This window comes from Lonchura striata, chromosome 20, assembly GCF_046129695.1.
Source record: "Lonchura striata isolate bLonStr1 chromosome 20, bLonStr1.mat, whole genome shotgun sequence".
Taxonomy (NCBI): domain Eukaryota; kingdom Metazoa; phylum Chordata; class Aves; order Passeriformes; family Estrildidae; genus Lonchura; species Lonchura striata.
In genome coordinates, this window is record NC_134622.1 from 11,650,794 (window position 1) to 11,754,496 (window position 103,703).

The 103,703-nt window shown below is 40.8% G+C and overlaps 5 protein-coding genes and 1 long non-coding RNA gene across 13 annotated transcripts; 4 read left to right on the top strand and 2 right to left on the bottom strand.

Annotated features, from left to right (window-relative positions):
• The first annotated feature begins 3,969 nt into the window (after positions 1-3,969).
• LOC110471971 (Na(+)/citrate cotransporter) lies at positions 3,970-26,759 on the top strand. 5 transcript variants are annotated; one of them, XM_077787613.1, is made up of 16 exons: positions 3,970-4,297; positions 5,686-5,813; positions 6,235-6,339; positions 7,640-7,747; positions 10,054-10,182; positions 10,939-11,075; positions 11,502-11,716; positions 13,018-13,189; positions 14,314-14,436; positions 14,965-15,177; positions 15,949-16,070; positions 16,371-16,489; positions 17,629-17,790; positions 18,769-18,906; positions 19,550-19,704; positions 24,937-26,759. In XM_077787613.1, the coding sequence occupies exons 2-15, from the start codon at positions 5,808-5,810 to the stop codon at positions 19,676-19,678; spliced, it is 1,878 nt and encodes a 625-aa protein (XP_077643739.1). In that variant the 5' UTR covers positions 3,970-4,297; positions 5,686-5,807; the 3' UTR covers positions 19,679-19,704; positions 24,937-26,759. The 5 variants fall into 5 exon arrangements, with proteins under 5 accessions (XP_077643739.1, XP_077643740.1, XP_077643743.1 ...); XM_077787614.1 differs by having other exon boundaries at positions 3,971-4,194; positions 19,550-26,759; XM_077787617.1 differs by lacking the exon at positions 5,686-5,813 and having other exon boundaries at positions 3,971-4,297; positions 19,550-26,759.
• On the bottom strand, positions 6,548-7,744 carry LOC116184316 (uncharacterized). The gene is made up of 2 exons (XR_013340984.1): positions 7,658-7,744; positions 6,548-6,795 (listed from the first exon to the last, which is right to left on the bottom strand). It is a non-coding gene; the product is annotated as an uncharacterized LOC116184316 (long non-coding RNA).
• Positions 26,760-27,390: 631 nt separating the features above from the next.
• MED31 (mediator complex subunit 31) lies at positions 27,391-29,896 on the top strand. The gene is made up of 4 exons (XM_021533089.3): positions 27,391-27,490; positions 27,997-28,074; positions 28,683-28,779; positions 29,514-29,896. Exons 1-4 carry the CDS (start codon positions 27,481-27,483, stop codon positions 29,704-29,706), a joined length of 378 nt encoding a protein of 125 aa, XP_021388764.1. The 5' UTR covers positions 27,391-27,480; the 3' UTR covers positions 29,707-29,896.
• Positions 29,897-30,827: 931 nt separating this feature from the next.
• Positions 30,828-33,461, bottom strand: TXNDC17 (thioredoxin domain containing 17). The gene is made up of 4 exons (XM_021533090.3): positions 33,309-33,461; positions 32,041-32,122; positions 31,693-31,768; positions 30,828-31,113 (listed from the first exon to the last, which is right to left on the bottom strand). Exons 1-4 carry the CDS (start codon positions 33,448-33,450, stop codon positions 31,045-31,047), a joined length of 369 nt encoding a protein of 122 aa, XP_021388765.1. The 5' UTR covers positions 33,451-33,461; the 3' UTR covers positions 30,828-31,044.
• A 73-nt stretch (positions 33,462-33,534) lies between these two features.
• KIAA0753 (KIAA0753 ortholog) lies at positions 33,535-45,238 on the top strand. Of its 2 annotated transcripts, none has more exons than XM_021533093.3 (15): positions 33,535-33,939; positions 34,723-35,335; positions 35,828-35,934; positions 36,221-36,283; positions 37,112-37,327; positions 38,403-38,613; positions 39,723-39,919; positions 41,033-41,202; positions 41,940-42,029; positions 42,200-42,287; positions 42,491-42,664; positions 43,699-43,780; positions 44,431-44,551; positions 44,692-44,916; positions 45,019-45,238. In XM_021533093.3, exons 1-15 carry the CDS (start codon positions 33,850-33,852, stop codon positions 45,134-45,136), a joined length of 2,565 nt encoding a protein of 854 aa, XP_021388768.2. In that variant the 5' UTR covers positions 33,535-33,849; the 3' UTR covers positions 45,137-45,238. The 2 variants fall into 2 exon arrangements, with proteins under 2 accessions (XP_021388768.2, XP_021388766.2); XM_021533091.3 differs by having other exon boundaries at positions 33,536-33,939; positions 39,720-39,919.
• Positions 45,239-46,934: 1,696 nt separating this feature from the next.
• On the top strand, positions 46,935-101,377 carry PITPNM3 (PITPNM family member 3). 3 transcript variants are annotated; one of them, XM_021533097.2, is made up of 21 exons: positions 46,935-47,134; positions 55,550-55,645; positions 60,914-61,021; positions 71,541-71,588; positions 73,239-73,315; positions 73,629-73,700; positions 75,311-75,546; positions 79,334-79,523; positions 80,406-80,525; positions 83,036-83,217; positions 84,517-84,686; positions 86,174-86,344; positions 87,411-87,605; positions 88,377-88,525; positions 90,144-90,260; positions 90,911-91,027; positions 92,194-92,342; positions 93,341-93,490; positions 94,309-94,492; positions 94,891-95,019; positions 95,406-101,377. In XM_021533097.2, the coding sequence occupies exons 1-21, from the start codon at positions 47,113-47,115 to the stop codon at positions 95,712-95,714; spliced, it is 2,991 nt and encodes a 996-aa protein (XP_021388772.1). In that variant the 5' UTR covers positions 46,935-47,112; the 3' UTR covers positions 95,715-101,377. The 3 variants fall into 3 exon arrangements, with proteins under 3 accessions (XP_021388772.1, XP_021388771.1, XP_031362313.1); XM_021533096.3 differs by having other exon boundaries at positions 94,947-95,019; positions 95,406-95,521; XM_031506453.2 differs by lacking the exon at positions 73,629-73,700.
• The last annotated feature ends 2,326 nt before the right edge of the window (positions 101,378-103,703 follow it).

Consider the following 103,703-nt stretch of genomic DNA (forward strand, 5'->3'; position numbering starts at 1 on the left):
ATTTTTTTAATCTCTAGTATCTTGCAGTTCTATCCCCTGGGGAAATCCAGGCCGAGCCCTACGCTCCTCCCCTGCTGCCCATGGAAGTGCACGTTGGGTCTTTATTGCCATCTAGTGACAGAAGGAGAAGTACAGAGACATTGCTTACAGGTGTTTTGCAAATCCATCAGTAATGTGCTTTGTTTTGGAGATTCTCTTAGTACTGAGACAGACTCCTGGCAGCTGGTACACCTGCACACAGGGTGCCAGAGCATGCTGCGGGGCTGCAGAATACTCCAGGCCATGGACACCTGGCTCGCTGCTCTCTTTTTCCAGGTGCTGTTATCTTTGACTCAGCTGGGACCTGACGTTATGAATTACTAAATGGTTCCGCGCCTGGGCTGGCCAGGCTGCTTCCAGCTCTCCTCCCGCCCGAGCCCGAGCCCGAGCCCGAGCAGCGGCCCCGCGTGGGGGATCCGCTGCCGGTGCCGCCCAGAGCCGCACGGAGTCACCCAGAGCCGCACGGTGCCATCCACAGCCACACGGTGACACCCAGAGACACACGATGTCACCCGCAGCCATACACGGTGCCATCCACAGCCACACGGTGCCATCCAGAGACACACGGTGACACCCGCAGCCATACACGGTGCCGCCCAGAGCCACACGGTGCTATCCACGCCACAGCACCGAGCGCCCAATACCCCGAGGGCCTTGGCAGAGGAAACGCCTCTCTAACAGGCCAGGTTTTCCCACCCCTTCAAACTGCAGGGCTGGAAGGCTAAGGCCCCGCCCTGTGATCTGAGGCAGTTTTGTGGCTCTTTTCAGGGACAGTAACCTTGGTCCTGGTGCTGCAGCACGAGGTGTGACCCCATGTGCTCTCATAATAACCTGTGACAGAGCACAAAGACAGTGTGCAGTGCTCTTGGGATAACAGGGTTGGCGTGTGCACCGTCCCCTTACCTGCCTGTTCCTGCCCATTTGCTGTTCCGTGAGCATCCCCCTCTCACTGCACGTTTAACTTTCCCACCACTGGACTCTATCAGATAGTTTTCACTTGCATTTCATGAGACAAACACCCTCAGTTATCCCTGGATGTTTCTGCTATCTCCTGAGATGAAGGTGTTTGTGCTGATCCTGGGTTCAGTGGTTCACTGAAGTCATGGAAAGCCCCCAGACAGCCCTTCCCATGGCAAAGCTAAAACCATGCTGAGCACCTGCGTGGGGAATTCACGGCACCTTCTTTAGGGCACAGGTGCAGCCGGAGCCTGGGCGGGGGGACACGGCTGAGGGCTGTGAGGCACTTCTGAGTGAGGGGACAGGCAGCTGAGGCACACCTGGACCAGGGGTTGTGATTGGCTGCGGGAATGCGGAGACAGCGTCTGAGCAGGACGCTGATTGGGCGATAGGAGCACGGACACAGCTGAGCCAGCCAATGGGTGCCCTTCTTCCGTTAAGTTCTGTTAGGCCTTGGTCTGGCTTCGGTTGTGTCTGGTAGAGATTGGAGCAGTATTGCGCTTTTTGCAGGAAACGGGCCTTCTTCGGACTCATAAGGACGTCTGTGTCACTTTGCTCCCCATTGCTACAGGGTCCCGGGCACTCAGGAGACAAGTAAGTATGGCCCTTTGCATGTAGGAAGCCAAGGCCAGTGTGTCACTTCCCATGTTTCTGAAGGGTTGGAAGTGGCAGCAGAATGTCGCAATAGTCACAGGTCAACAACATGTCAAAAGACTGAGCCTTTAAGAGCTTGAGGTGATGTGGAACGTGTGGCATTAGAGTCCCTGGGTCGATAGGAACATAGTCTCTTGTAGGAGAGCAAAAGATAATCATCTTTTCTTTTGTAGAGTTTGTCCAATGGCCTTGCTACTATCCAAGACACACCAGGTTCTGTGATCCTCATGGGCTCTTGCACCGCAACAGGCTCTTTCAGTCTTCTATTCTGTGAGAGATGGCCAATTATCCTCAACAAAGAAATGAATGTTTTATCACTTAATTGCAAACATATTAAGGGAAAGACTCATCAGTCATGGAGGGAAATTGAGGTGGCTGCTGGGTTTGGCATTGTCCATGCACGGACTCCTCTCTCTGCCAGATACTGCAAAATCACCCACGGTGGTCTGAAAAGAGAACATGCAGAGGAGAGAAGGCTGTGAAAGAAACCTCTGCACAGCGAAGTAGCAAAAGAGCAGGAACTTGGGAATGTGAAATGCATACAAAATACTTTTGTTTCCTACTCAATGGCAAGCATACTCTTGCCATGTGATTCTTCCTCTGCTGCCTGACTTACAGGAGACCTAGAAAACACTAAGGAAAATCCTAGAAACTCTTGAAATCCCCCTTTTGTAGGAGTGAAGATCTCTTGCCAATTTTGGCACAACTTTCTCTTTCTTGACATTTTTCTCTTTATTCTGCTGGATATCCTTTCTTCAAAGAGCAGAGAGGGAAAAAACCCTGAAACTGAAAGGCTCTGTCACAGTAACTCCACCCTAAACAGGGGTTTAGCCAAAAAAATTTTTAAAGGAGAAACCGCAGCATTGCCGGACAAGTATTAGGGTTTGATTTTCAGTGACAGTTCCACACACAGAGTAATTTGCTAATCCTTAGAGAAACTCTGGGATCTCAGGTTCCTTCTTTCCCATATAAGTTTGGCTTACATAAACTGGATTCAGCACGTAGCAGGATTCCTGCACCCCACCCCTGTCTGGCCTCTGTCCCCAGCATCCAGGCATGCTCCAGCCCAGGGGCAGAGAGACCCTGTGGCACCCTGAGGAGGGAGGCATGGCATGAGAGGTCCCTCCAGGCTGCAGGACCTCAGGGCTGGCTTGTGGTGAGCAGGAGGGTAGGGGCATGCTGCTATCCCCTTCACCTCTTGAGGGATGGTCATGGTATACTACCATCAGCTCCCCAAAGCCACCTTGGCCTCCCTGGGGTAGAGCTGCTTCCCTTGGACAAAATCTGCCAGCTCATGGGAGGTGTCTTCCCTCCATCTCCACGCAGGAGAAACCCAGCATCAGGCCCCAGCCTCGCGTCCCCAGGCACACGTGGGCTTCTCAGCTGTGCCCAGCAGATGCCCAGGCGTCATTGGTTTTCCAGTGCCCTTGGAGTATTTCAGGGTATCCAAGTACATTCCAGGCAAAATCTCCAACCTTCATTAGCCTTTCCTCCCTGGGGATACTTTGCTGTGATTGGATGGACTGACAGCACAAAGGCCCCAGGAACAGCATGTCCTGTCTCCTGGACCTCAGCAATACATTTGTAAATAGGAAACTTCAGAAGATATATAAATTAGAGAGAAAAATGAACAGAACTTCATGTTTTCAAAGCCAAGAAGTTTCAAGACTTTCTGAAGGAAGGTCAAGCATTTGTGTACCTGCTGTTACAACTGATCCCTTATACCTGTATGATGCAAGTGTTGTCTCTGAGGATGCAGAAAATATTAACTAACCTTCTTAGTCTGTCAAGTAGGGGCACTAATATTAATTCTTTCACTTTGCCAGAGTATCAGAAAAAATCATTCACTAGTCTTTGCACAATCTATCATAATGTCATAGACAACAGCTGCCACAGATGTTTCTCAGAAATTGGTGTGGTTCATTTCCCATCCAAACAAGCCCCTTCTGTCCCCCATTCTTCTTCTCTGAGAAAAATGAAAGAAGAAGACAAAGGAAGTGCAGTAAGCCATTATTTAGATCTGGGAATAATGAATGTTTATCTGGATTTTGTAACACAAATTATGTAATGAAGCAGAGAAAAGGCTTTTGAACAAATATGTTAATGAGATGGTAGCTAAGGGAGAGGTTACAGAGCTGCCAATTCTGAATCAAATTTTGAACATGATTTTCTTTTGGATCTTCTTTCTTTTGTAGTCATTAGCCTGCAGAGCATTTGAATGGGCTTTAGGGCACAAACTATATGGGAATCATCAATTCTAGGTCAAGAAGGACTGATCAGCAACATACACTGACTGAGAAGACCCCACTGACTCAAAATTCATAATGAGGGCTTTTATGTAGAAAGTTGTTGGGCATGGGGATTGTGCCGAAAGGACTGTTCATTCAGAGTCTTTAGAGCTTTTCCTGGAAAAATATCAGATGCTGCCCTGGGAACTTAGTTGAAAGCTACTCCTGAAGCAGGACAGTGGACTGGCAGTAACTGGGAAGCACAGACTGGAGGGAAAATGGAGAGCAATGAAGGAGTGGTTTTCTCTGAATGCTGGTAATAACTCTTTCTATTTAAATTCTGTGTAAACCTTCCAGTGCATAGCATTACCATACAAGACCTCTTCTAGGCATCTTTTGAATGCAAGAATCATGTAGAGGTAAGTTCTGAGCTGGTTGTTTTTTAAATGTAATTTTCAAAAGCCCAATAAGAAAACATTCTTTTTCTACTACATACTACAATATCTCAGGGTCAGTTGTTTTAATTTGTGTTTCTCATTGCCAAGTATGATTCGACTTAACGGTCCTTGTTTAATTTTATTTTGTTAAAACTTTTGTATCGCTGGCTGTTGCATGGAGCTTGCAACATGAAAGAACTTTAAAAAAATGTGAAGAGCTTTTGTCTTGAAAGAGAGTAGCAGTTATCTAGGTCAAATGGAGTGTTTAGAACAAGCAAACTGTACTTGTGTGCTTGGGCAGCATTTGAGTTAGAGGCAGAAAATATGTCTATCTGTAATTAAATGAACCAGCTTCTGCCTGTAAATCCACCTTTTCATGGGCCATTCCTACCCTCCAATAACTGGAGTAACTGGGATGATTGCCTTGTAGAGAGTGCAATATATCAGAAAAGCAGCTTCTCATGAACAAAACTAAACTATAAAAAAGTATATATTTTACAGTTTTTCTACTTGGACTGACCCTGGAAATCCTACTTTCTAAGTGGGATTGTTTTTCAGTCCCTTTCTTTATGAAATAATAAAAGTCAGCCTTTCTTTAATAGTCTTCAGCAGTTCAGGTGCGGCTGTTCCTACCACAACTGTTTCTTGCCCAGCCATAACTAGCCCAGTCCCTTGAGCTGGCTCTGGTGTTCACTGAACACTTCATTGAACCTATTCAGCTCATGAACAGCAGAAAAACATTCTGCTTTCTTTGTCAAGTTAAATTAAATGAACCCCAGTGCCACCAGCTGAGAAACATTGCAAAGGCCAGGGAAGGTTGGTGGCACTCAGCCACAGGATGGGCTTGGCTCTGTTACTCAAACCCTTGATTCTTCACATGCTTCAAAATACCTGGGTTTATTAGGACAGCAGAACAGCAAATGGGAGAAATGGCATCTTGCAACCAGGAAAAGTGGTTTCAAGTACAAGAGATCTGATTCAGCTCCTGGTTCCACCTCACATCACCACCCATGCCTAAGCCTATTTGTAACTCAAAAATTTGAGTTCCTTTGAAAACTGATTTGAAACTTACTACCAAGAAGAACAAGAACGGCACATTATTCAACACTAGGGTATCTAAGGATGCTACAGTCTTCTGCTTCTAAATTATGTCTGCAACTAAAACCGTGTTTTACCCACTGCTTCTAAAGCACTATTTAAAGCTATTGCTCTCTACTATGTTCAGAGCCATACTGACTAGAGGAAAGGATTCCTTTTTCTTGAAGGTGTGCAGTTTGTGCTCAATTACCATGAGCTGAATTTCAGGCTGTGGGATGTTTTTGTTTGACTGCTCTTTGGATCACCTAAAACTCCTCCTGGATGTTTTGCAGGTGCTTAGGCTCTCTGCAGCTCCCTTCTACCCAGCTATCAAACTGGCTCTGTAAAGCAAGTGGCCAAAACTTTGTCTGTCTTCTCCTTGGCACAGTGAAAATGAAGCTCATTATCAAATTATATGAAGGCAAGTTTGCAATAATTCCACACAATAAGGGAATATTGATTCCCTTTTCTTTATTGATAAAAAAAAAGGACTGAGGTGTGAATGAGTTAATTTCATTGCCCATGGAGTCCCTTGGGCATTAATAACCCATTAATAACTCTCCATTAATAACCCATATCTCATCTCCAGGTACAGCAAGCAAATCTTCTTTCACAAGATTAGTCCATCTAAATGGACTAATTGTGATATTTTTTGTCTTTCTCCTATTTTCATTTTTCTTCACTGCATCTTACTGAACAAGAAGACAACAAAGTATATTTGCACTGGTCTATCAGAGTTAGCTTTAGAACAACTCCTTTAGAGTGATCTATTTGCATTTTCTTATTTAAGTGCTTCTAGCCTTTTTTCCTTTTTTTTTTTTTTTTTTTTTTTTTCTGACTAGGAACCATTTTTTCATTGGAGACAGGCCACAGGAATTCAAGTTTTGGCCAATTCCCCACTTTCTACTAGACTTTGCACTGGTGTGAAGTGTGTTTCCTCTATGTTGGTAAGTTACCCAGAGGGACTGCTCCGAAAGGTTTGAAGATTTGGAATCTGTCCAGATCCGGTTGGCTACTGTTTTTCTTAGTGGACATTCACTGCTTTTATAAATGAAAAGTAACATTGGAGTGTCTTGTTTTGAACTTCTGTCACTCAAGTTCCTCTGGTCAGCAGAGGACAAAGAGTGCAAGCTGTAGTCAGAGCTCCCTTATTACTTGCTGTGGAATCTGAAATTCTTTATTTCTGTGAGTAATTGCTTGGTAAGACTGTGCTAAGAGACTGCAGGATCAAATTGTTGAGATATTATTTATGCTGATTTCAATTTCAGGTGGCTGTTGTCATCCCAGAAGCAAAACCTAAAATATGAACAATTTGCTTGTCCTCTGTCTAGCTGTCCCTTTCTGCCCACTCAGTCACGCTGGCCACCATCAGTAGGGCCGTCCCTTTGGATTCCAAGGCTGCGCTGTAGACAAAGACACCGAAGTCAACAACATCAAAAATAACCTTTCAAGTTAACCTTCCTGGGTTATTTTTAACCCAGATCCAGAGGCACAATGCCTCTCAAAATAATAGCGAAACACAGCCATGCATGCCTACACAGACCTTTGTTTTGGGGAGATCCCCACTGTGGTTTTAACTTTCCATTTCCCTGGAGGAGCTCAGTCCATCCCCACCACGGCGTGAATGAGCGAGGGACGATCCTCCCTTGGCGTGACCAGCACCTCCCGAAGGGCCAGCTCCCGAAAGGGGCCGAGGCGGCGCCCCGGTGCCTGCACGCCATCAGTCTGTGCTTGCCGCACCGTCCCGTGGGCTCTGTCAGCAGGGAGAATGTTCCTACAACACTCTCCCGAGTGGAGTGGTAGCCGATAGACAGCCACTGAGCCGCTGTCCTCGGCACGGAGGTGGCCTTAAGGAGGGGCACGGCACCGGCCCCGCGCCGTGTCCGGCGGGTCGGAGCGGGTCGGAGCGGGGCCAGGGCGCTCCGGGCGGCTCGGGGCGGCTCGGGGCGGCTCGGGGCGGCTCGGGGAGGCTCCGGGCGGCTCGGGGAGGCTCGGGGCGGCTCGGGGAGGCTCCGGGCGGCTCGGGGCGGCTCGGGGCGGCTCGGGGCGGCTCGGGGAGGCTCCGGGCGGCTCGGGGAGGCTCCGGGCGGCTCGGGGAGGCTCGGCGAGGCTCGCTCGCTGCCGTACTCAACCGCGCCGCTGCCCGGGGCGGCCCCCGGCCGGTCCCTCCCGTCCCGCCCGCCCCGTACTTAAAGCGGCGGCGGCGGGCGCTGCTCCCGCTCGCGCCCTGCCCGTGTCACCCCACAGAACATGGCCCCGACGTGCCTGCAGCCCCTGCTGAGGTGCCGCTCCCTCGCCATCCTCTTCCTCACGCCGCTGCTGCTGCTGCCGCTGCCGCTCGCTGTGCCCACGCGGGTAAGTGCCTGCGGGTCCCTGCGGGAGCAGCCCGGCTCCCGAGCCGCACATCCAACCCACCGTGCCAATTTGATGCAATTCATTCTGGGCCAAGACAAACCCGTTTGGAATTGTCCTGCATTATGTCCTGGCGATTGGAGTGGGCTGAGGGGCAGGAGTCCGTCCACCAGCTTTCTGCTGAGGGTCTGGTAGTCCCTGCATGTTGCTTGGTGGCATTCTCCATCCCGATGCAGTCAGCGTTGTGTTGTATGAATTGGTCAGGATTTCAAATGCCATGTCCTCCAATTCATCTGTCTTACTCCAGGGATGGCAAATGCTGAACTCCTTTGTGTTCAGTGTAGTTACACCACCATAAAATTGGAATAACCCAGGGAACTTTGGGCTTTAACACCTTGTAGCCTTCTTGACCAAATGTGAAACCTCAGTTTGCAGTATTTTAGCCTACTGGAGCTTTGGTGGCTATTCTAATGCCAAAACCAGCCTTTCTTCTGAGCAACTTGTATCGCTCGGTCAGTTTTAAAGTACAGGAAAATTTTATCTGTTTATAAACCAAATTGTCAACCCATCTTGTTTACCTGTCTAAGTTATACCATTCCATTGAATGGTGGTGCTTTATATAATGAGGAATTCCTGATTGTTAAGCTCTACTTTGAGTAAAAGTAGGAAAGATAATTTCCAAAAAAATTTAAGTAGGTCTTCAGTTTGCCATTATTTGTAGGCATATTGTGCCATTAATCTAATCTAAGAAGTTACAATATTTCACTATGGGAAAGCAATATTTCTGTCAGTGACTTTTTTCATCGCTCAACCAGGAGGCAGGTTACTGTGTTTTGTGTCAACTGTACAGAAACACCAAAGAGACATTCTGTGACCATTTCCATAAATCACAGATATATATAGGTATAAATACAAATATATATTTAATTCCAAGTCTTTGGTTGTTTGAATTGGCCACAGTTGTTAGAGTTAAATTATAAGCATGGTTGTATTTTTGAACTTTGCATAAATTATTTACTCTCTACTCTCTAAAACCAGTGTTTTGAATTTTATTCACTGACAGTTGTTTATCTGTCTTCTGTACTAGCAACAGATTAACCATAGTCAGTTCTATGCCTGCATTACTGTATTACTGCAGTACAGCATGAATTGTATCATGAGCTGACCTTATATTTATAAAAGGAAGAGACTTCAACAGGATCTGCCTGATATCTTCTAGTCTGAAGAATTCTTCTTTTCAAAACTTGTGCTGTAATTAATCTGGAAACTTGAGGGGAAAAAATTCACATTACTTACAAAAGGTGTTTTCTGCTTCTTAAACTTCTCAACAAAATTAATGAAAACACAGCCCTACTTACTAATATCACCTGATGTCAGTTTTTAGGTGCTACTCTCACACCATTTATTTTAGCAATAAAGTCACATTTGTTGTATTAGAGTAAAATCCTATAAACACATGCCCAAAATAGGGGCAAATAGTGAACTACAGAACAGCGACTTCAGCTTTCAAACAGTTCACTGTTAGCTAATGAATGCCTGCTTTTCCTGACAATTTTTAGAGTACAAACCACAGAAGGCTGGAATACAGAAATGCCTGGTCAACAGCCCAGAAATTCAGGTTACAACAATTCTAAACTAGGGAATCCCCTTAGCAGGTAGGGACAGTATGATTTGGGAAAGTAGTTTAATACCTCTAATGTGCTTAGTCACACACAAAAAACCCCCCAATAAAAACCACCCAACAAACAAACAAAAGACCACACACAAAAAAAAAACAACAACAAAAAAAAGGAGGTTTACTTTAGGAGTTACTTTAAAAAGTGAAGAACTTTTAAATTATTCAGTGAAATATTTTCTGAGCTCAACTGTGTTACTGGACATACATTGAAGACTTGTGAATTTCAGGCAAGCTAATCATCCACACTGGGAAATTTGGCCATCTATTTTAAAAAATTAACTCCATATTGCTGTTCTTGGCTCCTAGATGTAAAATCTGCTGACCTCAACCACCAAGAGGTACTTGCACATAGCAAACTGCACTTACCTAGTGCAGAAGATTTGTTTTTCTTACAGCATTTATTTTATGTGGATGTATTAAAGCAAGCACTATGGTCTTCTTGGTCAAAAATATCTTTTTATACAAGTGACTTCAGAACATGATTTAAAAGCACAATTTTAAGTCCTCATTCAGCATAACTTGTTAAGCTACAGACAGTGGAGTGTGTGAACCACTTTTAAGAGTCACCAATGTGTTTCTTATCTTTAAAAGCAGTTTCTAATGCTTAAATGTGTCTTCTATTATGTTGCAGGAGGCCAGATGTGCATATATCATCATCATCATGGCTGTGTACTGGTGCACTGAAGTGATGCCCCTGGCTATCACCTCCCTCATGCCAGTGGTATTTTTCCCTCTGCTTGGAGTTCAGACCTCTAAAAAAGTAAGGAACTTGTGCAATCCAGGTCTGATACAGAGAAATCCAGTGCTCTGATCCCTCATCAATATTTAGCCAACAAGTCTGTATTAGTGTTCAGGGTTCTTATATGGGAAGATGCTGAACTACATACACATTTGCCCAAACTGTTAACAGTGGGGGGCTTGAGGTGGTAGAGGGGAGGGTCTGTTTTGGGCATGGATCCTGCTGGAGAGCATCCCACTAGTGCCAGCAGTTTGTGTGTTTCCAACCACAAAGACAAAGTAGAGCTGACAGTTTTCTGGGAGATCTTAAAATGCATGAGACAAACTTGTGAGAGGATAACTGGCATGGTGCTGGCAGGTCTGCTGTGTCCTCCCCAGATCTCTGCCTGGGCTGTTTGTGCTGGAAGCACAAGGCAAAGGCTGTGTTCAGATTCTGTAGCCCAGGTTCACTACTGCCCAACAAGCTGGTAAAGGCAGGTGTGGTCGCTGATGGTGCTGAGAAAGCCCTTTTGGAGCTCAATATTTCCAGCGCCTTCCATACTTTGAACCCCCAGCTGCATTTTGGGAAACTGGTGTCATTCTGCACAACGATGCACAAAGAGCTCCTGCACAGGCAAGTCAGCGCAGGAGATCAAGGGTTCAGGAAACTGCAGGGAGCTCTCAGGCAGCAGCTGCCTCTTGTTCCAGTGTTGGTTGGGGCCTGAATTTGAGAGGGTGGTAGGCAAATTGTACTAGTGAAGCAAGTATTTTGGCCTGACTTACCTTCTTTATCTTTCAGGTGTGCTTGCAGTACCTAAATAACACAAACATGCTCTTCTTTGGAGGGCTGATTGTTGCAATTTCTGTTGAGCAGTGGAATCTTCACAAAAGGATTGCACTGAGGGTCCTTCTGATTCTTGGGGTGAAACCTGCACTGTAAGATATTACACTGTTTTTTTTCTTGTCACTTGTTAGTTTAGCGCAGGCCTAGGGATGATACTTAACAGTCCACAGAGAAAGGATCCTTCAAGAGCCAATTTAGCTGTACTTGCACAGAGTTTCCAGAAATGAAGTCTAGCAACAGGAGCAGTTAATTTGTACTTTATCCAAAACTAGCATCTGACTAAATTTTAGAAGCTCGCCATTGGGGACAAAATTATGACAGACTTAATTATGCCCTGGGATTCCTTCAGTGAATGTGGCAGAGCTACATGTGTCCTAGAAGGGAGTCTGGCCCTGCTCTGTACTAGTGACTGCACACATCCCTGCCTGGGCTTTATTCTCTAAATTACAGTGACTACAAAGCCTAGCAGCATCTGTTCACTTTCTTCCTCTCTCCTCTGTGTCTTTCTCTCTTTTCAGCCTGATGCTGGGATTTATGGCAGTCACTGCCTTCCTGTCAATGTGGATAAGCAACACGGCCACCACTGCCATGATGGTTCCCATTGTCCAGGCTGTCCTGGATCAATTGGACAGCACAGAGAATGATGTGACCATGGTGGAACAAGCATCTGGACAAACAAATACAGTGATTGAATTGGAGGAAAAGATCACATCAGAGTCCACTGCAGTGCATAGTAAGGGCCTGCTCACCAATAAGCTGATGCTACTGAACTTGCTAAACTCAGCTCCCCAGCCTAGGAGTGCTGTGTACCCTTTCCAAGGATAGAGGATGGTAACCTGACTGAAATCCTGTAAATACATGACAATTAGATGGCAATTAGGTTTTACAAAATAGCTTTCAATTTTGATGGCTGGCATTTTGTATGCTAGTGCTAGATCTCAGATGAGTTGTTTTGTTCTTTCCTCAGAGCTGGAGTAATCCAGTTTCCCTAGACTTAACCACCTGTTTAGGGAAGTGAAGAGCATATCCTGTGGGAAATAACCATCCAAACTCCCAGAATCCCACTTTCTAAATCTTGTGATTATCAGTGGGGATTCAGCTTCTAGGCCATGTAGGACTATTTGAAAAAATTATGTAAGCACAATCTATTTTTGTTCTAGGGTAATAAATATCTCTTTATTGACCAGATTGTATGTGGAGGTGGGGAGAAGAAAGAGGACTACCTTAAAAGCCACATGGAAAAGAGGAACTGGTGTAATTCGACTCACAGTAGAAAAACTGTTCTTGTGTATGATCTTACCCTGATGTTTGACTCCTAAAGGTCTTCTGCCACTCATGTGGTTCTACAATAGGTTTCACTTAATTTTACATATGTGCACAAAGTCAGACCTTCTCATTTCACTGCACTGCTGTGCTGTTACACAAGAATGTATTATTAAATATGATTAAAGATCAGATTCCAAGTACAGTGAAGAGAATAAGTGTGCAAAAAATACCCTTTGATATTGTTGAGTTGGTTGTAATTGCCATAAATTCTTTGTACTGCTCCATTACTCCAGTCAGACTTCAAGATTAGAGTGTTAACCTCAGAGAACAATGGACACAGCAGTAAAGTTTCGTGGTTATTGTAAATTGACATCATGCCAAGCAAGGATTTGGGTTTCAGTGGGTTTTTTTTTTTCCTGCCTGTTAAATCTGTTAAAGCTAGTTGGGTTCTCACTGTGGAATTGGAATGGTTCCAGATACTAAAATATTTGGCTGGTGGTAAGCCTCTCTGTGAAACAAGACATTACTGAAGAGGAGTTGTGGCACTGATGTGGGCAACAGCATCCTTGGATCATGTAAACCCAGTCCTTCAGTCTCTTTCTTCTGCTCCTCATGAACATTAGTCTGAAGTATTTAGGGAGATATCTGTGGGTTTTTAAATTAAAATAAATGGCACATGCAAACTGGAAGCACTAAGCCTACAGACTCTATCCTGAACTCTCTGCCTTTCCAACTTTACCTGAGGCAAATAATTTTCTTTCTGTCTAGTTGTTAGCAATGAACAAGTCACTGATGACCCCAAATCTTCTGAGGAAAAGAAAATGAGGAAGCGCATATGCAAGGGAATGACACTTTGTGTATGCTATGCTGCCAGCATTGGAGGAACTGCAACACTTACCGGAACAGGACCAAATGTGGTACTGAAAGGCCAGATGAATCAGTAAGTAATTTTTGCTGCTTCTTTTAGTTACCCTGTCATACTGTTTGTGTGACCAATTGACTGGTCTTAGATGACAATTTCACTTGTGAACTTCAAGCAATTAGTTGAGGAACTGAGACTGAGAAATGCATGAAGTGTTGGGGCTCTTTTTTTTTGCTTCAGCATCTTTTAAAAGGAAGCTATGTGATGGAATTAAGGTCTTCTGAGAAAATTGGAAATACTTGTTGGCAATCAACATGCAAGTGGCTGATTATGAGATACTGGTTCTTCTGTGTCCTCTTTTTCAACTGAAATGCAGCACATCAGAAGAGGAACTGCAGTAAAGAGCACCAGAATGTAGATTACTCATAAGCACACTGGAGAGAGCTAGAAGGAACTTGGCCCCTCCTGTAACACTGTTCCTCCATGCTGCGGCTGTGGAAACTGCAGTTGTGTTGTTCTGTCATTGCTAAACTGAGTTTGGGAACTGATCTACATGGAATCCAATCTTCAATGGAAATTTTTCCAACATTGCTTCCTTGTGTTGCAAGTACTTCAGCCTTAGCTGCTACATTATCTGTTGGTTTTAACACCCAGCTGGAAGTTTGCTATTGATATTTTTCCTCCTATCATTATTGGCAAGCACAGAGAATAACAAAAATTGCCTTTCTTAAAACCCTGTCTTCATTCATTCAAGCCAACTAGCAACCTTTTCATCTGTTGAAGGCAGCAGAAGTACAGGTATTAATTTCAGGAAAGACATTTCTTTCTGTCTTACTAGAATGAGTTGGGAGGAAGCAAAAAGTATCCTGTCTTGGGATAAATGAACAGGCATGTTAGAAGTGAAAGGTGTCTAGAATGTATGGGAGATCTTTCAGCCACACTTGTCTGACTGAGACCTAAGGTATCAACATAAGCTCCTATCCTGCATCAAAGTAAAACACAGAGAATACTGACAATCATTTAGGTTCTGCTCTGAAATCAGGCTGCCTTCCCCCATGATTTAAATCAGGCTGTGGATATGACCTGTGATTTCTTGTAATGCTTGTCCTAGATTTACATGCATAACTGTCACTAGCACATATTATAGGGAGACTGGATTACTAAATGTTTTGACATTCATACAGAAAATAATTTTTTTACAGGTTATACCCCAACAATAATGATGTTGTGAACTTTGCTTCCTGGTTTGGATTTGCATTCCCAAACATGGTCCTGATGTTGGTGCTAGCTTGGCTTTGGTTACAGTGCTCCTTCATGGGACTCAAGTGAGTATTTATCTACATGATATTGCGTAAAACCCTCAGTAAGTTAGTGCAGATCAGCTTACTGAGACATCTGGCTAAAACAAATGCACTGACAAGTTGCTAATTTTATAGCAGAGAGCAGATCTGTTTCACAGAAATTTTGAGGCCTGGAAACCTTTTGTGTTCATAGGAGGTATATTAAGGCAAAATCCCTATACATTCTTAACCTTTAGAGAGAATTGCTGGTTTATTTTTCAGTCTCTTGCCTGTGAATTTCAGCTCTGGCATAGCTGCTTTGCAGCCATTGATTCAAACCTGACTTTTTCATCCTGGGTTACTCCAAACTGACATCCTTTGCTAGACCACATTCTTCTTTGAGAACTAGTGTGTCCCCACAAAATACTTTGGCACTGTTGTAGTTTCTTTATTTATGGCCTCTGCTTTGGTCTGTGCCTGTCCCCAAGAGGGGCAACTTCAGAGTGATAAGGATGTTAGATCCCTCTAATATGTTTGTACTTACAGTATCTTTTTTCTCCATTTTTTTCAAAGTTTTAAAAAAAGCTGGGGCCTTGGGACAGAGAAAACTGACAAAGAAAAAGCTGCATACAGTGTGCTGAAGGCAGAAATGAAGAAGTTAGGCCCTATGTCTTATGCTGAATTAAATATCCTCCTCTTGTTTATATTGCTGGTGCTCTTGTGGTTTTCCAGAAACCCAGGCTTTGTAAAAGGCTGGGCTGCCAGGCTCTTCCCAGGAGGAGAAAAGTAAGTTTTTAGGGTTTTTTTTCCCATCTTTTACCCTCTTGGTTATTAATCAGATTCCCTTGCTCATACATTCCATTTTGAATGTGGGGTCATTAATTCCAACTTTACCTGACTTCACATGTTTGCTGGGCTTAATGCAATGGCTTGTACATGACACTACCAATCATCTATGATTTGACAGTTTGTACTGCAGTGAAAAAGCTGGAGACTGAGACATGGAGCAAGCTGAACTTCCTAAAAGAAGAGAAAATTCTGTAATGTTGGTCTCGGTCACACTGACATACACCTTGGCATTTTGTTTGTATGAGCTCCAATCAGTTGCAGTGACATTTGAATATTTGCTAATATTGCCTTTAACCAATACCTTAACTCACTGGAAAATTGATTTTTAGCTTTGAATGACTTCTTTGCATAGTATTTGTGCATGGCATGTTAGGAACATAAAATACATGTTGGGACTATGATTCAGGCCATTTCTTTAGATGTCTGTCTTTGAGATACAACTGCTGAATCTTGGCTTCAGCACAGAGAAGGAACCTTGCTCCAGGAGGGATGAGTTGTCATCCAGGACTCTATTTATTAATGTGTAGCTTGTTTCTTTTATTATTATAAATTATGGCAGGTCTGAGAGACTTCAGACATGATCTAATGACCCATTTTACTCAAGCCCCAAATGGGATGGCAAAGATCAGTGACTAGAATGCTGGAAGGCAGCCCTTTTCTAGGAAAAAGGTGACCATTTTCTAACCTGTATTCTCTTTTCTTCATTAGGTATATCTCTGATTCTGTTCCTGCTGTGTTTATTGCCCTGTTACTGTTTATCCTTCCTGCTCATAAGCCCAAGTGCAAAGCCTGGAATCCAAGCATGTCTGACCCTGAACAGACTGAAGAAGGTATTTAAAAGAGGGACTGTAGCACTGTGAAACATCTAACCCACTCAGCTAACAAGGCAGAAACATGCACAGGATTTGCATGCAGTTCTTTAGAGCATCTCACCTACCTCTCTTGTTGGACAGGCCTGGGGCACAGTCCATGTTCGTGCGTGTTACCCTCACCCTGTGCAGATTTCACAGTACTGTGCATCTGCCCACTGGTATCTTGCAGAACAGAAGACAAAATGTCTTTGCTCTCCTAAAACATGTTCTACTCTTTGCTCTCCTAAAACATGTTCTACTTTTCATTTCTCACTTCAGATAAAAAAAAGCCATTTTTATCAGCCCCGCTGCTAGACTGGAATGTGGTTCAAAGGAAGATGCCCTGGAGCATTGTGCTGCTGCTGGGAGGAGGTTTTGCTTTGGCAGATGCAAGCGCAGTATGTCCTAACATCTGTTTTTCTCTGACTCAAAGGCGAACTTTCCTGGTTTGTTACCTAGTCCTGTATTACTGGGCATGCACCCAAAGCCAAACCCAGTAGCAAAGTTCAGATCTGAAGGGACATCTAAATTAGCAAAAACCAAGGAGAGGTGAATGTTTGTGAGTCTTCTCCAGGAATTTTTGTTCTCTGACCAAGTTTCTTTAATTTATCTTACCTTTTGGAGACTCCCAAGTAAGTTGACATCTTCGCTGTCTGGACAGTCCAGAAAAGCATCCTTTCTTATTTCTGTAATCATCTCAATCCCAGCCCTGGCTAAAAAATTAGAAGTATAGATAGCACTTGTGAGATTTTCAAAACCATTTGAGGTTTTTTTGAAGCTTATATATCTTCAGACTTAAAGCAAAACCACTGCTGAAGTGGTTAGAAAGAAAATCCTGGGTTGATGCTGTGCTCATAAATTCACAGAAAAGGCAGCTAAATTCCCAGAACAGGAAGGAATCTTGAGGTGAACCATATTGTTTCTTTCATCACTGCTGAGATGCATCTAAATCAAAGTAAGCATTAGATATCAGTAGTGCCATACTTTGGCAGAAGTCATATTCACATCTAAGTTTTGTGGATTATTAGGTTTAAACCATGGGGCAAGTTAAAGCTCTGGGCCTGACATTCATCTACATACATCACACATAGATTATTAAAGCTTCAGAGCATTAAAAACAATCAAGTCAGAGATTTTGTAACCTGTTTGTATCAACTACTGCCTGTGTTCATACAGAATCATAAACTTCATAAACCTTAGAAAAATGTGCCAAGAAGCTTCTGGGCCATACATTAAGCATTTGCAATGGCCTCAGAGAAACTTTCTTGTTCAGCAAGAAAACCATAATTTTGTAAACTGTGTGTGAGCAAGTATTTGGTTTTCAGAAAAAATCAGAAAAGTGGGATTCAGTGTTATGTCTAGTTGGCAAGGAATTTTTTTTAATTTTTGTGACAGATAATTGTACTTTCCTGGATGGTGTTTGCATAATTCAGGACTCCTTTAGTATTATTTGACAGGAATGTTGCCCATAACATGGCTTCCCTGTTTGTGAGTCAGGGGTTCTAAACCTCACTTAAACCCACTTATTTTCTTGCAGAACTCTGGGCTCTCAGCTTGGATGGGTCGTCAGATGACTCCACTGGGATCTATCCCACCATGGGCCATTGCAACAGTGATCGCCCTTATTACAGCTGTCATCACTGAATGCACCAGTAACGTGGCCACAGCTACCCTCTTCCTGCCTATCTTTTCATCCTTGGTAAGATTGCTCCTGTCCTGCTACCCTGTCAGCTGGAGGATCAGAGTTAAACTGCGTGGCAAAGTAATACTATAATTATTGTCTTGGATGTTGCTCCAGTGTATTTAAAAAGAAGCCAGGTCACTCTTTCTGTAAGGTGTGTGCCTTGGCCCTGAAGAAAGTGAAGTGACAGTCACTTTTTCAATACATATCAGCAAACTTCTGGTCATTTTGAACTATTGGCTTAGAACTGGAAAAACACACACACACACACACACACAAAACCCAAACCAAAACAAAATCCAGCACTTTCTGATGATGCCTTTGAATTATTCATCTTGACATTTTGTGCTAAAATACTCAAAGTGGTAGATCTAATTACTAGAAATGTGTAATTTCTTATAGGAACCCAGAACAATTTTAAAACTTAGGAAAATCTGATAAGTTTTGCTGCATTTCCTGAGCAGAATCAAAACTGTGGCATAAAAAGAAAAATAGGTTACTTTGCTCTTTAATTAGAAAAGGACAAACACTTTATTTTAGACTATTTCATCAAAGCAAAATTACTCCAATCAAGGTACTGAGCTATTAATGACTTAAATTGGCACTTAAGTTTTGAGTGCCACAGAGTTTATGTATAGTCTAAGAATGTCACTCCACGTGCCTAGTAATTTTAATTCCCATTCTTGGAAAAAGGGTGGTCTGAGGTCAAAGAAAAGATTGTTGGATATATTTGACCAGAAATCTAAATTATACCATAGAGCAAAACAAACAACATGAAAGCATCAAGCTTGTTTTTAAATATCATTGGGAGGAAGCAACAGCAAGTTATCTATGAGCACATGTGGATTTCAGAATAAAAAGTTTGTGAATTATTTTGGTGATGTAATACAAGGAAACAAAATAAGCCTATGTATCTCATTGGTCTGGGGTAGATTGATCCTTTATGCTTTTCTTTTCAAACACCCCCATAGTGATATTCTCTCCATTTCATTGCAGGCTGAATCTATCAAGATCCACCCTTTGTATATTATGCTGCCTGCTACTCTCAGTGCTTCATTTGCCTTCATGCTACCTGTTGCAACACCACCAAATGCAATAGTGTTTTCTTATGGCCACATCCATGTTTTGGATATGGTAAGATAATTACCTTCTCTCTTATCTGAAATTCTCCATTGCTTTCTTCCTGAAATACGGTGGGAGGCTTTGGCAGACATACAGATTGGACCAAGTGAAATGAAAAACTGGTAAGTCATAAATCTCTGAAATCTGAAGGGTTAAAGTCCAGGCATGCCCTGCAGTGTTCTGGGGCTTTGGCAAGTGTCTAAAGCCTTGTCTCCACTGGAGCTGAAAGCAGAAGGTAGCAATCAGTAGCCCTTGGCTCTGGTCCTCTGATTTTCTGCCAGACCACACAGGGCAGGTTCTGGGTGGAATACACAAACATTACTGGTTTTCTAACTGGGTACTTGAAGAGGGCATAAGCTCTTCTCTATCTAATAAGAATGACTTGTTACACAGGCCTTAAAGCTCCTTGCCTGGTTGTATACATAGCAAACCATTCAAAGACTTGGCACAGTGTGTTCCCTAGTATCTCCACCTAAACAAGAACAGAAGGCAGTGGATACAATGGCTATTTCTGTGATTTGTTTGACCATCTTTCTTGTGTATGTACAAGTAGGTCTTGCTGCAGTTTGCTGTGCTGGTGTTTGGGTGTTGCTGGTTTGGACTTGATGTGCTGGTGTTTGGTTATTGTTGTTGGTTTGGATTTTTTTCCTCACAGGTTAAAGCTGGAATAGTGATGAATATGATTGCAGTCTGCTGTGTCACACTGGCCATCAACACATGGGGAAGACCTATGTTTGAGCTGGACACATTCCCAGCTTGGGCAAACAGCACAAGAAACCAGTGACCTGTGAAGAATTTGTGTGTTGAACAAGGAAAGTACCCTTAGTACTCCCTGTTTCCTAAAGTCCTGTATAAAGTCTCATCACCACTTCAGATCCACTGTTGGGTGTTTGCTGCCTTCCAGCAATCACACATCAGTTCAGATTTGAACCAACCCAATCTTACTCCAGTTGTGCTGGAGCCAAAAACATTTGCAATTATACAACCTCTGTGTCAGAATCTTAAGTACATTTGAGTGATCTGTTGTGCCTCCAATCAAGGTCAAGAATTAGGATTTATCAAACTTTCAATAAAGAGAGGGGAGGTTGTTTTATCAAATGGTTTGAACTATTATATCACTGGTATGTACTTGTAGATCATTAGCATTGAATATTGCACTCAGGCAGCTGTGGAACATTCCTTACCTATTCCTTATATCTACAAGTCAGCAGCTATACAGAGAAATCCCTGTTGTCACTTGTCTAGTGAAGGAAGAGTACATGATGTTATGCTATGTTATACTTTCATTGGGCCTCAGCCGTGTGGTGGCATCCTTCCAAGTCAACATCCAACAGACTTTCTCTTGCCTTGTTTTCACTCCCGAGTCTCACTGCATTCAGACACCCTTATTGAGGGTTGAGATAACCTAACTTCATGATGGTCATGATTCAGCTAGCATCTCAGACAATGATGCACTAAGGCTGGCACTGTGGCAATTAGAGGGCAGGGAGCCTTTGCCTCAGTCAAGGTGTGATTTCACATGCCAGCTGGTGTTTTCCGAGTGCCAGCCTGGAGATGACCAGTGACCCATGGGACTTCACATCTATTGCAGAAGTTCCTGAATTAGCCCCTGATGTGCCTTATTAATTAACTCTGGAATTTTTGAGTGAAGTTAAGACATGAGGAAGGCTCTAACTGATGATCTGGGGAAAATGTAGGGGCCCAGATTTTAGTGCTTTTGCTGGCTGACAGCAGTGGGAGTTGTCTTGTGTACTTTGGAATTCATGTCTTGTGAGAAAAGTAGTTTGTAACCTAATGATGCTATTTCTGTTGCAGAAGTAGTCTACAGAATACTTGGTGTTGGGCTGGGTGTATTTTGTCAGTGGTACATGAATACTTTTCCTTTAGTGCTGGGGATAGAGGTGGGTGGGAGGTAAAGCAGTGTTTTACAGTAGGGAAATCTGTGGGTATGACCTGGGATTTGCTTCCAGACCTGCCATGTATCCCCATGCAAGTCAGTTCACCTTTTTGTGCTTATTTCCCCTCCTAAAGATGATGTTATGGAACCTATCTACCTCACCAAGGTGTTGTGAGGACATAAGGGTCAAATTCTGCAGCCATAGTGATTTCCCACCTCATGATAATGGGTGCAAGGTGTTAAGTTATAGAATCATAGAATTCTGTGTAGAAGATGTGGCATATAGCATAGCATTGTGTTTAGGATATTTAGTAGTTCTGTTATTAATGTGAATTTTCTTTATGGAAATACATTTTTATCTAGAAGTGAGGAAAATATTTATCCACAAAATGACCAGGTGCTTTTTTGAGCAGAAAACTGCTTTAAGAATTGATTTTTGTGCCTTTATCTTTTATGCTCTTTCACGGTGCTAAGCACCATAAACTGTCCACTGAATGTTTTTCCCAAGGGCCACCAGTGGCTCCCTGTCTTCCCAGCTGGCTGCCTCTGGTGCAGCCTCACACTTCTTCCAGGAATGGTGGAGCATATGGATATACACACTTCCACTTGCAGAGTCTATCTAAGGAGGAGACCAGTTCTAGTGCCAGGAATTGGCAGATGAGATATTGCTTACAGATATTTGTCACCACCTGAAACTTATCACAGTATTTTTTTGAACAAAGTGAAACCAGGAACAGTTGAGCACGTTCTGTCCTTCGCAGTCACCACTTAATGCTGATTTGTATCTCTAGGTATCAAAAGGCATTTGAGAAAGAGATTTTCTCTGCTTTCTGATGGACTTCACAGTGTGAGAACATGTTATTTTTGCCAGTACATGGTGCTTGCTCTGCTCTGCCTGCCAAGATACAGGGGAGCTCGCATGGGTAGATGATACTGAGCTTGGCTATCTCAGTTCATGTAGACCAAAACTCCTCCAAAACCAGTTCCAGCTACAAGCTGTAGGACAGACAGTTCACTGTCCTGTTTGCAGAAAAGAATGTTCTGAAAGTTTATTGGAGGGGAGAGATTGCCCTCACCTCAGCTAGTGAAGAGCTTCACTCTGTTGCTGGACAAAAAGGAAGCAAATACTATTTTCATCAATAGTCACACAGGGTGATTCATGGTCAGGAGTGCTGGGCCTGGGAAGTGTGCATGTGGGGTAATAGTGTTTATTGTAACTGTGAAGTATTGGATGTGTCACCTCTCTGTACTGTTGATAGCAGTTTCTTTTTGAGAGACTTCTATGATATCCAGATTGATTAATATTTAATTTAAATGGGTGGGTTGCATAATTAGAGCCTGGCAAATAAAAACTATCTAGAACTGTCTCCCCTCCTGTGTAACATAGTGGACCACTTGTTTCTGCATTAGCTTCCACTGTAGCACACTGTTGCCCCAGTAAGAACCAGGAAGGTACATGCTGTAGTGAATAATACAAATCAGAGATTTGGACACCACTTTTAAGTGTCTTCAGATCTGAATATCAGTGGTTTCTCTTCTTTCAACAGCTAAGTGATAACTCAAGTTTGCATCTCTGAAGATATTCAGGTGGGACCAAATCAGGTGGCATACCCTACAAACTGTCTCATTCATTTCAGAGTAAAGTATTATAAGAATCTAAGAAACACAATCAGTTTTTAAGAATTAATGCTGTACAAACTTTCCAATATAACAGGCAGAAATGGGCTTTTCTTAAGCAACAAGCATGCATGGTGTCCTGTTCCAGTGCCCTGAGTAAATACATGTTGCTTGGAGTGGACAATGTTAGGACAATTGCTTTGTGACTAGATCTGGTTTACAGCCCCTTCAGCTGCAGACAAGTATCATAGAAACTTACCGGACATGGCATTTATTTTATTGCTCATCAAAGGAATATTGTTTTAGATGCAGAAGTTGTGATGGTCCTAAGGTAGTGGCATAAAATAATCTGTTTGCCCCTCACTTTAAAGCACGCACCCCCAGCACCCACAGAAAACATGGGAGTATCCTCAGTGTGGGCTTTGTCAGGGCAGGTTATTCAGCCACCCTGAGTGAGCAAACTATTCCCATTTTACCATATGAGGGCAGAGTGTGATTCCTTGTGGTCAGTGAGTCTGTCAGCTGGCCAGCTGGCAGCACAGCTAGCAGTGCCACCTCTAAGGCCTCTAAGGAGCTAAATTAATGCTTTCTTATTTTCTGCCCTCTTTCTATGGAACCTTGGCTTTTCCTTTCTTCTCTCAAAATACCAATTTACCAAAATATCAAGTTGCTAATGCTGTTTCTGCAAATACTGAGTGTCCCAAACCTGCAGCATTGTGATCTGGGCTGCACAGGGTTGCACAGGGTTCCTGACTGATCATGTACTAGTGTGCAAACTTGTTCCCACAGTGTACTAGTGCTTGGGAATGGTCTCACAACTGTGAATGAGTTAATGAATTACCAAACTACAAGAAAACATACAAAGAGATAACAAAGGTATTTCCTGCCCACACGTTGAACATCTAGATCTGTGAAATAGAGAAGAAAAACCTTTCAGCATTCTCTACATGATTAGAACTTGTCCCCAAGATGAAGAGTGGTCAGATTTGTTGGTGTCATCCACTGAGTTCAGAGCAGCAAGTAGTGCATTCCAGTTGAGTTCTGATCTCATTTGAACTCAGTGTTTGGCTTATTCAGCCTCTGTTTTCCAGCTCAGGTGTGTTGCCACTTGAAATAGCAATAACCTGGTTGTAGCCAAACCCAACATTTGCTGACAAAGTTGGAATTGGACAGTTGGTGAAAATCAGCCCAGAAAAAGAATTAGATCACTGCATCAATCCTAGCCAAAATGCAGGAGTGGTTCCTCTTCCTTTCTACTAGTGACATATTGTATACATTTTTACATACTTCACATCTTTTTTTTTTTTCCCCTGTCTGTGCTAAATATGTGAAGAAGTGGGTGGTAATGAATCCTGAGCCCTTGGATCAAGTGACAGAGTTTTCACAATGTTTTCCAGTGTGGGTGAATAAAAGTGTGATTTTAGACAAGTCTGATCAATCTCTTTGTGCTATTGAGAGGTTTTCAACACTTCTTGCACCACAAGGCCACCAGTCTCCTGCCAGACAGGCTCAGCATTTGCCTGCATGGTTTAGTGGCAGGGTGCTGATTCTCCTGTGCCCAGAAGAACCGTATCAGTGGCAGCTCCTCAGTGGCAGATCAGACCTTCCCCTTTGTGTATCTGTACCTGTCCCTGAGTGAAGGGTCTGTGACACAGAGAGGGCTTGCCATGCACTGCAGACTGCCTCTGCTTGGCACAGAAATTCTGAGGGAAGTACAGCCCTTACCACTGGGAGCACAGAGTAAAGGTAGGCATACCATGGTGCCCTGAGGTGATTTGGGACTGCTAAATACAATGTTTGGTAGTTATTTAAAAATAGAGATGACTATACTGAAGCTATTTTCCCCCCATTTTTTCTAGAGCATTTAGTCAATAGCTGCCCATTATGGTGTAAATGTAGATTTACATTTACTGTGGATGCTGGCCATAAGAAAGAGGCTGTTTCTTCTGTCAGAGAAAAGATGTTATCCTTTCCCAGTTTACTTCAGTGCTTTATTTACCCACACAAAATTATTTCCCAGACTTATTTGGCACATGGCACTTCAATGAGTTTTCATAAGCTGTTTCAGTGAGTGTGAGCCTCATTACAGTGTTCATAAAACTTTTTTTACAGACAAACCATTTTCCTGAAAAAACTTAATGTTCCATATACTAAATCTAATTTATTGTTGTTTCCTTTGTGAGCTTTTCTTTGAGAACAATAACTTGGGTTGGGTCTTAGCAAATATTTTAGAAAGCCAGCTGAAGATCAAATTTCCACCAGAAACAAAGTTAACACAACCTTTCAACTAAGAAATTATTATTCTGGAGGAAATTTCTATTTTACTTCAATATTTTGCCTTGGCTATATGGTCAGAAATCAGAAACATAGGAATGTATATTACTCCCGGCAAATGGCTGATTTCAAATTCTCCTGCTGTCCAGGTGTCTTAATAGAAGCCCTCACATATTTTTAACCAACTCATTATGGAAAAACATAAAATGCTTTCTGACACATGACATTTAATCTTTAATTTATCTTTAAATTCTAGTGTTTGTCTGAAGCTGGAGGAGTACCACAGTCACAGAAGTATATGTGCCAGTGCCTTCAATACACCAGTCTTTTTACACTATTTCATCCAGTTTGCAGCTTGCCTGAACGGTATTTAGCATCTGTGGATGAAGTGGTTGCACACGACTGTTATTGGCCTTCTGAAATGCACATTACCTGCCAGTTTCTTGACCTCAAAAAAGTGAACTTAGTGAAGAGTTAAGCCTTTAATTAAATATGTTCTGACAATTGTTTTAGTCACTGAAAACTATGATTTTCTTTCTATTGAATTACAATTATAGCATTGGAGTAAAAAAATTGCAGACTTTGTGCTGGCTTGTTATATATATAACATAATGCATACTCTGCTCTCTGTTATTTAACCATATTTGAAGCAGGATGCTCTCCATCTACAGAAGCTGTCTTGCATTCTGTGGGTAAAATCCTGTCAGATGTCCATGTTAGTATCAGTTTGCATTCTATTCCAAAGCAATGGGTAAATGGGAGTGAACAAGAGGGGATGTCTTGGGTTTCATGCACCGGTGTAAAACATTTCCCTATTTCATCTCACTTGATCAGTTCTCAGTGATGAAATTGATGGAGCTTTTTTCTCTCTGGTGCAGATGCACTGCACAGTGGTGTCACAGAGGAATCTTTTGCAGCATTTCTCTTCCTCAGCGTTTACCTTCAAGATTCAACAGCATGCCAAATGAGACTTTATTTTCTCTTGTGTCTCATAAAACCGTGGTGGCTTCAGGTCCCAGAAGTGGCTCAATTTAAGAGCTGTGTCTCTATGCCAGCTCTAATGAGTTAAGATAAACTTACTGTCCTAAACCATCACATTTCTGGGCAGGCAACAGCAGTGACAGCAGTCTAGTCTATGAAAGGAGAAACTGAGGCAGCAATGTCATCCTTGTTCTATGACAATAAGACAAATTTCTGGCTCACAGTTATATTGACACATGTCCTGCAAGTTTGGCTCACCTGACATTTAAAAACAAAACAAAACTAAACAAACAAAAAAAACCCCAAACTTTTCTTCAAGAATGTTCTCCTATATAAAATATTTAAACTATAAAATCTCCTATACTAAAATCCTGATTTTCAATTTTATTCCTAATTTTGATGGACAAGAATTGAGATGTTTAACTTAACTTGGGCAAACCTACATTGTAATTTATTTTTGTGACCAATCCTTTTTTAGGATTCTCTCCTCTGAAGTCACTCTTGGGAAAGAAATCCTGTTCTAGAATAGCAATGCAGACACGTGGGATCTCTTTGATCTCTTCTTTTAGATCAAAGTCTGTGTTTACTGGGGAGTGACTTGTTATGTTTTAATATAGTAATAGTAGTATTCCACAACCACTAAAATGTTGCCTAAGAAAGCAACTCTTTTTTATTAAGAAAAAAACTATGCATGAATCCTTTTTATATGGTTTTTGTAATGCAATTCCCAGGGGAAAATTCATACTGCATAGGAAAATATAGTATTATAGAAAATTGCTATGTTGGATGCCAAAAATACTTCAACAAATTAAAATTGAAAATAATTAAAACAACAAAAAAAGGAAAAATTAGAAGGATTTCAGGTAAGCCTGTAGAGATTGCTTCCACTGCTGCTGCTCACTCAAGGAGCATTTGCTTGTTAATGGTTTTATTCTGAGACAACTGTGTTTTAATTAATGAAGAATTAAGCGTAGAGGTTGACAGAAATCTCTTTGGCTGACTGTAAAGTCACTACGAAAAACAAACAAACAAAAAAGCCCTGCAAAGTTCCCAACTTTGTCCAATATCCAGTATTTACCATTAAACTTTAAATACAGTTTAGTGTTTTAGTTGATTCTAAAAGTTGATTCTCTCCACTTCCTTTTGCTCTGGAAGGGATGAACAGTGGCTTTGTGTAGTACAAAGCTAAAATGAATGTTCTGCAAATACAAACAAAACTTCATCCTCTTTTTATCCTTCGCAGCTCAAGGGGTATCTGGGGAAAGAACATGCCTGGAACAGTGACCGCAAAGCCACACTCGCTGGCTCTGGGACTGACTGGGCCCTGCGGCACACGGACGAAACTCTGCCCGCGTTCATGTTCGGGAAGAGCCGTGGAGCTGGAGTCCCAGGAATGGCACTCTGGACTCGCACTGGGTCCCCTGGCACAAGCAGCGCGGGTGGCACTGGGCCTTTTCCCTCAGGCGGGGAAATTCCGCAGGACCGGTGGCTGCGGCACACAGCGGCGCCGCCGCGCCCCGTCATGGCCCCGCCCCGCCCGCCATGGCCCCGCCCCTCCCGGTCATAGCCCCGCCCCTCCCGCCATTGCCCCGCCCCTCCGGTCATAGCCCCGCCCCTCCCGCCATTGCCCCGCCCCTCCGGTCATAGCCCAGCCCCTCCCGCCATTGCCCCGCCCCCGACGCGCCCCGCCCCCGCCATGGCCCCGCCCCCACCGTTGCTAGGCAACGGCCGCTGCGTTCCCAGCGTGCCTAGCGTTGCATTTCGCCGGGCCGTAGGTAGGGGGCGCGCTCGCCGCTGTCGGGTGTGTGCGCCCGGACATGGACGCAGGTGCGGGAGCGGGCAGAGCCGGAGCGGGGCCGGGAGCGGGGCCGGGAGCGGGGCCGGGAGCGGGGCCGGGAGCGGGGCCGGGAGCGTGCGGGGCCGGGAGCGTGCGGGGCCGGGAGCGTGCGGGGCCGGGAGCGGAGCCGGGAGCGTGCGGAGCCGGGAGCGGGGCCGGGAGCGGGGCCGGGAGCGGGGCCGGGAGCGGAGCCGGGGAGGAGCCCGGGAGGAGCCCCGTGGGGCCGCTGTCGCCGCCGCTCGGAGCCGGCAGGCCCCCGGAGCGCCGGGCGTGCCGGGCCGGCGCAGGTCGAGCGGGGCGCCGCACGGCTCCCCTCGGAGCCCGCAGCCCAGGGCCTGTCCCGGGTGCGCCCTGGCCGCGCCGGGCCCGCGCACCGCGCCGTTCGCTGCCGCCGGCCGTGGCCCTCACCCGCCCCAGCCCGCTTTGGTCCCGGTACAGACTGCGAATGCTTTCAGTCTGTGTGGGTCCAATTCTTACTGGTTTTGTCTTGAATCAGATGATACAGGAAATCGACTTCGATTCCAGTTGGAGCTGGAGTTTGTTCAATGTCTGGCAAATCCAAATTACCTCAACTGTGAGTACTTAAAGTAAATACCACAACCTGGAAGAGTTAATATAGTGCAATGCTGTTTATTGTTACCGGTAATGTTGAATATGGAGAGAGGGCTAAACAAAGAAAAGGGTTTTCACAGCATGAAACTAACCTGTAAATTATTTGTTTAACAGGTGGATTTTTTTTTAAAATGCAAAGTCTTTTGTTAGTTGGAATGCAAGAAAAAAAAAAAAAGGCATTTATTTGATGGAGGAAGAAAATAACAAGTTCCAGTCTGTTATTAAAAAGTAATGTCAAGTTAACAGCATTCCTTTATCTGAAAACAGAATTTTACTAATGTGAATAGTTTTAGGTACTGTGCATAACTCTGTTAATTTTGATGCTACTGTCAAAGTTTTCTTGTTTCAAAAAGCTGTTCCATTCAATGAAAGATACAAACTATAAGGGAGATGAGGCCAATCTATTATTTTCTTGACATAAAAATCTTATTTTGCCCTGTGGTTTTTTAATTTGCCAAATATAAATTATTGAAATTTGATTGTAATGAGAAAGCTTTGACTTTGTGATTTTTTTTCAAGTAGGCTGATATTTTGCACCCATCTGTAACTGTCAATTCCTTGTCATTTCAGTTCTTGCACAAAGAGGCTACTTCAAAGATAAAGCGTTTGTAAATTATCTTAAATATTTACTTTATTGGAAAGAACCTGAATATGCAAAATACCTGAAGTAAGTACTAAATTCCCTTAAGTTTCTGCATTTTAATGGTTTGCCATTGACCTCATTTTGAACACTGTACAGCAGCATGATAGGATTTCATTTCTGCCTGTAGCATTACTTTTGTCCTTCCTGCAACATAGATTATGCATATGGTTATATGCAATGTAGATTCCCCTGTTTCCAATAGTCCACATGTAGCAGCAATAGGCAAAATTATAAAAATTTCATGAGTTTTGCATAGAATCTTCCTTTAAAGCCTTAATCTGCACTTTCGATTGGTTTAAAATCAAACTATTGAACATTAGGGCAAAAAAGCAGTAAGTGCATTTTAAGATCAATTGTGCATTATTGATGCTTGCATGAGACAAAAGATGATTTTTGTGTTTTTGCAAGTGTGCTAATGCCTTCTGTTTTTGGGAAAATGGTTTTGGTCATCTTTAATTGGGCTCTGGAAAGAGGCCTTGTAAAGCCTGTTGGATGGATGGATAGATTTGGTCTATCAAACCAAGCCATTGGGGAAGCTACTGTAAGTAAGCAGGAATGTGCATTTATTACTGGAATTGGTTGTCTTGTTTCCTGGCCTGATGCTGCAGTTACCAAGTCACAGTGTTCATGCTGAAGTCGTTTCACACTTGGGTAAAGCACATATGAGTCAAAACTAACGACCCACAGAAGTACTGGAGACTCTAGATTTAGTGTCCCTTGTAAAAACCTGTATTAAAGTGTGGTTATTTTTAACCCAGGTATCCTCAATGTCTGCATATGCTAGAGCTGCTTCAGTATGAACATTTCCGCAAAGAGCTGGTCAATGCTCAGTGTGCCAAATTTATTGATGAGCAACAGATCCTCCACTGGCAGCACTATTCCCGGAAAAGGATGCGCCTCCAGCAGGCACTGGCTGAGCAGCAGCAACAAAACAACACCTCTGTAAAATGAAAAGCACACAGAGTAGTGATGATAAGGTGTACTTTGTGTTAGTGAAGTATTTACAGGAGGTGAATGAACCCTTGTGCAAGTTTGGCTCTGGCTCTGTGCCTTTTATTTGAATTTATCAAATGACTAGGGTTGTTTTTGTTTCATCAACTCCTTTAAAAACTAATAAACACCTGCAATTTATTTTACAGCATGGACAATTTTGTAAGAGCTTTACTACAATAGTTATTGATTCCTCTTGATTTTGAAAACAAAATCTAGATTTGTCACTTACCAACTCTCTACAAAGAAGTGTAGCTCTAAAGGCTGTTCCTAGGAAACCTTTTCCCTGGAGAATAATGATGTATCTTAAGAGAACTCCCTGCTACTTACAGCTCTGGGACAAGCAAAGGTGAAGTGATGATAGACAAAGTCAAAACTGTGCAGTTTTTCCTTGAAACCAAGCTGAGCTATTACATGTCACTTCTGTTACCCTGGCAGTCATTGTTGATGGAAGTTTGTTTTCCTTACAGCACATTGTACGGATAGAAATCAGGAGTGTACAGGGTGAGGTCTGGGGAGTGGAGCAGAGATAAATGCTGATAAATTCTGCAGGATAGAGAAGGAAACAAGCTGTAGCTGTCTCTGTTCTATTAAACTCAGCTTCCTTGCATCTTGGCCTCTGCCTGTAAAGCAGTGGCTGCTCTGAAGTCTCTTTACACTCCATGTAACAAGAACAGGGTCTGTGGGGAAACGTGCCATTGCTTGGAGTGTTGGAGAAGCACTTGCCATTTATTCCTGTATAGATTTTTATTCTAAGAACATAGCTCTTGGCAGCTGCCAAGGTTTTAATTTTCATATTTTTAGACTGTATTTCTGGTGCATTCATGTTGTGTCCTTGTAGGAGCAGGTACTGCAGCTGTCAGCCACCACATTATCACACTTGCACTGAACAGATAAGCTATTAAACATCTTTGGCATTGAAAATTTATCTTAACAGTTTCAGTAATTATGTGGTAAGGCTTAGGAAGGAGGTCTTTATGTTTCTCCCCTTCCTCCTTACTCACTGTAACTTTGCAGTTACACTTCAGTAAGTGCAGGCTAATCTGAGTTTCTAACATGAGCTCAGCTCCTTCGAAAAGAGGTTGTTCACAAACTCAAGTTTATTTGGACATGAAAGGAAAAATACAGTTTTTCTAGTAAGATTTTAGTGTAACGTTTGGATCCAGAATTTCAGGACATTTATCTTGACTAGTCCAAAATAATTAATCATTGGAGTTTTAACAAAGGTCATTGATTTCTTGAAAGGACAGTGCAGTAATTGAGACTACTATCTTCATCAATGATTGACGAGTGAGGGCTTTAGTCTTCGGTAAACAACATACGCACAAGCTCTGCTTTAAAACATTCTTCTTCAACCAGCTTCTGAGGCTGAAAGAAAAGTTCATCATTGAAAAGCTAGCTGAGAGCCATTTGTACATAGTAACATTAACTACATCCATCAAGGTTGTCCTGGGGAGTGAGGTAGTGGGGGTGGAACAAGAAAGGTAACTATAACTGAAACATTCCTGAGGGTTTTCTGGCCTTGGAAGAGGCGTTTCTAAGAAAGTAACTGTTAATTTAACTGACATGTACAAGTTACAACTTGAGCTGCTGAGTCTCACTCCCGTAGTTCAGTGCTTGGATTTTTCAAAAGGAGCTGAGGAGCTGCGAATTGGGAACAGTAACAACATGTAGCTAAGTTTCTCAACCCGTCAAGCACTAAGAGCCAAGTGCACGTGTTCCCTTCACTGCAAGTTTATTACAGACATTACACAACAAGCAGAATGGTTCTTTCTTGAGGAACTGTTTGAGTGAGGAACAGGGACCAGAGGAGCTGTTTAGAATGTTATGGTCTCCTTAAACAAGAGAGGGTTCTCAGAGAATACAAGTGACTAATTCATTTACAGCCCTAAATTCCTGCCAGGTCCCCATCTCAGTGCTTGTAGATCCGGAACATAAATCACTTACTGTTCCATACTTAAGTAGTGTAGGCACTCCTGTTAGTTTCAGATTCATCCTGAATTCATTGTTGGGATCCTTCCAGCTGTTCAGAAAGAAGGTGTTAAGCACAGCTTGTGGAGGGGCATTTTGAAATTAAAATAGCTTCAAAATTATTCAAAGGCTTTTTCCTCACACCTTCCCAATACCCTTCTCAAAACAAGCATGCAGGTAGGATATGTTAGCGATAGTGAAGACCTCAACAAATTATTGACTCTTTAAAGAAAAGGACAGCATAGCCAGTTTTTTCAACACATTAACCATCAGTCCACCAAGAAAACAAAGTCATCACATTTCTCAGCATTCAAAGGTACTTACTAGGCTCTATCTCCTACTAAACAGTAGATGAAAACTGATTCATCAGGCAAGTTATGAAGTTCCTTCCTCACAATTGGCTCAGCTACAAAATAATTCAAAAAAATCTGTTAGTACTAAGTACTCGTGCTACCGAATCACATGGATTTACTTGGACCAGCAAGGCTGCTAATTAATGTTCTGTCTGCTTTAGTTAGAGATCTATATTTTGTTGCACCTGGCTATCCACAAGTTTTTCAGAGTTTATTACATGCTTGAACGCTGACTGGACTTGTGTTGGAGTAAAGGCCAATTTCTTCTCTAAGAGGAAGAGAAACACTCGTTCTGTCGTGTCCTGGGTGTGGCAGCCCGGCACAGTGCCCTGCCGCAGGGTGATGGTTCCATAACGCACCTTCATACCTGCTCACAGACGTGCGGCCCGGCAGCTCAGTGCGCTATTACTGAGAAGGGAATGCGAACGCTGCCGCCGGACAGCGTCGGGGAGGGCACACGTGCAGCACAGGAGAAACTGACCGCAGGACTCACGGCTCTTTGTCTGCTGGGCCGAACGAGCCTTCGCCAACAGCCCGTGCCCGTGCCGTGCCTGTGCTGTGCTGTGCTGTGCCCATGCAGTGCCCGTGCTGTGCCCATGCAGTGCCCGAGCAGTGCCTGTGCCATGCCCGTGCCGTGCCGTGCCCGAGCCCGTGCCGTGCCTGTGCTGTGCTGTGCCCATGCAGTGCCCATGCAGTGCCCGTGCTGTGCCTGTGCCGTGCCCGTGCCGTGCCTGTGCCGTGCTGTGCCCATGCAGTGCCCGTGCTGTGCCCATGCAGTGCCCGAGCAGTGCCTGTGCCATGCCCGTGCCGTGCCGTGCCCGAGCCCGTGCCGTGCCTGTGCTGTGCTGTGCCCATGCAGTGCCCGTGCAGTGCCCGAGCAGTGCCTGTGCTGTGCTGTGCCCATGCAGTGCCCGAGCAGTGCCCGTGCCGTGCCCGAGCCCGTGCCGTGCCTGTGCCGTGCTGTGCCCATGCAGTGCCCGAGCAGTGCCCGTGCCGTGCCCGTGCCGTGCCGTGCCCGAGCCCGTGCCGCTCGATGTGGGCAGCGAAACGGGCAGTGCGGCAGCTGCGGGTCACAGCCCGCTCAGGCCGTCGGGTTCAGCAGGGGAAAGGGCGCCGGGAGCCTGGGACCGGCGCCGCTGTGCCTACCCGGCACTTCCCGGAAAGGCACCCGGGGCCTCCGGCTTTCTCAGCACCGACACGGCCCGTGCCGCAGACAGGGCGCTCCCCCCACGGCCTCACCCGTCACGCAGTCGGGACACCAGCTCCTGCCCTCGGCGTCCTTATCGCCGCAGAAGAGCGCGAAGATGGGCCGGCCGCGGTAGCTCTGCGCCGCCCGCACGAACTCGGGGTACCCGCGGACCTGCGCCTCCTCCCAGCCCATGGCGGCGGCTCCGGCCGCGCGGCCGCCGTAGCTCCCGCGCTCCCGGCGGCCCCTGCGGCGGCGGGCCCGGGGCGAGGGCGGCGGGAGCGGCCGCGGCCGCGCGTCCTGCCGCGCTCCGGCCTCCGTTCCTCCGGCCCTCAGCCCCTCCCTTGCGGCAGCGCCCGGGGCCCGCCGGTGCCAGTGCCGGTGCCGGCGCCGCTCGGGACGCCCCGCGGGCCAGAGGTGGGAGGTTGCAGAGAGGCCGCCCCAATCTTGTGTCTGCAGCTCCTCGGGCTGGTTCTCCCTTTGTTACTCACATTAGACCCGGGATGGCTTTTGTGAGTCTGAAGTAACGGTTTACTGTTCTCGCATGTACAGCAAGCAAGGGGTAATAGCGGGATTTGCTTTCGAGCCGATGCGATGGTACGAAGCAAGACAGCGGTGTCTGATGATGTGTTTGCATTCACCACCCAGCGATACAGGAATGAAGCTAAAGCTTTACAGACACAGGTACCATTTGCCGTCTGTAGCGATACTGAATTGGTTTTCTTTGTGATTGTAACAGAAAGATGATTCTGACCCACTTCATGAGACAGCCCAGCAGGGAGTGCCGTACTAGCTTTCCTCGTGCTGCCACATGTAATCTTGACACTGTCCTTTAGTAAGCCTAGAGATCACAAACTGTGTGTGTAATTATTCTTAATTGTCTGTTGTGGTTCAATCCCAGTAGACAGTGAGCATATGGCCACTTGCTCACCCTTTCCCAGTTGGGATGGGGAAGAGAACTGGAAGGTGAAAAGTTATGGGTTGTGATAAAGGCAGGTTAACAAGGAAAGCCAATGCTTTCCTGTTTGTGTGCACAAAACAAAATAAGGAATTCATTCTCTACATCCCATCAGCAGGCAGAAATAAAGCCATTTCCATGACTTCAGCATATATAACAGTGACTGAGGAAGACAGACCCCATCACCAGTCTCCCCTTTCTCCTTCCCTGCAGCTTTCACTGCTGAACATCTTGCCACAGGGTGTGAAATATGCCTTTTGTCACTTGGGGTCAGGCATCCAGTTGTTTCCTCTCTAGCTTCTTGCCCACCCCTAGGCTACACAATGGTGAGCAGGTGAGGAGCAGAAAAAGCCTTGAACTCTGTGAGCACTGCTTAGCAAGAATGAAAACATTGGTGTGCTGTTAGTGCTGTGTTCATCATAAATCCAAAACAGTGCCATCATGGCAGAGATGTATCATCTGTGTGTAGCATTCTGTATAACATCAGGGTTTTTTTACACTTTGAACAGCTCCAGTTTAATAGAAATGTTCCTGCAGTTCCAGAGAACTTGGCTCTCAGATTCTCTCGCCCCCCTCCAATTGTAATAGAAAAACTGAAGGCATCCAGTGATCAGAGAAATCTCGTTGGAAGTGAGGACCTCAGCCTGAGAAGCTCTGGGATGTTCTCAGTGGTATCTGAAGAGAGACTTAAATTGGCTGTTCAGCTGGCCAAAAGGGACATCAAACAAAGACGTCTTAAAGAGCAAGTAAAACAGCAGGTATTTGGAGATGTCTTCAGTACACCATTGCGGACCCAGAAATCACAACTGCAGAAGACTGAAGTATTTGCAAGTCGAGACAATAAAAACACCCTGAAGTCTCAGACTCACTTGACATGTCAGCAGAGGCTCGATCAGCCTTCCCGAGGGGAGTCTGCCAGCTCTGACACGAACCTTTATCTCTGCGTAGTTAAGGAAGGAAAGCCAGTACCAGCTGTTTTGGACTCTCCTTCCACCCGTGACACAGGACCAGACCCCAAGCCAAATTTAAATAAAAGAGAACATCAAAATATGCAGGAAGTCCAGCGTCTGCAAAAAGAATTGAGGAGCTATGTCCAGAAAATTGAAGATATTATTAAAAAAGGTGTAAGACTGAACAGTAATTATGTAATATAAATGTACACTAGTTTGTTGATATTTTCCCCCCATTTTTTGGTTATATTAGATTCATATTTATGTCTGGACTTTTGAGAACCATTTTTTTTTTTTTAAAGTAAATAAAATAATAGCTAGCCAGCTTAAGCAGTTGGTTCTTTTGTAATAACTAGTAGGAAGTTTAAACATTTCTAATTTTGACTGCTTTATCTGCAACTTTATAATGAAACTAAGGGGTCATATGATTTTTTAAATAACTAATGAGCTATATTGTATTAGACTCTTTAGTCAAATTCTAAATAGAAACAGGATGTAGTGTTTACAGTAACTAACCTGCATTACTGTTAAAGGAACCCCCACAAATATGTGGTTTGGTTCTGCATGGAAAAGGCTTATTACTAAATTATGTCTATTGTCATGGCTTAATTGGCATTTTCGCAGGTTAAATCAAGATATAAAATTTATATTCTATGCTTTTTAGGGAGAGATAGAGAACTTCTAGATCCTGAAAATGAGCAGCGGCTTTGCGCTAGGAGACGGCAGCAAGCTGCCCGGTCAGCTCGGATGCTGTATGTGCTCCAGCAACAGGTAGGAACCATGATTTTAAACCGGGATGCATAGGAGCTTAGTTTGTTGTGATGAATTTGTCAGAAGCTAACTGAAACAAAAGAAATTCTATTGGGTTATCTCTGAAGTTTCATGACATTCCAGTTTAGATCTGAATGGTGTGACTGATTTCCTCATGGCTGGGCAGACAGGTGAGCATCACTGTTGGAAAATCTCAGATGCTACAGTGAAGATGTGTTGTTCATTTATAGACATGGAACTAATTATGTCTGTCTTGCTCCTCTCTGTCTCCTTTCTTGATAAACAGGTAAAAGAAATTCAGAACGATTTAGAGAAACTGAGTCCTCATACAATCAAACACACTAAAAAGGTAAGATGTAATTATCCTTCAGGCTGTGAGTGACTTATTAACAGAGTTTTCTGGATAATTGAGTTAGATTGTCTAGGGTGCAGCTAAGCCCTCTCCAGATGTCCTTTGTATCTTACCTATTTAATCTCATTCTCTGAGAAGTATGGCTCACTTGGTCTGATACTGCCTTTGCTGCTTCTCCTCAGCCTCATCTGCAGTAAATCAGAGGAAGGTGGTTGGTCTTCTGTGTTTACGTGGCTTCTAATTCCTTCTTCACTCCAATTTCTTTTTGCAAGGAAGTAACAATGTGTTCTACTCTTGCCTGCTTTTTTTAGACTTCTGGTTGATGACACTCAATCTTACCAGCCTTCTTTCTGATTTTCTTCTCTGCCCATCACCTTTCAGGGGGATGGCTGAGATCATGCCTACAGTCCAGCCAGTGTTGCCCTTTTGATCTCTTGTGCTTCTTTGATCACCTGCATTTTCTTCTGTAACAAAATGAGGATTGAGAATATTCTGTTTGTGCAATTGTTGCACATTAGACTCCAGCCAACTGTAGATGGTTACAGTTCTGTATTGGCACAGGTAGTAGAAAACATCATGACCTGTTATACGCAGGCTGTTTTACCTGAAGCCATCATGACATTGATAGGAGTACTCTTGTGAGGAATCTTGAGTAAATTATTTCAATGCCTGTTTTGTTTTGTCTCACAAATGGATTAATATAAATTAAAATTATTCCAAGCCTGAGTGCTTCTGCATAACATTTCAGCAACAATTCTTCCAGTAGTATAAGTATCCATAGAAACTATAGCTATTAAAGCATTTGTTTATTTTTCATTTTTCCAGTCTCGAGCAGTATCCAGGCTGGCAGCAGCACACAGAGGAGCTGTACGAACCTTGCAGGCATTTGCCAATCAGTTTACAGATCAAACAGATGAGCAGATTCCTGCCCATTACAAGGAACTGGGAAATCTCATTCGTCAACTGTCTCTCTGCTCCGCCAAACTAGAAGGGGATTCTTCCATTTCTGAAGCTATCATAGACATTTTGCTGCAAGTTGAGGTAGGAAAAAACATTTGTTTTTGCTAAGGCAGGAAAGAGGTAGTGAAATATGAGATTGTGTTAATGAAATGGCAGAATATATTACTGAGATTGTTTTTATTTTTTATAGGCCATACTTTTTAATGTAAAAATATACTTCTAATGTTCCTTAGTAATGGTGGTCTAAAAGAGATGTGCATACTAAACACAGAAGCTACCTACTGCTGGTCTTGTTGATGCTGTTCCTAGCTTTTTGGCTGTCCTGGTAGAATGAGGACTCATAGTGATAGTTGTAACAAAGCATCAGTTTCTAATTCATTAGTCATTTTCAGGACAGAGATAATTAATTTTATACATAGGTGTGCATTAAGTGTTTTATTACTCTGGATGCATGCTTCAGTCATCCGCATCAGTGGTGAGCACCTGAGCATCTCATACAGTGATGCATGCGGAGTTGTCCAGGCAGAAGATAAAGTTGTGGGTACAAGAGTTACTTGTCTCTGTGTCCTTCAAATATCTTTTTTACTGATATCTGATGACTTATACATGTCATTGGTATAATAGAAAAGTTCTGATTCATGTTGCCTGCTGCACAAATAAAAAAAAAAAAAGCAATACTTGCCTTAAAATACTGTTAAAACTGTAAGAGCTATGTTTTTAATTGTAGTGTTATGACCTGCTTATGAGAACAGTAAGAGTACTAACTGCCTGGGAACAGAAAAGGAGGTAGTTAAGTTTGAACATAGCATTGGAATAAGTATTTGTGTTACCATAGCCATGGGACTGTGAAGTTTTTGTTGGTCTGTAGCCCTTGTGTTCAATTCTTTTTGAGCATTCTGTAAGCAAATGGTTTGCAGCAGTCAGTTGTAAATACAAAAATTGTAAGCCTTTTCAGCAAGATTGAAGTTAATAATGTGAAAAAGCTTCTACATGAACAAGCTATCAGTCTGAAAAAACCTGAAAGTTATCTTTATAAAAAAACCACCAAAACAAAACCAGACCAAAAAAGCTCCAACTGCTTAGAATGTCTTGAATTTGCTTTTCATTACATGAGATTTACTGAGAGAATAATTAAAACTCTAAATATTTGGTGCAGGATCTGAATTCACTGTTGGAAAACCAGCAAGCACCAAAAACAGTGAAGAAATGCATTTCAGCTTCTCAGGCCAAATCTCCAGGGAACACTGAGCCATTTCCAGAGAGAAAGCACTTTCTATCTCCAAAAGGAGAAAACAAACCTCTCACCTTAAAGGGACAGCATGGACAAGAGTCTAAAAAACCTCCATGTGCCAGGAGTCTTTTGACTGGTTTGTATTTTGAATAATTAAATACATTTTTATCACTTAACTTGCCATCTGCAGTTCAATTTTTTATTATGGTATTGCTGATCAGGAGTTGGTTAAACGTTAACAAATCAGTCTAACAAAAACCAGGCTTTGCTTGTTTAACTGTTCATACTGAAAAATTATTCTGTGTCTTTGGCTCAGAATTCCCTTGGTTGGTATAATATTTCTACTTCTGGGAGCAGTAGCTGTTTTATCCTGGCTAGTTCATTACTGTTAATATCTTTTGCACAACAGTCACACTTTTTACCTAGAGACACATGAACTGATGGTTAAGATGAAGACTTGGGGGTTTTCACCACTACCTTGCAGTGCAACTGTTTGGAATTGGCTTTCTTTATTGTTCTTTTGCTTTGGATATGAAAGGAAAGGAGCTTTATTCTTTCTCAAGGTGTTGTGAGGTATAAATATAACTATACTTGAAGTGTTTTGGAACCTCATGAAAGCCACTGTAAGTTCTTACATTATTATATAAACTATATGAACTGTTTTTCTTCTTTGTGGTGACTTTCTCTCTCAGGCTGGTTTGAACTATAATAATAAGTATTCCCTACTACTCCCAGGTAGCAAGAATTCCATGTGCTGAATTCTGGCAGTCCAGGGAGACAGTATATAAACATCTAATGGTTTCCATGTGTCTTGCTGCCTAAAAGAGGGTGCTTTTTTATCACTGCCTAGACCTCATATAGCAATTACTCCCAAAAGGCTTTCCCATGACTTGCATATATATGTATATTTTCAAATATCTCTGTACATATAAATATGTATATACACACAAATACTAACCTTCCTGTTCATCAAAACAATGTAAGAAAGACAATTTCTTTAATACTTGTCAGGAAATACAAGGCTAGAATTTTTCGTTTTCTCTTTGATTTTTTTAAAAATTATGGTATAGCTTAGAAGTTCATGATAAGGTATACCTTAAGGTATACCCTAAGGTATACCTAAGCATAACAGAGGTATCAAATGTAGAAAAAAAGACAATTCTTGCCCCTTTCAGCTTACACTTAACAGTTCATATGTTATTTTTAGTATAGATAAACACTGACATGTTGCAAATATTTCAGCAGTTCAACAGGCAAACAGCTGTGCTCATATATTACACAATAAATACCAAGAAGAAAGTGGCGCACCTACTTCAGAGAGAAGTGCTACTTTGCAAGGAAGTACAGATGTACTGGTGAGAACTAGAGCTGTAAAAAAAGAGTCTGTCCTTGAAAGTGGTGCTTCGAAGAAGAAAGTTGTGTTATTGCCTTCAAAATCACAGGTATGGAAGTGATAAATAATTTACGCAGTCTTCTACCTGTTTTCTGGGATTTGTTGTATAATATAGGACACTGTGAAAGCTTCACACTTCTTCACAATATTGCTATTCTGAGCTAAGAGACATAGAGGGATAAACTATGTCATCTGCCTGATATTTCTAGTGGTTATGGCTATTTTAGCAAACATCTGTCAAAAACAGTGTTTACTGTTCCTTGGAAATACACTCTACAACTGGAAACAACAGAATTGGTAAGGGAAATGCTCACTGAATCTAGTTTCATCTTTGAAATTAAGGTGTTTTTATAAATTTGAAATTAAAGCTGTGGTATCTTCCTCCTATGGTCATCCTCTATCACAAAAAATGCACTCAGCAGTAATGTTCTAATATTAGTAGGAGTATATAAGTTACTCAGGCTTACTTAATTGATAACAGAAATGATAAAATTTTTCTATACAAGTTCTAGTTTCTGCTAAGTCCTTGCAACCAGAAAGAAGTTCCATAGTGGAAAGAAGACAGTTCTTAAAAGACTTGGGCTATATTTTGCTAAGGAATGTATTTTTCTTTTATTCATTCCTCAGAGTTTCACTTTTAACTAGGAAAATCAAATCTGAAACAGTAACATTGATATATGCTTATGTAACTTTTACTGCTTCCTATCACTGTGGATCAGTGAGGATCATGGGCAGGAAGGCTAAGCATTACAATAATTCATGTAGAGGGGATGAGCCTAAGTGACTTTGTAACAGATATGAATATGTGAATATTACAGTTTTCTAGCTGAATACAATGTTACCTTGGAAATCTTCTATTTGGATTTATAAATAGTTAACATAGAGTCTAATTCGGAAAAATCAAAAGTAAGTTTTTCCCTATGAAGAGAAATACTGGAAAAGTTGGAACTGTTTGCAAAAATAATAGTTGCAGGATTAAGCATATGTTCTATTCAGGCACAGCTATACTTCCCTTTAAAGCACTTGTAAATCCTTCACGTACATCAACTGCAGCAAAGCCAGCTGGCAAGATTTCAAGATAAAGTCTGAAACAGAATGCCAAATACTTTAAAAATTCAGCGACTGGAATATGTGTTTGTAATGTGATCATGTTAATTTTAAGGGAATGCTGAAATCTTTAAAATTGAGACGTGCACACCCTCCAGGAAAGCATGCTCGATTTCAAGAGCCAACTATAGCTTTCCAACTAAAAGAGAACAAACGACCTGCTAAGGAGAGCAAAATGTCTTGCCTGCCTTCAAAGCCTCCACCTCGGTCTGTTTCACCTAAGCGGTATGTTTGCAGTTTCTGGCACCCACCTTTTCCCCGCTTCCCCGTGGAAATGCTTCTGGATCTGTGCTAGTGACTACGATAGAGTTGGCCAGGCTTCAGTTCAGTGGCACAGCACAGCTTGCTGTCCATAGGTCCTCTCCTTTCCCACTTGGCCCAAAGCAGTTTCATTTTCTAAAGCCTAGGAAGAGCCAGGGATTTAGTCTTTTGTCTGAATTGCTGCGTGGGAGTCAGGGGCAAATTGTGCAAGGCGGGACAGTGAGAAAACACAGGAGGAGGAGTCGGTATTCCCATCACTGCATTAAGAAGGTAAATATTGTCTCCCTCTCCCAGGCAATAATAAAGTGCAGATTTGTTTACTCTAAACTCTATTCAACATACTGTTAGACGGGGGTCTTCAAATTTACATTGGTTTGGGGCTGGTGTTTGTGACATTTGAAGCAGGATATCCAGGTACTGGATCCGTACTAGGTAGTGTGCATGGTAAGATGAGGAGCTCATTTCTCTGGACAGTATTTGTGGATAAGCATCTAGTTCCTGTTTGCCAACAGCAGAAACATGATTAAGATCCCTCATTCTCAACAGAATTTTCTGGATGATATGTTTTTAAAGTCTATTAATTTTCTCTCCAAAATTTCTTGTAACTCTTCCAAACTAATACTGGAAATCACACTATTTAATTCTTCAGTTGTTAGAATGTACATTTTGTAACTCTTTATGCTCCTGTGCTATTTTCGAAGACTAGCAAGGCTTGAAGCAAAAAATTCAAGAGGAGTGAAGGTTCTAACTGACCTTTGCGGGGGAGAAATGGAAAAAATACAGAAGTTAAGGTAATGACTTTCTTTGAAAAATCTCATAAAAGGTGTCAGATCTGATATGAGCTTCTCCCCACTCCCAACAGTGGGAGTAAATATAAAAATACATTTATGTAGTTTGGTGTTTTAAATTATTGTTGGCATATGAGGTTTGAGAATGGCGTTGTCATTTGTTCTTTATGCAGGTCACAAACTGTTTCTCCAGCCCAGTATGCGGACAAAGCTGAGAAGGAGATACGGGAGTGGTCAGAGCCTCCATTAGACAGGACACAGGTAGTACAGACAAGCTCATGCCACTGCGTGAATGATGCCTTGAGAGCTGTCAAACATTTGTTAAGGGGCAACAAACAGTTTACTTTCATTTTAATGCAAGTCACTTTTGTTTTGGTTTGGGTTTTTTTCTTTCTTTCTTGTATTGGGTTTATGTATTTTTGTTTTCCGTAACATTTGTTTTTGGGATTTGTTTTTTTAAGTAGCAGGTTGCAACAAATGCAGATATTCTGAGTGAAAAGCTATTGGATGATCTTTTGGAAGATACTGCTCAGGAACTGTGGAGCATGGATCAGCATGAGAGACTCCAGGCTGAGGCCCTACCTGTGGCTGACACTCATAGCCTGGAGTCAATGTTGCAAAGAATGGAAGAAATTGAAGTAAGATTTTCTGTCTTGGTTAGTCTCATTCGTGTCAATTTCTTATTTACTGTCCATAAATTATAATATCTGTAAGTATCTACATTCTAAAATGAAGCAAGGTGTGACTGGATCAGTGTCTGAGATCAAAGACCTGGATGGAGTTTGTGCTTCCAGAAGACATAGTGTAAAAACAGAAGCAGAGTGTTTGATAAATCTGTTGCTGTAAAGTTGGCAGATCTGAATTTGCATTCCATGTCAAGACTTTGTGGCTTAAATCTTTGTGCATGAATGGGAGAATCAGTATGTAGATTATGCCGATATTCTAGCAAAATGGAAAGTATTTTAATATTTATTTGAATTTTTCTCTTTTGTGTGCTATAGAATCTCATTATTCTAGTAGCATGACCATCTTGAGGAATTATGCTCTGGCAATCCAAAGTATTTCAAAGGGCAACATGGAGAAATTGGACACATACATAGTTATCTGTTCTTTCTATTCATCTTTCTATATAAATATTCTTAGGGTTATCATTTACTTGACTTGAGCTTTCTCATATATTGCTTTCTTTAAAAGTTTTCTTCAATCAGTTTTTTCATAGTTTTGAGTTGCTTTTTGACCCTTCTGTTCTCTGAAATATATTGTGACTTAGAACTACTCAGTTTAGTGCCATTTACTCCTAGACATCTGTTCATCAGTCGGAAGTGTGAAGTTACAGTGTCCTTGTCCCTGAGGCACTGGAGCACACATTTGGATTCACTGTTGGTGAGGCAGGAGCAGCCTGAAGGCCCTTCAGTTGTTTGGCTAAGAGCTGTTGGTCTGAAGTGGGAGGAGTTCCCATGGGACTAGCAATTACTTTTGTATTTGAGAATGACATTTTGAACAAGAGAAATGTCTGTGTCAATCCCCTATCTCTTCTCTATATTGTGTTACTGGCCAAAATAAGCTTGTTTTGCCAAAGGAGGATCATGACTTGCTTTGCTGTTAGTGATAATCAGTACAGCTGAGCTGCCAGGTACATGGTTGACTGACTGACGTGTGTGTTCTACCACAGATGTACCAGGAGGCTGTCCGCAGGAGAGTCACCCAGATTGTCTACAGTGACTCCCAGTTCTGGGCCCAGGAAGACAAAATGGGTAGCTGTCTTTTTTAATATAACTTGTTTTCCCTGTAGTCTGTAGGTTTAAAATCAGGTGTTTTGACAAAGTAATTGGATTATGTGCGATCAAGTAGTGCCACTAGGACATGTTTTTTACCATAGGTGCTTCTTTCAGAGGACAGTTTCTAAAATGTAGTTCTAAAATCAGTACTTTATCAGCACTCCTTTTCTTTATCCTATGGTTTGATTGAGTAGCACAGTGAAGCTACATTGATTTTCCATTGGATCACATACAACTTCACTGAAACCGTATTGTTTAACACAAGTTGGAAAATTTCTCAGTAAGACTGGTGAAGATTTACCCTAAATCTTTATAGATTCTTTTTCCATATCTTGGATTTACCACTGAATTTGATAGACTGTGCTATCTTTACAGTGGTACTTTCTGTATCTCTGCTAGAAGTACTCACTGGCAGCACAAATGATTTATACTAGAGGTAGTATTTCTAAAACGCTCAGCTTTAATACACTGACCTGTATTTATGTTTTTTCTCATTTTGAATACTTTACTGACCTGGAGGACTTTGCCTTGAAAGAAACAAAAGTCTTTGTGAGGACTTAATCTGCAGTAGATGTAGTTTTTCTCTTTCAAAAAAACAATTTAAAATAGTATTTTCTTCCTTCTAGAACTACAAACGGCATCAACAGCTAAAAAACCTACATCTCCTCATCCAGTTCAGATAACCAAATTAATCAGACACGGAGACCTGGAAACAGACATTTTATTTGAGAAACCTTTTGACAGCACGTAAGTGGAATAGTTGGCCCTATACTAAACTGTGGTGCATAAGATCTATGTGACTTAATTATAGTGTTTTCATTACACTGACTCTTCAAAAAGAGACTTAAAAATTTAGTTCTGTCTTGATGATTATTTTATATTTCCAGTGATATTGATGAAAATAAAGAAGCAGAGGAGAAATTGCTGACTGGAAATGCCATTCTGCAGCCCTTGCCTCTGAATTCTCTACAGAAAGCATATTCTGTCTCTCTCTCTGTGCCAAGCAATGTGCTCCAGAGCATCTTGGATTATAACAGCAGATACAAGCATCATTTAAAGCTTATTTCCCATGAGGTAGTGGGCAGTTTCAATCCATGGCAGATTGCTGAGAGGTATATGAACTATCTTTGTGGTTTGGAAGTGAAAGACTGGAATTTGAAAGCTGACTTTATGAACCTTTTCCTTCTCTTTTTTTTGCCCTCTCTCTCCCTTAGTCTTGCAGAGCAACTGACAGAAGAAGCCCTGTGTGATGTGGCAGCAGAGCTGCAGGATGTTTGTGAGGACTATGCAGAAGCTGTATTCACATCAGAGTTTTTGCAGCCAGTGCAGTGAATTCTTTCCCACCTGTCCCATCAACATCAGCCTCAGCTTGACAGTCTGTGAGATTTTCTGCACTGGATCTCCATTAAAGATTCATCTTAGGTTTTTTATAGAGCCATTATAATAATGTTTTCCTTTTCAGAAAAGACTTCCTTACTTTTATTGGCTAATCACCTTAGCACATGCTACACTGGAGTGAGTTCTTTTGGATATGTAGCAATCCAGTGAAGGATTCTCATGGCACAGCAGAAATACGCAAACACTTGTCACTGGCTGTAATTGCAGGCTTGCTTGGGCTCTTGCCATTGGCTTCAGAATGGAGTTCCTGAGTACCTCTAGTACATAATGCACAGGCAAAAGGAGACCTTCCAATAGAGGCACATGATAGAGATCTGACTTTCTTTTTCTTAAACTAGTATAAAATGTTACATTTTAATCAGCATTTAGTGAGTGATTCAGCCTCACATTCCTTTCTCTTAAGAATCCCATTGAAATCAAGAACAACAAAATAAATGAGCAATTGGCATTTCTGCAACATTAAATTAACTTGTTTCAAGTAATCAAGGTACTAGTTTGGATTATGTCTGGAGTCAGAGCAGTGACTAATAATTACTTACGTAGGAAATGCAAATTCAACTCTTGAGGTAACACAAAGAACATATGACAGTCTCCTTTGTGAATTTCTTTCTCCGTTATAGTTCAATCTGTAACACATTCATTTTTAACCTTCTATGGAAGGTGAACCATAGTTTACTTGGAGCTGGCTCTGGAGGTGGGAACTGCTGGGTGTTCTGGCTGTTCCACTTAAGGCTCAAGCAAAACCACTTAGCTTGCCATGCTTTCAGGGGTATTTGCTGTGGCTCTTGAATGAACTGCTAAACAATGCCCCTAGCAAATCATGTAATTATACCTACCAAGTTGGTGTTGGCACAGAGCCTTAGTAAGTTGCTTTAGGACTTGGTTACATTATGTTTGCTGGGTAGAAAAATTGTAGGATTTTGGGGGCAAAACTTTTGTTAACTGCCCTTTATTTAGAGGTGTTCTGACACATGTAGTAATGTACAATCCCTCCTAAGCTTTCTGCCAGCCTCCTCCCATCGTTTCTACAAGAAGTGCTGTGACTTAAGACATTCCTTAAGATTAATTTCTCCCGGTTATTGGGGGTTCTGGAGAAGTTAGTTTCTCTCCTTTTAGACACATGCTGCTAGTGAGGCTCTTGAAGAGGGACGAACCCTGTAAGTTCCCTAATTCAGCTTTCAGCAGACTTTAAGCCACTTGCCTATGGCTGACTTAAAAGGCAGTTTTGCAGTTGTTCAGCCACTGCACTGACACGGGGCTTGGCAGCACCCGGAGGAATTTTTCTGTCAAAATGCAGAGCAGCCGCTCGCAGGGGCAGTGCCGCAGCAGCAGCGGAGGCGGGGGCCGGCGTAGGGACAGCGCCACGCGGCCCCCGGGTAGCTGAGGGCCGGAGCCGGGCACGGGCCTCATCCCCTCCTGCTCTGCGTGCTTGCAGGTCCGAGGGGTGCCCGGACGGCCAGGGAGCTGCCACCCCTCCCGGGAGGCGTGTCGTGGGGACTGCGGGCCAGGCGAGCTCCGGGCGGGGGGAGCCTTGCCGGCAGCGGCGGGGCGAGAGCAGCCGCCAGGTCCCTGCCGGGGGCGGGGGGCTGTGCACCCCGCGGCCGCTCTCTCCAGGCCGTTTATGCGCAGCCACGTCCCCGAGCTGGCCCGGCCCGGCCCGGCCCCCGCTCTCGGCGGAGCCGCTCACTGCGCCTTTAGCGACGGCGGCTGCGCCTTCAGCGGCGGGCGGGCGGCTCCGGGCGGCGGCGGCGGCGGCTCCCGGCCGCGGCTCTCAGCGCCCGCGGAAAGGGGGCGGCGGGGGGCCTCTGCCGAAAGCCGATGGGGCGCCGGAGAGCAGGGTGCCGGAGCGCCCAGCGGGCGAGCACCTGACACGGCTGAGGACGGCTGGGCTGCGAGCGGGCAGCCCTGCCATGGCGAAAGCACCGCTCCCAGGTAAGCGCTGAGCCTGCGCGGCGCAGTGGGGCAGTCCCGAGGGAGAGCGAGGCCCCCGGGGCGGGATGGGGCGGCCCCGAGGGGAGCGCGGGGCCCCGGGGCGCGGCGGGGACGAAGCTCCGGCGCCTTCCCCGCCCACCCGCGGCTCCGTGGCTGCCCCGAGTCCGCGTCCTTCGCCGTCGGCCCCGCGGAGCGGTGAACGCCGACTCGTGTGAACGAGGCGCGGGTACATTTGACCTCGTCGTTACCGAGCACGGCCCGCTCTGCCTTCGGCGCCCGTATCTGCCGGTGCCGTGATGAAGGCACGGCCGTGCGGGTCTGCGGGGGCATCGCAGGCGCCCGCGCCCATCGCCGCTGCCCGGCCTCCTCCCGCGCTCCGCCACTGCTGCTCCGGGAAGGTCTCTCCCAGCACCGGGGAATTCCGTGGCTGCCGCCCGGTCGGGCCGGTGCTCGCTGCCGCCCACCCGGGAGGAGCAGACCGCGAGGCAGCAGCCGCGGTCAGAGAACAATACAGGTGTGCAGTTGGGTGGAATTTGACGAAAGCGTGCGGTGTGCCTTGCCCATTCATGAACTCGTGCTTCTTCTGGAGCCTGGGCAATGTGGAGGTTAGAGCTTGGCTGGCTGGGGCTGACCCCAGGGCTTGAGGATGCTCAGCAGCAGCAGCAGCAGCACCCTGATGTCCCGTGCCCGGTGGCAGATGCAGCCTGAAGGAGGTAGCACGTGTTCTGTGGGCACGAAGACAGAACAGACGGGAGGGCAGTTGCTGGTGCAGAGGTGGTTTTCTTCTAGGTTGCGCACAGAACCGACTGCTGTTGCAGGTGAAGGCTTAACTGCTATGACTGAATGGTCATTGTGTGGCCCTTCTGGTGTTTGGTGCCAGGTCTGGACACAGCTTTACAGCAGCATGGCAGTATTGAAGCTAAACCCAAAAGAGTGTTTATTTTGTCACTCCCCCAAAATAAACATGGATTGGTGGCAGCTCAGAGATGTAACACTCAGGAGCATGAGAGCATTAATAATTTCAGAGGATGCAAATATAGGATTGAATTAAGTGTTTCTTTTCCATCTTTGGAAGATGAAGAAATAATCAAATGGGTAAAAAGTCTCGTGGCTTTCTTTTTTTTTTTTTTTTTGGTCATTAGCTTGCAGTTCTTTTAAGTTTGGTAGGAAAATAAGAGGGCATTGCATTTGCTTTCTGTGATACATGAATAATGCAGCTTGTATACATACTTTGCGTGTTCAAGTACAATTTTGCACACAGGAATTTTAAAGCATACTACTTGTTTTGGATGTGATGTCACTGAAAAAGTATGGATTTTGAAAGAAGCTTTGTGATGTCAATACTTATTGCAAAGAAAAGTAAGAGACCATTCACAAAAAAGGTCTGGATGAAACTATCTGGTCTAGGCATAGGGAAAATGTGCTGCTTTTATAAATTGAGCTTACTGAGTTTATTAATGTGAGCTGCAATATGCACAAATATTAAAAAGTTGTTTTGCTTGTATGTATCCTACCTTGCAGCTGCTGCCAGTGCTGTAGCCTTACCTCAAACAGAAAGGAAGACCAAAATTGTAGTGAAAATGTGCTGTTTGCTCACTGTTGAATGACAGGTGTGCTTGTGAAGAGTTCTTAGATATGGTCCACACTTGACTCATTTGAGTAGCCACATCTAACCTGGTGAACTCCAGACCCTAAGCACTTGAAGCAGTCCCTGTGCAGAAATGCTTGGGCATTTGCAAGTGTTGATTGTAAAGCCACATAAAGACAATTGCAGATCACCACCTCGCATGTCCCTGTGGCGGTGGTAGGGTATCTGCTTTTCAGCTCTGACTTCATTTTTGACAGAGTGCAGTGACTCAAAAATGACAGAGCCTCCTCAGAAAGCCAGAATCTCTGCACTATGAAAAGAGACTTTCAGATGTGTTGCAGGCAGTCCACCTACAGTCATTGTAGGAAAATACTGGAGAATATTCATATCTTCTCTGGCTTTGGGTAGTCATTTTGGAGGAGGTGATGATACTGCTGAGAGGGAGGGTGAGGTTAATTTTGGCTGTGGGGAAGCTGGCATCTGAAGCATCAATAAACAGCTCTGGGAGATGTACAATGTTTACAGAAGAGTTTGATCTAGGATTTGAAGTCTGAACAGTCATGTTAAACTTCTTTTCTCTCTTCCTCCACCTCACGAGTAATCCTGTAAAGTGCAAGACTGCAAATGTCATGGTACCTTAAAATAGGGGCTTTAAGGCCTGCATGGCTTAGTTTCTTGATTTGTTTCCTGTACTCAATATTCAAATACATGCCCATCCTTACCATCTGCTGCAGAACTGCCAGTTGAGGGATATACAGAGTAGACAACCAGGGATTTCTTGCTGTGAAATTGCTGTGACATGAAAGACACTGAATGAGGAATGGGAGAGGGGAGCTGGTTGGGTTGGCCACTTTTGACCACAGTGGCCATCAGTTAGGTCTTTCACTTCTTGACAAGAGAACCTGCAATTTGTGTGGACTTTTTTTCTGTCTGTAACTATGTCTGGCTTTGTCAGCTGTGTATTTTGACAAGGGAGCTTGAAATCTTGACTTGATCTTCCACTTTTTTTCATCCCCATCCCCTTTTGCATTTTATGTTCTCTCTACCCTCCCTCTTACCTCCCACTGTTATTTTTTTTCCTCTTCTCCTTTAGCTTCACAGTTTTTAGGCCTCCCACTCCATGCCCTTCCTCAGCCCCTTCTGCTAAGCATGTTCCATTTCTGCTTCAGCCGATTTAATTTCAGTTCCAGTCTCTGATGCAGATTCATTTTGTGATTTTGGATGAGTTCTATGTGGCCCTGTTATCAGTGATGGCATATATGGTCCATCTTTTTTGGTGGTCATTGTGAAGGCAAGGACTTCCTCTGATCAGCATCTCCTTCTGTCTTGTATGAGCTCCTGAGTCTTAAGAGTGCCTCCAGCAGTTAAATTCACATACTTGTAACATTCGTCTTCAGTTTTACATTTTCTAATTAAAAATAAAACATAATTAGGAAATAATAGTGGGTGAAGTTGGCCTCCAGTAAGTCTTAACTTCATGGTCACTAGGTAACACTGTGTGGGTAGCTCAGTTAAATCACTTAATGGGTAGGCAAGAACCATCTGAAACCAGCAAAACAGAAGGAAATATTATTATGCAACAACAGTCAGTAGCAATAGCAAAGGTCATTCCTCCTACCCAGCATTTTTATAGAAATGGAAAAATGACTTGTGCTTTTAAATTTTATTAGGACAACTGCCCCTGAATTCAAAATGGGGTGCTTCTAAAACAAGTTTTGACAGGTGGAAATTTTTTAATCTGTGTAATAGAGTCTATTTATTTTTTTTTAATTGAGATTAATTCAGTCCTCAATATTTGACTGTGTAAAAGACTGAGTTTCCAGTAGCTACGAGAACACTGTGTGCTGTTTCAGCTCTACCTAGGTGTGGTGATAGTGTTTAGGAGTGCTTTCTTTATGATTGCCTGTCTTCTGGCATGTGCTTATGTCTGGGCTTCATTGGAAATTGGGAAATGTTACCAAGCAAAAGATGTAGAAAAAGGCTGGGCCTGCTGCAGAGCATGAAATTTCTGATAAGATGACAATAAGGTAAATAATATTGAAATCATTTTATGGTAAAGCCCAGTGCTGTAATTGCATCCAATGAAAACTGCTGCTCTTACCCCAAGCTGGTTGAATGCATTTTCCTGGCAAGTCTGGTGTGAGCACACCTGAGCTAGGATGGCCTCTGGAACCAACCTGTGATGCTACCAGTACACAAGGGGCTGTTTTGGCTGGCATGTGGGTTATCCTGCTTGCTTTCTGTCTGTCCTGCTTGCCTGACAAGGTATCCAGTGATACATGCATTGGTAAGGAGAAGAGGGAGATGCTGGAGTGACTCTTAAACTGATGCTTCCAGACTGAGCCTACTGTGCTGCTACTCTGCCCTCACAAGTATGTTTCAGGAATTAAATCATACTCTTTCATTCCCAGAGAGTATGTGCTGGTCCTGCCCATAAAGTGCTTCTGTAAACAGTGATGTGAAGACTCCAGTAATGGTTTTTGTTTGTTTGCTTTTTTTTTTTTTTTGGTGTTTTTTTTTTTCCAGTTGCAGTAAGTGTTTTTAAAAGCTATTTCAAAATGAGGAGAAGGCAGAACTAGTGAAGAAAGGTAGCATGGCTGTGGTTTCACAGCAGGGCTAGGCTTATTTCCTGCTGCATTTGAAAATTAATTTTCTGTTCATTAGATCCAGTAGCAGATTCAATCCCTGTGCCTTGGTAAGGTGTGCTTAGAGGACATCATTTTCACAGGAAAATGTTCCTTCCTTTTCCCAGAAGATACTCTTGTGCTCTCACACCTTTCACCCCTAGGTGTATGCCACCTAAGGACCTGGGGCCTGTAGTGTATGGTGTTGCTTTGTGCTGTCAGAATTGATGCCAGTTACTGGAATGGAAAAGTGAAGTAGATACCTTTTATTTCTCCAGAATTGGTGTGCATTTTGAATACAATCTTTGCTTAATAGGTAATATCAAAGCAGTATTTTTGGTACTGGTAGCAGAACATGTGCATCCTGTTGAGTGACAATGGTGAGCTGTTCTGCCTTAGGATGCTTGGAACTTCTATGATGAATGTGTTTTAGACACCAGGCCTTCCAAAGGATATAAGAAAGTGACTAAAGTTGGGAATCAACAGCATTAGCTATTCTGTTTTCAGAGGAAAACCTTTGCTTCTTAAACTTTTTCAGAGCTTCTTCAGCCTTACTTCACTTCTTACCTGTTTTTCTATTTCCATTTCCTTAGTCCCGAGAATGTTGGCTAATGACCAGTAGGGTCAATTTTAATTCCTCTTGTGTTTTTCTTCCTTTTTTTTTTTTTTTTTTTCCTCTCTTTTAGAATCACCCTCATATCACATGTAATGAAGTGTGATCATGCACTGCTTAATTGTTATACCATTGCCAGCTTGTAAAAAAAAGAGACATCTTTGGAAAGAATTTGGGTTTATGCCTCCTGACCAGAGGAAGCTAGAGCTGATTCTTCTCTTCTATATACTTTTCAACTGCTGTTGATTTCTTATGGAACTATGGTAGAATTAACCTGCTGGTGTTTGTTTGTGGGTGAAAGTAGAATTGGCATTTTCTATGACCGTTCTGCTCCTTAGGTCTATTTGTGGAACGTATCAGAGATTGCATCATTTTAGTGGGTTGTTCCTTCTCTGAATGGACAGCATTAGAAGCTGCTGGTATGTGAGTGGGAACTGTTTCTTCTGCTGTTTGCTGGAATTATGTACACTCACTAAACACCAAGGAATAAATTTGCCTTACATTTGAATTAGGATGACATGTACAGAGGTGCAGTCTGACTTGCCTTCAACCGAAGTGCAAGTGTTGCATAATAGAACATGGAACTATTTCTGTATCAATTTTTAGTCAAATAAGATCCTCGCTATTTTGCTGCTTATCACAGGATGTTGCAGCTGATTGTGATCTGTGGCTCTTCCCTTTATGGAAGCTGTTATGCAGGATATAGATTTCAGTTGTGATCCTTACATATACATAACAGGGATAAGGAAATCAATATCTAACATGCAGCACAGCACCTCCATCAGTCACCAGATCACTGATGCAGCAAAGTACCAGTGAAATTCCAGCTGTTCTTTGTTGAAGAAAAAAAAGCTTTTTTTTTTTTACTGAGGAAAATCTCTGATTGTAATCTTAATTACAATTACTTACAGTTAGCACTAGCCTAATTAGAACATTGAGCTTCTGTCCATAGTGCTGCAACGATGGCTCTGCTCTTTTCTTCTCCCTGGCTTTTACTGTGGCTCTGTGCTCAGGGCAAGCCCATGCCAGCTCTCTCTGTGACAGGTGACTGTCACAGAACTTGGCAGTTCTGTGCAGAGAGAACAGGTTAGATAGGAATCTTTACTTCTGCTTCTTCTAGGAGAAAAGCACCTGTGCATTTCTATGGGCTCTCCTTCCACCTCTGGGAAATGTTACTCTTTTATCCTACTATCCCTCTTGTGCTGCCCAGCAGCTTGTGGGGAACTGGTGTATGTGCTTCCAGTTCGACTATTGTGACTCACAAATTGGTCATGTAGTGCTCAAGGCATTTCTACATGCTTTCCCCTTCTTTGATCAGAAATTGTGATACTGAAAAACTGAAATGAAATGAAAGTTGCTACCCAGCTGCAAAAATTTCTGAAATCTGACTGCTTAGAGTCAGCTGACTGATCTGATAAAGGGTAGGTTCACTGCCGTAGAAGCATAAAGTGTCATTACTGAGGAGCTCACCTGTGTTCTGAAGTAGGACTGGTCTTTTCATTCTCTGAAACAAAATTATAAAATAAGATATGCAGCAGTTGACAGTGTAAATCAAATCAGTGAGTCCAGGCAATGCCTGTGTCTAATAAAATCAAGAAATGTTAATAGAGTCCTCTGGAAGTGCCTAATGCTAATCTGCTGACACAGAAGGAAGCAGACTCGAAAGAACCAATGTATTAGGGCAATGCAATGCAGTCCAGCCAGCAAATCAGACTAGATGTGGAGATCTGTTGCAGTGAGCTTTACGCTGCTTTATGCTGCTGACTGTGGTTAGGTTTAAGCTGCTTCTAAATCTAGAATTATTCACAGTGCAATATAATAAAACTTATGCTCCCAAGATCTTTTCTTATAGCCAGAATTTATGCCTGGATATTTGTGACGGTTTTCTCTGCCCTCTCTTCACATTCTACATCAAACAGCAAGGTCACTGGACCCATGGGCTTTTTTTGTGGGCTGAGTACTATGATTGATTTTCAGCCACGCTAGTGGCAGTTCTTCTCCAGGGAATTTCTATTTGCTTGGGAGTACCTTTGAAATTTTTACAATTTTTTATTTTTGTAGCCTCCTCCCTCCTTTCGTTCTTTGTTCCACTCTATTCCCCCTCTCTCGCTCCCACCCTCCTTCTGTCCAACCCTCCATTCATCATTTGTTTTTTTGTGGTGCCTCCCACCTTGTGCTTTTGGAATTTTAGAATGCCTGCTCTTCCAAGCATTGACCCAATGCAGACTTTTTTCATTTGAAGTTCAGAGTAGTGTTCTTTCTACCACTGCTTTGATGACTGTAGTGATGCATTTTAGGATAGATATGTATCTGAATGGAGGGGCTCCAGTAGCTGTCAAATATCACTGGGCACATTCCCAATACATGCTATACTCTTGTAATGAATACTGACTCCTTAATAACCATTTTTAAAAAGCATATTTAAATGCTATTAATTAACTATTATTTTTATTTACTTCTTAATAACCAATTTTTAACCCTGTTAAAATGCTATTAATTGATAATTGTTTTTACTCATGTCTTGGCCAGATGACATATGCTGCTTATTACCACCCTTCACGTATATTTCTGATTAGTTTAGCTGTAGGTGGAGTAAATGAAGAATAAAAGGCTGTGACCTAGTGGCATGTTTTCTCAAGAATAATACGGAAGGATGCATCCTCTGTTTAAGTTGCTCTTTTATGACTGAGAGAAGAAGAATGCTTTTGCGGCCAGGGGCTCAGGATATTAGAATCAGGTTTAATGTCATCATTTGTGGAAATGAATAAAACGAAGGACACTATTCTGGTGGGTGATGAGTGTCCTTTCTGCAATAGTGTTGTTAGGGGTATGGTGGATTTGATCCCTGGTTCTCCACTGATAGTGGGGAGACTTTGTTGTTAATATAAGGAATATATTTCACTAATTCTTTCTAGTTTGGGTTGCTTAGATGTAAGGAGAATTCAGCTATTTAGGCAAGTGTGGTTTACTAACTACAAATTAGTTTGAGTATGATAATCCATTAGGACCATCTAAGCTGTCATTACTATATCTGTTACTGTACCTATTCTAATGTGGTTTTCCCTTCCCGTCTTCAAATGGCAAGCTTCAAGTGAAAGCCCCAGGCCCCAGCACTGCAGAGCTCTTTGATGGAACCAGTTCAGTGAGTGAGAATTAAGTAGCTTGTCTGCAAATCTGTGTGCCAAATAAGATGGCACTTATTTTAGGAGTTAAATTGAATTTAAGTGGGAGCTGCTATTGTGTCCTGGGAAAATGCTGCTTTGTGTCTTAGAAACAACATGCAATCCAAATGTTGGAATGGAACAGTCAGATGAATTCAACAGAAAAAAGTTTATCTTTTGAGGTCACTGCATTAGCTGAATGCAGGCTTATCTTTGACACAAACTTGTTTTTATCACTTTGGTTAAGTGGAAGTATTTTTTTGCCATCCTGAGAGCTCTGGCTGGCTGACAGTTGAGATTCAAGTGTGTACGATGACCATCCTCCTGAGGCACCTGCATAAACTGTTCATTAATATGTTGGGTCAGGGTCTCTTCTGGAGCAGAGGTGAGCATTCCCTTGTGTTAATGCGAGTCTCCTTGTATTTCCAGCTGGCCCATGCCGATTTGGTGGTGCTCAGCGGCACATGCAGAGTGTTCTCAGAGACTCTGTAGAGAGCTCCGATGATGAATTCTTTGATGCACGAGGTGAGTACACGTTTTTGTCCTCCCCTCCCCATTTTCCCCCAATTTTGCAACAACTAAGTAAACTCCTTCATGGGTGGTAACTGACAACATTGTCTTTATCAGACAAAACCTCCATCAGTTCTTCTACCCAGGATTTGTGAATGGACCTAAATTTACAGGAGTAAATTGGTGAGGTGCTGGCGTGGATGAGTGAGATGCCCTGAGCTGAGTCTGGCATCAGAAGCAGTAAGACACCACCAGTGCAGACCTCCTGGGGTCTAACCCTGGTCCTTCCCAGCTCAGACGGTGTATGAGGTTACAATGGGAGTGTTCTTGTTCACAGTTCCTGATGAAGGCCATGAGTGTCTATGTTACTGATGGCCAACTGTTAAGACTAATGTCTTAGATTTTCCACTGTATCAAAACTTCCTCTGGAGGGACTGGGATCTCTTCCTGCTCAGGGAGCAGTATTTGAATGTTGCAGATTTCATCACAGGATATTCTGACTTGGAAGGGACCCACAAGGGTCATTGAGTCCAGCTCCTAAGTGAATAGCCCATATGGGGATCAAACCTGTGACTATGGCACTGTGCTCTAGCCAGCTGAGGTAACTGCAGCACTCCCTACATCATCTGTGAGGCCCTGAATCTTGACATGGTTGGTAACATGCCAAGTTTTGTTCTGAAGTGGGAGAAGAATTTGTAGGTGGTGTGCATACACAATCACCCACCTTGAGTGGGAGGCTGGGGCTCTGATTTTGGTTTTGTTTCCAGGAATCAAAATTTACGCTTTTCTGACACATTTCACTTGCTTTTTCTGAAAGAGCTTTCCTTAAACACTTAAGTTTTAATGTCAAAAGTAGTCTCTATGTAGTCTGAAATGCTTGCAATGACAGTCACTATCATTATTATAATGGTTACTTGAAATAAAAAGTCACTGTTATGTAAAGATAATGAACAACATCTGTTACTTGTTAATCCCCTAATAATAAACTTTTAGTGAGAGATAATAATATGTGATAAATTGTTTCTGTGGATCAAAATTAAATGTCCATTTGAGACATCTAAGCATGAAGAGAATGAGAGATGGTGATCTTTCCCCACTGGGTATTCAATGAATAGGATACCCAAATTGTTTAAGCTGCATTTAAATCTTAAGCTTTAGTGAATGGAAGAGTTGGAAATAGAAAAGAAATATACCATATGCTGATCTTCCTCCACACTGCCTTTGTGCTTTGCAATGTTCTACCATGCGCTTAAAATAGCTGTCTTGATGATTTCAGCAATGTTTCCAAATTCTGTGTGAAGCTGCAGTTGTAACTTTGAGCACCAAATCATACTTCAATTTTTTTCTCCATAAAGAGAACTAAAATGATGGTGTTTCAGACATTCTAGATGGGATAGTTTTCTTTGATGTGAATAGATTAAAAGTGTGACTAGATTCTGTCTTTTGGGAGTATGATCACTTCCTGTGCTTGATGGAATATTCTTTTGAATTGTCAAGATCCATTGTTCAGTAATGCTTTGAAGGTCAGTTTGATGTGTACATTTTTGGAGCTGGTGAGGCATGCATTGTAGACTGAGAACAAGAAATGCACTTTGAATTTGCTGGACATAGTCCATATTGAGTTGACACATGTATTTCCAAGTTTAGAATACTTGATAGTTATCTTGCAAAAATGCTCTTCAAATCAAGTTTTGTTTAGATAGATTTTCATTTCTTCATATCCTGTCACTGGTCACCAGAGAGATATCAGCAACTCCCTCTCCATGGTCCACCTTGAGGAAATTGCAGACTGCGATGAGGTCTCCCCTCAGTCTTCTCTTCTCCAAACTGAACAAAACGAGGGACCTCGATCATTCCTCATAAATCTTAGTCTTGAGGCCATTCAGCATCTGGATGCTCTCTAATAGCTTTAGATCTGTCTTGTATTGTGGCACCCCAAACTAGGACTCAATGTGAGGTTGCGCCAGAGCAGAGCGTGGCAGTCACCTTCCTTCAGCTGGCTAGGGTACTGTGTCTGATGCACCCCAGGACACTGCTGGCCCTTCTAGTTGCCAGGATGCACAGTTGACTCATTCAATTTGCCATCCATCTAACCATGGCTTCTCTTCAGCCCCTTCTCCCACCGTTTGTAGGTCTAACCAGGATTTCCCCATCCTGGGTGCACAATCCAGCACTTGCACATGTTAAATTTCATATGGCTGGTGATTGTGGTCTATAAATATCCCTCTGCAAGGCCTCGTTACCCTTGAGGCAGTCCATAGGTCCTAATTTAGTATCATCTCTGCTTTCTCCCAACCAGCCTTTCAGAAATAAAGTGTTTAAATGTCAGGAAAATAACTGTACACAGAGGTATAAATACTAGCAAAAGAAGCAGAAAGCGTTTCTACACTCAGAAGCACTCTTGGTGATAAGGGAGCTTGTGTCTTTGGTAGTGGAAAACATACGTGTGAGCTGAAGTAATTGGCATTATCAGTAGGTTAAATTTAGCACCAAAGAAACAAGAGGAGTTTGTTTGTGCTGGAGTGAGGGAGACCTGTCCAGGACAGAGACTGTGGCTTTCACCTCCTAAAAATGAGGTAGCTTGATACCCTTTTTCTGTCTCCAGCATAAAATTTTCTGCAGTGTTTCTTACCTATATTCCTTACCCATTCTCTGTTACTTATACAGAGTGCTTCATCAATGTTTGATATTCTTGCAGGTGCACAGTGCAGCTGGAGTTGAGTACTATGGGGTTTCTTCATGGGAGAATTTGGAAGCTATCCCACATCTACCCATGTGTAATTTGTACTTCATAGACAGGCTGAAGTAGGAAACAGTGGGCAGAGCAGTCAGCACCATTAAAACATAGCATTAGTCAGCTGCTTTTGTATTCTGAAAAACAGCTGGGGTCAAATCTCAGTTTCTCAAACAAAGAAGTTTCTGCTGGCAGCCTTGTAAACAGAGAATCAGACACCTGTGTTTGAGATGAAACAGCTGTACATGTTTTGACTGTTGATTCATCTGTCATGGCTAACTACTTTATTCAGTGAAATTCATACGGAAAGGGAGAAGTAATATTTTACTGTTTTATATTGACCGGCTTTCCTTTGTTTCTTGCTTTCCCTGTGACATGCCATAAGTTAGGCAGGAATTTTACAGTGTCAACATGAAAAATTATATTTGGTGCAGGAAATTACCTTATAATTTAACTGCAACATACCTCTGATCACAGAAGATGAAAATTACAGCTGAATACATCATCACAAAATTGTCAGTTTATGAAATTCCATGGTTGACTAACATTTTTTCTCAGATTTGAAAACCTGCTCAGAGAAGCCTGCACATTCCCATTTGTCTGTTTTATTAGACTTCCACAACAGACAGGCAAACACCCTCATACTGATTTCCCCACACCCTTTAAGGTGAAAAGAAATCTTCCATAACACAGCCCTGGAGGCACATCTCTCATTTGTTTTCAGTTCTTTTCACTGGTCTTTGTGCCTGCTGCACACACCTGCCAGTGTTAAGGGCCATTGGCTGTGCTGCTGCTGCTTGGTCTTCAAATGGCAGCACTGGACTTTGCTCAAGAAGAGCAAAGCAGGAAAACAAAATCTATAGTAGAGAACCAATATCTCTTATTTTTATTTGTGGGTAAAATGTTAACACCTATCAGCAGACACTCATCACTGCTAGGCCCTAAGGAGGTCTTGAGAGCTGTGTTTGCTCTGTACTGCTACTAATTTAACACTTTTCCATCTGTATTTGTACAGTTGTGCTGAGGGGATGGTGTGAGGCTCAGGGGGGCAAGACACTTATTGACACTTAAAAAAGTTGGCAGAAAAAGCAGCAGCGGTAAGGACTAAGCACCAAATATCAGTGAAAATACCCATCATACTCAGATGGATTTTTAAACCATTTGTTGCAGGGGGGGAAGGAAGAGACCAAAACCATCATAGCTCCTTCCCTTCCTCCTTATAGAACTTCAAATAAATCAGCCTCTGAGAGAAAGTGACAAAAACCTGAGCAAAATGCTGTGCTGTTTGATTCTCTCTGCCTCAGGGAGCAGCTGAGATTGCATCAAGTCTCAGGGGGCTTTGCTTATTTGATCAATGACCTTTATCATTATTTATTTATAAAAGGTATGACTTAGGGAGAGGTAAGATATGGTGGTGACTGTGAAGTGATTTATACAGTCCTTTATACAAATCCATCTTTCTCCTCCAGTACCGAGATCTCTATAAATGAGACAGGTACATATGAGAGAACATGAAAGAACATACATTTTTAAATCATTTAGAGGCCTCCTACAAGGTAGGTATTTGAAAATTATTACTTTAGCCAAAAATGTCCTGGCTAAATTATTCTGGTTTTACTCCCATATTAGAGCCATTCTCTCTACGAAAGACAGTAAGAGAGGACAGAATTTGACCCATTTTCTGAATCTGCCTTAACAAGTAAGGAACTGTTATTACGTATTTTACTTACCTTTTTTCTGTGTGCTCGCCTTAGGTACAAAGACTATTCTGGGTCGTATCCAGTTACTTCCAGGCTGAAGTGATTTGAGTAAATTTATTAAGAAAAGATCAATGCACCCTTCTTGCCAGATAGCTGTTAAATTGAGGGAAAATATTTTCCTACAGTTTCTAGGCCTGTTTGGTTTTGGGTTTGTTTTTTACAAAAGAGTTAATGTCTATCTACAGGTTGTGTTTTGAGCTTTCAGTTTTTCCTGCCCCACTTCCTGGATAGGGTCTCAATAAAAGAGATGGTTCTCTGTGCTGTGGGCTTGGTTCCATTCCATTATGTCGCCAGATGAAAATGTAAAGCTTTAGGCAGCACAGGTGCCTTTGATAAAAGGAGAAAAGTCTTGAACTGCTCTGTGTGTCTGCGTTTCCCTCTGCCCTGCCTTTTGAATGTTCTTCAAATAAAAAAAAGTAAAAAAAAAAAAACAAAAAAAAAAAAAAAAAAAAACAAAAAAAAAAAAAACCAAAAAAACCCAAACCAACCAACCACTCTAACACTCAAAGTGATTATTATAGACTTTGTTTTGCAGTGACTGCTCAAGAGAGAAAAGATTCAGACAGTCCTCTCTTTTCCATGTTTTTCCTATACATAATCTATGAAGCATATAGGATTGCTGTAAAGCATATGAGTAGGCAAGAAGCTTTCCTGGATAGTCCTGCATAACCTGTTATATGTTCCCATTAGGGGCTCTAGTGAGTATTTCTCTCTTGATTGCTGCTTCTCACCCTGTCTTTTTTCTCTTGTTTGTGACAGCAATATATTCTGTTCTTTTTCCTTTTACAGAAGAGATGGTGGAAGGAAAAAATGCTATTCTCATAGGCATGAGCCAGTGGAACTCAAATGACCTTGTTGAGCAGATAGAAACAATTGGGAAACTTGAAGAAAATCAAGGTAACGTTTAGCTTGTTTTACATAGTGCTTAAGGGTTAACAAGAACATCTGACTACTGAAGCAATTGCTTTTTAGCTACTTTGTAAATAATCTACAGAAGTAATTTCAGAATAAGTCATTTTACAGATCCTATAGTTAAAAGATTTACATAGATGTGTAAGTGACATTTTAGTGACGAGAAATGAATTGCAGTGATCTCTTTCAGGAGAAAACTTCAGCAGACCAGGTAATACAAATTTATTTGCTTCAGTGGGAAGTCAGTGTTGGACTCACCTGAACAACTGTGAGATAGATTACAAGACTAAAACTTATTTTTTCTTGTATTCAATGTGTGAGAGACTTCTTGTTGTCATCAGGTTATTTTGTCCTGAAAGTCAATGAATCCTTATCTGGAATTTCTATGGGGACACATAACTTTCATTTGGGGCCATTTTTATGTAAATATGTATGTAACTGTGAACCACTGAAAGGAGTGGGAAATGGGCATTGATACACCAGTAAGAATTTGGGACTTAGGATAGAGGGCTAAGCAGTGTTATTGTTTCTTTGGCTCCTAAATTGCGTAGTTGTTTGAAAATTTAATTACCTTGTTGACTTCAGGGAGAGAGAAAGACCTAGCTTGCTTCTCCATCAGTGATATGGGGCTCAGGAGTAATGCTGCTTGTTAATTAATCTAGTTTTTGAAATAATTCAATATACTTGTCCATTTTCGGAGGCTTTTCTTTATGGATTTTCTACATGTAGTCAATCCTGAAAATATCTGTTAACAGGTTTATTTAAGTAAACAGGTATATATAAAAGTAATATTTATCTGAGTCACAAATTTCTTCATTACCTACCATGAAAATATTTTTTTATAATACTTAACTGACAGGTAGACACAATACACACAGTGTATTTACAGTTGTTAAATAGGCAAATAGATAAAAAACGTCAGTTTTGCATTTGCTTTTAACATGATATCAAGGCCTCATTTATGTTAATTGCTAACTTATTCAGGGATTCAATGGCAATTTTTAAGATATACTATAGATGTTATACCTGTTGTAAATATGACATTTCCTATGCTACAAAGTACCAAGCAAAAGTAATGCATTATTATATAAATTATGAGTTAGTCTTCTAAATAATTAGCCAAGAACCATTTATCCTTGAATTCTTGCAGAAACTTCTCTACTTCTCCTATTCTTGGCAAAGATTTAGAACAAGGTATTATTTTTTTTCAATTTAGCACCTTTGTATGGGGATGGGTTTGTTTTATTTTTTTTCTTCCACAGTGCCCTTTGTGCTGGAGACTAAGGAAAGAGTTGTAAGAGACTGCTTTTAAGAGTTTCTGCTGTTCAGAAACAAGGCTGAAAACAGGATGGGGTTTTTTTTGCATTATGCAGTTGAATAACTGCTGCAGAGAATGTGAGACCCAGGGTTGCATGCGAGATGTGCACAAAGAAAGGAAGCAGTCCTCTGAGTTATACTCCATCTTTCTTCATACAAAGGGTTTCTATTTTCATTTAAGCTAATTCTCTGTGATGTTTTGCAAATAAAGGAATTTTTATCTGTTCTTTTCTTCATTTCTGTTCATACACGTCTGTTAGAAACCTTAGAACCAGCATACACTTAAAACAGCCAATGAATTAATCTACGCTAAGGTGGATCTGCATTCTGATACCATGTCACTTGTGCTGCCAGTTGGGTCACAGTTCATTGTGCTGAGCTTGACTGTTCTTAATGGAGATGCCAGGCAAGGACTGAAGTTGTTGAGAACTGGGCTAGCACAAGTCTGAGCCAATATTACACGTACTCTATCTTGTTAAGCCAGAATGTGATTTCACTGTTTCAGCAGTGCAAAAGAAAGTAGAAATCCTGTAAAGCAGACTGACAGAAATCTTCTTTGATGCACCCTTGCTAAATACAGAAAATAACACAAACAGCAATCAAGCTGAATTAAAAGTTCATGCAACTGCATAAATTATGTTGATGCAGATGCCTTTGTTGTTGTAGAACAAAAGTATTTTCACACATCATAGTTATGCATTTAAATTCATTAAAGTATTCTGCGAAGTGCTAAGTATTCTGTCTATTACATTAAGGGAAACTGCATGTACTCACCACTAGGAACAAATTCAGTCTGGTGGTTTTCAGTCCTCCAGCTATCTTGAGATCACATCCTTACTTTAAATATATATTGTTAGTGTTTCTAAGTTTGAAGTTATTGTTGATTTGTTTTTGTATAGTTTAGTGAAGGTAAGTTGAGGTAAGGTGAAGAAGACGTTTCATATACTTTGAATTTAGTATATGCTTTATATTGCATTACTTGAGTTTTTTTTTGTGGTGGAAATGAGAGTTCTATACATGTTAACTTATAAACCAGGCAAATACTTGTTACAGAAAAAAATGTCATTCAATTCAAGCTAGTAATTGACATGTAAACTTAACCCTATGTCAGCATTTCAAGGGTGAAATCCTGACAAAAAATGCTGGAGTATGCATTATCCATGAGGTCAAGACATGTTCGTTTGAGACCAAATGTATATAAGGCTTCAAATAAGGTCACATTAATAAATACTAGGGTTATCCTCTCACCCTCAATTGCTTTCTCGTTATATTGGCCTTTTGTAAATGTGGGCTTGAGAGTTGGAAAGTATTATGAAAGCTTAGCATACTGTTTATTTTTTCTTTTCTTTCTTCTCTCACACATGCAAATTAAAATATGAGAGAATCCAGAATCATCTCAAATGAACGAAGAACCACAGAGCTCCATAGGGAGATAATAAACTCGTCCCAGTGCAGTTGGAGTTTATCTGTATTGTTATGATTCAATCTCCATATACAGCCAGTAGCTTTTCAGCTCTTCAGCCTTCATTTTGTCACCTCTTTCCCCACCTTCCCTAAGTTCATTTTATTTTTCTAAAGAGTAGAAGAAACATGAAGCTGCCAAGGAATGGGCAATGCAGCTCAATGCCAGGATACCTCGGCTTTGCCAGCTGACCAGTGTCACACATCCATGGACATGAACCAGCTTTAATTATACTTAACAACAATGAGAAAAAGGTTGAGTTGTTCTTCAGCTTTAGTAGATCAGACTGCCCTTCCTGAGCTGGTAACTTCCACATTAGGGAATTTTATTTACTTCTGCCTTCCTAACTGGTGAGCAGAAGCAGTTGGCGTTTTTTGGGTCATTAACATAGACATAACTGCTGTGTAACTTTGTGCAAGCTACATTGCAATATCAGACCTCTTTTTTTTTCATCAGATCTAATAAAATATACAGGCTTGGAAGTTTTTCTTGTATTAAGCTTCTCATTTTTTCTATGACTGTCTGGTTTTCTGCCTGTCTTCAGTGAAACAACAGCTATTGCTGGACAGCTCTGATTCTTGGACATTTTACCATAAATGATAGGACAGGTTATATTTCATTACAGTTGCTGAATATCCCAGAACCAAGCTTGGCTTTTGCAGAGACAAGATTTCAGAATTGAGCAAATGCCAAGCTTGAGATCTTAATGTGATCTTCATAAATTTCCTTTGCCTATTTGCCCCAAGACACTGGTTTTAATTACTTAGTAGTGTGATAGTAATGGATTGTATATATCAGGTTTGCTTACTGTCTTTGACATGGGTAGAAAGAGAGATTTTGTCTTTAGCAGTGGTGGAAGATGTCTTGGAGGAAAGTTTGTCCAGCAGTGAGGAGAAAGTGCTTGTACATCTTTCTTGTCTATGGATAGCTTTTTCCTACAAAAGCTTCCCTTAGAAATTTAGAGAGATGTGAAGATGATCTTCAGGAACATAGATGGATGTATGAGTAGGAAGGTTGAAATGTTTGGTTTAGATTATGTATTAAAATCACTGCAGCAAGATTTTTGCAGTAATGTGAGTTTGTGGTGTAGTTTTGGGATAATATGTATGTTTTTGTTTGGTTATTTCTTTTAATGAAAAGAAATACACATCTTTGTAATATGTGACAGAATTAGATAATATCTGAAACTTGGTATGCACAGTCTCTGTTTGTTTGGTTTTTTTTTTGACTGTGCATTCTTGTACAACTGGTGGTTCTCAGGAGCATGTAATTTCTGTCTTTCACCAGAAGGTGTAATTAATCATAGAGAGGTTTGGGTTGGAGGGACCTTAACACCCATCCCATCCCACCCCTGCCAGGGCAGGGACACTTCCACTGTCCCAGGCTGCTCCCAGCCCTGTCCAGCCTGGCCTTGGGCACTGCCAGGGGCAGCCACAGCTGCTCTGGGCACCTGTGCCAGTGCCTGAGCACCCTCAGAGGCATTAATTTCTTCCTAATATCCAAACTAAACCTACTTTCTTAGGTTTAATGGCATTCTATCTTGTCCTGCCACTGAATGCCCACTGTCCTGCTGAAGAGAAAATTCAACCAGGCTATTATCCAAGGTCACAAATCATGCCAGAAGCAGGCTTCTTTCCCTGGGCCCTGGGTCACAATATTTGTCACAGTGTTTCCTTCTGCATCCAGTAAAGGATGGAGATTCTCCTTGGCCCTCTTATTATGTCTGACATATTTGCAAGAAGCATTTTATTTTGCCTTTTCTAGCAGTAGTTTTAAGACTGAGTTCTAGTTGGGCTTTAGCCCTTCCAGTTTTCTCCCTGTGTAACCTCACAACAGCCCTGTAGTACTCCCCAGTTGCTTGCCCCTTCTTTCAAAGGTGATGTGCTCTCTTTTTTCCCCTGAGTTTAAGCCAAAGCTGTCTTTTCAGACAGGCTGGTCATCTTCCTTGCCAGCTCAGCCTGCATTTTCCAAATTGTAAATGTTACAGAAACCCACGCATGCACACACACAAAAAAGTGAAACAGGCAAAGCCCCAATGAATCTTGACTGTTTCATTGTTTTAAAACTTAATTTATTAAAAAACCCGAAAGAGGCCATATTTGGTATTTTTGTAGAAAATAAACAAGCAAGCAAACAAATAACAATGTAATTTCTGTAATAAAGCTTGCCACAGATTATGACTATTTATTTAATACACCCTAATTAAATTTTAAAACCCATTAGTCAATTTTGTCAGCAACATGCTACTATTTTACTCTGCAAATCCAGTTAATTGAATTAAAATGCTTCAAATTAGGATGAATTCTCAGGTATATTGACAAAATACAATTTAATTTTTAGTTGTTTAAAACATAACTGACTGTAAAATGCCTGTGAAATTCACTTTTCCTGTGCTTCATATGCCACACATACAGACTGATGGATTGCTTTACTGGTTACCAGCAAAATATTTGGACATGATCAGCTTTCACAACTGGAAATTTTCATATCAGGTGAGTGAAAGGCCTTTCTTTGTCCCATTGCACAAGACTAGGTTACACAGAAATTTTAATATTTTAAGAAATTGATTGTCTATCTGGAAAATAGTGCTGAAAGGGACATTGCTTTTTTTCTGTGAGTCATTTGAATAGCGGATATATTCTCCATTACAAGATAGTGGCTTGGAGCTGGGAGATGCTACTGTTGTGCAGGTTGTATTTAGTCTGTGTATTGAAGCCTGCAATACCTTCCCTTTCTGCACCACCTAGGATTAAGCTTTTTGATTCCTACTGATTCTTTATTTTTTATAATTACAAGCTTAATGTTTCTCCGTGGATCATAAAGTGCTGTTGAATTAATGACATGCACTCTGACTCCCCATTACTCCAGCTGCTCTTCATAATTTCCCTTTAAGAAAATACTTCCTGAGATTTTAAGTGCAGTAAATGCATCACTGAATGATAATTTTTTTTTCCTCTCTACTATCATATCTTTTGGGTCTCATTTTTTCCCCATCTAGAGTAGGGGGAAAAAAAAGGTTGGTTTATAAATGCAGCAGCCAGTGTCTAAGAATGTCAGAGACAATTTTTTGTTCATTCCTTCAACTGCTCTTTCTGTTCTCCTTTCATAACATCCACAAGGCACTGAACAAAACTGGAAGACTAGAATCATGGTTTTGGTTAAGGTTAAGTTTGATGCACATCTGTGGAGTTAGCTAATTTGTAAAATCACAAAATATCTCAAGTTGCAAGGGACCCATAAGGATCAAGTCTAACTTCCTGCTCCTCACAGGACTACCTAAAACTAAAATATATGACTACATTGCAGGAGCTTGGAATTTATATTTTCTCTTGTGTGCACAGGGCTGCTATAAAGACTTAACTCAATGACAGTGGTTCTGTTTTGAGAAAGTTTGGTTTCGAGCAGACTGCACAAGGAGTAGCTTTTCACAGTGCACTAAGCTCCCAGAAATTGCATTGAGCATTTCAGAGCATTAAGCGTGTATGAAAATGGCTTTGTCTTGTCCCAGAGTTCTTGAATTTCTCGTTAGGCCAAAGTAATGCACGAGGTAAGATGGTACTAGTCAGAAGGGTAAGATACACTGACAGCTGCTACAAAAATTTACCATGATCTTGCCCTGTACAGGAAGGTAGAGATAGGAAAGTGAATGAGAAAGTAATTGTTATTTTATTACTTTATAGGACATAAACAGTTTTTAAGTTGGCTGTGGAACAGTACTGCTTTGTCTTTCCATTAAATTAAGAGTATAACTAGTCTGGTGTTATAGAGAAGCATTACTCTGAGAGAGAAGTAATTAATCAACTTCAGGAGATTTTTCTTCATGAAATATTCAGATGGGTTGTTGGACAATAGGTGCAAATCTTACGTGTAAGAGGAAAATGTAGCTACATAATTTTTCAGGTTGATGTTTTTGCAGAAGGAGAAAGACGTTGTAGGCTTTCTGAAAACCATCTATTGTTTTCTTGTGAAATAAAATTAATTACAGTTTAAGTCAATGATAAAGGCTGTACGGTGTTTAAACGTGTACATATGGTTCTTGGTTAAGAGCAAAGCACAGCCTGCAGCTCCCTGTGCAATGGTTAAATGCAGTTTTGTCAAGGAGTGATGCTAAGGTGCTAGCAAGCAGCCCTGAGTTAACTGCAAAATATGACAGAAATGCAGTCATTAATTTGATCTTTAAGGTCATTTTTTTTCTGGCAAGATTGGATTTTTTTTCTCTTGTTTTTCTTCCTTGTCTAATTTTTATATTTGTATAATTTCCCTGTATAATAATGGGAAATTTATATATTTATTTCTCACTTGATTCTTTCCTGTGTATAAAATAAATAAGCATAATTCTATGTTGGTCTTGTTTTGTTGAATTTTGCAATTCTGATGTTTAAAAAAAGTTAATTACTAGGTCAAGGCAATAAAAAGAAAATATTTCAGATATACTAAATTGGGTGTGAATTAAGATTGTCCACTTTAGTGGGAAAGGTTAATTTTTTTGTGTTGCATGGTTTAGACATTTTATTAAGTGACTTGTGATGTGGGTACTAACCCATAGTATCTGAAACTATGAGCTGTGTTGAACTGGATCCATTAAACTCCCACAGGAGACCCGTGTTTCTGTGCAAGACTGGTGCAGACTGTAGTGTCTTTAGTGAGTTCATCTGGTCTCATTTTTCATTCAGTCCCCATTGTTATACCTGCCGTGCATCTCAGAGGTTCTCCAACATCTATACAACAGTCAAAACACTCAATATAACAGAAAAATCTCTACACCCTCATGACTTCTACAACGATTTTTACCTTATGCTAGTGTTTTTTCCTGTGTCTCTCACATCTGAGGGCTGCCTTGCCTAATTTTGTCCACAGTGAATGTTCTGTGTAAACAAATGCTCTCTTCCTTCCTTCCAGCAACATGTGATTTACCCCTCCTCGTATGCCCTCCTGGCGTCACATAATTAATTAAGTGGTGTTTTTACATAGCTGACTGTAGTGTTTATGCTGCTATTAAATTTATTGCAATAGCATCTGCTGCTGCCTATTAATGTGAAGAGTGGCAAACAGAAAATTTGGTTTAATGAACAGTAGAAGGGAAGGATAGAAACTACAGTAGTCACCAGGATTCCAAAACACATCAGATTGCTCATATAAAGAACAGATTTTCCTTATAGCTGCAGGTTTTAGAGAGAAGGAGTGGATTGGATTTTTGCAAATCTGTTGGCAGTTATAGTAGGGCAGTTTACTGGTGTTATGCAACTCTGGTCATTTAATTTTGTGATTTGTGTTCTAGAATACAGCTAAGAACGTGCATGCAAAATGGAGGAAGCTTAATCTACCTGCTAAGATATTTTTTAGCTGAGAGCCAAGTTCTGCAGAGAGCATTGTTTCCCTTGCAGTCTCTCCCTTTTCATTTTTCTATCTGTATAAGATCCGGTCCACATGCTGAAATCAGCATGTGTTCTTGCATCATTTTCATTGGTCCTAGACTTCCCTGGCTGCAATTCCCATGGAGAGGATCATACCATCTGTAGGTATATTGCCTCCTTTCCTGTCCCTCTGTTTTCCCAAGTTTGACATATCTATGCTCACACTAGTGTTATTACATTTGCTACAGCATTTAAGAAGATACTTAACAAAACAAATATTTCTCTTCAGAAGTTAATTTTCACGGGATTCTTACTGAAGTGAAAGTCATGTTCTAAAGAGGAGCATGAATGTTGTTTGTTCCAGTGGTATGGTTGTTACACAAATTCAGATTATTAGAATGCAGAAAGTCGTGTATACCACTGGCACCTTTTTTGGCCAATATTTCAAGACTGGATGTGTGAGGGAAGAAAGAAGAGAATGATTCCCCTGGTGTCTCCTTGGTGCTGAGGCACATTACTCTGTTCTGCTGTGCTGTCCTCTAATGCTGAACCCATTATTGATGTAATCCCAGGCGAGAGCAAAACAAGAGTCAAGAATTGTACAAAATGCCCTCTGACATCTCAGGAGCACAGCTAAATGGATGTGTAATGGCTACAGTCCACAAATCTAATGTCTGTGTAATGTACCACAGCATGACACTAAAGATAACTTTGTGAATCTTATTTTTACCCGCAGCTGCTTTCTCTGAAGAGTAAATATGGTTACTTCTACTGATGTTACCAATCTTTTGTAGGAAAATAAGGTGGCTTCTATTCTGATTTCAACGCTGCCCAAAAAACACCTTCCTGATATTTTCTTACTTTATTTTTTTCTTAGTAGCATGCAAATAAGAGTAATTGCAGATCGTCCTTCAGTTCTGGGTCAGAGAAGTGGCATTTTGTTCGTAATATGTTAAATTTACTGTGAAAAATATGAAAAATAAAAGAAGTAACTGCCTGTTTCTTAAACCTACCAAATAAAAATTAATTTTCATTTTGTAGTGGACGTGTCTCTTCAGTTTCTATCAAGAGTTGTTCTTTTGTGATGGAGAGTTTCTGTCTGCACAGCCACTCAAAGCTGCACAGCCACTCAAATTTCTTCCATGAGAAGGAATTGTCTTAAAGAAACCGATTGTTTTACATGTTGTCATTTGTGGAATTATGTATACAAGCACTTCAGAAGGCTGGTCTGTGCCTTTGGCATGGGAGTCTGGTTTTTGCCTTTAACTCTCACATTCCTGTGAGCTTCACAGATTGTTCCCAAGGGAGTGATTGACAGCTGCTTTGTCTCAGCAATGACTGTCTCTATGAGCTCTTGCAGTTAATATTTCTTCCCTAATATGCTGAAAGCAGGTAGCAGTTGTGACCTAAGCTCTTTGGCAGAACAACAGTCTGTAAATTGTCCTGGCAAGCAATTGAACATGAAAGAGATTGTATGTGAAATTTGGAAATACAATTTTCATTCCTCAAAGGTAAGGTATGGCAGTGTACTGCAAGTACAGCTTGCACAAAGAATGGACTAAAGGAGATTTTTTTGCTGTATATGAAAAGCCTGTCATTTTTTCTGTTCTTTTTATTCACTTCAAAACCAAATTAATACTGTGATAGTTGGAGCACTGAAAAAATAGAGAATAGTTGCAGAGCTCTTACTTTGTACCGCTGCATCCATCAGTGGAGTTAAACATTAGTATTATTCTTTATGTGTTAACTCTAATTGGATGTAGCATAACAGCATTTTTATTTTATGAGATTGAGAGACAGTGCCAACAAGTTCTAGAGTCTTCTTAGGCACTAGGCAGAAGCTTTCATTGAACACAAGAAAATCAGTGGGCAGGCAAAAGCAGCAGTGCAGTTTTGTTCACATATCGCAGAGGTCCACCACCTTCCCTGGTCCTTGGCATGTGCTATTCTGTTCTTTGATACCAAACACATGCCACAGGATGTTGCCTCTGTTGTTGAGCCAGGCTGTTGTTGCCCCAGGAACAGCATTCTGTGTCTGTCACGTGTGAATTTACTCACATGCAGTAGGTAGGTAGGTGTGGGAAAAAAAGTAAACGTTGCCTGGGCCTCCGAAGAAAGAACTTAGAGAAGGGATTGAGAGACCTGTATTCTCATCCCAGCTTTGAGGGTGGAGACAGAGGTAGGCTGATACCTTTGGGTTTTGTCATGGTCATATGATGGCAAAGGTGTTTACCCTCCATGGTAGTACTGGCCAGAGTGCTGTGGGGGCACTATATCTATAGGAAGGCCTTTTTCCCATATCCTTATGTCTCTGTATATTAGGTTTTTGTATTTAGATCTGAGTTTACATTGTGGTTTCTTTCTTTTGCAGGTGAAGAGTCTGCATTTTGCTCATCTGGCTTTCTACAGGAAAAACAACGTGAGTTGAAGTTGTTCTCATTTTAATTTGTACCAAAGGTATTCAACAACTAGAGACAGTAATAGCACTTGCTAACTAGCACAGGCCTTGTGGTATATTACACTGAGAAGAGAAATGCATGTGGAGGGATCATGATTCTTTAAAATTTTCTTTAAAATTTAATTATTTTCACTTTATTATTTCAATTTAATAATTTATTTTATGGATTATTACATTGTACCAGGAAAGTGCCTGCATTAGTGCCTTCTGGCGTTGGCTGGAGTGGTGGAGGTAGAGTACTGGAGGGTGAAGCTGCTGGTCTATACAATAGCTCACACAGGACAGTACAATACAGCTCAATTTGGAATGTAGGAGCCTTCAGTACTTTGTGCTCTGGACTTCCTTCTCCTGTCTCTGCTTAGGGAGATGCAAAAAGTATTGCTGTTAAAATTTCTGAGTGCTGTAAGAATGAAAAGTGCCAAAAGTGCCAAGCTAGGGTTCCTTTGCTGCTGGTGCCCAGCTTCATGAGTGTATTTACACATGACTCTGCTTTTCATCTTTCTATGCTTTTGCATTGCTTTCTAAAGAGCCAGAAATGACTTATAGAAGTCTGTGGTGTTAACAAGGGTGTTTCCTTTCATCACAGTTCTCTCTGGGGACATTGTCCTTTACCTTCCTGGAGTTCACAGTGAAATGGAGCATTTTGAGTTGAGATCTGCAAGAAAATCCTGTGTGTTTCTTCTTGTCCTGTGCTCTGTAGTAGTCATGTATGAGATCTGGTGCCTGTGTATGTGTAAGACTCATTCAATGAAGAAACTGTGGAACTCGACACAGGAATTATCTCATCCTGTGATTTTTCAGAGCAGGACTGAACTCAGTGATGCATGCCATTGTTTTCCTATAAACAGTGCAGTCTGCAAAACTGCATCTGCAGTATATTTACAGTATTCTTTTTCATTTGTTAATAGAAAGCATATGTCACAGCCTTCATGTGAACATATTTCTTATGACGGATTTGTCATTATGAAGTGCTAGCAATAGTGAAGCAGATGGCAAAAAACAGCATCATTTCTCATGAAAGTGCGATAATGGAAATAGCAGCTTTCTTTTGGGACTATTACCACTTTGTGCTTTGTAGCCAACACAAGTTCTCTTGGCTTTTTTTTCTCCTCTAAATCTCTCCCTGATTAGCATGGCAAAATGTTTGGGATATTTGAAATGGTTTGTGTAATAAAAAAAAAGAGGACCTGTCTTAGTATGGGTTTGAACTTTACCTCATGATCTCAGAAGTTTAGGAATGGTCATACAAATTGTCTTCTCCTAGATTCAGGGTACAAGCTTATTTTTTGGGTCATATATCAAACCCATGCCTTTCATGCCTGCTTTGGGGTGTTGAATCACTCAGTTTTTCCTTTCACCTGGCTTTCTTCTTGCGATCTTGAGATCTCATGTACTCTACATGAAGAGACAGGGCAGCAAGTTACTTCAGTCAAAGCCAGATATGCAGAACTTGCTTAGTGTCTCTCTTAATCACTGGTAAATGTGTATTGTTCTGTTTGTCTGCAGGATTTCCTGTGAACAGAACTTTCTGTCTTGAAATCAGGAATGTGGCTTGCCTCCACAGATGTCTGTAAAAGATTTATATGACTAATATGTCTCTTCTCCTTTCAGGTGAATTATATACAACCTCTGTAAGAAAACAAAGGTTCCCTGCACAAGGCAGTATTGAAATACATGAGGACAATGAGGTGAGATTGTTTCATAAAACAATTTGCGCTGATTTTAAAGGAGTAAATTTGTGGAAATACTCTCATATTGTATTATGTAACTGTAAACTCATCTGATGTCTTAGTGTGTTTTTCCCTTGTTTAGTAGGTGCACGTGCAATCACTGAAAATCATCACAGGAGTTTTAGACATTGCTTACTCAGGAGGAAATAGGACTCAGTTTTCTGAAGAGAAATTGTTATGTCTGCTTAGTGCTTGACTGGAAATGCAGGTGTTGTGAAGCAGATTCAGCAGCAGTCATGAATTTGATAATAACAGAATTGCATTTTTTTAGAAGCAGGAAAGAATCTCAACATGTGGTCCTTCCAGAAAACTGATTAAGGTCCTCTGTCCACACATAGGACAGGTAATGGAAATGTCTACTATTTTTCAAGAACTCAGTCCTACAGCCTCCTTAAAATGATGACAGTCATTGATTGACTCCAGTCAATTAGTCCTTGAGCATGTTGTATAAATCATGGCCGAGCTACTGCTGAGAGACAAATTAATTTTATTCCCTTTGAGTCTTCCTGTGGAAGATACCAGTTAAATTCAGCTGAGAGACTTCTCATACCAGCAAATTCAGTAATATTGACCACTTGATTTTTTTCTTTTTGAAGCTTTCAGTTCCACCAACTCCTCAGCAGTGCTGCTTATTTACAAGCAGACATTGTCCTTGGAAGGAACTACATTTAGCTTTTAAAGGGAATTAAATTTATCTTCTGGAAACTGGAATAAAACCTTATGGCGAAGGAAATTGTAAATCAGTGCATGGAAAAGTGGAACCTGAAAAATGCTCGCATGATTCTCCTGTATTTAAACAGATACAAGTCAGGTCAGCAAAATGCCTTCAGAATGAATACTTCTACTGGATAGTAAAATTCATGGGCTGAACAGAGATAGGAACAGGGCTGAACAGGAATAACCTACAATTCTCTCATTTCAATAATTTCTCTGTCACCATAATACAAGTGCTAAAGTTACCCATTTCCCTTCATTCCATAACTTAAGAATAAACTGTCCAGAACATTGCCTGATTCTGAGTAAATCACCCAATCTAGCATTTAATTATCCTTCAACAAAAAACATTGCTGTTGTTTTTGCAGTGTGTTCATATTTGGTCAGGAACTAGAAATCTTAAGGAATCCTGTCATCCAAAGTGAAGAAGAAAAATAGCAGTCAAGATTTAAGAACAAAAAAATCTAATCTTTTAATCTGTTACTGAGTTCTTGGAGTGCACATGAGTGTCAAGGGGTAAAGAGGAAAAAAAATGGTGAAATTGTGAGACATTCAAAATGCTTTTCTGGTTTCAAGTAGGAAACATCTTGGTTGTTCTACAAAACATACTGGTTATTGTCTGTGTATGCACTTATTCACATGTTCATAAATTTGTAAGTTTTATGGATATCAACAATGATGCATTTTTTTTACTTTTTCAGTAAGTGTCTTTCATTTTTATAAGAAACTACCAGTCTCAAAAGTCTGAGATAACTGTATAATCTGCTTTTGCTGAATGTTTTCATTGGCAGAGGATTTTGTCTTTTTTGGACTTGTGATGATTTGAATGAGAACCTTGCCTGTAAATTAAGCAATCACTAGGATACCTAGACAGAGAATTGCTTATTCTGCCTGTGGAGTTTGGAATTTTTCTCCAGTCTCAGAGTATTTAAAGTAACTTCTGATGTACACAAAGCTGTCTTAATCTTCGTTGATATGAAACCTACATCTGTGCTGCACAGGGTTTCTGTGAGAGTATAATGGGCTCTATATGATTCAGGCATACTTGAATTAAATGGAACACAGGACGCACATGTGCACACACACACCTCCCACCCACTCCAGTGAAAGCAAATATCAAAAAATTATTATGGTGGGGGTGGCAGAAAAAAGAAGATCACTGCTAATGTTGACACCAAGTAAACTAACAAAAGTCCATAAAAATGCCTCCTCCTTTCCTATTTTGTGTTTTTCTCACAGGAAGGAGTTCAACACCAGAACTGCAAAACTCATGTGCTAATTTTGATCCTACATGGGGGGAACATATTAGACACTGGAAGTGGAGACCACAGCAGCAAGCTGGCAGACATCAACACCTTCAGTTCTGTGTTTGAGAAAGTGACCCGAGCCCATTTCCCAGCCTCTTTGGGCCACATCTTAATGAGACTTGTTCCCTGCCCAGCAATTTGTTCAGCAGCTTTCTCTCTTGTTTCCAGGTAAGTTGATTTGCATTTACAGGTGTTTGGTAACGCATTGTGGTTCTGAATGGTTTTCTGTGACCTATGTATTTTATAATGAAATTTTGTGATTCTTTCTTAATCTTCTGCTGACTGGAAGACTTGCAATGATCTTTCATCCTTTTCTAAGTGGATGAATTTGTTTTAAAGTACATTTTTATTGGATATATCCAATTCAGAAGTGGCTCTTCCTCAGCTGCTTTTTCAGTCTTGAAGTTCACTCATTGAATGAATTCACTCATTGAATGAGAGAAGATTTTCAAGTAACATTACTTTCCATGATATAAATATTTTAAATGGCACAATAGAGAAAGATGAAAGAAATATATAGTTATGCATGTCAGGATTAACTGCTGAACTCTGGTGAGGGGAGGAAAGAATCAGATTTTCTCAATTTCTGTTTTTCTAAGCAAAGAGACACTTCTTTTGGTTTTGTCTGGGGCTTCCCTAAGTGATAGTTGCTTTTAGAGTCTTTTTTATTTCAGTATAGTGCCCAGGGTTACATTTGAAGCTCATGTAGAGCAGAAAACCTTGCAGAAGAGTTGAGGAGATCTACAACCATGTTCTGAACAGTAAGATGAAGGAATGGTGATGCCTACTGTCCAGATGACAATTATAGAGGAGAGATGAGAAATACATTAAAGTTCTGAAATACTAGCAAGAGGACTGATACAAGAAGAGGTGAAACATCCAAGAGTCTTTGGAAGGTCATCTTTGCCCATTTGGGCCATTGGTCAACTGGGTTTTTTTCCTCTTTACCCCATGAGAGTTATGTGCACTCAAAGAACTCAGTGCCTACAAGTCTCAGTTATCTGGAAGAAGAGCTGGTAGAATAGAGAAAGAGCGTGTGCTGGCGGCCCAAATGAGCACAACTACAACTTTCTTTCTCTGTTTCTTTATTTCCTCTTCTTGCAGCATGCAGTATTCACCCAGATTGAAAAATGCCAAATGGGATATTTGAATGTTCTTTAGAATAATTCTGAGCACTGATATAAGATTAGTATTGCAGTGATACGTTCTTGTGTTGTGCTACTTGACACGTACCTGTTCAGGGCTGACAAAAGAAGAGACAGTTCCTGACTCTCACACTGCTGTAACTTCATGCCAGCAGCTTTCATAGCCAGAGCTCCAGAATTCAGCTGTGGAACATGAAGGTGTGATAAACATTTCATTTAGCAAACTGTGGTTGAGGAAGGGTGGTTTTAATTACTGTAGTGTTTAATTGAGGATGAGCCAGATAACTGATTGAGCAGTGGTACAAGATTTCTTACTAGCTTTGAATGTAGTCTCCATTTTCTGAAGATGCAGGCAATAGTGCATGTTAAGGTGGCCCTGAGATGATCTCAGTTGCTCAGAGCATGGTGCTACTAACTCCAAGATGGTGGGTTCAGTCCTTGGATGGGCCATTCATTTGAGAGTCATATTCAATGACTCTTCTGGGTCACTTCCAGCCCACTGCTAGTGTCCCCCCAAGTGCCTCCACCAGCCCCTCACCAACATCATGATGCCCCAGGTGCCGAGGACATGCCCACACACCTCTGTCTTGGGCCCACAGCAGAGCAGTGACTCCATAGTGAAGCCTAGGGGGGCCATGAGGGGCTCAGGGCAGCAAGTCTGTGCTGGGGAGTTTTTTAAGTGCAGATAACCAAACGATATCTGTAAAAAAATATTACATGGCAGTTATCCAAACAAGTGTTATCATATGGGTGACTTCCCCTCTTTCTCCTCAGCTCCCTCTCTGTGATGCAGTCTCGTTTTTTTCTGCTGGAAATGACACTGTGCCATTAATCCCTTCTTCCCTGAGATCCAGGCGTGCTCTTACCCAAAGATCAGACCTGTCTCGTAGCTGATTCATTTGCTGCCTTTCATCAGGGAGGTGTTAGGCTCTAGCACTGGTGACTTTATCTCTCAGGTGCTTAGTGATTTCAGCTGCTTCTGTGTGATTTCTGTCTCCATCTCCAGCCTTTTTGCAGGTGTTTGATGTTTACAACCTGATGATTTTCAAGATAACAAGATTTGTGCTCTTTTCAGCTTCAGCACTAATACTGATATTTTGCCTGTTTGTCTGAACTACAGCACTAATACTTAGCTCTTCCCCTGTGACAGACAACTTCATCTCTTTCATGCATTCTTTCGGTGGTATGATTGTCGTCGGTGGTATGATTGTTTCTATCCTTTGTGTTGTGTTGGCAATAACAATGGAGGTCACTGTGGCTATACCTTTACAATAAAACATTGGAATTAAAAAACCCAAACCCTCATTTCTAAGCCATTTAACTGCATTTGATTGTCTTGGCAATAATTGCTTTATTTCAATTTTATCTACATTTCTTTAGCTATGGGGATAAAAACCCAGTAAATTGCCAGGTATTTATTTTTCCGTTGGCGTCGGTTTGTATAGTTCTTTTGTGAATATTGTTTGCGTCTTATTTTTATTGCAAAAACATATGCAGATTTTTTTTCTATTTCAAGCATTCATTTAATATGTTGGATTTTTTTCTCCTAGATTTCTTCCTTTCCCTTTCTGAGGTGTAATCTACCAACTCTATTAGTAAATTAGGCTTTTTATGTAGGTTTTGAAGGTTCAGTTTTAATTTTTGAGTTAGTATTCATAAAGGTGTATCTGCTGTGCATTTGGATGATCTAATCATCTGGCAAAATGAACCTGTGTTAATTGGTAAGTTGACACATCTTGGCAGACCAGATGAGCTCCAGGACCTAGAAACTGTTTTACTACTTTGGATGAAAAATGCCAAGCCACTGGAGTTCTTCAGCCAAAAGCAAATGTGAAAAAGTCCAGTAAGGCTCAAAGATGAACACAGACCAGAAAATTTTCTGTTCTTACTCTATTACCCTGGTAATAGTCTCAAGGATATGAGTTTTAGCAAAGATATAGACGAATTCCATTTCAGGCAGCTTGCTTTTAAATACTGTGATAGTCCACCAAGTTCCCAAAAAAAGGAATACAAAATACTGCTCAAGTTCTTTGTCTGTGGCTTTTGGATGGACTTCAGATGTGCTGCATTATCCAAAATGCTTCTGACTTTTCTTTAATCTATAAAGGACAGCCAATTTAATCTAAGAGAATCGGGCACACACTGATGTGCCTTCCATTTTTAGCTCTCTGTCAGTTGTTTTCCCACTGATCAGTAAAAATCAGTCAAGACATGATTGACAAACTTACTGAGAAACTTTCAGGGTGCACATCTACTAAAGTAAAGCTGACATTGTCAAATTTAAGGTTGCATTTTCAATTAAGTAATCTCCTTTTTGCCAGATGTTACTATGTAAACATTTACTGTGACTTCAGAATGTGTGCAGCTTTGTTTCATCTTTTTGAGAAGATTGGACACCGGGAAAAATGTCTTAATATCTTTTTGAATAATACACGTGTCACACTTGTGTTCTAGCAAACTATTCCATTGTGAGGGTTGGATTCTGCTGTCTGGTGTAGTGAGTTATTATATGGGGGGAAAACAAAAGCTGAAATGTAATCATGTCTTGCCATTCAAAATTACATCTAGTTGTATGTAGAACAATTGCAGCAAGTGTGTTTAACTACAGAAATGCCTTCTAGTTTGATTCTATTCACCTAAAGCAGTAATGCTTTGGCTTTTTAAGGAGTTGAATTCTCTGAGAAAATGATCCTTCCTGTGTTTGCTCATTGTGAACTGCAGTAGCCCAACCCATTTCTGTTAGTAATTGCTCATTCTCTAATGCTGTGCACTGCCTCTTACAGTTTTGCTGATAACATGTCCTTTTCTAGCCTAAATCCCTACAGCTATGATGAGAGCTGTCTCAGCAGCAGTGAAGACCACATCCCACTGGCTGCCTTGCCTTTGCTGGCTGTTTCATCTCCTCAGTACCAGGATGCAGTTGCTATGGTGATCAGTAGAGCCAATCAAGTTTATAATGAGTTTCTCAAATCTACTGATGGGGCTGGTTTTAATGGACAGGTAGGACTCTATTTTCTACACCAAAGTAAAATTTCTTTAGAGCAAGGCTGTTTGGTTTTAAGCCATTATGTTGAGAAGGGTTTGAGTTATGAGTGTGGGACACTACAAATATGATGAATGAATGTTGGCATGGGATCACCTACACAAAATGCCTTATCCATGTCCAGCACAAGACAGGCACTTTTAAAATCCTGTGCACTATCTCACATGGATTTACTCAGCTGGTGGGAGATAATATACATTCTCCCACAAGCATTTTGACTCCTAACCTCTTCCTTTGCTATGGTACCATAAGCAAGGTACATAGTGAACAAGCATGCCAGCCTGAGGCAAATTATCATCTGTGTCAATGAGTTCTTCAGACATAGCTGGTGGAAAAATTGGGACACCTTTGAGATCCTAAGAAATCAAATACTGAACTATTATTTCTTCTGTGCCTCCATCACTGTAGTAATAAAGCAATAGAAGAAAGATAGAAGACAAATACTCAGTTGCTAGCAGTGTTGCAGATTTCAAGTCCAATTCTGGGAAAATAATTTGATTTTTCTGGTGTGATCTGGACACCAGTGAAGTCACCTACAGGTTTCATTCAACTGACGGTAACTGTCAGTTACTGTGCCTGTTCTAATCTACAGTTACTGTTCTAATCCATTTGGCAGTACTCCCATTCATCAAAATAGTCCCTGGGACAGATATTCTTTGCATAAGGCATATTTCTGGTGATAAAAGAAAGTAGAAAAAAGTAGCTGCAATATAAACCTAAGTGTAAAAACCAGTAACAAGGGGATGAAGTAAGACAGAAACTCCTCTGTAGTACTGAAATGCTTTTTGTCTCTTTTGAAAACACTTGCTATTATCTAAAAAAAAAAATCTTTTTTTCAGGTGTGTCTTATAGGTGACTGCATTGGAGGAATTTTGGGCTTTGATGCCATCTGCTATAATTCTAATACAGCTTACGAGAGTCGGAACAGTAGCAGGAGAGGAAGCATCAGCAGCATCCAGGTGAAGAGAAAAAAAATTCACACAGCTGAAACCCTATAGATGCATTCCATGGAGGAAATCAGCTTCATATAAACGAGAGGAAATTTAAGGATTTGGTAAATTACCATGATAGAATGGAATTCTGCCTGTGTATCAAAAATTTGCTGTTAAAAATTGTCAGCTTCAGTTTTATGATATACAGAAATCAGTAGTGAAGGCTTTACCTGTTAGCCTTTAAAGTAGAGCCCTTTCCCTTTCCCTTTCCCTTTCCCTTCTTTCATCTGTAATTCCTTACACTACTGCCCGAGGGTTTAGCATTAAGCATATTATGAATAAGTTTCAGTGACTAATGAAAGAATGCCTCTTTCTCATAAGGAATGCAAGTCACCTGCAGATCTGTAAATGGACCACTGAGTGTCTGTACAAGTGCTGCATTTGTGTAGAAGAGAGGATTCATTCTACCTGTGATCTAGGAAAGATTTTATGGAAGTAAAAATACAGGTCTTTAAAATAATGCTAGCATGTCCATTTCACTGTTGTTTGCAACACACTTGAGAAACAAAATTGAAGTTCAACTGATCTTATGTACTTCAGACTCAAGTAGATGTGATGAATTAGAGTTGACACTGTGTGAGGTGCCTGTGCTCTATTCTTTGACTTTGTGACAATGGCAAAATTGTTTCACCTCTTTAGTTACCTCCCCTCAAAAATGGGCTCAGTGGTACCAAACTTCTTGGTTCAATTGAGAACTGTGTGTGGTGGGAGTACTCTCAAGCAAAGGGACATCCTCTAAATTTTTCCAGGAAGGAGAATTACCATTAATAACTTACCATTAATAATAATGGCTTTTGAGAATAAGACTATTCACTTGCTGCAGAAGCCAGGAGATCCTCTTGGGTGTTGGAGACAGGTAGAACTGTGTTGGAAGGTTCATCTCATAGCTCATATGCCTATGAACTTGTTATTTCTGTAGCTTCAAGGGAACAGATCCAGTTCACATGTTTTCCGTGGTCTGTCTGCATCTCCTTTAATCTGTCATGCCCCAGAGCTGATCTGTAAGCCTTGCCCTCTCTTTTCCTCTATCTTGTCTAGTTGGAGTTTTACACTTTCTGCAAGTTGCTTAAAACTACCAACCATGACAATGTAATTGTACTCAGGGCACTTGATGTTAGTGCTTGTGAAGAATGTTCCAATGACACTTCAACAGTGTAATTCAGTGGCATAATGCTATGTCCAGGAAAGCAGGACCAGAGAGTGGTGGTAGAGGAAACATAAATGAGTGTTGGGAGACAGATGTATGCAAGAAGGAAGAGAACAATTTTGAATCCTACTCTCTTGTACAATGCCAAGCCAACTGTCCAGTCACCTTCTCTAGGGTCATCTCACAGAGATCTAATCCCATGTCCTTCTAAAACTTTTTTTTCTTTCCTTATTGAATTTGTCTGTGCCTGCCCCTCCCCTTTCTCTCATGAGGATGCTATAGACTGCTATGTGGTCTCCCCTCAGTCTCCTTTTCTCCAGCCTGAACAGGCCATGAAATCTCAACTGTTCCTCATATGGCTTCCCCTCCAGACCCTTCACCATATTTATAGCCCTCTTTCGGACCCTCAAATAGATTTTTTATCTTTCTTGTATTGTGGTGCCCAAAATTTCATACAGGACTCCAAGTGAGGGCACACCAGAGCACAGTAGGACAGTCACCTTCCCTAGATTGGCTGGCAATGCTGTGCCTAATGCACCTCAAGATGCAATTGGTCCTCCTGGATGCCAGGGCACACTGTTGATTCATATTCAACTTGCTATTGACTACAACTTCCAGAGTGCCTTTCTGTGAGGCTGCTCTCCAGCCTCTCGTTCCCCAGGCTTTATGTACTCTCATTATAAAAAATCAGATCTTGCATGCCTCATGCACAGAGATCTCCTGCACGAATCAGGTGCGAGGTTCAGTCCAATGGCATTTTTTTTCAAAAAGCAGCATCTGCAGCATCAGGGAGGATGCTGGTGCAAGCTGCAGAAGTGCTGGAGGAAATGCAAAATAATTTAATAATTAACAATAAATAAATAATCCTAAGGATATGGTACCACTGGTCTCCTCTTATATCCTGCAGAAGCTAACATTTTCAAAAAATCAGATCCCATATCCATGGAACATGATGAGCAAGCTCATTAAGGTTGTAATGTGCATTTTGTGCACTCAGGTAAGACCTCTTCTGATTGCCTTATGATATTTATCATTCTCTAAGAATAATGAAGTCATGAGGGGTTAAAGCTTTTGTGTTACTACTTCTTTCCATCCCTTGCGACTGCTCTATCCTCAAATTCCTGATTCTTCTTCCAGCTTTTATGCTATTATCTTAAAGGGAAATTTAGTCTTCATCTCTGTCTTTCTACTGCAAAGAGAAATTTTTAATCCTTTCCACCCTTTGTTGGATTAAGTGAGATCATATGTATAAATACAGGCATTTCATATAAGCTCTTTTATATTTTGTTATCTGTCTATATCTTCCCTTTGCTCTGTTCATTTTTTGAAGGATAATCCACTCTTAGGAGAGGACTCCAGTCTGGGTGACAGCAAACACCTGAGCAAAAGCAATATTGACATCTCGGGAATCATGGAGGAGGAGAAGCAAAGGCCATCACTGCCTCGGAAGCAGAGTGACTCATCCACTTACGACTGTGATACCATAACCCAGCATCATACCTTCCTGTCCAGGTAACCAGGGGCCAAGGACTGAGTAAAAGAAATGGGCTTGCCATTGAAAGGAACCTGTTAGCAGCAGAGCACAGAGGCATTGTTAATGGATGTGGTATGTTTCTGGAGGTTTGCTTAAAGCTCTTGTCTCTCCCTCGAAGAAAATTGTGGATTTAGTGGGTCTAGTATGAACATACTCATATCTGGAGTTTTTTATTTAATCTTTATTCAGTTGTGAGGGTTTTGAACATGCAAAAAATAATCCATACATTTCTATTTCTTCAGTACAGCCCACTCAAAACATGATGGATGAATACTTTATAATTGTAAATTTCTTTTACCTATTTATTTCTAACAATCCTTCTGGCTTCACTTTCAGGATTTTTATTATTCTCTAGTGAGATAACTGCTTTAGTTGCTCCCATTGGTCTATAAGCTATTCAGATCAGCTTTAAAACAACAACAAAAAAAAGCCCCGCATAAACATTTGGCTTAAATGAGAGAGGACTGGGGGGAGAAGTTAACTTAGTTTTCATTTATTCTAAAAAGCCTTTGAAGTACATGGGATGGGAACATAAGCATTCCCTTTGTCTCATTGTTCCTGCTGGCTCTAAGCTATTTGGTTTTTTAGTTACCTGAACTATTCAGGCTTTTGTTTCCTCTATCTGTCTTCCTATTTCCTTTATTTCATTGTGAGTGATGCAGAGAAGGAAGACTTACTGTGTGTTGAAGTTTCAGTTCTTCTCAGTTTCAGTTGAGTATAGTACAGACTTATTACTGTGCTTTACTTCAAGTATGGCATTTTTCTTAGTAGCAGATTAAGGTAATTCTATAGTTTTGCTTTGACTGAATGTCCTTTGCTTTGCATTCGTTGACTATTCTGCATTCATTTTGAAACCATTGCATTTGCTGGATATCAGTGTGTTGTAGATTGTTTTTCCTCTGAGAAGAACATTTTTCTCTTGTCTGCAACTGAAAACATGAAGATTTGTTTGGTTAGTCACTTTTAGGTTCTTTTATTGGAGAAATACTGTGTTATATTTAAAAGAGTAAACTGGAATGTTCATGGTCCTTGCAAAACTTTACCAAGTATTGTGTATAATAATTGCAGGAAACTCTTGTATGTTGAAGGCAGTAAATTACTGAATAGCCACACTGAGAATCATGGCTGCTATACTGTAATATCATTTTACAATTTTAAGGTGTGTTGCTTGGATCTATATGCCGTTGCTAGAGCTTTCTAAGCATCCTGTTTTGGGAATGTTATTTTTTTCTGAATGCCCTCTTTATTATTTTTTATTCAATATTTTCTTTGTTCAGCATCCACTCAAGTGTGTTGAAAGATGGTACAGACCTTCCTCCTGTAGATTCCAGTCTCTCAGAAGTAAATCTGGGCCGATTTGAATTTGAGGTGTCTGATTTCTTCCTTTTTGGATCACCACTTGGTTTGGTGCTGGCCATGAGGAGCACTGTTCTGCCTGGTTTGGATGGTAAGTTCTTCTTGAGGTTAAAATACAGGATGCATAAAAACCTTTGTAAACAAAGAGGCTCACACAAAAAGGAGGTAAATAAAGGAGCCTAGTTAAAGTCAGGGAGTGAGGTAAGTTTCCTCCATTAGGAGATGGGAATATTAATGTAGGTAGGGACTGAGGTGATGAGGATTGCTCCAGGGATGTCACTGCTCACTTACAAAAGTGTGTCTTAAGTTCTGCTGTTAATTATATGGTCCATGTCATACATGATGAAGCTCACACTTTAGCAGGGATCAGTCCTTGAAAACAATACCAAAAATAACATCTGTGTTTGGTTCAGCATTACCTCTTGTTCATGTCTGGCTTCATGGGCAGGTCTGGCCCTCAGGTGTGTTGCTTGTGAGCCATTCTTCCTCTCTAGTAACAGAGCCTAATGGTCAGACATAGAGACAATTTTTAAATTCTCATTTCTAAAGCATCTGGATTTTTTTAGTTTTTAAGTTAAAAGATTACTTTTCATTATTCAGCACATGCTTTGTCTCTTCACATGGTATGAGCTTTGGATAGCACAACATCTTTATAGGAAATGATGCATGCATTCATCAGGTGAGGGAGAAAATCTGTGGCAATAATGAGAAGAGACAAGTGAGAACTCCAAGGGGTTTTTTTTCCTGGCCAGTCCTTTCCCCAGTCTCTGCTCTGCTATCCTCCAGGCACTTTGAAAGGAAAATTTCATGTTAATTACTAGTATTTTAAACTATTTTCTTCAAATTAGCTCTCATTTCCATCCTTCCTCGGGTATCCTGCAAAGGAGTATGCTTTGAAAGCAGCTCAACTGATGGGCATTGCAAACACATTCTGAGGTGAGCAGTGCCTACATGAAGCATAATTAGTCTTTAGAGGTGCATATGATAGAAGAATCCCATTTTAAAGTGATAATTGTGACACAGTTGAGAGGAAAACAGACAAATTTAAATCTATCCTGCAGACAGCTGGAAATTAATTGAAGTGCCCTCTTTACTGAAATGAAAGGTATAAAGCTACCTGAAAATGTGACAAGTAAAATTCAGATCTATTTATTTATTTGTTAGAATCAGTTTTTATAATATAAGGAAGGTTTTGCTGTCCCCTAGGTTTAAGTCCTTGGGATGACACAAACCCATCAGACCATTTTGCTGGTATATATTTGAAGTGCTGAGCATCACGGCTACAATGCTCAATAATGTATTTACAAGATTTAAAAATTCTTTTTCATTTCTTGCTTTCTTCTGTTTCTCTTCTGCTGCTCTTCACATTTTCTATGTGCCTGCATATCAGATTTTGATGTCTCTGTAAATTCCTGTGCAGTGAAGTGTTCTTTACATATGAAATAGGAAACAATTCAATTTGGCCAGCTGTGAGCTAATCTGGAGTTTGCAGAAGACCATATTAACTATGTTTCTGTACAGACTCCTTGAAAATTGTAAAGCAGCAGTACTGACCTCTTTGTCTCATTCTCATCCAAGTGTGCCAGGTCCGACCAGCCTGCAGCCAAGTTTACAGCTTCTTTCACTCTGCTGACCCCTCTGCCTGCAGACTTGAACCATTGTTGGAGAAAAAATTCCATCTTCTTCCTCCATTCAGTGTCCCACGGTACCAGAGATACCCCCTAGGAGATGGAAGATCTCACCAGTTAGGTATAGTGCCTGCTTTCATAGCTCTCATTGCCTGTTGTTCTCTTAAGTGTTCTCTCCTTATACAGCCTAAGAGAATTTGAAATAGCAATGTGTCAGCATGCTAAAAACTCGACTGAATAGCACAGACACTTAGCAAGTGTGGAACCAAAGAAGATATCTAAGAAAAAATTATTCTTATGTATGAGGTTTGTGATACTAGTTGTGTTAAAAAGGAGCTTGAAGGTGATACCACTATTCTAGTTGAAGTGTCACTTGGAAAATTCCATGTCTTTGACTATAATTTTAAACAATTTATTTTTATAATTAGCTGACCTTTGCCTAGATCTTTATATGTTGTTTCTTTTGGTCACTTGTGATTGGTTTGTTGTAGATATCTACTAGGACAAATCAGACCACCGAGCAGTCTTGATTGCACTTCTCCTAGGTGGGTTACTAAGCAATAGTTATGTTGGTAATAAAGATTTGAATCCAGGGGAAAAAAAAAAAACAAACCAGAAATAGATTGATTTCTGGGGAAGAAAGAGGAAGGGGTGGATGAGCAAGGTGCTAGTAGAAGGAATTGTGCTTTTTTGACTTAATAGAAAATAAGGTAAAATCATCTAGACATGAATCATCTTTGACTTGTTACGTTATGCAAAAAAGGACGTTTTGTTCATGTCAGAAAGAGGACCAGAGAAGTATCACAGACTCCCAGGGCTATGTAGTTCTTCTCAGAAAATGACTTTAAAATGAGTAGGGTCAAGTGTGAAGTAAAATAGCATCCCAGCATCACTACCCAGTTTGGAAGATCTTGGCCAAAAGCACCCAGCTTCCATTGCATGTTCATGGCAGTAGGGTGTGTGATTTCTCCATACATTCATGCTGTGTCTCGCTATTTTCACTCTGAAGGTGGAAGTTTCACCCATGGGCATTAAATATTATATTATTCAGGAAAATGCTCATTAGCCCTGCATGTAAAAATAAATGAATAAACAAAGAAATAAGATTTACACACAAACACTACTTTCAAAACCATGGCATGCATCCTTTTTTTTTTAATTGTTATTTTCATTTTTGTAACCTGCAGGTGATGCTCTCCACAATCACAGTGGTCTGTTCCTTGAGAATAGCTCTTTGAACATACCTTTCTCTCAAGAGAGTTCTGAATCTCCAAATATGTCTGATCAACCGCAAGGGAAAACAAGAAAGTTGAGCTTGGCCAGCACAAACAGTGAAAACTCCGGGTCAAGTGAAAGCTTGCCATCAGCATGCCTCACCAACAGTGAGTAAAGCTTGGTGTCATGTGCTACTGCTTGGTGCCATATGAAGCCTTTCCTTTCACATTGTTTCTATGAAAAAGTTGATTATTAAAAGAAATCTGCTTAGAATTTGGGGAGAATGAGAATAGGCCAAGTTTCTGTAGTTTTACATAACACAAGTTATCTTCTCTTTTCTGTTTGTAATTAGATAAAGTAACAGAAAAGAAGTCACAGTTTTATATTATGGTGTTACTCATAAATATCCGTAGGAGTTTCATAGGAACAGGGGTTTATGATCATTTCCAGGCATGAAGCAGTTACTCAAAAGTAGAAGTGCTATAAATCATTATATTGTCCCACTATGGACTATAGTCATATGTATATATATATATATAAATATGTATGTATCTCTCTCTCTCTCTCTCTCTCTCTCTCTCTCAATATTTGCTTCACTGTTCGGGAGGCATTTGCAATTCTTACCCTATAACATGATCATAAAAGTAATAGTCTTTCACTGTACATTTTCCATGGGCCAGAAAGCAGTGGGAATCATGCTGAGGTGATTTCTGTTTCCCAAAACTTGGACCCATAAGAACTCTTTAGATGTCAGGCAGTTAAGTGAGGATGCAGTCAGTGTGAGTAAAAACTGTACTTTTGTGAATGATAAATACCTTTAACAGAATTAAAATGTCAAGCTTAAGAAAGCAGAAGGCCTAATTCCATTATCCAGTTTAAAGACAACAAGAAATTTATTGATACAGAAATGTTATGCTATTTTGTTTCATTTTTTGTAGTCACTGCAAAGTGGTGGGGAACAAAACGAATAGATTATGCCTTGTATTGTCCAGATGTGCTCACAGCCTTTCCAACCGTGGCCCTGCCACATCTCTTTCATGCCAGCTACTGGGAATCAACAGATGTTGTGGCCTTTATCTTAAGACAGGTAACTGATCTTTTTTATTTATCTCTGCAGAAGATAACCTTGTGATTGTTAATTGCGTTATCCAAGGGTCAGTCTTTAAATCTTTATGTCAGTTAGGTGGCTAAGTGTGGATGAATCACATACAAGTGCATTTAGGAGTGACAGATCTGGATTTATTGGAGAGGTAAAGGGGACAGTGAACCCACCATTAGCACTGCTGACTTTGTGACCAGTAATATTGTACCTTTATACATATTTCACCCCTCACGTGCCCCAGATCAGTCTAACCCTGTATTATATATTAATTTTGTCCTGTCCAGCCTTATATAATTATATATCTCCCTAATAAGTATCAAATTACTAGTATACATCTGATAGTAAACCTGTTTGGAAGTATTGCTTTTGTAAGAAAGTCGAGTCTCTCCTTTACAGGACACTTTCCTAGCCTTGTAAGCGCATTACAGCTTTTAGTATTTATCAAGCCTTTCAAGCATTTAGAACATGTCTTTAAAGCAATATGTGTGTTTACAGTTCTACATAAAGGACTGGTTAGTTCCAGTACAGTCTGGACCTTCTGCCCTTGTTGGGGGTTAAGAATAAGACTAATGGCTCCTGAATGTGCTGTGGCTGCATATATTGCCTGCACATTACCTCTAGTGAATAGAATTTATGCCAATTTGTTAAAAAACATGCTTACTTCTCAACATTACTGTAATTTGTTGCAAGCCAGCTGCTTTACTGACTCTGATTGCAGCGTGATTTTACTCAAGGGACTTCATATAAAACATATTTTAAAATGGTTCTAGACCACTCTTCTAGCAAGGGCACAAAGATTGTAAAACTTCAGCACAGAAAACCAGCTGTTCAGCTTGAAAAATTTGCTAGTGTATTTCTCATTCAAAATAGCTATTTGTGATTGCAAGCACAACTGACAGATTTCAGTGAGACAGGGCTTCTGGTTTCAATTGAAATGTGGCATAACTCACACTCAGTTTCTGAATTCTGTGGGTTGTGTCCTGAAATCTGAGTTGGACAGAAAAGTTTCTTGGTAAATGCATGATATTTAGGTTGTAAGAAAGTGTATGACATAATAAGGTTCTGCATGTTCACAGCTTGGACTTCAGTGGGTCCTTGTGGGTCCCTGCGGGTTCCTGCCTATCACCTACTGAAGTAGTAGTACTCAAAAGGGATAAGAAACATTCTCTCTGAGTGGATGTGTAGCAAATCAATACAGATGAAGTCAGGAGTCTGATGTCTGCCACATAAAGGACATTAAAAAATGCTTCTGTGGTTTTATGCTCCTTTACTGACTTTGCAGACCATAATCAAAACAATATGACTTACCACTTGATACCATCCTAATGTTTTCACTTTTTTCTCTGGAGGAATGTTCAAGCTCTGCTGTGAACAAAAAAGCTGTTCAATAAGTATTTGAAATTAAGTGTTGGCCAACAGAGTGAAAGCAGTTTCTTTGTCTGTGCAGTTTTTGTGAACATATGGCTTTACCTGTCAACTTCCATTGTGTTTTTAGCTCTGCAGTGTCACTCAACCGGGGCAGCGGTGTAATTTCTCTTTCTTTGCCAAGTACCAGGACTTCCCAGGCCTCACACTATTTATTAAAATATTGATATAATTTCAGGTGATGAGGTATGAAAATGTGAATTTCAAGGAAAATGACAACCTGGATCCAGAAACACTAAGTCCATCAAATCCACGAGAAAAATGGCTACGCAAAAGGACACATGTCAAATTGAGGGTAAGTTTAACTCCAAATATATATGGCTGCTATGGAACATGTGTTTGGCAGAAATTTAAATGGAGTTTGATCTCTCCAAGTAAGAGTTTATGTAACTGAATATCACTAAAGAGCTGAAAACTGATAACTTAATCCAGAGGCAGGCAGATTAATGGTTAGGGAATATGGGCAATTTCATCTTGGTTTATCACTTCATGTTGGGAGAAAGTATATTTCTTTCTTGAAATAACAGACAGGCCTTAAGTTTCCATTATGCAGAGAGGTTTCTTTTATGCTAGAGAAATCCATAAGCCAAGCAAAAATATTTCCTACTTTCTTCAGGTGCTAAGTCAATTAATAATGTCAGTTAAAATGCATGTGCCCTGCACATAATGATGTGGCTCTGTGGCACCCCTTGAAGTGACAAAGAATTGGCTTGACCTCAAATGTTCTCCCTTATTTGGTCGTCTTGTGCACTCTCTCTGGTTTATTCAGGAATCCACCATTAGTGGAAATCAGGCTCAAGGTGAAATGGGAATGCAGTGTACTTCATGTACCTCAGACATACTGTCCAGAACTGTGTTTCTCTCTCACTGTTCATCACAAAATAGAGACAGCAGCCTTGTGACAAAAGCAAACAGTACCCTTCCCATCCTCTGCTCTTATTTCAGAATGTGACTGCTAATCATCGAGCTAATGATGTCATTGCAGCAGAAGATGGTCCTCAGGTACTAGTTGGGCGCTTTATGTATGGACCTCTGGACATGGTGGCTTTAACAGGTGAAAAGGTGAAGTCTGAGTAATCCATTTTCTTAGTTTTACTTGAAACAGTTGTTGAATGTAGCACACATGTACAGTGTCAGAGGAAGCCTTACAGTGAGGGGAAATGTCACTAGCTGCCTACTACTGAAGCAGAAATATGCTATAAAGTGGGCTTTCCTGATAGCTGACCTTTTTCTGAGCTCTCATCTCTCTTACCTGATTGTGGCTATCTCCTTTGGCTGGTGGTGAGTGTGCTGTGCAGTGATTTCTGAACCTGCCATCCAGCTGTACCGCCTACTGGAGACAACTTTCTGAGGAAGAAGGAAAAATAATTTTATAGTAGTTGACAAAGCACTAAAATAAAGCCACGTATCATCCTATCCAGGTAAAACAACCAGATAAAAGAATAGGCATTCTAGAAGCTAGGTGGCTGCTGTATCTTACTCATGGGCAAGTAAAGATTAGTTTTAGAAAATAGTAATAATGTGACACAATTAAAACGGTGATTCCTAAAGCTGCCTGCAGAAACCAGGCATGCAGCTAATAGAGCCAAGCATCAAGTGAACACGTTTTTCATATTCACTGAGATTGTAGGAGTTTCTGTGCAAATTAAGAGAGCAATGGTGCTGAGCTGAGGGCAAAACTGAAGCATGGAGGCTTCACTTGGCCTGTTTCAGATCTATCACATTATTTAATATCCTTTATGTTAATTTTGATTAAATATTTCAGTTGAAGTAAACCATATTGATGAAATCTTTTGATAATTTGAAGTGTTTTGGTTGTAGGCGAGGCTATGATTTGAGGAAGATTTTGTGTCAACAACCAGATGCAGGGGTTTTTTTGTAGGTTTAGTGTGTGAAAAGGTAATATAGCCATGCAAGATAAAACTATCTTTTTCCTAGTTTAGGGCTCCTCCCAAATTTCTGACCTCTATACTTGACACATGCACTGCTAAGATCAGGGCTTTAAATTACAAAGACAATAAATTATGAAGGCAATAATCTCTTGTATGTTAGAAAGCATTTGCTTATTGAGAGAACTCTCTTTGAAGTTCTTACTGAGTCATGAAGTTCCTTCAAACTTCTATGTAAGCTTTTTCTACCAGCCATGGTTGGAGATACCTGGCAGGCCTTGCACACAGTGGGTGTTTTGTTGACTATCACACTAGATTACTGTTTCATTGGTTTTGCAGGTGGATATCTTCATAATGACTGAGCCATCTTCGGGTAGGTGGGTGTATTTTGACACAGAGATATCCAACAGCAGTGGACGAATATCCTACAATATACCTGAACAGAAGAGACTGAGAGTTGGTGTGTATCCCATCAAAATGGTGGTCAGGTAATAACTGCAAGCTGGAACTAAAGCTGTGATGGGTTGTGGCGATCAGGAACTTCAAAACTGAGTAAAAACTACATTTGAATCCCTGCCTGGGAGAATTTAGCTGAAATAGAACATGTTGTTATCCACCAGTTAACAAAGTCCAAAGTCAGCTTACAATCCTATGTAGTGCAACATGAGAAGGAGAAAATGTTTTACCTCAGTTTAATAAAAAAGGCAATCAATTCAAGAAAACAGGTACTGAAACACAAATAAAATTATATTCAAAAAAGAAGCTTTAGAGTGCAGGAGTAATTTTCAAAGAGGAAGAAAATAAATTGTCCTGTCTTTGTTCATTAGGCTGTGAGCACATATTGTAGGAATCTTCATCACCAGACCTTTAGATTACAGGTTTTAGGGAACATGGGGTGGTGGGATGAGAAGAGCTTTGGATTTCCTTGTCATTTACCTATTTTTTAACATTCACTTGTCCTGGGGAAAATACATCATGAGGAAATGGTTTTCACATGTCCTTCCATGACAAGAGAGATGTATGACTGCATTGGTTTTTGGTTGGTTGTTTGGTTTTGATTGTTTGTTGCCTTTGTTTTTTTGGTTTTTTACTTCTCCCAACTGGCATTCCCATTACAAGGGGGAATATTTGCAAGAATAGAGGGTGGCTAATGTCTATATTACCAACTGTTAAGCTTATGGAGAAAGTTTGAGTAGTAGTTAGAGTACTTCAAGCTGATTTGCGGGTTTTTTTCCTAATTCTTTTGGTTATTTGTATGCACATGATTTCTTATTAAGATCGGCTTCCAAATTTCTCTTTGGTAAACTATTTCCTAAAAGTATAAGTTTTGATTGTCCCACATAAGACTGAAATCAGAAGCCATATTTGACAGTGAGGTCAAAGCTGTAGGTCTAGAAATATCTAATTTCAAATCTTAACTAAAACATGCAGAAAATACTTTCTGACATTTTGCTTTTTAAATTAATTTATTGTGTTGACTCTGCAGAGGGGACCAGAGCAGTGCAGCAAGTTACCTGACTGTATTGCCCCGAGGAATGGAATGTGTTGTGTTCAGCATTGATGGTTCCTTTGCAGCAAGTGTTTCAATTATGGGAAGTGACCCCAAAGTCCGAGCGGGGGCCGTTGATGTTGTCAGGTAAATGAGGTTTGAACACTTCAAATCTCTGGCTTTCTGCTTGAACACAGTAGGAAGGAAAAGGGTTGTTATACTAAACAGGCAGCAGTTTTCTAAGGGCCAAGATTCTCTGCAGATACATTTCTATATTTTCTTGCACAGCACATCTGCCTGAATTTCAGAGTAATATTAGAATGCTGTGGATTACATTGAAATTTGTAGTTTAAATTGCCTGGACATAAAAAGTTATTTCTTGGGAATATGATCTTGAAGTGTGTGCAGTGAGTTAATAATGATTCCATGTGTATTTTGTGTTTCACTAATTTCAAATAAGGATATATTTGTACTTAAGGTGTCAGGAATGCTAGAATGTTTTTTGCAACAAAAATTAAAAGGCCTTTTAATTAATTCTTGCAAGTCTGAATGTTGCACTGGATGGGAAAAGGCAGTTCTCATTTTGGAACTTGCATGAGAATGTAGAAATGTCAGTTTTCAAGGGTTTCCATTCCTTATAGCTAACATGGCAGGAAATCTCATTAAAGATTTCAAAAGTAGCAATACCTGATGTGTTTCAAGGTTTATTCTAAGTATATTTTTGAATGGCTCTCATAGTTTAGATAATATTTTGTATAAGAATGTCTCTTGCTTTTCTCCTTCTCCCCCGAAATGTAAACAGTATTACTTAGTTTCTTGATTGGAGCAGATACTTAGGCATGCTGCTTTTCACTTGTTGAAGGATATCATCTAACGTCTAACTTGTCTGAGAAAAGATGCTGACCTGACCTGTGAGTATTGTTTCTCTTTCTGCACTTATATAATTTAACTGCTTCTTCTGACAGGCATTGGCAGGACCTGGGATACCTGATTATCTACATCACTGGCCGCCCAGATATGCAGAAACAGCGTGTAGTTTCGTGGTTGTCCCAACACAATTTCCCACAAGGGATGATCTTCTTCTCAGATGGACTCGTTCATGACCCACTGCGACAAAAGACCATTTTTCTCCGGAATCTCATGCAAGAGGTACTAGAAACCTATTTATAGTCTCAAAACATCTTTTCAGGGAATGCAATTCAGTAGAGTTCTCCCTTCTATCTGAACAGTAAGTCTAATTGAACATCACAAAGTCTTTTTGCCATTCCTCACTTCTTTTCTCACTTTTTAAAGAGCAGGGAAAGCTGATGAAACATCCAAAGGGACCTCCAATCATGACAAATCAGTAAATGAACTGCTTGTTCTTTCCTGTGTGCATAGCTGTAGTTCTTGCTCACATGCAGGCAGATCAATTTAGCTTTCTGTGGTTTACAGATTGAAATTGTTAACAGGGAACTCATATGCTGCTTTACTGCAAATCAAGCACCAACCTTGTAGTTGCACGGTGTTCAATAGTGCGTTCACTTTGGAAGTAATGTTTGTTTCAGTGCCACATCAAAATCTGTGCTGCATACGGTTCCATGAAGGATATTTCTGTGTACAGTGTCTTGGCTCTGTCGCCATCTCAGATCTACATAGTTGGACGATCCACAAAGAAATACCAGGCACAGTGCCAAGTAAGTAATTCTTGCTATTCAGTCAGGAAGTCCTAGGAAAGACAAGGCAATGCATGCACATGAATGCATGTGCAAACTCACAAATACAAAAAGCAGCAACAGTATTTCAAAGAAAGGTAGTTGGGGTTACAAATGAGACATTTTCTGGAAGGGCGAATAGTAAAGAGAATCAAGTGGTTGCAAGCTGTATCTACAAGTGCATGCATTGCATATTTCTGAATGACAGAATGAAATGGGTCACTTGAAAAAAAAACCTGAGGGGAGAGGAATATTAGTATTTTGTAGGTATCTAACTGGGATGTCAGTGATGAAAACTTAATACCTAATAGCATTCATAGGTCAAGGCAGGAGTAATTTGTCACTCCCTTCTTTTCTTCCTATTTCAGTTCCTCAGTGAAGGTTATGCAGCCCACTTGGCCTCGCTGGAGTTCAGTCTCCATTCACGACCCAAAAAGAACAACTCTCGGATGATCTTGAGAAAAGGCAGCTTTGGCCTCCACTCGCAACCTGAGTTTTTGCGCAAGAGAAACCACCTCCGCAGGACTATGTCTGTACAGCAACCTGACCCGCCCTCTTTAAACCCCAAGCCAGAGCGTGCTCAGAGCCAGCCTGAATCAGACAAAGACCATGACAGGCATTTGCCTTCCATTGCTTGGGTTCGAGGTGGAGTTCACAAATTTGAATCTATTCCCTAGGAGGACTGGGAATGTCGATCTTGGATGCACCCCATAAAACTTGTAGGCATGCCTGAAAGATAGTATTTAGGCAGCTCTAAATTAAGAGAAGTGGACAGGAATTTGTACCTTGGAGTCTTCCCTGTTCTGAAATCTGCCTTGTTACACCAACTGGAGCACTTCCAGTCTCTTCCTCTTATCATGTTTATTGGGGAAGTTTAAAACAATCTAAAACTACCACAAGTTTATCCATAGCAACAGGTTATTTTTGGGAACGGATATAATATGTGCAATAAGAGGAAAAGATACTGATTTTGCTCAGAAGGATTGTGGTATCAGCTAATTAGCTGCACCCAAAACAGCATCAAGGGTGGGTCCTGTAAGTTAGAGGCAGTTTACACTTTAAACATTAAGTAGTCATGTCTGTTTCCACTTCACTTTCTAATAAAAGTGATAAAGGGAAGCAGCAGTGGGAGCTACAATAGCAGGTGGTTAGGACTTCTGCAAGAAGATGCTTTCTGGGTGCCTTTAAACCCAAGGTTTCCTTTCAGCCTTGTGTTGGTCAACAGACTCCAACATGGGCACTCACGTTTGTGTGAGGCGCTGGACAAATAAATGAGAACTTGTGAACCAAACATAAAAACTTCATGTTAAAAATAAATGTGTCAGCCACAGGTTGAACACAGTTAGTGGTGTTGTAACCAAAGTAGTGTGCAACTGTACAAAGATCACATTGTTTGTGGAACTTGATGACTGTGCAAAAATGTGTGGACTACTCCAAAGAAGGTGACTGTGATGATATCAGTCTGAGAGTCAGATCCTAAGAGGGCAAGCTAAAAGGAACCATTTCACTAAGGGATCTGCAAACTTCAGAGCAATTGCTTTTTTAATTATTCAAACTAGAATATTTACACTGGAGGGAAAAAAAATAATTAAGTAAATTGATAAATTGTTTACCTTCTCATGCTTCATGGCAACTGCTGCATTAAGACAATCTGTAGCATTCAGAATTATAGCATTTGAGCTTCAAAGAGTGGATATGCGAAAATACAGGTGCCACATAGACATTTCTCTACTGATTTAAATTTCTCACTGATCTCTCAATGCACTTACTAGAAGTAAAATGTGTGACGTTTTCCCTAAGTAGTAATATTTCTAGAGCATTATAGTTACTTTAACATAATAGCAGTTTGCAGATTCTTCATGCAGATACTTCCATGGAAATTCATCAAGAGAATTTAAAGACTGAACTGACGCATGTTTTAAAATCTGCAATGATGTTACAAGTGCACGTAAAACCCCTGTTTTTTAGAGTTAAAAACATACTATTGACACTGAGAAAGCTTGAAGTCAAAAGAACATTCCTTTTTCAGGTTTGTTGTTTGTTTTTTATTTCAGGGAATTGGGGTGGAGAGGGTGTTATGCCTCTCCATCCCCCTTTCAGGTTTTGCTAGACCAGACAAGGTGTCTCACCAAGTTAGGTAATGATTTTCAAAGTTAACATGTAAAACAAGAAATCCAATGGAAAACTAAGATAGTGCAGAAGTAAAGAAAGTGTGTACATTCTGTTAACTATGAAGTTTCAGTGGGCTTTTGGAAGGGCATAGGAGTGTAGCTCTTAAGGAGTGCCTTAGGATGCAGCAATATAGCTTATAAATGGAGATGTTTGATTTATATTTTCAGACATTACTTGGCAAGATTGTCAGTTACCTATTTCAAACTTCCTGAAATATCTCTGGCATATCAGTAGCTGGTTGTTTTGGGGCTTTTTTCTTAATGCTTCCTTTAAGGTAAGGGGTAATCTCTGTTGAAGATTAAGGGAAGATGTAAAACGTTTGGTAGCAAACATTCTTTGGGAGCAGGTAAATACATTACAAGGGGCTAGGGTTTTGTGCTCTGTTGCTACAAAAGCTAAATGAAAGATAGCTTGCAAACTACATTGAAACACTCTTAACATTTACAAATGCTTTCCCAGTAGTGTCATAGTTTTGAACCCATGAAGTTGGAGGAATTTTTCCATGTTCTGTCTCAGCCCACTGCATGTATTCATTCTAGTCACATAGTCAATTTTTTCTCTGCTTTGCACTATGATGAAGTTGCATGGGTGCACCAGCATCCATCTCCTTCTAGTGAATTTACTGTTAGCACACTCCTGCTTGTTAGTTTTAAATAGGCATGGGAATCCAAGGCTTGTGAGGGAGGAACTTACTAGGAAAATTTTAAGTCTGATGAGACATCTAAAATATTGACTGATCAAAAAGTTCTTTTTAATAATTGGATGTTGTTTAGCATGTCTCTTGACTATAATTGCTATTCCTGTACAAAGCTACTGTTGTTTTAGCCATCTACCTCTATCACCCAAGAGACTTGAAAACCTATTTTTTTGTTTTCGGTTGCTGTGGTAGAAAGGTCTACTTCCTTTCAAAAGAGTGATCTGTGTGTAATTCTGTGTGACTGAATTGAAGGAAATAGTGTCTGAGTACAAGGTTAGAAAAATCTCCTAGGTTATAAAGGGCTGTCTTTTACTCTTGGAGACATAATGTCATTTTACAGGGTTCCATGTGATGAAGACTCAGATTTTATGTATTTCTGTTAATAGCTGGGTCACCTTTACAGTAGTTACTGTGCTGGCTTCCCTTAAGAATATTAGGACCTAATAGCAGTAAAAACAAGTGTGCGTGCATGTGTATAATTTAGTGTGGTAACAATTTCAACGTTTCTACACATGGTATTAAAATCAAGCTGAAAATATGCTCCTTAACTTTGTTTTCATACAATGTATGAGAGCTTATATGGCATTTGCATAATTCCAGCACTGCTGATTACTCATGGCTAGAATGGATTATCTTGTGATCCCACACTCCAGCAGTGCACTTTGGCAAAATAGTGACACAGGCTTTTTAGTTACGTACTTTGTCCACATGAAACTGCATCCAGTCATTTACAGACATTCAGTTTGCAATAGGATTTCAGTTCTACTTGTATTTTCATGGAAGATCAGTCCCCTAAGAAGCCATTCACTGAGGGTAAGTTTGATCCTACAGTCATCTTATTCTTGATTCCAAGTCCTCATTGCTGCAGTTTTTGTGCAGTCAGCACTTAAACTATATGGACTATGAAAGTGTTTTAGCATACACTGAAGGGAGAGGGACAGAGAAGTCAGGTGGGTGTGCCCACAGAACATACATTAGACTCATCACTTGTTACATTAGCACCATCAGTTGTTTAGTGCCTCCCGTGTGTAACAGAAAAGCACATTCTTTTAACATGCTGAATGGAGGAAGCATAAATGAAATTGTAAACCACAAAATTTTAGTTCAGTGGGTGCTAAGAGTACAGTACAAGTATGCCACAGTTGGAAGCATTTACTTCTTTGACCTGTTGATATGGATCCATTTTCAATTACTGTAAAAAATGGCTGTGATTAATAGCAGTGGTAGAGTTATTTGAGATATTGTGAAAACACACGTTCACAACTGTGGTGCTTTGGTTTTGTCTGTGTGTGTGTGTATAACTACTGGAAGACACTTAAGTTTTGGTTCTGCTTTCACAGCAAATTTGTAATCGATACACATTAAAAAAAAAAAAAGAACAAAACCAACTCAAACACAGCAACAGTGGCTGTCTGTTCAATTTTGTTTTCTAGCTAGGTAGGTTTTGAACAAGATATCATTGTATAGATTGCAGAATTGAATAGTGATGTTAAGCCAAATCTGCTTATTTTGAGTAACATTTTTATTTGCATACACTAGTGCTCTTGGTATAGATTTTTGCTTGACCAAAGTATTCCTGTTTAGTTTTGTGGCATGGTTTGTATCTATTCAGCATAAAATTCTGTTAGGTGTAAAAATGACAAAGTTGTGGTAATTCTTATTCATTGGGGTTCATGAGAACTGTCCTTTTTATTTGTTTACATTAAACTAGTCTTAATTTAGACAGATTACTTCACTTTTTCCTCTATATCTAGGGAAGTCATTTCCAAACAGCTAAAACTTTCACTGGTTATGTAGAAGTGCAACTATCAGTAAACTAGAGGGGAAAAAAAATACACACCTGGGTCTATCCAGGACAATGACATTTTTTCAGAAGCCCCAGTATTCTGCAAAATAGCCTTTGTTTGCCATTATTAGTGGATAAGTTGTCCTGTTTATGCATTGTGGTCTTTCTTTAGCCAGGACACTGCTAATGCGTGTATTTAACAAATCCTCAATACTTAGGTCTATATTATCATAATGTTCTTCATGGAATAAATATAGAAAGGGGAAAATTTATTTTTTCCCTTCTTTCTGTACCATTTCTGTTTTAAATTTGCTAAAAGCTTTTTTAATAAGCATTTAAAACAATACATGAAACCAGTAGGTATTTTACGTTTTAAAATTTGTAGGTCCAACAGTTGTTACTGAACAAGTAGGATTTTCCTCAGTTTTTTTTCCCTCTTGCCATCTAGGCTGCAGAAAGGTGAGTACATTGTCATAGGACTAGATGATTGGAGCATGGGTATCTTTTTAGTAAACTCATTATTTTGATAATGGAAAGATGAGGATTATGTACCACAATTTCATGATTTTTCTGATTAGAGATTGACGTGTGGCATCTGAACTCAGAATCTCTGCATTGAATTGTTCATGTTGAGCATGTAGGGGAGAAAGTGGCACTTTCACCCTCATCTGGAGCTGGTACAGGACAGAAGTGCTATACACACAAAACCTTCCAGCCTACCTTCTCAGCTTCTCTAAGAGCAGTGGTTCCTCATGGTTTGTGTTCAAAGCTTAATCAGAAATTTCATTTTGTCAAGGTAATTAAGACTTCCATTGTGTTTAGTCACACAAGGTAACTATACGTTCATATAGATGAGCCTAAATTCAGAACCCCCACCCCCCCAAAAAAAAAAAAAAAAATGAAAGTAATAACACATTTTTCTGGATGAAAATACCTGTTTCTCAGAAATAAGGCTTGGAACAGCTAGAATCCTGTGCATGGACACTGGAATTGAAGTCATGTGTTGTCTCTTTCACTCACTTTAGGTCAAGCCCAGACAGGGATTATTACGGTTTACCCACTACATGTATTATAAGCTATTTTAGTAAGCTATCCTTGAAACTGAATGGAATTTTGGGGGCTTGGGGAAGATAAATTTCACAGTTCATTTGTCATTTGTATGAATGTATAGAACATAGGAGGGGGAAAAGAAAGAGGCAGGTTTACTGTGACATGGTGGGAGATGGTACACTAGAGATTGCAACATTGAAACATGATTTGCAGATAGCAAATTTGAAAAGTAGTGTTACTCCTGGATGACTGGTCTACAGCCCAGAATGGCAGTCTTCTCACAGAACCCCAAGTCTTATACATAATTGTTTTTCTATTTGTGGGGGTGAAAAGGGGCAGTTCCCTTACAATTGAATTCACATAAGGAAACTTGAAATTTTAGGTGTTCTTTCAGTCTATAGTTTTATTAAGTGCATAATTTTAAATATTGTCAGTGAGAAGGTTCTATCTGGTGACAAATGTTTATATTTCTTATGGCTGCCTTGTAAAGATTCAAAAATGTACAATAATTAATTTCTTAATATGAAATAAGGAGTAAGATTTCTACAACTGCTATAGATTTTGATGTGAGCTGGTTTTTAAAATCTTGAAACAGATTAGCCACTTAAATAAAACCTTCCTTGCCTTTAAACAAACAGTGTCACTGATTTTTCTTACCAGCAATTTGATAAATATTGGATCATGATTGTACATGTCTGAGTAGCTGGTGAAAACATTATAAATATAGGCTGTTTGATTTGTCTGAAATAGTACCTAGATTTGAGGTCAACTTTTCAAAAACCTCCAACCCTTCTTCCTTTTCAAAAGTCATAGAAGAAGGCATTTCACTAATAAGTCAACATCTTTGTGAAAGCTTTATAGAAGTAGTTTCAGGACATACAAAGAACAACTTGGAGAAACTATACTTTTCTATACTTCCATATAGAAAAGTTATTTGAAAACCCACAAAACACACAGAAACACTATGTCAAGAAATAACACAAGCTAAAATTCTCAGTCATCTGAAAGTGTAGAAGTCTTCGGGCTGGAAGGGTTGCTTTCATGTTTCCAGGCCTCATTATTTTTATTATTTCCTCATTATATATTATTATTTCCAGGCCTCTTTCAATGTTTTAAAATGGGTTCATTTGACAAGAAAGAAAAGAAAAATTGTGAGCAAGTTTAAAAATCAATACTTATATATAAATTATAATTTAATGATTTTCATATTTATACCTGATAACATTAAAATTTTAGTAACACTGGAACTACTAGGTCACATGCACATTTTAGAAATTATCAAGTAGAGCAAAATTTCCCAAATCAGTCTTCTGTTTGAAAGTTCATTTTAGAGTGAATATAATTGGGGAAGCCTGCACAAAGCTTACCATGGAAAACAACCGTGCTGTTGAACTCTAAAAACTTGACAAATCTTGGCTTTCATATGAAAGACTAAACTTTATTATACTGAACTACCTACCAAAAAAGGCTTGTCAAATGAATGCTAATTTTTTTAATTAGAAGAAAAATACAGGTATAAAATGCTAAGGATACATAATCAAACTACTTCCACTGTGATATTAGCTAATAACAGTAGTTGCAAGAGATTACATTAATTGTAGTAACAAATTTCCATGTATGACTAAAAGACAGATGCACAAAAGCAATGTTTAACTCAACTGCCAAGATGCTATCTAAAGCATCAGTAAGAAATGACAAAGTTGCTCTGATTTGTCTGGAGCCAAACTCCTAAAATAGGATTAGTTAGGCTAACCCTTAAGGCCATGAAGTAAGTGTCCTAAAATGGCTCTGTTCTTGTGGCATGAGTGACTGCACAGAATCCTGTTGCTTTGGAATGGCAGTTTTGCTTAGAACTCAAAGACACAACTGTTTTAGTAACTTTCAGGTAAATGATGAGTAACTTTAGTTTGCTAGTAACAAAAAAAAAACCAAAACCAAGAAGTTAGGCTTTCAGAATAATAGACCAGTCTTTTTCATGTGGAAAGTATTTGTGCTAAATCTCGTCGCTGCTGGATACCAATTTAAGCACTACTCTTACCTAGGATTACCTTTCTTAAGTCTGTCATTAGCCCTTGCTTTGGCCATTCTTACTGGCCAGTTCAGCATCAGTTTCTAAGTTACTGCCTCATGAGAGTAACTTTCAAGACGGACCCCTCAACTCAGCAGGGATAATATACTGTGGTTGGTACTATTTTGATTCTCTCTTTACTTGAAAAGAGAAAGCAAGGGAAGTCCTGAGCTGTTTCATTAAAAAAAAAAAAAAAAAAAAAAAGTGTAACGGCTTATTTAAGTGTATAGAGTGTAGCCTTTCAGGTGCTATTCAGACCTCTCCCTTATATACGTGCTCATAAACTTGGAAACATGAAAAAATAGTTACAACAATCTCTCTCTAGGTACCAAGTGCTTGATGGCATTTCTTTGCTTGTCTTCTGATAGCTTGAGGCGGTTTCAGGGATTGATGTACAGACTGTGAGTTTTGTGCCATTAGATAGTAGTAGTTTGATATTGCTTGTTGCCTGCAGAAGAACAACAGGACTACTATTAGCAGCATAAAGTCAGTAGAGTTAATCAACTGGTTGTCACAAAAATTGCTGGAAAACAGATGGGAAAAAGGAAGTCTGGTACACTTTCACTGTGTAACTGTTCTTGACACTAGCAATAACATACTTTGTTATCTTCAGTGAATGTAAAAGGCAAGTACACAAGTACTGCAATATTTTAACTAGCAACAGGAGCATTTCTTGTGATATAATCTAATTCATTAAAATGCAAAACACTGAACAATACTTTGAGTTGGAAACAATCATTTGAGATCAAAGTTTGCTTCATCATGAAAAAAATGAAAAAGAGGCACTAGCATTAAAGCTTATGGCAATTGGATACCAGAACAGAAAGTCTCATGCAAGACTAAAGGGACCTCCAAAACAGTTCATTTCACAATTATTCCAGTAGGAAACTAGG

Bases quoted from the DNA above. Each gene is read 5' to 3' on its own strand.
- LOC110471971 (XM_077787613.1), top strand. The intron at 6,340-7,639 runs GTAAGTTACCCA...GTCACCCCACAG, and splicing joins AGTGTGTTTCCTCTATGTTG to AACATGGCCCCGACGTGCCT. The intron at 11,717-13,017 runs GTAAGGGCCTGC...CTTTCTGTCTAG, and splicing joins AGAGTCCACTGCAGTGCATA to TTGTTAGCAATGAACAAGTC.
- MED31 (XM_021533089.3), top strand. The intron at 28,075-28,682 runs GTGAGTACTTAA...TTGTCATTTCAG, and splicing joins AAATCCAAATTACCTCAACT to TTCTTGCACAAAGAGGCTAC. The intron at 28,780-29,513 runs GTAAGTACTAAA...TTTTTAACCCAG, and splicing joins GAATATGCAAAATACCTGAA to GTATCCTCAATGTCTGCATA.
- TXNDC17 (XM_021533090.3), bottom strand. From the start codon at position 33,450: ATGGGCTGGGAGGAGGCGCAGGTCCGCGGGTACCCCGAGTTCGTGCGG. The intron at 32,123-33,308 runs GTGAGGCCGTGG...ATTATTTTGTAG, and splicing joins GTGTCCCGACTGCGTGACGG to CTGAGCCAATTGTGAGGAAG. The intron at 31,769-32,040 runs GTAAGTACCTTT...CTTTCTGAACAG, and splicing joins TTAGTAGGAGATAGAGCCTA to CTGGAAGGATCCCAACAATG.
- KIAA0753 (XM_021533091.3), top strand. From the start codon at position 33,850: ATGGTACGAAGCAAGACAGCGGTGTCTGATGATGTGTTTGCATTCACC. The intron at 36,284-37,111 runs GTAAGATGTAAT...TCATTTTTCCAG, and splicing joins CAATCAAACACACTAAAAAG to TCTCGAGCAGTATCCAGGCT. The intron at 41,203-41,939 runs GTATGTTTGCAG...CTATTTTCGAAG, and splicing joins CGGTCTGTTTCACCTAAGCG to ACTAGCAAGGCTTGAAGCAA.
- PITPNM3 (XM_021533097.2), top strand. From the start codon at position 47,113: ATGGCGAAAGCACCGCTCCCAG. The intron at 61,022-71,540 runs GTAACGTTTAGC...TTTCTTTTGCAG, and splicing joins GAAACTTGAAGAAAATCAAG to GTGAAGAGTCTGCATTTTGC. The intron at 83,218-84,516 runs GTAACCAGGGGC...TTCTTTGTTCAG, and splicing joins CATCATACCTTCCTGTCCAG to CATCCACTCAAGTGTGTTGA.